At 45.2% G+C, this 144179-nt stretch overlaps 3 protein-coding genes across 9 annotated transcripts in view; 1 reads left to right on the top strand and 2 right to left on the bottom strand.

Moving 5' to 3' along the window:
* The window catches only part of BCAS3 (BCAS3 microtubule associated cell migration factor), an 846545-nt gene extending 843087 nt beyond the window's left edge, over nt 1-3458 (bottom strand). For 4 of the 7 annotated variants that reach the window (XM_058164098.1, XM_058164097.1, XM_058164099.1 and 1 more), the window contains exon 1: nt 3200-3457. The gene's annotated coding sequence lies outside the window, so the exon portion shown is untranslated. Of the gene's footprint in view, nt 1-3199 lie in introns of all 7 variants that reach the window. The other 3 variants (XM_058164101.1, XM_058164100.1, XM_058164102.1) reach the window with 2 other exon arrangements.
* Nucleotides 3459-7765: 4307 nt separating this feature from the next.
* PPM1D (protein phosphatase, Mg2+/Mn2+ dependent 1D) lies at nt 7766-43790 on the bottom strand. Its single transcript, XM_058164104.1, has 6 exons — nt 42982-43790; nt 30588-30816; nt 27255-27379; nt 25403-25593; nt 21991-22236; nt 7766-9400 (listed from the first exon to the last, which is right to left on the bottom strand). The coding sequence occupies exons 1-6, from the start codon at nt 43385-43387 to the stop codon at nt 8840-8842; spliced, it is 1758 nt and encodes a 585-aa protein (XP_058020087.1). The 5' UTR covers nt 43388-43790; the 3' UTR covers nt 7766-8839.
* Nucleotides 43791-72938: 29148 nt separating this feature from the next.
* Nucleotides 72939-124511, top strand: APPBP2 (amyloid beta precursor protein binding protein 2). The gene is made up of 13 exons (XM_058164093.1): nt 72939-73396; nt 88140-88228; nt 93686-93837; nt 98215-98338; nt 105611-105779; nt 108719-108808; nt 110509-110576; nt 110681-110786; nt 111672-111796; nt 115219-115304; nt 119889-120079; nt 121537-121702; nt 122555-124511. The coding sequence occupies exons 1-13, from the start codon at nt 73256-73258 to the stop codon at nt 122806-122808; spliced, it is 1761 nt and encodes a 586-aa protein (XP_058020076.1). The 5' UTR covers nt 72939-73255; the 3' UTR covers nt 122809-124511.
* Nucleotides 124512-144179: the final 19668 nt, after the last annotated feature.

Here is a 144179-nt window from a genome sequence, read left to right as displayed (position 1 = left end):
TATATTCCATGTCATATTTCTGGTTAATTTGACTATGCTAATTTGAATATTCAGTAATGTTATTTTATTTGTGATATTATCAAGTGATGTACAGAAGTTATTACACTCATGCTAAACATAAAAAACATGTCCAAGTATTCGCCTCTCACTCCTTATTCAAACACATATATTACATCTAATAGCCCTTTAAATTAATTCCTGTCTCTATCCTACACAAAAACATACATTAACCCAAAGAGTAATATCATTGGAAAAGAATATTTGTAGCGCAGAGTTGAACTGTGGGGTCTTTATTGCTTTCTGAGCTGGGTTTTTTTCTTGCAGACATCTTATTACCCAACTTAGTAACATCAGCAGTGCTAACAGTGAGTGGAATTTGCTCTCATTATGTTATAGCACTGATGATGTTACCTTGTAATGATGATACCAAGTAAGGGAAACATTACCGAAACAAAACCACCAAGCTTAGAGATCACCAAGAATCCCACAACCATAGAATTATTTGTTTGATTCTAATATACAGTACATTTATACAACATGCTACAGCATGATTGATCAATCACCTATAGTTGGCTGATTTTACATTATCATGCTAAACTGTAAATAAACTAACCATATCACATCTTAGTCCCTTGTTATCAAATATAGTTTATGTGTATTTTCTAATCAGACTAATTAATCCTGTAACAACTCTAGGTAAATTCAATATACAGGTAGTCCCTGACTTACAGCCATTCGTTTAGTGACTGTTTTAATGTCTGTACCTGAAAAAAGTGACTCATCAAAGTTTTTCACACTTACAACATCCCCATGGTCACGTGATCAAAATTCAGATGCTTGGTAACTGGCTGATATTTATGACAGTTGCAGTCCTTCTGACATCATGTGATATTTTTTGCAACCTTCTGGGGAAGCCAGATTGACTTAACAAACCGTATGTTGTGACCCAGGTTCCTGGACCCAGACTCCTGGACTCGGATGATTCAGAAAGTGAGGGAGAAGACCTGGCCAGCCCTGCTTCTCTTGAGCCCTTTCCCTCCCTGGCACCCACTCAAAGGGAGGAGGAGGGGCCGGCAAAGCCTGATTCCCTGGAGCCTCCTTCTGATTTGGCAACGCCCCAAGAACAGTTTTGGACTGATGCAGGCGTGCGCAGCAGCGGAAGAGTTGGGACAAAGCCAAGTCATAATTGTCATGCAGTGACATCTGCAGAGACTATAAATGGGAGGCGGGACTTCCTGGTTTTTTGTCTTGGACAAAGTAATGAATTTGCGCGGGCAATCTGTATCAACGGAGGGAAGAATATATTCGTGAGTAATTCTGGCCTTATCTGTAATTTCCTTGTTATCTCCAGAAACTTGGCAGGCCCGTGGGTAGACGTAGCCAGGACATTTATATATATGTAAATAAATCAGAAAAGGAGGCCTCTGACTGACTCTTTGCTGGGAGTATTGGGGGAAGGGAAACAGAACACCATATGACTAACTTAACAATGGCCATGATCCACTTAACAACCGTGGAAAGAAAGCTTGAACTGTCTTGCTTAGCAACAGAAAATTTAAGCTCAGTTGTAGTGATAAGGCTACCTTGTACACACACACACAAAAACCCACAAAAATGCTGGGGCAAGAAGAAAAACAAGGAAGAATTTCTTCCTAAAAGGGAAAGAAAGAAGGCTGCTACCACCCCATTGTCTGGCCGTCCATTGTTGCCCTGTGATAATTTTAATAAATTATTTTATCTATATATATATATGTATGTATTTATGTATGCATGCAGGTTTTGGTATGTTCGGGTCTTTTCCCGTGTAAGATTGGAAGTATTTAGGCAACGTTTTGATGAGATCTCACTCATCATCTTCAGGCTTTGGCTATGTTCTTATGTGAGCAATAAGAACAAAGCCAAAGCCTGAAGATGATGAGTGAGATGAGTGAGATCTCATCGAAACGTTGTCTAAATACTTCCAATCTTACACGGGAAAAGACCCGAACATACCAAAACCTGCATACATATACCCATGAAAACCTACGAAAACACACACACACACACACATATATATATATGTTTTCTGAGGTTTTCGCGGGTGTTTGTATGTAGATCTTTGGTTATTCGGGTTTTCTCCCGCGTAAAATTGGAAGTGTCTTGGCGACGTTTCGACAAAGTCTCATTCGTCATCTTCAGGCTTCAGCTTCGTGCTTCTGGGAGCAATGTGTGACTGCAGCTGTTTCTTCCTTTTTAACTGCTAGTGGGGGTTTGAACTGATTGGGTGGGAGCTTGGCTGTGCTCTGATTGGATGGGGGTTTTTTGGTGCTCTGATTGGATGGGGGTGTGTCCTCTTTGGATGGGGGCTTGGTTGTGCTCAGATTAGTCTGAGCTGCAGGGGGATTTGAGCTGGTGAGCTGCACAGCTGTTGTCCGTGTGTGTGTATATACACACACACACACACACATATACATACATACACAGACACAGACATACATACATATACATATACATAGACGTATACATACACACACACACACACACACATAAACAGAATAACAGAGTTGGAAGGGACCTTGGAGGTCTTCTAGTCCAGCCCCCTGCTCAAGCATGAGATTATCAATTATTGTCAACTATTAATTTACATTTACTTATTTAAATAAATCAATAATTTAAGTTTATTTAAATTAGATTTCCCGAATAACAGCCTCATTATATAGAATTTCCTCGGGGAAGGGGGCGTTTCTTCCTTTTATTTGCAAAAAGTTGCCTCAGCAGCTCAGCAACCCAGCCTGGCTGCTGTGGAAACGACAGGAATGGAATGACCCTGAAGGCACCAAAGGAAGGCCCGCGTGCCCCATTAATCTGGCAGCCCCACAGGCTCAGCATGATGGGCTTCGGGGTCAGTCGCTGCCTCCCTTGAGGCTGGCCTACCTCGCAGGGCTGCGGTGAGGAGGGGGGGAAAGGGGGCGTGGAAGGAGAAATACATATCGGGGGCCTCGATATCCTCCTACAAGGGGGCCGCCTCAGACACCCCCATTTCCCACGTGCCCCCCCCACCGCCCCCCCCACAAACATCAAATTGGCTCCCTCACACACACGCGCGCGACCCTCCCCCCACTTTTCCTGTCAGCCTGGCTTCCCCTCCCCCACTCTTTAACAAGCCCCGCCCACCGTTCGCGCTTGCCGTAATTGTGTCCCCCCCCTCCCTCCGTCTTACCTGCTGCCGTTGAACAGCCTCGCTTTCTCCCCCGCCCTGGCAATATTTAGGACCCTCTTCACCGGCCGCCGCTCTGACAGCCAATGGTCGGCTAGGGGAGGCGGGCTCTGTACGGCCGTCGGATCCAATCCGCAAGGCAGCCAGGGCGGTTGGCAACAACTGCCGGGGGTGGTTGTCCCTGTCTCGCTTCTTCTAACTGACGTTTCTCCCTTCTTGCCCAATCGCCGCAACTAAGCTAGGTTGAGAAAGCTGAACGTTTGAGATGCTTTCGACGCTCCCACCTGGGGAAGGAGGGGGGGCGGAGTTGTTTACATCCGGGGCTCAAAGGAGGAGGAGGACGTGTAATGTAGCCGGTGGGGAGAGAGCCAATGGGATTACGGATTGTCGGATCTACGTAAGCCACACCCACCGGTGACGAAAGGGAAGGTTGTTTACAGCTTTCCACAAACTGAGGACGCGGCGCGTGACGTCATGCGGCGGCTGACGCAAGGACGTAAGCGGTAAAGCGCTTTCTGGACATGTAGAGATAGAAAAGTGTAGAGGGGACAAATCGATGTCTGGCAATGTAGCCTTTTTTGTAAAATCAGGATGTAGATTTGTGAAAAGGTCTTAATTTGCATAAAATTAAGGGCTTGTTAATTGACAAAATACTCATTAAGATGCTGAATTAAAGAACCAGTTAGGTCTAAAACAGGGGTGGGCAATTAAGGCCCCTGTACAACCTGTGGACTTCAACTCCCAGAATTCCTGCCCCAGCATTAGAGACAGTAAAAGAAAAGGAAAAATATATTGAATTATGCAATATTTTACCCCTGTATAGATAGTCCTTAACTCATGACCACCACCACTGAGTCCAACATGTCTGTTAAGCAAGACAGTTGTTAAGTGAGTTTCGCTCCATTTTACGACCTTTTTTGGCCGCAGTTGTTAAGTGAATGACTTATATTTGTTACATTATAATTCTTTGTCAAATCAGTAAATCTTTGTCAAAAGAAGGAAACAATAGGCTGTTACAGGGGTCTGCAAACTTGGCTCTTTTGATAGATAGATAGAATTTTTTATTGGCCAAGTGTGATTGGACACACAAGGAATTTATCTTGGTGCATATGCTCTCAGTGTCCATAAAAGAAAAGATACCTTCATCAAGGTACAACATTTACAACACAATTGATGGTCAATATATCAATATAAATCATAAGGATTGCCAGCAACAAGTTATAGTCATACAGTCATAAGTGGAAAGAGATTGGTGATGGGAACTATGAGACAATTAATAGTAGTGCAGATTCAGTAAATAGTCTGACAGTGTTGAGGGAATTATTTGTTTAGCAGAGTGATGGCCTTCGGGAAAAAACTGTCCTTGTGTCTAGTTGTTCTGGTGTGCAGTGCTCTATAGCGTCGTTTTGAGGGTAGGAGTTGAAACAGTTTATGTCCAGGATGTGAGGGATCTGCAAATATTTTCACAGCCCTCTTCTTGATTCGTGCAGTATACAGGTCCTCAATGGAAGGCAGGTTGGTAGCAATTATTTTTTCTGCAGTTCTAATTATCCTCTGAAGTCTGTGTTTTTCTTGTTGGGTTGCAGAACCGAACCAGACAGTTATAGAGGTGCAAATGACAGACTCAATAATTCCTCTGTAGAATTGGATCAGCAGCTCCTTGGGCAGTTTGAGCTTCCTGAATTGGCGCAGAAAGAACATTCTTTGTTGTCCAAAGAATTGTCCAAAGCTTTGCTGGCTGAGGAACTCTGGGAGTTGAAGGCCACAAGTCTCAAAAGAGCCAAGTTTGCAGACCCCTGGGCTAGTATACACAGGCTGGTAGTCCTCGATTTACAGCAGTTTATTTAGTGACAGTTCAGAGTTACAACGTCACTGAAACAAGTGACTTATGACCGTTTTTTCACACTTATGACCATTGCAGCATTCTTGTGGTCATGTGATTTACGTTCGGAGGCTTGACAATTGACTCACATTTATGACGCTTCCACTGTCCCGGGGTCATGTGATCATCTTTTGTGACATTTTGACAAGCAAAGTTCAATGGGGAAGCCAGATTCACTTAACAACCTCGTTACTAACTGAACAACTGCAGTGATTCACTTAACAACTGATGCAAGAAAGGTCGTTACATGGGGAAAAACTCACCTAACAATTTTTTTCACTTAGCGGCGATCCCCACTGCCTGGAACTGGTCAAAAATGTGAGACATGACAGTATTGGAAGAAAAAAGAACTACCTACAATAGAAGAATGGATATTGAAAGTTGCTAATTTGGCTGAGATGGCAAAAATCTCAGTCTTTTTGAAAGACAATACGCAAGAAAGATACTTAAATGAATGGAAAAAATGGATTGACTATATCCAAAATAGATACCAGATTAAGAGATATGGAGGAGGTTAGGATCTGATGAGAATTGCAGGAGTTAACTGAGTTAGGAGGGAAACTTTTTAGCATATGCTTGTTTTATTTTTAACTATACCTTGTGTTTGTTCCGGGAAGTCGGAGGGGGGGGATGGGTTTCTAGGGGGAGGGGAGTAGAGGGGAGGGGGAAAGGGGGGGGAGGAAAGCTTTTTTTGTAAAAACTTTTTCAATTAAAAAAAATGTGACACATGGAGGCCATAAACAGGGCGTGCGGAGGCCGAAAACGCGATGTGTGGGGCCAAAAATGAGACATCCTGAGGCGGCAATCGGCAGCGATGTGCTCTGGTGATCCTGGCAGTCTGGAAAGGGTCTAAAACGGAGTGTGGAGGCCAAAAACACGACACGCGGAGGTGGCGATGGGCTCTGGCGATCCCTGCAGCCTGGAACAGCTGATTGGCGGTATTCCAGGAGGCCGATCCAACCGCCAATCAGCTGTTGCATGCTAAATCAGGCTGCGATAATGTGCTGACCAGGCTGTTTGCTGCAAGGACGGTAGCCAGATGAATACCGATGGATGCTGGTAGGCAGAGGCAGAATCCTTTTTTTTTCTTGTTTTCCTCCCCCCAAAAAAGGTAGGTGCGTCTTATACTCCGAAAGATATGGCAATTACCACAGTTGCAACCTCCCAAGTCATGTGGCCTCCTTTGGTGACTTTTCCAGCCAGCTTCTGACAAGCAGTCAATGGGGGGGAAAAAGATGAATTTGCTTAATGGCTTCATGACTCATTTAAACAACTGCAGTGATTCGCTTAGCAACCGTGGCAGGAAAAAAAAAAAGCTCATAAAATCGGGTGCAGCTCCCTTAACATTCACCTGGCTTAAAAACGGAAATTTGGGTGGAAATTGTGGTCATTAAGTTGAGGACAACCTGCAGTGGAAATGAGTTTTAGAAGGATGGATGGGGATAAAACAAGATGGCCAACAAACAGCAATCCATGAATGATGGTGGACTGAATTCAAATTTTGTCAATCAGTACAAGAGAAATCCTTTCAGGTAGGTTTGATCACAGAGGATGAAGGAGGATGGTTCTTCATGGGTATTTTGTGTAAGCAATAGCCATAGCACTTAGACTTATATACCGCTTCACAGTGCTTTACAGCCCTCTCTAAGCCAGGGGTCTCCAACCTTGGTCCCTTTAAGACTTGTGGACTTCAACTCCCAGAGTTCCTCAGCCACCTTTGTTTGCTGAGGAACTCTGGGAATTGAAGTCCACAAGTCTTAAAGGGACCAAGGTTGGAGACCCCTGCTCTAAGCGGTTTACAAAGTCAGCATTTTGCCCCCAACAATCTGGGTTCCTCATTTTAACGACCTCGGAAGGCTGAGCCGATGAGGATCGAACTCCTAGCAGTGAGCAGAGTTAGCCTGCCATACTGCATTCTAACCACTTCCTGGTTAGAATGGCTCATACGAAGGCATTGTATGAAGCAATGGATGGATACAGCAGAAGCAAAGAAGGAAGGGTAAATTGGGGTGAACGGATTGGTGTGAACTATCCATGTTCTTTCTTTTTTCATCTCTGACTAAGGGAGAATCTGAAGCCAGGTTCCACTCCTAATCCAACATTTTTTTGTCATGACGCAACAAGTATCAAGAGAGCGAGTAAAAAACATGGAGAGAGAAAGAGAGAGAGAGAGAGATGGATGGATGAATGGATATATAGATAAGAGAGATGGAGACAGAGTAGCAGATAACAGACATGGAGACAGACAGATATAAATGGATCAATGATGGATGGGAAGAGAGATGAGAGAGAGAGAAGAAGGAGAGAGAGAGAGAAAGGAGGAGGGGGAAAGGGAGAGGGAGAGGGGAAGAAAGAGAGAGAGAAGGAGAGAGATGAGATGGAAAGGGAAAAGGAGAGGGAGGGGAAGAAAGAGAGAGGAGAGGGAGAGAGAGAGAAGAGGGAGAGAGAGAGGGAGAGGAGATGGAAAGGAAGAAGGGGAGAGAGGAGAGGAAGAGAGAGAGAAGGAGACAGAGAGGGAGGGAGGGAGGGAGGGAGAAAGAGAGATATTTCTACTTTATTGTTGTGTTGAAGGGTTTTCCTTTTTCTGTATATTACACAAATAATTTCTTTCAAAAACAAGTTACGGGAAACCTGAGCTGCAGCAACTGTATGTTTAAAATTAGTTTTTAAGAACCAGAAAGCACCGGACAGGTTTTTAGCAATTTTATTTTATTTGTAGGTATACAACGACAACATATGCAAAGAAAAACTAAAAAGAACTAACCCAATAACTTAAAAACCTCTGGTGGTCACTCTTATGTGCGCCATCGATGGTTGGAATAGCAAAATATCTCACGCGTCCATAAAGGAATGTATTATCATAATTCCAAGTATATCACCAAGAGAACTTCAAAAAACAGCCCCCAGGAATTGGGAGTCCAAGAACTGATGGAGAAAAACTTCTTGTTTAGCTAAAATACTGGCCCTTCGTCTTAAAGAAACAAACAAACAATCAAAACCCAAATACAAAATACAGCCAGACCTAGAGGACTGCATAGTAGTTTAATTAATTTAATTAAAACACAAGAACCCAGCGTACAGCTGTTGTAAAGGCTCAACATCTTTTTCAGCATACATTTCATTCCGAAGAGAGAAAACTAAAAGTTAACAAAAGGAAGAAAAATATAGACCTACTATTATATTCTCTAACAGAGCGCATTCTAGGCAAAACGTATTAAGTACTACGAAAATACGTTATCTTCCGTTCTGCTTTTAAATAATTTTACTTTTTGTTAAAAAGTTGTGAGGTCGCCGCAGGAAGGTTATACAAATTGGTTACTTTGTACTAAATTAACCCACACCCACCCCGACCATATTTAAAAAATAAAAAATTAAACAGCATCCCAACGCACGTTTTATATTTGTTTTGTTATTATTATTTTTTTACCTTTGCTGTAACAATAAATGCAAGTAACTCAGGGGGGAAAAAAAAGACTACAAGTTGTCTGAAGGAATATAAATTTACGCATATATATTTCTTTTTACACCAACTTCTTCATCTTCCCTAAGGACGCCTACAAAATTCACAGTTATATTACAAGGGGGTAGAAGGCTGGGATAAAAGCTGTCTGAAGTCACCCTTCTTTCTTCTACATTAAAAAATAATAATGATTTCTTTTTTCCCCCCCTTAATAAAAGGGAGCAGAGAATAGAAGGGCAGCTTCAAATTCTCTGCAAATTCTCCAGATTCGGTTGGAATTCTGGATGAGACGGGAAAAGATTCAGCAAACACACAGAGCTTTCCTAGTCTGGTGGAATAAGGGGCTCGCTAACTTTTTCTGTCCTCGTACGCTTCGGCGCATGGCCAGCCGGTTGGTGATTTTATGCTGGGAGGCAGCAGAGAGGCTTTCGGGCTGCCCGCCAACGTTTTGGGTCAGGCCGCGTCTCGGTTTCTTCACCACAGGGCCCGAGTTGGATTCTTCCAATGTCCTTTTGAAGCTGGCCACTGATGGAGTCCTCTCCGCTTCCTGTACTTTGGATGCATCACTCGGGGGGACCTTGAAGGGTTTGAGGTCCGGGCCCATGTTCCTGGCATTGGAGGGAGACAGAGTCCCAGGTGGGTTTCGACCGAACGAGTCGTGTGCCCGCAAGCCGAGCGCTTTGCCGCCCTTCTCGTCCGGCGGCACCGCCTCTCTTGAGCAAGCTGCTCCTAAACCATCGTTGTCCTTCGTCAGCTCGCCGGCTTGCTCGGGAAGCCTGCCCGACACAGCGGCGCTGCTGCAGGAGAATAAAGGGAGGCCTTCCGAGGAACTCAGCCGGGGCCACAAGTCATCTTCTACGACCTGATGGGATTTAAAAAAATAGTAAAAATGAAAATGAAAAACACAACTTTTAATTTCGAAGATTCCTTTCAGTTTCATGAAGAAAAAAAAAAAAGGACCAGGGGATTGACATGATAGCAGTGTTCCAATATCTAAGGGGCAGCCTCAAAAAAGATTTTGGGGGGGGTGTCAGCCTGTTCTCCAAAGCACCTGAAGGCAGGTATGTATCCTGGCAGTGGTGGGCTTCAACGAGTGTAACAACCGGTTCGCTTCGCTCGTACTATGCGCCAAACGGGTGAGCCGCGTGTGCGCAGTACATTTGAAAACAGCACCTTCTACTGCAGCTCCAGTGCATAAAACAGCTGAGGCACGGCAAGCTGCGCTGGACTTCAAACAAAGGAAATAAAGGCAGGTATAGCGCAGGGGCGGGTGGGCGGGTCCAGCTGATCGACGGAGCAAACTGGTTCGCTCTCAGCTGATCGTCGGAGCTACCGGAACACCCAAACTGGTCCGAACCAGCAGAATCCCAGCCCTTTATCAGCCCTAAATACAACTGTCTGAGGAGCTGTGGGCAGATGGCATAAATTCTGGGGCAAGATGCCAACCCATGTCAAAATACCTTGCTCAGACTGTGGCTCCGTCCATCCTGGAACTGATAATGTTACCTAGTCGGGTTATGAAATGTCTGTGACAAAACCACCAAGAATCCTAAACAAACACACTGCCTTCCACACTGTAAGCCGACCTGAATCTTTGGAGAAGGGCGGGATATAAATGTAAATAATAATAATAAAAAAAACATGATTAGGAGGCTGGAGGCTAAAATACATGAACAAATGGTTGCAAGAATTGGGTATGTTTAGTTTAATGAAAAGAAAGATTAGGAGTGGCATGACAGCAGTCTTCCCATATTTGAGGGGCTGCCCCAAAGAAGAGGGAGTCAAGCTATTCTCCAAGAACCTGAAGGCAGAACAAGAAGCAACGGATAGAAATTAATCAACTAGGAGGAATTTCTTGACAATGGGAACAATTAATCAGTGGAAGAGGCTTACCTCCAGAAGTTTTGGGTGCTCCAACACTGGAAATTTTTTAAGAAGAGATTGGACAACAATTTGTCTGCAATGTTATAGGGTTTCCTGCCTAAGCAGAGGTTTGGACTAGAAGACCTGCAAGGTCGTTTCCAACTCTGTTATTCTGTTGTGTAATAATTCTTTATTTTCTCCCTAAGAAACAACGCTAATCACAGTTGTGAGTCATTCGGATGCTTGACAGCTGGTTCATATTTATGACAGTTGCAGTGTCCCAAGGTCGTGTGATCCACTTTGGCGACCTTCTGACAGGCGAAGTCAATGGGGAAGCCAGGTTCACTTAACAACCGTGTGACTAATTTAACAGCTGCAGTGATTCACTTAACAACTGTGGCAAGAAAGGTCATAAAACGGGGCAAAATTCACTTAACAAATTTCTCACTTCGCAACATAAATTTTGGGCTTAGTTGTGGACATAAGACGAGGACTACCTGTATAAATTCCCCAAATTCCTAGAGCCAGTCTCGCTGGGGAATTTTGAGTGTCCCAATCTCCAAATATTTGGAAGTCATAAATCCCTTTTCTTTTTCGCTAAGTGACCTCGTTGGTCAAGGACCACCTGTATTATGCAGGTAGTCCTCGACTTACAACCACAACTGAGCCCAACATTTCTGCTTCTAAGTGAGACAGATCCTTGTTAAGTGAATTTTGCCTCACTTGAGATAGTTTACTTGTTAAGTTAGTCACACGATTGTTAAGTGAATCTGGCTTCCCCATTGACTTTGCTCGTCAGAAGGTTCGCACAAGGGGATCACGTGACCTTGGGACCCTGAAACCGTCATAAATAGGATCCAGTTGCCAAGCATCTGAATTTTGATCACGTGACCACGGGGATACTGCAACAATCGTAAAAATGATGTGAAAAACGGTCTTAAGTCACTTTTTTCAGTGCTGTTGTAACTTCAGTCACTAAACAAACTGTTGTAAGTCCAGGACTACCTGCAAATAGGCATTTAAAACAAAACAAAACCAGGCCCCAAAAAGCCTCAAAATTGGGCCCAAAAATGCCTCAAAAACCAGCCGAAAAAAGGCCCCAAAACGGCTGGCAGGGGGGCTTCAGCAATATTCGGTCTATAAAACGAATAAGACATTCTCATCTCCTTTTGAAAGACAAAAAAGTGCGCCTTATAGTCCAAAAAATACGGTACTTAGAGGAACCATCGGGTTCTTTGTATTGTAAATCCAGTTTCCCTCACTGAGTTTCCTTGTCAGAATGGCAGCTGGGAAAATCCCGAACGGTGATCACATGACTTTGGGATGCTGCAACCGTCGTAAATTTGGGTTGCCAAGCACCCAAATTTTGATCACATGACAAATTCCATGTACCCCTGTAGCAGGGGTGAAATGCTCCCGGTTCAGACCGGATCGTGTGATCCGGTAGCGATGGAGGTGGGTAGTTCGGAGAACCGATAGCAAAAATCCTTGCCCCCCGCCCCGCCCATGCCTCGCTGTTCCTCTTCTCTGTCCCTGAAGCTCTCAATGGTGATACAGCTGCAAATGGCCTTAAATGACTGCTGTGGTGCTTCAAAGGGCCGCAGTACAGCTGATCAGCATGGCAGACGGCTAGTAGACCGGTGCCTCTATTTTTAAAGAAGGTAGACTCCCAAAAAAACAGCAATTAGTAGACCGGTGCCTCTATTTTTAAAGAAGGTAGACCGATGCGCTCCAAAAAAACGGCAATTAGTAGACCGGTGCCTCTATTTTTAAAGAAGGTAGACCGTTGCGCTCCCAAAAAAACAGCAATTAGTAGACCGGTGCCTCTATTTTTAAAGAAGGTAGACCGGTCCGCTCCCAAGTTTTGTATACTTTATTATTATTTATTATTTTTGACCATGCCCATTCAGTCACCTGACCACCAAGCCACACCCACCAATTAAGCCACGCCCTCAGAACCGGTAGGGAAAATTTTTAGATTTCACCCCTGCCCTGTAGGTTCTGTTGCCGTCTTCAATGCCAACCTCCTCCATGCCAGGAATGGGATCCTTGTGGACACTGGCTGGGTGGAGGGGCCCAATTTGACCCTACTCATCCAAAGATGAACCCCTTCTCTGCCACCCAGCCAAAGATAAACCACCAGGTGGCCTCAAGAGCTCCCAGAGAGAGTACTAACGACCAGAGGACTGCAAAGAAATACAGTCCCTTCATCCCTTCATCAACCTCACCCAGTCAGGACCTATCCTTCCACCATCTAGTCTCAACTCTCAGTACTTATACCAAAGATGTTTTGTTTTTTTGTTTTTTCAAAAGGCAACTGGGCTTTCTTGAAGACATTTCGCTTCTCATCCAAGAAGCTTCTTCAGTTCTGACTGAACGGTGGAGGATATTCCTTGCAGTCATCTGGTCATTCGCGCTCTGTCTGGGAATCGTTGAGGCCACTTGGGGGTTCATCTGTGCCGTCAGCAGGGGTGAAATGCTCCCGGTTCGGACTGGACCACTCAATCAGGTAGCGATGGCAGCAGGTGGTTCGGAGAACTGGTAGCAAAAATCCCTGCTCCCCCCCTCATGCCCAGCTGAGCTGCGCGATCATCAGAGGGTTTTTTTTTATACTTTTAAAAGCATTTTTTCTTCGGCTGGTTTTAAAATGGTTTTAAAAGTTAAAACAAAAAGCCTCTGATGATCTCGTGGCTCAGCTGGGATCATCAGAGCCTTTTAAAAGCATTTTTTCTACAACCTCTTCAGCTGAAGAAGTTGTAAAAAAAATGCTTTTAAAAGGCTCTGCCAATCCCAGCTGAGTTGCCTGATCGTCAGTCAGAGGCTTTTAAAAGCATTTTTTTTACAACCTCTTCAGCTAAAGAGGTTGTAGAAAAAATGCTCTTAAAAATAAAAAAATAAAAAGTTGGCCATGCCCACCCAGTCACATTACCCCCCACACACACCAAGCCACGCCCACAGAACCGGTAGTAACAAATTTTACATTTCACCACTGGCCCTCAGGGTCACCTAAATAGTGCAAATAGGTGTGGAGCCTTGCTGAAAGGGCTGTATTGTAAACAAGACACAGGTGGCATCATACCTCCCTCCCCGTGTTGAAGGTGGGATGCTCAATTTTAAGGTAGATGGCCCTCTTTGACCCCCTCTTCCAAACCAGCGGTCCCCTCTGTGGAAAACATGGACTTTGCTTTCTTCAAAAGAATGGGCTTTCTATTTCAAATGCCTCTGTGGCTCAGGCTGCTAATGCAGTCTGTTATTAACAGCAGCTGCCTGCAATTACTGCAGGTTCTAGTCCCACCAGGCCCAAGGTCGACTCAGCCTTCCATCCTTTATAAGGTAGGTAAAATGAGGACCCAGATTGTTGGGGGGCAATAAAAGTTGACTTTGTATATAAATATACAAATAGGATGAAGACTATTGCTAACATAGTGTAAGCCGCCCTGAGTCTTCAGAGAAGGGCGGGATATAAATGCAAATTAAAAAAAAAAAAATGCAGATGGACTGCTGAATCTTGTCCTGAGGGGTTTGTTCTCCTATGTCGTGCCATGTGTTTGTGAAGTGGTTGTTTTGTTTCTCCAATGTACAAGCTCTGTACACGTCTCACTTAACAATACTGCATCTAGCACATTGCTCAGTTTGTGTCTGGGCATTTTATCCTTGGGGCGGACAAGCTTCTGCTTCAGTGTATTTTTGGGTTTAAAGTGTGTACAGGCAGTCCTTGACTTATGACCACAACGGAGTCCAAAATTTATGTTGTTACGCGAGATATTTGTTAAGTGAGTTTTGCTCCATTTTTATCACCCTTCTCGCTATGGTTGTTAAGCGAATCACTGCGGTTGTTACATTAGCAGCATGGCTGTTAACCGAATCTGCCTTCCCCCCTTTGCTTGTCAGAAGGTTGTAAAAGGGGATCACGTAACTTGGGAACGCTGCAACTGTCATAAAGATACGTTGGTTGCCAAGGGTCCAAATTTTGATCCCGTGACCATGGGGATGCTGCGACGGTCGTAAGTGTGAAAAACGGACTTACGGTAGTAAGTCACTGTTTTCAGTGCTACTGTAATTTTGAGCGGTCACTAAATGAACTGTTGTAAGTCAAGGACTACCTGTATGTATGGTGTGTTGCACATATCAGTACCGTATCTATCCTTCCATACTCCCCCCGCCCCCCCACCATCACAACCGATGAAGCTTCTTGGTGTTCTGAGCCGGCTCCCAAAACACGACAAACCCTCTGAAGTGAACTCAAAAGATTCCTTTATTAGGAGCGCCGGCAGCCCCGTGTTGTGTCTCGTCCAATCTCACCTCAGCCGGGGTCTTCTTATCTGCTTCCGAACACGGAGGAATGTTCTAGTATGCCTCCCGGCCCCAGCCCTGGCTCCATGCCCAGACAGGCTGAAGAGGAAGAAATACCTCCAGCCCCCAGCTCTGGCTCCATGCCCAGGCAAACGGAGCAACTAGACCCCTCCCCCTCCTCCACAGCATGTGAGCCTGAGGGAGGTCAATTACCAACAGCTGCAGACTGGAGTGACCCTCACTTCAGAAGACTTGATAGGCGGAGGCAACAGAAGGAAGGGAGGGGCAGGCCTGGATAAGTGCTGAGTCATGGAGCCACACCCCATGGCCTATATAAAGGATCTGCTTTCTGGCATTCTCTGAGTCAGGCAAAGTCTAAACATATCTTGCTGAAGTCACTTTCTGGTCTCCTGCCTGCCCTGAGGACTTTGTTAGGACTTTGGCAGAGCTGCAGAGGCACGCCTGATTCGGATTTCCCTGACCCGGCCGTCAGCGGAGGAGTGGGACACAACACCCCGGCAAAAATTTTCTCTCTCACCGCAGGCTAATAAGTCCCTCCGGCCAGGAGATGAATAGTTGTCTGCCACACCTATTCATCTCCGCCCCCTGCCTTTTATCCCCAGAGCTAAGGTGAGGCTTTGCTAGTTGCAGTGGCTCTTCCATCCCAAGAACCGGCCCATAGATTTCCGCTGCTCTCCTCTCCACTGCCTTCTGCGCATCCGCGCGTCAGGCACTGGACCCAGCTGTTTCTCCTCTTTCTCATCAGCCACCTCCAGACTGGGAGGCTGTTGACTCTCCATCTGAGGGCTGACAGACAGCCCAGCCTCTGTCTCTTTCTCTCTCTCTCTCTGTCAGCTCCATTCCCTCTCCCCCACCCCACCCCCCGGAGCTCTCAGGTTGTCTTGATGCTGAACCTGACTCCGACGCCTCCTCCTCCTCCTCCGATTCGGCTGCTGGGGAGAGGGGGGCAGCGGCTGACAGGCCACAGCACTTGGATGAGAAGCGAAACACCTTCAAGCAAAAACTAAGTCCAGTTACTTTTTGAAAAAAGCAGCTGTGACCTGGATCAGGGGTCTCCAATCTTGGTCCCTTTAAGACTTGTGGACTTCAACTCCCAGAGTCCCTCAGCCAGCAAAGCTGGCTGAGGAACTCTGGGAGTTGAAGTCCACAAGTCTTAAAGGGACCAAGGTTGGAGACCCCTGACCTGGATGACTTGAGAAATCCAAACACCAAAAGAAACTCACAGAACGGGACTCCAACTGAGGATCTATTCCATTTATTTGCCTCTTGCTTTTGTCAAAATCGTCTCTTTTGCCCCCGGCTCATTACTCTGACTGATCCGAGTGCCCACCTCCTCCTGCTGCCCCGGCTTGGCACCCCTTTGCCTCTCCGTCTACCCAGACAGGTTTTCTGCAAGACAGAGGGCACCGAGTTACTCAGAGGATACCTACCGCATGGCAATGCAAGAGCTCAAAAAGTCCCTTTACGGGCAGTCCTCGACTTACGAGCACCAAGTTCCCGTTGAGAAGCGAGGCAGTTCTTAAGTGGGTTTTGCCTCATTTTATACAGGTGGTCCTCGACTGGATGTCAATAACTGAGCCCAAAATTCCTGTTGTTAAGTGAGACATTGGTTGGGCGAGTTTTGCCTCATCTTATGACCTTTCTTGCCATAGCTGTTAAGTGAATCGCTGCAGTTATTACGTTAGTAACGAGGTTGGTAAAGTGAAATCTGGCTTGTCCATTGATTTTGCTTGTCAGACAGTCAGAAAAGGTGATCACATGACCCTGGGACACTTGCAACCGTCATAAATATGAGTCAATTGCCAACCGTCTTGAATTTTGAACATGTGACCAAGGGGAGGCTGCAATGGTCATAAGTGGGAAACAACACACAACATAAATTTCAGGCTCTATTGTGGTCATTAACTCGAGGACTACCTGTAATTCTGGAGAGATTTGTTGTAACTTAGATCAGTGACCAGTTGTAAGTCAAGGACTACCTACCGTGTTTCCCCGAAAATAAGACCCCACCGGAAAATAAACCCTAATGAGACTTTTGGAGCAAAAATTAATATAAGAACCAGTCATATTTTCGGGGAAACACAGTATATATATATATACCCCTTAGCCCAGGGGTCCACAACACCCAGGAAAAACCTCTCTCCATGAAACCAATTCCTGGTGCCCCAAAGTTTGGGGGCCACTGCCTCAGCCCCTTTGCAAGCCTGGTAGTAATTTCCCTTGAAGGTAAACTCATGTAATTAAACTGGATGCTAATCTTACACAAGATAAAAAAAAAAAACATTGTAAGTTGTTGTATTCGTTTCTCACCACTACGAGGCACTACACAACTGATGTTTGCCCTTGCATTGGGACCCATCTGGCACAAGTTAGCACTCCCTCTACAACAGTGGTCACCAACCAGCGGTCCATGGACCACTGGTGGTCCGCGAGAAAATTTTAGTGGTCCGCAGAAAAATTATTTGCATTTTTTATATTGCACTAAATACTATTTATCTTTTTAAAAAATTCATATTAGTGGTCCTTGGGATTTAATATTATGAATTTAGTGGTCCCTGAGGTCTAAAAGGTTGGAGACCTCTGCTCTACAAACAGTCCTCAAACCTACAACAATTCGTTTAGGGACCGTCGAAAGCTACAGCAGCACCGAATACAGGGACCGACAAACAGTCATCGCAGTTACAACATTTGCAGCATTTACACAGCCCCTTGATCAACATTCCAGCTGTTGTGCCTCGTCCTCCCTCCTCTCCTCAGCCGGGCCCCTCCCGTCCCGGGTCTGCTATCAGACTCTGAGTCTGATAATGAAGATGAAGGGCCTGTCATGTCTCCAGCCCCCGGCCCTGGCCCCATGCCCGAACAGGATGTCAGGAATGAACAAACAAACCTCACTCATACGGCTTTGCCTCAGCCATCAGAGGAAGTCAGCCACAGATTGGAATTACTCGGGCCTACTCCTTCTGACCCCTCCCTTTCTCAAACAGCAGAAAACAATTCAAAGTGGGAGGATCCTTGCTTCCGGAGATCTGAGAGGCGACGCCAGCAGAAGGAAGGGAGGGGCAGGCCTGGATAAATGCTGAGTCATGGAGCCACACCCCACAGCCTATATAAAGGACCTGCTTTTGACATTCCTTGAGTCAAGCAAAGTCTCATCTAGTTTGCTGAAGTCACAACTTGGACTCCTGCCTGCCCTGAGAAACCTGGAAGAAATTTGGCAAAGCTGCAGAGGCTTCGTGGCCACGCTTGATACGGACTTCCTAGACCCGGTCGTCGGAGGGGGAGTGGGACACGACACCAGCACTTGGCAAGCCCTGGTCATCTCTCACTTGGACTACTGCAATGCACTGTACGTTTAGTTTAGTTTAGTTTAGTTTTATTAAATTTTTATACCGCCCTTCTCCCGAGGGACTCAGGGCGGTGCACAGCCAAAGGATAAAAAATATAAAAAATATACAATTAAAACAACAATTTAAAACCGAGCAAATTAGAAAAAAAATGGCCAGTATTAAAAATTTAAAATTTAAAATTCCAAACCCTAAAATGATGATAAAACCCCAGTTAAAATTTAAAAATATTAGACCAGTCCCGCTTGAATAAATAGGTGTGTTTTCAGCTCACGGCGAAAGGTCCGAAGATCAGGCACTTGACGTAATCCAGGGGGAAGTTCGTTCCAGAGCGTAGGAGCTCCCACCGAGAAGGCCCTGCCCCTGGGGGCCGCCAGCCGACATTGTTTGGCGGACGGCACCCTGAGAAGACCCTCTCTGTGTGAGCATACAGGTCGGTGGGAGGCATAAGGTAACAGCAGGCGGTCCCGTAAGTACCCGGGTCCTAAGCCATGGAGCGCTTTGAAGGTGGTGACCAAGATCTTAAAGCGCACCCGAAAGACTACAGGAAGCCAGTGCAAGCCGCGCAGGATTGGTGTTACATGGGAGCAACGAGTTGCTCCCACTATTACCCGCGCAGCTGCATTCTGGACTAGCTGCAGCCTCCGGGTGCACTTCAAGGGCAGCCCCATGTAGAGAGCATTGCAATAATCCAACCGGGAAGTGACGAGCGTGAGTGACCGTGCATAAGGCAAGGAAGGGGCGCAACTGGCGGACCAAGCATACTTAGTACGTGGGGCTGCCCTTGAAGGGTATTCGGAAATTACAGCTGGCTCAGCATGCAGCCTCAGGGACAGCCCTTGAGTCCCCTAGGGAGGCCCATGGCACACCACCGTTATGCAAACGGCAGTGATTGGCATTCTGCTTCCATGCCCAATTCAAGGTACTGGTTCTTACCTTTAAAACCCCTTACAGCAGGGGCTGCCAACCCTCGGGCCAACCCAAGCTGTGCGCACGGCCCACCACTCACACGACCCGGTTCCCTTCTCCCCCCCCCCACAGCTGGGCCCCTGAGCAGCAAAGATAGAATAACAGAGTCGGAAAGGACCTTGGAGGTCTTCTAGTCCAACCCCCTGCTTAGGCAGGAAACCCTATACCAGTAATAGCTAACTTTTTCCGGACCGAGGGCCCAAAGCGCGTAAGCGTGAGCGGAATGCAGGCGTACGTGCACAAACCCCCAAAATGCAATGCACGCATGGGCCCCGCGCATGCCTCCTTCCCAACATATGCATGCACACACCCCTCATGTGCCCTGCCCCTGCACATGTGTGAAGACCCTCCTGGCACACATGCACAGCAGAGACCCAAAGACCAGCTGGCTGGCAGGAGGTGTGCATGCATGCGCAGCGGAGCCGAACCGGGGCGATGGCTCACGTGCCATCAGAGAAAACGCTGCATGCCACCTCTGGCACGCATGTCGTAGGTTTGCCATCACGGTCCTATATCATTTTAAAGAAATGGTTGCCTAATCTCTTCTTAAAAATTTCCAGTGTGGGAGCATCCACAACTTCTGCAGGCAAGTTGTTCCACTGATTAATTGTTCCAACTGTCAGGAAATTTCTCCTTAGTTCTTAGTGCTTTTCTCCTTGATCAGTTTCCACCCATTGCTTCTTGTTCTACCCTCAAGTGCTTTGGAGGATAGCCTGACTCCCTCTTCTTTGTGGCAGCCCCTGAGATACTGGAAGACTGCTATCATGTCTCCCCTGGTCCTTCTTTTCATTAAACTAGACATACCCAGTTCCTGCAACCGTTCATATGTTTTTGTCTCCAGGCTGTTAAGCAGGGGGTTGGACTGGAGGACCTCCAAGGTCCCTTACAACTCTGTTATTCTATTCTAGTCTATTCTAGTCTATTCTAGTCTAGACCTATTCTATTCTATTCTATTCTATTCCTCCTTAGTTGTGACAAAATAAATAAATAAAATAAATAAATAAATTAGTTCTAGGTTGCTTCTCTCCTTGATTAGTTTCCACCCATTGTTTCTTGTTCTACCCTCAGGTGCTTTGGAGAATAGCTTGACTCCCTCTTCTTTGTGGCAGCCCCTGAGATACTGGAAGACTGCTATCATGTCTCCCCTGGTCCTTCGTTTCATTAAACTAGACATACCGAGTTCCTGCAACCGTTCATATGTTTTTGTCTCCAGGCTGTTAAGCAGGGGGTTGGACTGGAGGACCTCCAAGGTCCCTTACAACTCTGTTATTCTATTCTATTCTATTCTATTCTATTCTAGTCTAGTCTAGTCTAGTCTAGTCCTCCTTAGTTGTGACAAAATAAATAAATTAAATAAATAAATAAATAAATAAGTTCTAGGTTGCTTCTCTCCTTGATTGGTTTCCACCCATTGCTTCTTGTCCTGCCTTCAGGTGCTTTGGAGAATAGCTTGACTCCCTCTTCTTTGGGGCAGCCCCTGAGATATTGGAAGACTGCTATCATGTCTCCCCTAGTCCTTCTTTTCATTAAACTAGACATACCCAATTTCTCCACTTAAGCCATTCGTTTAGCATTCAAACTTACGACGGCGCTTTAAAAAAAGTGACGCACAACCCGTCCTCACACTTGTAACCGCCGCAGCATCCCCACGGTCACACAATCAAAATTAAGACACTTGGCAACCAGCACGTATTTATAAAGGTTGCAGCTTCCCGGGGTCACGTGATCCCCATCTGCCTCTTTCCCAAGCCGGCTTCTGACAAGCAAAGTCAATGGGGATTCGCTTAACCCACACACCCCCACACACACAAACGATTCACTTAACAACTGCAAAGGCTTCGCTAAACGACCTTGGCCAAAAAAAAAAAAAAGGTCGCCAAATCGGGCGCCGCTCGTTTTAACAACTGCCTCGCTTAGCAACAGAAATTCGGGTCCCAATTGGGCTTGCACATCAAGAACTGCCTGTAATCCTTCTTAGTACAGCTGTATGATTGAAAAGCAGATGTTACACCTTTTCTATCTTGCTTTATGGAGAAGAGCAAAGGTGACAAACTGGGTTACTTCGTGGGCTGGATCGGCATTGTAGTTCTCCTCGGCAGGCCAGCAATGGTGGGGAGAACAGGGGGGGAGACACGGGACAGATCCCTCCTCCAGCAGCCCGCTGGCCAAAACGGGGCATGGGGGTGGGGCTGTGTGCGGCCCCCTCTGCCCCGTTTTCGTCCCGAACAGCCTCCTGCACCACTTTACCAGCCAAAACGCGGTGCAGGGACCCTCGCACTCAGCCCATTTCGGCCGGCAGAGGCACTGCGGGCCAGCGCTTTGATATTTCCAGGTCAGCCCCAAAATTTCAGCACCCCGCAGGCCTTGAGTTTGACACAACACCCCCCGGAGTAGAGAGATGGTCTCCGACAGAAGGCCACTTGAAGAGACTAGAAGCATTTGAAATTTACAGGCGGCTGTTACGTATTAAGTTGTGTTTGACAAACTCAGAAATGAGGAGGTGATAAGCCGCCTGGGAAAGCCAAGCGAAATCATCAAAACCATCAAAAAAGCGAAAGTTAGAATATTTCAGACGTGTGATGCGACACCCGGAAAAGTACGGCGCATTTCACTTAATCCTCCAGGAAAAGATTGAAGGCAAACGAGGTCCAGGCAGAAGAAGAAGAAGAATCACGGCTTCAAAATCTAAGGAACCGGTTTGGACAAAACTCAGCAGCTCTTTTCCCTGCGGCTATGAATAAAAATAGGATCACCAACGTCATCACCAATGTCCGATGATGGATATGGCACAAGAAGAAGAATAGCGGTACATAGACCTGGAGGGTTGTTGTTGTTTTTCCCTTTCAAAATGCACTTAAAACCATAAAACCTGGGGGCGGGTGGGGGAAATGCTCATTTTTAACATCATCTTAAAAGCTCTCAGCCCTTGAGCCTTTTAAAAAAAAATAAATCACGTTTTTACCTTGGATGACGGAGTTGAGCACTGCGAAGGGGCGATCGTCCACGTTTCGGGGCTGCTGTACGAAGGTCCTTCGGCTAAGTTGAAGCACAGATCCTCCTCGCTTTGCAGACAGCTGCTCCGAGATTTTCGGCCGGAACATATACTGATGACGATGGCGCTGGTGTTATCGGCACGAAGCATCCGCTGCCTCCACCGGGCCAGCGCTCGGTTAACCAGCATTTTAGCCAAGGATTGTTGATGTTCTCCCTTTGAGGTCAGACACGGGGAAGAGAAGGAGAAAACAGGCAAATCACTATTCCGAAAGGCTATTGCGATAGGTATGGCAGGTACACACAGTCTGTTTAAAATCTCCGCGCTGCCACTGAAAACGGGAAAAGATCTACGCTACAACATTAATAGAATAGAATAGAATTTTTATTGGCCAAGTGTGATTGGACACACAAGGAATTTGTCTTGGTGCAGATGCTCTCAGTGTACATAAAAGAAAAGATACGTTCATCAAGGTACAACATTTACAACACAATTGATGGTCAATATATCAATATAAATCATAAGGATTGCCAGCAACAAGTTATAGTCATACAGTCATAAATGGAAAGAGATTGGTGATGGGAACTATGAAACGATTAATAGTAGTGCAGATTCAGTAAATAGTCTGACAGTGTTGATGGAATTATTTGTTTAGCAGAGTGATGGCCTTCGGGGAAAAACTGTTCTTGTGTCTAGTTGTTCTGGTGTGCAGTGCTCTATAGCGTCGTTTTGAGGGTAGGAGTTGAAACAGTTTATGTCCAGGATGCGAGGGATCTGCAAATATTTTCACGGCCCTCTTCTTGATTCGTGCAGTATACAGGTCCTCAATGGAAGGCAAGTTGGTAGCAATAATTTTTTCTGCAGTTCTAATTATCCTCTGAAGTCTGTGTTTTTCTTGTTGGGTTGCAGAACCGAACCAGACAGTTATAGAGGTGCAAATGACAGACTCAATAATTCCTCTGTAGAATTGGATCAGCAGCTCCTTGGGCAGTTTGAGCTTACTGAGTTGGCGCAGAAAGAACATTCTTTGTTGTCCTTTTTTAATGATGTTTTTGATGTTAGCTGTCCATTTGAGATCTTGACAATGCTTTAAGTGGGGTGGACTTCAACTCCCAGAATTCCCCAGCCAGCCTGCTTTAAGAGGGGTGGACTTCCACTCCCAGAATTCCCCAGCCAGCCTGCTTTAAAAGGGGTGGACTTCCACTCCCAGAATTCCCCAGCCAGCCTGCTTTAAGAGGGGTAGACTTCCATTCCCAGAATTCCCCAGCCAGCATCCTTTAAGAGGGGTGGACTTCCACTCCCAGAATTCCCCAGCCAGCCTGCTTTAAGAGGGGTGGACTTCCATTCCCAGAATTCCCCAGCCAGCATCCTTTAAGAGGGGTGGACTTCCACTCCCAGAATTCCCCAGCCAGCCTGCTTTAAGAGGGGTAGACTTCCATTCCCAGAATTCCCCAGCCAGCATCCTTTAAGAGGGGTGGACTTCCACTCCCAGAATTCCCCAGCCAGCCTGCTTTAAGAGGGGTAGACTTCCATTCCCAGAATTCCCCAGCCAGCATCCTTTAAGAGGGGTGGACTTCCACTCCCAGAATTCCCCAGCCAGCCTGCTTTAAGAGGGGTGGACTTCCATTCCCAGAATTCCCCAGCCAGCCTGCTTTAATAGGGGTAGACTTCCATTCCCAGAATTCCCCAGCCAGCATGCTTTAAGAGGGGTAGACTTCCATTCCCAGAATTCCCCAGCCAGCATGCTTTAAGAGGGGTGGACTTCGATTCCCAGAATTCCCCAGCCAGCATGCTTTAAGAGGGGGGGCTTCCACTCCCAGAATTCCCCAGCCAGCCTGCTTTAAGAGGGGTAGACTTCCACTCCCAGAATTCCCCAGCCAGCCTGCTTTAAGAGGGGTGGACTTCCACTCCCAGAATTCCCCAGCCAGCCTGCTTTAAGAGGGGTGGACTTCCACTCCCAGAATCCCCCAGCCAGCATGCTTTAAGAGGGGTAGACTTCCATTCCCAGAATTCCCCAGCCAGCATCCTTTAAGAGGGGTAGACTTCCATTCCCAGAATTCCCCAGCCAGCATCCTTTAAGAGGGGTGGACTTCCACTCCCAGAATTCCCCAGCCAGCCTGCTTTAAGAGGGGTGGACTTCCATTCCCAGAATTCCCCAGCCAGCCTGCTTTAAGAGGGGTAGACTTCCATTCCCAGAATTCCCCAGCCAGCCTGCTTTAAGAGGGGTAGACTTCCATTCCCAGAATTCCCCAGCCAGCATCCTTTAAGAGGGGTGGACTTCCACTCCCAGAATCCCCCAGCCACCATGCTTTAAGAGGGGTGGACTTCCACTCCCAGAATTCCCCAGCCAGCCTGCTTTAAGAGGGGTAGACTTCCATTCCCAGAATTCCCCAGCCAGCCTGCTTTAAGAGGGGTGGACTTCCACTCCCAGAATTCCCCAGCCAGCCTGCTTTAAGAGGGGTGGACTTCCATTCCCAGAATCCCCCAGCCAGCATGCTTTAAGAGGGGTAGACTTCCACTCCCAGAATTCCCCAGCCAGCCTGCTTTAAGAGGGGTGGACTTCCACTCCCAGAATTCCCCAGCCAGCCTGCTTTAAGAGGGGTGGACTTCCACTCCCAGAATTCCCCAGCCAGCCTGCTTTAAGAGGGGTGGACTTCCATTCCCAGAATCCCCCAGCCAGCCTGCTTTAAGAGGGGTGGACTTCCACTCCCAGAATCCCCCAGCTAGCGTGCTTTAAGAGAGGTGGACTTCCACTCCCAGAATTCCCCAGCCAGCGTCCTTTAAGAGGGGTGGACTTCAACTCCCAGAATCCCCCAGCCAGCGTGCTTTAAGAGATGTGGACTTCAACTCCCAGAATCCCCCAGCCAGCGTGCTTTAAGAGATGTGGACTTCAACTCCCAGAATCCCCCATCCAGCATGCTGTAAGAGATGTGGACTTCAACTCCCAGAATCCCCCAGCCAGCGTGCTTTAAGAGATGTGGACTTCAACTCCCAGAATCCCCCAGCCAGCGTGCTTTAAGAGATGTGGACTTCAACTCCCAGAATCCCCCAGCCAGCGTGCTTTAAGAGGGGTGACTTCCACTCCCAGAATTCCCCAGCCAGCCTGCTTTAAGAGGGGTGACTTCCACTCCCAGAATTCCCCAGCCAGCATATTAACGGGCTTGCTAAAGTTGCTAAGGTTTACTGTGTTTGTCAAAGCACAACAAAGTGATGATAGGGAACATTACGTGAACAGGAGTACCAAAAACAATCAAGCTGCTGGCCACGATTACTTGATCAAAGCCCATCATCTTTTTACGTGAAATGCATGCAAAGTTAAGGTTTCAATCGTGCGGATCAGCAAAGAAAGCAAAAAACAACAACGGTACTCCTGACAGCTCACCATAAAATACTTTTTCTCTTCGTGGTCCTGGCACATGGATATAGCCTCCTGGGGTGGGATCATGTTCCACAGTCCATCACTCCCCAAAATTATATATTTATGCTTCTGAGGATCTAGTGTGTGTACACTTGTGTCCGGTTCTGGAGAAACCACGAACTCCCCGCTGTAGAAGTCGTAACTCCATAGATCACCTGTATAAAAAAACAGAGCAGAACAAATTAACAGAGTTGGAAGGGACCTTGTAGATCATCTCGTCCAGGGGTAGTCAACCTTTTTATACCTACCGCCCACTTTTGTATCTCTGTTAGTAGTAAAATTTTCTAACCGACCACCGGTTCCACAGTAATGGTGATTTATAAAGTGTATCGTCATCTGCGCATGCCTCTCGCGCATCGTGGATTGGGTTTGTGGGGGGCGCCGGCTACCAACTCTGCTTGTCTGTTACAGCTGGGTGGTGGTGGTGGGGAGATGCGCGAGCTATTCTGGGATGAGGCTCTTTTGTTTGCGGTCGCACTAAAGCGCCATTTAGTTTCACTTAGGTAACGTGAACTAAACTTATGCGCGGGCGATACAAATAGTATATTTTTCAGGAATTTAAATTGTCACGGGGAATTTTATGAAAACTTAATGAAAATGTTTTTAAATAATGCTATGAAAATTTTTTAAAAAGTCAATTAAATGTAAAAAAAAATAAAAAGGAAAGTGCTTCAGTATCGGACAAAACCCCTACCATGAAAGCTGGAATGCCCACTAGTGGGCGGTAAGGACCAGGTTGACTACCACTGATCTAGTCCAACTCCTCACCTAAGCAGGAGACCTTGCACCCATGATGGCGAAACTATGGCACGCTGTGGCACGCAGAGCCCTCTCAAGCTGTTGTGTCTCACCCGCTTTCACCGCAGCCGGGATCTTCTTATCTGCTTCCGAACACGGAGGAATGTCCTAGTATGCCTCCCGGCCCCAGCCCTGGCTCCATGCCCAGACAGGCTGAGGAGGAAGAAGTACCTCCAGCCCCAAGCTCTGGCTCCATGCCCAGGCAAACGGAGCAACTAGACCCCTCCCCCTCCCCCACAGAATGTGAGCCTGAGGAAGGTCAATTACCAACAGCTGCAGACTGGAGTGACCCTCGCTTCAGAAGAATTGATAGGCGGCGGCGACAGAAGGAAGGGAGGGGCAGGCCTGGATAAGTGCTGAGTCATGGAGCCACACCCCATGGCCTATATAAAGGACCTGCTTTCTGGCATTCTCTGAGTCAAGCAAAGTCTAACATATCTTGCTGAAGTCACTTTCTGGTCTCCTGCCTGCCCTGAGGACTTTGCTAGGACTTTGGCAGAGCTGCAGAGGCATGCCTGATTCGGATTTCCCTGACCCGGTCGTCAGTGGAGGAGTGGGACACGACACAAGCCTTCGCCCCAGCTGAGCTCTACCACACATTTGCACGCACCTCCTGCCGGGCAGCTGATTTTCCAGTCTGTGCCACAAATGCACGGGGGTCGCAGCACAGATGGGAGATGCGTGCGTATGCACGGGAGCAGGGGGATCACACGAGAATGTGCGGGGAATCAGGGAGCATGCACGCATTGCATTATGGCTTGTAAGTGCAGGGAGGCCTACTAGGCCCAAAACGGGATGCAGGGGGAGTGCAGCGGAGGGTCGCACACACATGCGCAGAGGGGAGGCAGACCACGAGGGTGCTGCAAATGTCGTAAGTGTGAAAAAAACGGTCACTTTTTCCAGGCCGTTATAACTTCGAACGGTTGTTGAAGTCATAAATCGAGGACTCCCTATGAACTCCTAAATCTTTCAGTCGATCCATCACGTCATTTCATTTCGGTTCATGGAGGCTACTTACCAAGAGCTCGGGCCACTGCCAGGAAAGGAATCTGATCGATAACGGTGCTTCTTCGAACCGGACCGTTGTGACTCAGACGAGGGCGTTTCCAAACCACCCGATTCACGCCGGATTTATTGATCACACTAAAACCATCGGAGAGAAGAGAGGGGAGGGCGAGGAATACAATGAAGGGTGAAACTTTTAAAAGAAACGAAAATTTCAAGGCAGTGTGTACTAAACAAAGACTTCTACAATGCATGATTAGAGGTACCGGTTGGGATCTATAAAGCCCTACTTGGCCCGGTTAACCGAGGAATATAACAGCAATCAACAATAACACATAGACTTATATAGCGCTTTATAGCGCTTTACGGCCTTCTCTAAGTGGTTTACAGCAGGGGTCTCCAACCTTAGTAACTTTAAGACTTGTGGACTTCAACTCCCAGAATTCCTCAGCCAGTTTTGCTTTGCCGGCTGAGGGATTCTGGGAGTTGAAGTCCACAAGTCTTAAGAATAGAATTTAGAATAGAATTTTATTGGCCAAGTGTGATTGGACACACAAGGAATTTGTCTTGGTGCAATGCTCTCAGTGTACATAAAAGAAAAGATACGTTCATCAAGGTACAACATTTACAACACAATTGATGGTCAATATATCAATATCAATCAATATAAATCATAAGGATTGCCAGCAACAAGTTATAGTCATACAGTCATAAGAGATTGGAAAGAGATTGGTGGTGGGAACTATGAGAAGATTAATAGTAGTGCAGATTCAGTAAATAGTCTGACAGTGTTGAGGGAATTATTTGTTTAGCAGAGTGATGGCCTTCGGGAAAAAACTGTTCTTGTGTCTAGTTGTTCTGGTGTGCAGTGCTCTATAGAGTCGTTTTGAGGGTAGGAGTTGAAACAGTTTATGTCCAGGATGCGAGGGATCTGCAAATATTTTCACGGCCCTCTTCTTGATTCGTGCAGTATACAGGTCCTCAATGGAAGGCAGGTTGGTAGCAATTATTTTTTCTGCAGTTCTAATTATCCTCTGAAGTCTGTGTTTTTCTTGTTGGGTTGCAGAACCGAACCAGACAGTTATAGAGGTGCAAATGACAGACTCAATAATTCCTCTGTAGAATTGGATCAGCAGCTCCTTGGGCAGTTTGAGCTTACTGAGTTGGCGCAGAAAGAACATTCTTTGTTGTCCTTTTTTAATGATGTTTTTGATGTTAGCTGTCCATTTGAGATCTTGCGATATGATAGAATCCAGAAATTTGAAGGTTTCTACTGTTGATACTGTGTTGTCAAGTATTGTGAGAGGTGGAAGTATGGAAAGGTTTCTCCTAAAGTCTACCACCATTTCTACGGTTTTGAGTATGTTCAGTTCCAGATTGTTTTGGTTGCACCACAAGGCTAGTCGTTTGACCTCTCGTCTATATGCGGATTCGTCATTGTCTCGAATGAGACCAAGCACTGTTGTGTCATCTGCGAACTTCAGTAGCTTAACAGATGGATCATTGGTGATGCAGTCATTGGTATACAGAGAGAAGAGAAGTGGGGAGAGCACACAGCCTTGGGGGGCCCCTGTGCTAATTGTACAGGTATTTGATGTGATCTTGCTTAGCTTCACCTGCTGCTTCCTGTTTGTTAAAGTTTCCAAAGTTGGAGACCCCTGGTTAACAGCATGGGTGTCAAACCCACAGCGTCTCATTGCCGTCACATGACGTTTCGCGACATTTTCCCCATTCATGGAGCTGGGGTGGCCTGCACGTTACACATCCAGCCCACCAGTCGCCAGTTTGACACCCCTGATTTTCAGAGTCATCCTATTGCCCCAATAATCTGGGTCCTCATTTTATCGACTTCGGAAGGAAGGAAGGAAGGCTGAGTTGATCTTGAGCCGGTCAGGATCAAACTTCCTGGTTGTGGGAAGAGTTAGCCTGCAATACTGCATACTAACCACTGTGCCACCACTGTGCTACTTCCTTCCTTTTCTCTCCTTCCTCCCTTCCCTCCCTCCCTCCTTCCTTCCTTCGCAACAGCACTTAAGACAGTGGTTCTCAACCTTTATAGTGCTGCGACCCCTTTAATACAATTCCCCACGATGTGGTGACCCCCAACCGTAAAATTATTTTCGTTTTGAATTTATCGCGCCTGAAGCCATATTGGCTAGCGATCTGAACTGCTCCCGATTGCCTTGAGGACGGAGGCATTAAAGCGGAGACTCCTCCCCTATTAAGTTTATCGCGCCTGAAGCCAGATTAGGCTAGCGATTGGGAGTGATTGCAGCTGGCTTGAGAGGGAGACATCAGAGCAAAGATTTCTCTCTTTTTTAATTGATCGCGCCTGAAGCCGAATTCGGCTAGCGATTTGAAGAGCCTGCAGCTGGCATGTGGAGTCAACTATTGGAGCGCAATTCTTCGACTCGCAAGTATACTTCCCGTATTTCCGATGGTCTTAGGCGACCCCTGGCAAATCGTCATTTGACCCCCAACGGGATTGCAGCCCACAGATTGAGAACCGCTGACTTAAGACTTATATACTGGTTCGTAGTGCTTTGCAGCCCACTCTAAGCGGTTTACAGAGTCAGCCTCTTGCCCCCAACAATCTGGGTCCTCATTTTACTGACCTCAGAAGGATGGAAGGCTGAGCCAACCTGGAGCCAGTCAGGATCAAACTCCTGGCTGTGGGCAGAATTAGCTTGCAATATTTCATTCAAATCACTGTGGCACCAGGACTTCCTTCCTTCCTTCCTTCCTTTCCTTCCTTTGTTCACAATAGTACTTAAGACTTATATACCGCTTCATAGTGCTTTACAGCCCACTCTAAGCGGTTTACAGAGTCAGCCTCTTGCCCCCAACAATCTGGGGCCTCATTTTACCGACCTCGGAAGGACGGAAGGCTGAATCAACCTTTGAGCTGGATCGAACTGCTGGCAGTCAGCAATGAATTAGCCTCCAGTACAGATAGTCCTTGACTTACGACCACAATTGAGGCCCAGAATTTCTGTTGCTTAAGAGAGACAAATGAAATTTACCCTATGTTACAACCTTCCTTGCCACAGTTGGCAGCTGCCAGTGTCTCGGGGTCACACGATCCCCTTTTGCGACCTTCTGACAAGCAAAGTCAATTGGGAGGGGGGAGCCAAATTCACTTAACGACCATGGTACTAACTTACACTGCGGTGATGCACTTAGCAACGGCAGTCAAAACCATCGTAAAACGGGGCAAAACTCACTTAACCGTCTCCCTTAGCGACAGAAAATTTCGCCTCCGTTGTGGTCGTAAGTCAATGACTTACCTTGAAGAGGTTAATAGAAAAAAAACACATTTTGAACAAGCCCAGGTGAGATCCGTTACCTTCCCCCAAGGCCTTCAATCCGCTGCCTCTCCTTTGGAAGCTCAGGTTTGTGATCCTGCGTCACTTCCACGGCACGGACGTATTCATCTTTCGGGTCATCCTGGACTCCGAGAACCACACCCGAGTCGCCGACGTGAGCCACGTACATCTTTGAACCACGGATGATTACCACGCTGGCTGTCGTGCCTGAAGTACTTGGAAGGCCCGTCATGGTCTTTGGCCATTCTGCTGCAAAGGGGGGAGGGGGGAAAATAATTATAAGCTATATAAGAAATACATAAATCAGTAAGTACTGTATGTTTCAAAACATAAGATGCACCTTCCCCCCCACCCAAAAAAGAGGGTGAAAATCTGGGTGCGCCTTATATGCAAAGGGAGGTTTCAGAGGCTGAAAAAAGCATCAGTAAAGGAGCTTCAGAAAAGAAGCCCCCAAACGGAGCTTAGGAAAAAAGCCCCAAATGGAGCTTCAGAAAAAAAGCCTCCAAACAAAGCTTCAGAAAAAAAGCCCCCAAAACGGAACTTCAGAAAAAAAGCCCCAAATGGAGCTTCAGAAAAAAAGCCCCCAAAACGGAACTTCAGAAAAAAAGCCTCCAAACAGAGCTTCAGAAAAAAGGCCCCCAAAACGGAACTTCAGGAAAAAAGCCTCCAAACAGAGCTTCAGAAAAAAAGCCCCAAACAGAACTTCAGAAAAGAAGCTCCCAAACAGAGCTTTAGAGGCTTTTTTTCTGAAGTTCTGTTTTGGAGGCTTTCAGAGGCAGAATTTTTTTTTTCTGAAATGGAGTTTCAGAGACAGGGGGGGAAAAGCCAAAAAAAGCAAGGCACAGAGCTCAAAACCAAGGAACCTGTTGGTAAAATTCACCTCTGGGAACAGCTGATTGGGGGTATCCGGGAGGCCGATCCACCTGCCAATCAGCTTTTTTCTTATTTTCCTCCCCAAAAACTAAGATGCGTCTTATACTCTGAAAAATATGGCAAGTAAGCAAGCAAGAGAACAGGTTTTGTCTAATACAGGGGTGTCAAACTCAAGGCCCGCGGCCACATCCGGCCCGCAGAGTGCTTAAATCTGGCCCATGAGGTCGGCCTGGAAATAGCAAAGGACTGGCGTGCGATGCTTTGGAAGCCAAAATGGGGCGCGGGGCGATGGTGAAATCCAATTTTTTTTACAACAGGTTCTGTGGGCGTGGCTTGGCTTGGCTTGGCTGATGTGGCAGGGGAAGAATACTGCAAAATCTCCATTCCCTCCCCACTCCAGGGGAAGGATATTGCAAAATTCCCATTCCCTCCCCACTCTGGGACCAGCCAAAGGTGGTATTTGCCAGTTCTCTGAACTACTCAAAATTTCCGCTACCGGTTCTCTGAACTGCTCAAAATTTCCACTACCGGTTCTCCGAACTACTCAAAATTTCCACTACCGGTTCTCCGAACTACTCAAAATTTCCACTACCGGTTCTCTGAACTGCTCAAAATTTCCACTGCCGGTTCTCTGAACTGCTCAAATTTTCCACTACCGGTTCTCTGAACTGCTCCAAATTTCCGCTACCGGTTCTCCACAACTTGCTGGATTTCACCCCTAGCACGGGGGCCCGTGTGACCCCCCCCCCATGCCCAGTTTTTGGCCTGGACGGCATCCTGCAGCACTCTGCTAGCTAAAACGGGATAGGGGGAGATGCATGAGGCCCCGCACGCTCTTTTTTTTAAATTTGAATTTATATCCCGCCCTTCTCCGAAGACTCAGGGCGGCTTACACTGTGTCAAGCAATAGTCTTCATCTATTTGTATATTATATACAAAGTCAACTTTTACTGCCCCCAACAATCTGGGTCCTCATTTTACCTACCTTATAAAGGATGGAAGGCTGAGTCAACCTTGGGCCTGGTGGGACTTGCAGTATTTGCAAGCAGCTGTGTTAATAACAGACAGACTTAGTCTGCTGGGCCACCAGAGGCCCCTTGTGGCTGGCAAAGACCTTCAGGAAGTCATCCAGGCTGGAAATGGGGCATAGTGGTGAGGGGGGGCTTCACATGGCCTCCCCATGCCCCATTTTGGCTGGCAAGGTGCTGCAGGAGGCGTCAGTCCCGTCTCCTCCCCACCCCAACCCAGCCGGCCGGTGGAGAACTACAATGCTGATCGGGCCCAGTTTGACGTCCCTGGTCTAATACTTAAGGCAGCAGGCTAGAAGCCAGGAGACGATGAGTTCTAATCACAGAACTCAGGAGATCAGCTCAGGATCCAAACAGTTCTCGGCAGACTTGAACAATGTACCTTATCCCACAACACGTAATTTAATGTGGCAAGGTTTTTACACCTGGGCAGAAAAAAAACCAAAATTATGAGGCAGAACATGGTTCAAAAACAGTCACTGGGAGAGGGACTTTGGAGTCTTAGTTGACCATCCCTTAAACATGAGCCAGCCGTGCACGGCAACAGCCCAAAAAGCGAATACAGTCCTTAGTTGCATAAACAGAGGCAAAGAATCAAATTCACGTGAAGTATGAGTACCGCTTTACAAAGCCTTAAGAAGGCCACACCTGGAATCCTGCATCCAGTTTTGGTCACCACATTATATAAAAGATGCTGAGACTTTGGACAAAGTTGACTTTGTATATAATATACAAATGGATGAAGACTATTGCTTAACACAGTGTAAGCCGCCCTGAGTCTTCTGAGAAGGGCGGGATATAAATTCAAATTAAAAAATAGTGAAGAGACAATCAACTAAGATGATTAAATGCCTGGAGACAAAAACATATGAAGAACAGTTGCAGGAATTGGGTTTGGCCTGTCTAGAAAAAAAGAAGGATTAGGAGTGACATGATAGCAATATTCTAGTATTTGAGGGGCTGCTACAAAGAAGAAGGGGTTTATTGTCTCCAAAGCACCTGAGGGCAGAATTCGCACTGTCAGGAAATTTCTCCTTAGTTCTAGGTTGCTTCTCTCCTTGATTAGTTTCCATCCGTTGCTTCTTGTTTAGTCTCCAGGTGCTTTGGAGAATAGCTTGACCTTCTTGGGTTTTTTCCCTTGAAAATTTTTAGCTTCTCATCCAAGAAGCTTCCTCAGTTCTAACTGATTGGTGAGGAATAGAAGGATTTTTTATTTTTTGCAGTTCTGGTCGTTGGCACTCTGAAAGCCAGTGTTAGCTCTTTTGAGAATCATTCAAGACAGAATAACAGTTGGAAGGGGACTTGGGAGGTCTTCTAGTTCGACCCCTTCTAAGTCCAAAGCCTTTATTATTTCAGACACATGGTTGTCCAGTCTCTCCTTTAAAATGTCCGGTGTTGGAGCACCCACAGCTTCTGGTGGCAAGTTGTTCCACTGATTAACTGTTCTGTCAGGAAATTTCTCCTTAGTTCTAAGTTGCTTCTCTCCTTGATTAGTTTCCACCCGTTGCTTCTTCTCCTGCCTTCAGGTGCTTTGGAGAATAGCTTGACTCCCTCTTCTTTGGGGCAACCCCTGAGATATTGGAAGACTGCTATCATGTCACCTCTGGTCCTCCTTTCCATTAAACTAGACCAGGGGTCAGCAACTTGCAGCTCTGGAGCCGCATGTGGCCCTTTCACTCCTCTGCTGCGGCTCCCTGTCACTCAAAATATGTGTCACAACCGCCAATGTGCGACACCCGCCGACACGCGATTTATTGAGCTTTTCAACCCCCAGTAGGCCAACCGTGGATAAATCCAAGACAAGAAAAATTTCGGAAGAAAACAGAACATTTAATTCAACGACATAGGCTAGCTCAAGAAACAGTCAGGCAGGGGAAGCGTTTTGTGGCTCCCGGTGTTTTCTTTTCTGTGGGAAACGGGTCCAAATGGCTCTTTTGAGTGTTTTAAGGTTGCCGACCCCTGAACGAGACATACTCAGTTCCTGCAACCGTCTTTCGTGTGTTTTATCCTCTAGTCCCCTCATCATCTTGCTTGCTTTTCTCTGCAAGCAAAGTCCATATTCTGGAGAGAGAGAGAGAAGGACCATTGGTTTGACAGTCCAAGAGGCCATCAATGTCAAAACTGAACACAGCCCCCTCTCAACAGAGGGGGAGGGATACTACAACACCACCTACCTCCTATACCAGGGGTCTCCAACCTTGGCAACTTTAAGACTTGTGGACTTCAACTCCCAGAATTCCTCAGCCAGCTTTGCCTCCCTCTCTCCCTTCCTCTCTCTTCCTTCCTTTCTTTTCCCCTTCCTCCTTCCTTCCTTCCTTCCCTCCCTCCCTTTTCCCCTTCCCTCCCCTTCTTTCTTTCTATCCTCCTTTCCTCCCTCCCTCCCTCTCCCTTTTCTTCTTCCCTTCCTCCTTCCCTCCCTTTCTTCCTCTTCCTTCCTCCTTCCCTTCCCTTTCTTCTTCCCTCCCTCCCTCTCTTTTTCCCTTTTTCTTCCTTCTCCCCCTCCCCCCTCCCTTTTTCTTCCTTCCTTCCTTCCTTCCTCCCACACTCCCTCCTTCCTTTTTCCTTCCTTTACTCCTCCCTCCCTTTTTCCCTTTTCTTTCTTTCTTTCCTTCCTTCCTTCCTTCCTTCTCCCTATCCCCTCCCTCCATTTTTCTTCCTTCCGTCCTTCCTTGTGGACCTCAACTCTCAGAATTCCTCACCCAGCAAAGTTTTAAGACTTGTGGACTTCAACTCCCAGAATTCCTCAGGCAGCAAAGCTTGAATAGAATTTTATTGGCCAAGTGTGATTGGACACACAAGGAATTCTGTGAGTTGAAGTGCACAAGTCTTAAAGTTGCCAAGGTTGGAGACCCCTGGACTATACAACACGGTCCTTTCAGCAGTTCCAAGAAGATTGCACACCTGTTTATACAGGTGTGCAATACAGGGTCACCTGTTTATACAGGTGACCCTGAGGGTGCAGGTAAATCCCCAAGTACTCTCAGTAAGCTAATGACTGACCTTCAGTGTGCTAACAAGCGGACGACTGCAAAGAACATAAACCCTTCCGTTACCCACCACCATTCAGTCAGAACTGAAGAAGCTTCTTGGATGAGAAGTGAAATGTTTTCCGGGAGGGGGAGGGGAAAAAACTAAATAAGTTGTCTTTCGAAAAGCATGTTCGAGATAACCATGGTTGAGAATCTCTTCCTAGTGGTTCGAGAAACCACTTGGGGAAAAAAAGCATAGCTTCTATATAAAGCAGGAGTCTCCAACCTCGGCAACTTTAAACCTGGTGGACTTCAACTCCCAGAATACCCCAGCCAGCTTTGCTGGCTGGGGATTCTGGGAGTTGAAGTCCACCAGGTTTAAAGTTGCCGAGGTTGGAGACCCCTGATATAAAAGGAGTGTTGGAAGAAATGTCCATCTGGGTTCAGTTCCAAGTGGGGAGAAAGACAACTGGAACCATGTATGGAGACTGCTTGGAAAGATGGTTTAATGGTGGGCAGGACCAGATGGGTTTGAGGTCGTGGACAAACAAGAGCCGAGATGCTGAGAGTGCTTGGGTTTTATACCCTCTGTTGGGCTTTTGAATTTGAGCTTGTGTTGTCAGACTCCCATGGGGCCACGCAGGGGTAACTTTGTAAGTTGTCTGTGTCCCGGGCACGGTTGAGCCTTGCTGGCTGATGTTGTCATGAAAGGGCTTTGGGCAATTCCTACTATGGCTCTGCCTGAAGGAGGTAGATCTTTCTTATGTAGAAGAGACTGGCCCAGGCCTTAATGGCCCGTTGACAAAGATGGGGAGGGGGGGTGAGTTTCTGCCTCCCTTTTAGGGGAAATATTCTGCCCTTTTTAATATTTCCTAAAATATCTCATTTTCCTAGGAGAGGAGCATGGCCTAGCATGGAATCAAATACTTCCTTCTCAGGATATACTTAACATGTGAAGCTGAATGTATTTATTGGTTTACGTCTGTTTATATTTTGTGTTTATTTTATTTTATTTATTTATTTATTTTATTCGTCATAACAGCTTACATAAGCATAAGCATGAAGCAATAGTAGGACAGGAACGGTAGGCACGCTTGTGCTCTTATGCACGCCCCTTACAGACCTCTTAGGAATGGGGTGAGGTCAATGGTAGACAATTTTTGGTTAAAGCTTTGGGGATTTTGAGAAGAGACCACAGAGTCAGGTAGTGCATTCCAAGCGTTAACAACTCTGTTACTGAAGTCATATTTTCTGCAATCAAGATTGAAGCGGTTCACATTAAGTTTAAATCTATTGTTCGCTCTTGTATTGTTGTGATTGAAGATCACATTACATAGAACTCATGGTAGTGAACCTATCTAATACCCCTTCTTCTACACAACAACCACCCTGTGAGGTGGGAGAGAGGGGCGCCCTAATTTTGATCACATGAAACCCCCCCCCGGGATTGCTGCAACGGTCACAAGTGTGAAAAATGGTCACAAGTCACTTTTTTTTTCAGGGCCGTTGTGACTTCGGTCACTAAATGAACTGTTTTAAGTCAAGAACTACCTGTACTTGAATTCCCACAGCTCCCAAGAGCAATTCTAAAAAGTAGGGTGTTCCAGGCCAGGCGTTGTAGAAAATTTACTTTTTCTGATAAAACAGAAGGCAGGGAGGGAGGGAGGAGGGAAGGAGGAAGGAAAGGAGGGAGGGAGGAGGAAGGAAGGAAGGAAAGAGAAAGAAAGAAAGGAAGGAAGGAAGGAAGGAAGGAAGGAAGGAAGGAAGGAAGGAAGGAAAGATGAGAGGAGGAAGGGAGGAAGGAGAGGAAGAAAGGAAGGCAGGGAGAGAGGAAGGATGGAGGGGAAGGAGAGGAGAGAGCAAGGGAGGGAGGAAGAACAAAATGGAAGAAAGGAAGGAGGAAGGAAGGAAGAAAGGAAGGAAGGAAGGAAGGAAGGAGAGAGGAGAGGGGAGGACAAAGGAAGGAAGAAAGGTGAGAAGGAAGGAGGGGAAGGAGGAAGGGAAGGAGGAGGGAGGAAAAGAGGGAGAAAGGAGAGGAGAGAGGAGGAGGAAGAATGAAAAGGAAGGAAGGAAGGAGAGACGAGTGGAGAGGAGAGGAGGAAGGAAAGGAGGAGAGGAGGGAGGGGGAGGGAGGAAAGGAGAAAGGAAGGGAGGAAGGAAGAACAAAATGAAGGAAGGGAAGGAAGAAGAAAGGAAGGGAGGAGAGGAGAAAAGGAGAGGAATGAGAGAGGCAGGAAGGAAAGGAGGAAGGAAAGGAAGAGGAGGATAGACGGAAAGAGGAAGAAAAGAAGCAAGGTGATACAGAAGGATGTTATGAAATGAAATTTGAGAAAGCTGAAATCCAGCCACACACACACACACACATACACACAAACACACACCCCTTCCTTTCGCTATCAAAAGCTAACATTTTGTTCTTCGCATCTGGGCCTCTCTCTATCCCCCCCCTCCAGCCCTCCTTTACTAATGCATTCCAGCCAGGTTTGTCTTCAGCGGAGGGCCTCTGAAGCCCGAGGGACTAAAAGGAAAGATAAAAATTACACTTATGAGCTGAGCTTGGGAAAACCCGTACGTAATAACAGAGGCCCTTTAAAATCAACCAGGGCGTAATTTGAGCCGACAGGTTGAAAAACTGAGCTGTGTGGCTATTCCCCCCCCCCTTTTTAAAAATGGGGCAAAACTCACTTAATAACAGCCTCGTTTAGCAACAAAATTTTTAGTCTCCATTGTGACCGTAAGTCCAGAGCTACCTTTACACACTGTTGAACGGCCAAAGAAAAGGAAAGGTCCCTACTAACCCTGTAACCCCTGAGTAAAATAATCCTATGGACCTCAATTGGGTCAATCGAGAGAAAATATTCCTTACACTTCCACACAACCATTTGCAGCAAACGGCAAGATCCAGCAATGCCCATCCTTAAAAGTGAGAATGGAAGACCTCCTTCCCGATATTCCAAGTTTACTCCAAGAATACAGGAGTCCCCGACTTACAACAGTTCATTTAGTGACCCTTCAAAGTTACAAGAAGACTGAAAAAAGTGACTTACGACAATTTTTCACACTTACAACCGTTGCAACATCCCCATGGTCACATAATCAAAATTCGGACCCTTGGAAAGTGAATCATATTTATGACAGCTCCCGGGGTCTTTTTTTTTGTAATTTTTTTTAATTTTTTAATAAACAATCATACATAAAATCATCTTCGATCTAGATACATTGTGTCGGTGGGTTGATCCCCGATCTTATGTGCTACCTGCCATATACATTCCAATTAACAGAATAGAATAGAATAGAATAGAATAGAATAGAATAGAATAGAATAGAATAGAATAGAATAGAATAGAATAGAATTTTTATTGGCCAAGTGTGATTGGACACACAAGGAATTTGTCTTGGTGCAGATGCTCTCAGTGTACATAAAAGAAAAGATAGGTTCAGAATAGAATAGAATAGAATAGAATAGAATAGAATAAAAAATTTTATTGGCCAAGTGTGAGTGGACACACAAGGAATTTGTCTTGGTGCATATGTTCTCAATGTACATAAAAGAAAAGATACGTTCATCAAGGTACAACATTTACAACACAATTGATGGTCAATATATATTGATGCAGAGCCCTCTCTGTGGGCACACGCACTGTGCCAGCTGCTTTCCTTGTTTCCAGTGTGCCAGCTGGTCTTCGCGGGCACCGGAGCACCAGAAACCGGCCCAAAAAACAGGCCGTTTTTTGGGCTGTTTTCCAGGTCATTTTTAGGGCCATTTTTGCCCTAAACACAAGCAAGCATGTGCCGGCCAGCTGGTCTTTGGATTTCCAGCACTCCGGCATGCGTCACAGTTTGGGCACTCGGTCCCGAAAAGGTTCGCCATCACTGTTCTAGTGCAGCGGTTCTCAACCTGTAGGTCGCGACCCCTTTGGGGGTCGAATGACGATTTGCCAGGGGTCGCCTAAGACCATCGGAAATATGGGAAGTATACTTGCGAGTCGAAGAATCGCGCTCCAATGGTTGACTCCACAAGCCAGCTGCAGGCTCTTCAAATCACTAGCCAAATTCGGCTTCAGGTGCGATGAATTAAAAAAGAGAGAAATCTTTGCTCTGATGTCTCCCTCTCAAGCCAGCTGCAATCACTCCCAATCGCTAGCCTAATCTGGCTTCAGGTGCGATAAACTTAATAGGGGAGGAGTCTCCGCTTTAATCCCTCCGTCCTCAAGGCAATTGCAAGCAGTTCAGATCGCTAGCCAATACGGCTTCAGGCGCGATAAATTCAAAACGAAAATAATTTTACGGTTGGGGTCGCCACATCGTGGGGAATTGTATTAAAGGGGTCGCAGCACTATAAAGGTTGAGAACCACTGCTCTAGTGAGTTCAAACAGGACTTACAAGTTAGAAAAATATATACAGAGTGACTCATCCATTGCAACTTGTCTCAATCTTCACTTGAGCATGCATAATTTAGCCACAGGATTTATTTATTTTTTTGACATTTGAATAAGGGAGTCAACCTTGTTCTTTGAAGAACAAGGTATCTGGTTTCACACATGACGCTAATAGCGTGGGGAAAAAATTGTAAAAGCTGGATTCAAAAAAAATTTTTTTTCTAATATATCAGAAAAATAAATAAAAGCTGGATTTACACTTCTCACTTGGGAAACACTTATAAAATCTGGTTTCACACGACACTAATTTATCAGAAAATATAAACCCTGGTTTCACACATGACACTAATACATTGGGAAAAAAATATATAAGCTGGATTCACACCTGATCCTGGTATATTAGAAAAAAATATAAAAGCTGGCTTCACACATTTCACTCTTAATATATTGGGAAACACTTATAAAAGCTGGATTCACACGACACTAATTTATCGAAAAAATATAAAAGCTGGAATCCCACATGATATTAATATATTGGAAAAATATAAAAGTTGGATTCACATATCCCACTCTGATCTATTGGGAAACCACTATAAAAGCTGGATTCACACATGACACTTATATATGTGGTGGGCGGGAGGAATACAAAATTCTCACAACACACAAACCCCAAACCAACTTCTCTTCCCCACACTATGGCTTTTCATGAATATGAGGTATCCAGCTGTGGGCAGAGAATGTGGCTTGTGTAGAAAGGTACTCAAGATGTGGGAGAAATACAAGATTTTGTGTTACTGCAAGACATTTAATCACAACCTAAACAAGCCAGTAATGAATCAAGCAATATAGATATTCCTCGACTTAACAGCCATTCTTTCAGCCTCTGTTCGAAGTTACGATTGTTGACCCAGGCCCAAGTAGGTAGTAGGAAACTCCGTCAGTGAAAAAAACAAACTTTATTCGAACAGCTGGGAACTGTTACTTCATTCCCAGTGTCGGTCAACTCAAAGTGAAACAAATGCCTCCCAACACAAATTCCTCAGTTATCTAACAAACCTTAGCCCAATTAGGCAAATTGCCAAAGGCCCTTCCTGGCAAACGTCCAGAAGCCACAAAAACAAAAATGTACACAAAGCAGAGGACGGAGCAGAAGACGCAGCTACAACGTTGTTTTCTGGCAAAGCTCAAATGCCAGTGCTGGTTTGTTTTAAGCAATCATCTCTTGGCCTTACTCCTGAGTTGTCCTCTCTGCTAGAGCTGCTCTTGCCTTCTGGCAGTTCTTCTCATGTGTGTATTAGGAACAGGCTCCTCCTGTTTCTCTGCCTCACTACTGTCAGCCTCTGGAGGCTCTGGAGTCGGCACCTCACTCCCCAATGGCCCTGGCCCCACCTCAGCCTCATTGCTCTCAAGACTCCATTGCCAGCTCCACAGGCTTGCAACCATCACAGTATCCACACAGTCACACAACACAAACAAAATTCAGGCGCTTGGCAACTGGCCTGTGTTTGTGACTGTTGCAGTGTTCCGAAGTCATGTGATCACTCTTTGGAAACTTCCCAGCTGGCTTCCGACAAAAAAAGTCAATGGGGGAAGCCAGATTCGGTTAACAACTTCCCGATTCACTTAACAACCGTAGCGATCGTCTTAATAATCAGGGCCCCCCCAAAAAATAAAAGGCTCGTAAAAGCAGGCACAACTCCCTTAACAACCACTTTGCTTAGCAAGGACACTGTGGTTGTAACTCGAGGACTACCTGTAGAAACCTCCCTTTCAGTTAGTAAGGTTCACATGGACGGGACCCAGAAGTTGTATCGGTATTGGGCCCCAAAGTTTAGTAGCATTTGGATGCTCAACCCATCTTGAGGGTAGATAGTAGGGGAACCCTGGTTCACACAATCCCGGGTCGAACTATACAACCGTGTAAAACATAGCTCTACTTGACTCTAAGGCCTAAGCAGTTCCTTCTACACGCAACCTACAAGTTGGAACACGGCTACGTGTCTTCTGTAAACACGCCACTCGAGAAGGCCAATGGCGGGGTGGGGGGTGGACGGACATTAAAAACCAGCTAACAATCACAGAACTATTTCATCATCATCATTATTACAGAATTAAGTGTGCATGTGAAGGGCTTTGGGGTTTAGTTATAGGAAGAATACCTTTAAGGCTGGAGTCTCCAACCTTGCCAACTTTAAGACTTATGGACTTCAACTCCCAGAATTCTGGGAACTGAAGCCCAGAAGTCTTAAAGCTTTGCTGGGTGAGGAATTCTGGGAGTTGAAGACCACAAGGAAGGAAGGAAGAAAAAATGGAGGGAAGGGATAAGGAGAAGGAAGGAAAGAAAGAAAGAAAAGGGAAAAAGGGAGGGCGGGGTAAAGGAAGGAAAAGGGAAGGAGGGAGGTTGGGAGGAAGGAAGGAAGAAAAAGGGAGGGGAAGGGGAAAAGGAAGGTAAAGGGAAAAAGAGGGAGGGAGGGATGAAGAAAGGGAAGGGAGAAGGAGGGAAGGAGGATGGAAAGAAAGAAGGGGAGGGAAGGGGAAAAGGGAAGGACGGAAGAAAAGAAGGAGGAAGGAAGGAAGGAAGGGGAGAGGAGGAAAAGGGAGAGAGGGAAGGGGAAAAGAAAGGAAGGGAGAGGGAGGAAGGGAGAGAGGGAAGAAAGGAGGATAGAAAAGGGGACGAGGGAGGGAGGGAAAGAAGGAAGCAAGGGAGAAAGGGAGAAAGGAAGGGGAAAAGAAAGAAGGGAGAGGAGGAAGGAGAGAGGGAAGAAAGGAGGATAGAAAAGGGGACAAGGGAGGGAGGGAAAGAAGGAAAGAAGGAAGCAAGGGAGAAAGGGAAGGGGAAAAGAAAGGAAGGGAGAGGGAGGAAGGGAGAGAGGGAAGAAAGGAGGATAGAAAAGGGGACAAGGGAGGGAGGGAAAGAAGGAAAGAAGGAAGCAAGGGAGAAAGGGAAGGGGAAAAGAAAGGAAGGGAGAGCAAGAGAGAGGGAAGGAAGGAAGGATAGAAAAGGGGAAAAGGGAGGGAAGGAAGGAAGGGAGAAAGGGAAGGGGGAAAGGGAGAGAGGGAAGGAAGAAGAGGAAAAGAAAGGAAGGAAAGAAAGAAGAGGGAGAGAGGCCGAGGCCGGGCTCCTTCCTTCCCTCCCTGCCTCCCTCCCTGGGCGGCCGACTTACGCAGCTTCTTCCACATGGCGCGGTGGCAGGCGAGGAAGCCCTTGCGGAGGGCGGCGCAGACGGCGGCCGGCTCGGCGGAGCGGAAGCCCTTCTGCTTCTTGATGAAGGGCCAGAGGTTCTCGCGGGCGAAGTGGGCCGCTTCCCGCCCGCCGTGCCCGTCGCACACGGCGAAGAAGGCCACCGAGCCCGGCCGGGGAGGAGGAGGAGGAGGCGGCGGCGGAGGAGGAGGAAGAGGCTCCTCGCTCGGCGGCCCGGTCCGGCCGGCTCCCTCCTTCTCGTCGTCCTCCTTCTCCTTCTCCCGGCGGGGCTCGGGCTCCAGGACGATGTGGGTCACGTCCTCCATGTATTTCCTGCCTCCCTGGTCCGAGAAGAGGCTGACCGCCAGCGAGCAGCAGGGACCCTCCATGCGGCCCCCCCACCCACCCAAGCACCGGCACCGGCGGCAGCAAAAGCCGAGGAGGAGGAGGAGGAGGAGGAGGAGGAAGGCTCCGGGCCTCGCTTGGCCTCCGTTGCCCCGACGGGCCTTTTTTTTTTTTCTTTTCTTCCTTCCTTCCTTCCCTGGGTTTGTTTTGTATTGTTTACACGCGCCGGGAAGGAAGGAAGAAGCGGCGGCGGCGGCAGAGGCGCTGTTCGGACATGCCTTGTTTTTCTCCTTTTCCTCCTCCTCCTCCTCTTCCTCTCTTTCTCCTCCTCTTCCTCTTTTTCCTCCACCTCTTTTTCTCCTTCCTCCTCCTCCTCCTCTTTCTCTTTCCTCCTCCTTTTTCTCCTCCTTTTTCTCTTTCCTCCTCCTCCTTTTTCTCCTTTTTCTCTTTTCTCCTCCTCTTTTTCCTCCTCCTCTTCCCTCCTTTTCTCCTTCCTCCTCCTCCTCCTCTTTCTCTTTCCTCCTCCTTTTTCTCCTCCTCCTCCTCCTTGTCCTCCTCCACTTCCTCTCTTCCTCCTCCTCCTCCTCTTTTCCTCCTCCTTCCTCTCTTTCCTCCTCCTCCTTTTTCCCTTTCTTCCTCCTCCTTTTTCTCTCTTTCCTCCTCCTCCTCTCTTTCTCCTCTTTTTCTCCTCCTCTTCCTCTCTTTCCTCCTCCTCTTTTTTCTCTTTTCTCCTCCTTCCTTTCCTCCTCTTTTTCTTCTCCTCTCCTTCTCCCCCTCCTCTCCTTCCTTCTCCTCCTCCTCCTCCGCCTGGAACGTTGGAGAGGAGGGGAAAAAAAAGAAGTGGGGGCGGGGGCAGGAAAGCGGCACGAAACAATCGCCGATGGAACGCTGGGGAGCCCAACGTTCCAAAAGGAGGGGGGAGGGTTAAGAGGAGGAGGGACCGCCCACCCTTTTCCCGGGCCCCGCCCACTAAGCGCGCCTCCCGTCTGGCCCCGCCCCCCACGCTCAAAACCCCGCCCCTTCGCCAAGCTTGCAGTCTCTTTTTTTTTAATTATTTTTTTCTCTTTTTTCCCCCTCCTCCAAAGGAATAATAATAATAATAATAATAATAATAATTTAATTTGTATACCGCCCTTCTCCCGAAGGACTCAGGGCGGTGCACAGCCAGAATAAAAATACAAAGAGAAACAATACATATAATATTAAGAACACCCCTTATTCAACTTAGAAACTTATTCAATTGGCCAAAAATTTAAAATACAATAACACCCTATAAAAATTTACAAAAATTTAAAACCCATAAAAGTAAATTAAAAATTTTAAAATCAAGCCAGTTTCCTTTCCTGGGGCTGGTTGGCTTAGATCAGGGGTCTGCAAACTTGGCTCTTTTAAGACTTGTGGACTTCAACTCCCAGAGTTTCCTTTCCTGGGGCTGGTTGGCTTAGATCAGGGGTCTGCAAACTTGGCTCTTTTAAGACTTGTGGACTTCAACTCCCAGAATTCCTCAGCCAGCTTTGCTGGCTGAGGAATTCTGGGAGTTGAAGTCCACAAGTCTTAAAAGAGCCAAGTTTGCAGACCTCTGACTTAGGTTGCATTGGGACGAGCTGGAGGTGGGGGGAGCTCTCGGGGAGGTTCTGATCGTAACCCCCCCCCCTTAAAAAAACAAGGTTTGATCACTGAGAGAAGTAAAGAGAAGAAACTTGAAGAAATTAGTGGCCATGTTTATTTGATTTGTTCTGTGGGAACTGAAAAGAAAGTGAGGAGGAGAGCGACAAAGGGCAGAAGCCAATATTTGGATTAAACGAGGTGGGGGCACTCTGTCATTACTTTGAATTTGGGACCCACCCACCCCACACATCTCCCATACCAGGGGTGAAATCCAGCAGGCTCTGACAGGTTCTGGAGAACCGGTAGCGGAAATTTTGAGCCGTTCGGAGAACCTGTAAATGCCACCTATGGCTGCTCCCAGAGTGGGGTGGGAATGGAGATTTTGCAGTATCCTTCCTCCAGGAGTGGGGAAGGAATGGGGTTTTTGCAGTATCCTTCCCCCAGGAGTGGGGTGGGAATGGAGATTTTGCACGATCCTTCCCCTGGAGTAGGATGGGAATGGAGATTTTGCAGTATCCTTTCCCTGGAGTGGGGTGGGAATAGAGATTTTGCAGTATCCTTCCCCTGGACTGGGGTGGGAATGGAGAGTTTGCAGTATCCTTCCCCCTGGAGAGGGAAGGGAATGGGGATTTTGCAGTATCCTTCCCCTGGAGTGGGGTGGGAATGGAGAGTTTGCAGTATCCTTTCCCTGGAGTGGGGTGGGAATAGAGATTTTGCAGTATCCTTCCCCTGGACTGGGGTGGGAATGGAGATTTTGCAGTATCCTTCCCCTGGAGTGGGGTGGGAATGGAGATTTTGCACTATCCTTCCCAAGTTTGCAGACTCCTGACCTATTGCAACCTTTTTTTACAAGCCAGGTTCACTTAACTGTGTTACTTATCAACTGCAGTGTTTCATTTAACAATTGTGGCAAAAAAGGTCGTAAAATGGGTCAAAATTTCCTTCTGGGTTCAGTTCCCAGTGGGGAAAAAGACACTGGATTCATGGAAGTTGCTTGGAAAGGTTTATTGATGAAGAGGGTCACATGGCTTGGAGATCTTGGGCGGGGGGAAAAGGGAAGAGATGCTGAGATACCCTCTCTGGCTTTGAACTTCCTGGGGCGCAGGAAGAGTATCCTGATTGGTTGTCGTCAGAGGTCATAGCTAGATTTTTGGATTGTCTGTGTGTTATGTTTGGTTGAATCTTGCTGGGTGATGCATTGAAGGGCAATTAAATGGCTCTGCCTGAAGGAGGTAGATCTTTGTTATGTAGAATAGACTGGCCCAGACCTTAATGGCCCATTGACAAAGGTGGGGAGGGGGGCTGAGTTTCTGCCGCCCTTTTAGGGGAAATAGGGACGTGGTGGCTCAGTTGGCTAAGATGCTGAGCTTGTCAATCAAAAGGTTGGAAGTTCAGCAGTTCGAATCCCTAGTGCCGCGTCACGGGGTGAGCTCCTTTTTACTTGTCCCAGCTTCTGCCAACCTAGCAGTTCAAAAGCACGTAAAAAATGCAAGTAGAAAAATAGGGACCATCTTTGGTGGGAAGGTAACAGCGTTCCGTGCGCCTTTGGCGTTGAGTCATGCCGGCCACATGACCACGGAGACATCTTCGGATAGCGCTGGCTCTTCAGCTTTGAAATGGAGATGAGCACCGCCCCCTAGAGTCAGGAACAACTAGCACACATATGCAAGGGGAACCTTTACCTTTTAAAAATATTTCATTTTCTAGGAGAGGGGTGGGTTTTAACTTCCTACAGTTGCTAGGGTGACAAATGGCCATGGGTCCCTTTTTTCAGCGCCTTTGTAACTTTGAATGGTCACTAAAGGAACTGTTTGTAAGTCAAGGACTACCTTTAGTTTGGCTTGCCAAGGTACCAGCCCATTATAGGACACGCTTGCATGCTCCCCAAGGTGCGCCACAGGAAGGCAAGCTGGCTTCACAGCAGAAAGACCAGCAGCTCTTCCTGCAGGGTCTGTTGTGCCTTGCCCACCCTCCTCTCCGCAGCCGGGCCCCTCCCACCTCCTGCTATCTCAGCCAAAGACTGATAGTGAAGAAGAATGGCCTGGCATGCCCCCAGCCCCAAGCCCTGGCACCATGCCCAGGCAAACTGAGCAAACAAACCTCCCTCCTATAGCATGTGAGCATGAAGCCAGCCACGAGCTAGAATTGCCAGCAGCTGAGCAGGAAGACGAAAAGTGGACAGATCCCCGCTTCCGGAGAATGGAGAGGCGACGTCAGCAAAAGGAAGGGAGGGGCAGGCCTGGATAAGTGCTGAATCATGGAGCCACATCCCATGGCCTATATAAAGGATCTGCTTTCTGGCATTCCTTGAGTCAGGCAAAGTCTCATCTTGGATTCCTGCCTGCCCTGAGAACTCTGACAGGAATTTGGCAAAGCTGCAGAGGCTTCGTGGCCACGCTTGATACAGACTTCCCAGGCCCGGCCGTCGGAGGAGGAGTGGGACACGACAGGGTCACCCAAGGCCCCCTGTCTCTCCCCCAGAGCTGCCTTGCAAGTGAGCACCGCAAACGAGAGCCTTGCTGGCTTTGCAGCTTGGCCAGCAAACAGGCTGGATTTGATTTGAATCAAGACGATTTAAAGTCCTAATTTTTAAAGACCAATTGTCATGTCCGCTGTGAAATTGTGTGAATGCATCAATGCAGTGCACGTTGCAAAGCTTGGATTCATTGAATGAGTTTACTAAAAATGTAAATATTGCAGAATATACAGCCTCAGTTTATTTTATTTATTTATTTATTTATTTTGTCGAGTACCTATTAGATAATATATATAAAAATAAGCATGGATTGAATACATAAAGTGAATACAATCAAAGGGAAGTTTAGGACAGGGACGGTAGGCACGCTGGTGCTCTTATGCACGCCCCTTACAGACTTCTTAGGTGAGGTCAACAGTAGATAAAGATTCCCCTCGCATATACATGCTAGTCGTTCCCGACTCTAGGGGGCGGTGCTCATCTCCGTTTCAAAGCCGAAGAGCCAGCGCTGTCCGAAGACGTCTCCGTGGTCATGTGGCCGGCATGACTCAACGCCAAAGGCACACGGAACGCTGTTACCTTCCCACCAAAGGTGGTCCCTATTTTTCTACTTGCATTTTTTACCTGCTTTCGAACTGCTAGTTTGGCAGAAGCTGGGACAAAGAAAGGGAGCTCACGCCATTACGCGGCACTAGGGATTTGAACCGCTGAACTGCCGACCTTTCGATCAACAAGCTCAGTGTCTTAGCCAGTAAGCCACCGCATCCCTGATCAACAGTAGATAGTCTTAGGTTAAAGTTTTGGGGTTTTTGGGATGAAACCATAGAGTCAGGTAGTGCATTCCAGGCATTAACATCTCTATAACTGAAGTCTTAGTTTCCGCACTTCATGTTCCACTTCATGCTGAATAAACTAAATGATTAATGTACCTTAAATAAAGAAAACTATCTCTAGATAGATTTTTATTCGAAAAGCACTTTATTAAAATAATTTTGATAAAAATAAAAAAAATTCGATTGAAATAAAAAAAAGATTTTATTTTAATTTTTTATCCACCCTGCCAGCAAAGCATCCGATGCTTGTGCCCTTTCGTCCTCGATCAAGTTCTTGTATTTCTCCGGGTGTTTAAATCACATGGCGCCGATTCAAATTGTAATAGTCTAGATCTAGACCCGTTCCAGTCCGGCTTCCGGCCTGGTCATAGTACGGAGACAGCTTTGGTCGCGTTGGTGGATGACCTCTGGAGGGCCAGGGATAGGGGTTGTTCCTCTGCCCTGGTCCTATTAGATCTCTCAGCGGCTTTTGATACCATCGACCATGGTATCTTGCTGCACCGGTTGTAGAGTTTGGGAGTGGGAGGCACCGTTTATCGGTGGTTCTCCTCCTATCTCTCTGCACCGGTGTTGACGGGGGCAGAGATCGACCGCGAGGCGCCTTACTTGTGGGGTACCTCAGGGGTCGATTCTCTCGCCTCTCCTGTTCAACATCTATATGAAGCCGCTGGGCGAGATCATCAGTGGCTTTGGGGTGAGTTACCATCTGTACGCTGATGACACACAGCTGTACTTTTCCACCCCGGGCCACCCCAACGAAGCTGTCGAAGTGCTGTCCCGGTGCCTGGAAGCCGTACGGGTCTGGATGGGGAGAAACAGACTCAAGCTCAATCCCTCCAAGACGGAGTGGCTGTGGATGCCGGCACCCCGGTACAGTCAGCTGCAACCGCAGCTGACTGTTGGGGGCGAGTTATTGGCCCAAATGGAAAGGGTGCTGTTAGATTCGGGCAATAACGAGGCAGGAGACCAGGATAGTGACAACAGCTCTTTACTATATGGTGAACCCAGCAACCAGTGCCCGGGAAAACCTCTCCTTATATACAGTATAGCCGGTGGCTTCAACCAATCAGCAACGTGCTTTTTTCCCGCCAAAACTTTTAAAGATACATTACACTCCTTCCCTCCCAGAAAACACTTTACCAATATTTACATAAAAATTTACATCTTATTTTTCGACGTAATCACGCAAGTAGACTGGGCGTCTCCTGACTCTTTCAGACCTGCGCAATTCATTCTCTGGGAGTGAGTCGAGCTGACCAGAGGGACTGTTTGTTCCTCTCAGCTCCTCCTCTAGGCCATCCGGCCCTGGATTATTTGCAGAGTCTTCCCTGCTGTCTTCAGGATGAACCAGTTGGCGTTGCTGGACCTCCCGGCACTCAGATAAGTCCCGCGTTAGCCCCGGGTTTGAGTCAGCTGTGAATTCCAACATTGAATAGTCAGGGCATGTTTCGTTTGATTCTGTATTACCTGTTATGCGTTTTCTTATCTGGTCTATGTGGCGCTTCCATACCCGTCCATCCCCCAACTCTATTAGATATGACTTTGGTCCTGTTATTTCTAGGATTGTTCCTGCTAACCAGGTTGGGCCCTCGCTGTAGTTGTGTGCCCACACTAGGTCGCCTGTTGCCATCCCTCTTGTTTTTCCGTGTGCCCCTTTGTAACCATCTGGTGTGTAGTTTGGGTTTAAACGGTCTAGTGGGCACCTAAGCTTCCGACCCATTAATAGTTTGGCCGGGCTGCGGCCAGTTGTGACACAGGGGGTTCTATGTTGGACTGCTAGATATATATCAATTTTTGTTTGCCAATCGCCTGGCCTGATTCTGGACAATGCTTCCTTTGCGCTCCGAACGAAACGTTCTGCAAGGCCGTTCGTCGCAGGGTGGAAAGGCGCTGAGAGGACATGTCGGATGCCCTCTTCTGCCAAGTACCCCTCAAACTGGGTTGCCGTGAATTGCGGGCCGTTATCGGAGACTAACGTATCGGGTAACCCGTGGGTTACAAATAGGTGCCGTAGGACTGAAATCACGGCCTCGGCTGTCATGGATTTCATGAGAATGATTTCCAGCCATTTGGAGTAGGCATCGACTACTACCAGAAAGGTTTGGCCGTGGAAGGGGCCGGCAAAATCGATATGGATCCTAGACCAGGGGCCCTGGGGTCTCTCCCATTCCCGAATCGGAGCCGTTGGGGGTAGCGGTCTGGACTCCTGGCAGGCCTGGCATTTCCCTACCCTTTCAGTAATTTCCGAGTCCATTAAGGGCCACCACACATAGCTTCTCGCTAGACCCTTCATTCTCACGATCCCTGGGTGGCCTTCGTGAAGGAGATCCAATACCTTTTTTCTCAATTTCTCCGGGATCACCACTCGATCCCCCCATAGCAGGCACCCCCCTTGAGCCGAGAGTTCCCACGTTTTTACAAACTCTTTAAACGCTCGCCCGGCGCAGCGGCCAACCTCTTGTACCCAACCAATCACAGTTCTTATTGTAATGTCCTTATCTGAGCCGAGCCACCTCTTTGGATGTGACTGGGCCAGAGTCCAAAGAGTCAATTAGCAGAACTGGTATCCCCGGAGTGGGGTCTTCGATAGTCTCTGGTAACGGGCATCTGCTCAGGGCGTCTGCATTCCCTAATTCCTTTCCTGGCCGGTGTAGTAATTTGTAGGAATACGCTGCCAGGAAGATAGTCCATCGGGTCAGTCTGGGCGAAAGTGCCACGGGCGTTGGGCGGTCGCCTGCCAACAGACCTAGCAAAGATCTATGGTCCGTGATGATTTCAAAATCACGACCAAATACATATTCATGGAATTTCTTTACTCCTGAAACTATAGCCAAGGCTTCCTTATCGAGCTGGCTATAATTCCTTTCAGTTGATGACATGGTTCGGGAGTAGTATGCAATAGGGGCTTCTGTGCCATTTGGTAATCTGTGGCTGAGCACAGCCCCCACCCCATAGGGAGATGCATCGCAGCTTAACACTAATGGCAGCGTGCCATTGTATTGGATAAGGAGGCTATCACTCGTTAGGAGATTCTTTACCCCTTCGAATGCCCTAGCTTCCGCCTTTCCCCAAGACCATGCAGCCGTCTTTGCTAGTAATTTAGAATAGAGAATAGAATAGAATAGAATTTTATTGGCCAAGTGTGATTGGACACACAAGGAATTTGTCTTGGTGCATATGCTCTCAGTGTACATAAAAGAAAAGATACGTTCATCAAGGTACAACATTTACAACACAATTGATGATCAATATATCAATATAAATCATAAGGATTGCCAGCAACAAGTTATAGTCATACAGTCATAAGTGGAAAGAGATTGGTGATGGTTTATGGACGATTTATGCAGCGGCTCGGCTACTGTTGCCTTATTCTTTAAGAATACTGCGTAGAAGTTGACCAGACCTAAGAATGCCTGCAACTCCGTTTTGTTCTTTGGAACCAGGGCCTTCCTGATGGCCCGTACCTTGCTCTCAGTGGGGTGAATCCCTTCCCTGTCTATCCGGTAGCCCAGGAATTCCACAGACTCAACCCCGATCCGGCATTTGTTCAGTTTTACCGTGAGACCGGCAGACCGGAAAATGCCCAAAACTTTTCGCAGCCTTACCCCTAATTCCTCTAGATTTTCAGCGGATACCAGTACATCGTCAAAGTATGGTACCACCCCTGGTAGGCCCTGCAACAGCCGCTCCATTAGGTTCTGAAATAACCCTGGAGCCACACTTACCCCAAACTGTAACCGGGTACACTTAAAAGCCCCTCTGTGTGTCACAATTGTCTGCGCTTCGGCTGTGCTGCTATCTACGGGCAGTTGTTGATAAGCTTGGGCCAAGTCCAGCTTGGCAAAAACTTGCCCTTGCCCCATTGAGTGCAGTAAGTGCTGTACCACCGGAACGGGGTAAGCACTCTTTTGCAACGCTTTGTTAAGCGTTGCCTTATAATCAGCGCAAATCCGGACCGACCCGTCCGGTTTGACTGGGGTGACTATAGGGGTCTCCCACTTAGCATGGTCAACTGGCACTAGAATTCCCTGGTTTACTAGCTTGTCCAGTTCCCGGTCAATCCTGGGCTTTAGGTGACGGGACCCTTCTAGCCTTTAGGCGGATAGGGGCAACTTGGGGTCTAGGTTAAACGAGATAGGGGTCCCGTGTACTTGCCCAGGCAGTCTCTGAAAACATCCCCAAATTCTTCCACGAGTGCGTCTTTGAGGTCGACTTCGTTTCTGAAGATTCCAGTCACTCCCATGCCCAATGCTCGGAACCAGTCCAGTCCCAACAAGCTTGGCAGGGTCCCATCGACGATGGTGATGGGCAGAGTTTTCTTGTATTGTCCATACTCGGCGTGGGCGGACGTTACCCTCGGACGGGATGCGATTCCCTGGTAGTCTTGTACCTTTAATTTCTGTGGTTGCAGTTTGCGCTTTGCGATGGCGGGTAAGGCTCTCACGAAAGTGTCCCAGGACATGATCGTGATCGATGAGCCGGTGTCCACCTCCAATCGGCACGGCACCCCCTCAATCTTTGCCTTTGTAAAGATTTTTTCCTCTATGCGAGTTGATGCATGACCCACTCTCACGACAGTCTGATTCAACTTCGCGCCTTTTTTAAACTGACCACTCGCGGGCCGCTTCGCCGTTCCCGCGCTCTGATTGGCCGGTTTGAATTTTTGGCGGGAAGGTTGGGGAGCTCGACAGACCTGTGCTAGGTGCCCCTTCCTTTCGCATCGCCGACAAGTTGCATCTTTAAATCTGCATTGTTGTCGTTGGTGTTGCCCTCCGCAACTCGCGCAGTCACCCCGGTCGTCTTTCTCCGGCCTCCCGGTGTGGAAGACTCCTTCCTCCTCCTCACCGTCCGATTCGGCCTGGACCTCTTCATTGTGGACCGGGGTTGATTTCGCACCAGCCGTTGGTGCGACCTGCTTTTGTAGGGTTTCCGCCGCTTGGGTAGACATCTCGTGAGCCCTGGCTTCGTCCAAGGCGTTTGCCAGCGTTAGGTTGCTTTTAGACAGCAGCCGCCTCCGCAAACGGATGTCCCTGACCCCGCGGATGAGTTGCTCCAGCAATGCCTCGTCCAAGTCTCGGTACTCGCAATGTTTTGAGGCTTTCCTCAGGGCGGCCATGTATGCGCTGATGGACTCGCCTTCTTGCTGTCTGCGCTCCCCGAATTCGAACCGTTGCACATACTTGGATGGCATTGGTGCAAAATGGGCTTTTAGTAAAGTTTGCAGAGTTTGCCACGGTACCGACTGTACCGGCGTTGGCTCAGCCAGGGATTCTGCGGTGTCAAAAACTTCTGGACCGCAGTGGCTCAGGAAATAGGCTCTTTTCCTGTTGTCTGAAACTCCTTGAAGTTCGTTCGCCTCGAGGAAACACTCGAAACGAGCCATGTATGACCCCCATTTTTCCTTAGCTGGGTCGAATGGTGCTGGCGGTGTGTAGCCGGACATCGCTGCTTTTCCGCCCTTGTTTTTCTGGGTTCGCGTCTTCCTGGTGAGTTCAGCTCTTTTCCTGGCGCTCTTAGCCTCGAGATCCCATCCTCGTCGCCAGTGTTAGATTCGGGCAATAACGAGGCAGGAGACCAGGATAGTGACAACAGCTCTTTACTATATGGTGAACCCAGCAACCAGTGCCCGGGAAAACCTCTCCTTATATACAGTATAGCCGGTGGCTTCAACCAATCAGCAACGTGCTTTTTTCCCGCCAAAACTTTTAAAGATACATTACAGGTGCGCAACTTGGGTGTCCTCCTGGATGGACGGCTGTCGTTTGAAGACCATCTGGCGGCCGTCTCCAGGAGGGCCTTTTACCAAGTACGCTTGGTCCGCCAGTTGCACCCCTTCCTTGACCGGGATGCCTTATGCACGGTCACTCACGCTCTTGTCATTTCTCATTTGGATTATTGCAATGCTCTCTACATGGGGCTGCCCTTGAAGTGCACCCGGAGACTTCAGCTAGTTCAGAATGCAGCTGCGCGGGTAATAGAGGGAGCCATACGTTGCTCCCATGTAACACCACTCCTGCGCAGCCTGCACTGGCTTCCTGTGGTCTTTCGGGTGCGCTTTAAGATTTTGGTTACCACCTTTAAAGCGCTCCATGGCTTAGGACCTGGGTACTTACGGGACTGCCTGCTGTTACCTTATGCCTCCCACCGACCCGTACGCTCACACAGAGAGGGTCTACTCAGGGTGCCGTCCGCCAAACAATGTTGGCTGGCGGCCCCCAGGGGTAGGGCCTTCTCTGTTGGAGCTCCTACTCTTTGGAACGAACTTCCCCCTGGTTTACGCCAATTGCCTGATCTTCGGACCTTTCGCCGTGAGCTGAAAACACATTTATTTATTCAAGCGGGACTGGCTTAAAAGTTTTATTAAATTTTATTGGGGCTATGTATGAATTTTAGGGTTTTAAAATTTACTGTTTTAAATTTCAGCCATTTATATAATTATGCTTGGTTTTAAGTTTTTTGTTTTAATGTGTATATTGTATGGTTTTATTACTTGGCTGTACACCACCCCGAGTCCTTCAGGAGAAGGGTGGTATAAAAATCTAAATAAAACTAAAACTAAAACTAATCCTTAAACACAGAGATATGTATGTACCCTGCAAATCAAGCACCCGGTTTTCCTTGGGCTTCCACAAATAATTACTTTGCTCTCCACCTGTTGTTTAAAAACTCGGCATCCCGCATTCCACCCCCTTTTATTCAATTGGATTGACATTTTGGAGGGTTCAACCCCCAACAACGTGTGAACGCTGGAAACTATACGGCTACACGAAAGTTTCTATTGTTTTCCCTCTTGTTCCTGGAGCGGGCTGATGACGCAAATTAGAGGCGCCCAGAGTTCTGTAGTTTTTTAGATCGGCGGGTACGGATTGGTTCGTTCCCGTCGGCCCGCCTCCTTTCAGTTGCGCCTTCTTTCTCTTGGAATGCTGGGAAGTGTGGTGGAAGAAAAGGCGGGCAGAGGCGGAGTTTCCTGTTTTGACCTTCCTCTGCCTGGAATCATAGAGCATAGAAGAGAAGGGCTGGAAGGGATCTCGGAGGTCTTCTAGTATTCTAGTCCAGGGGTCTCCAACCTTGGTCCCTTTAAGACTTGGGGACTTCAACTCCCAGAGAACTCTGGGAGTTGAAGTCCCCAAGTCTTAAAGGGACCAAGGTTGGAGACCCCTGTTATAGAGACAGCTGTGTTTTTCAACTTTGTCCAGTTGAAGATGCCTGGACTCCAACTCCCAGAATCCATTCCCCAGCCAGCCCTACTGGTTGAGAAGTACTGCACTGTAGCATTGCAGACAAATGGCCGCTCAGACTTTTTAAAACAGTTTTACTACAAGCCTGTAGAGCAGGGGTCTCTAACCTTGGCAACTTTAAGACTTGTAGACTTCAACTCCCAGAATTCCTCAGCCAGCTTTGCTTTGCTGGCTGAGGGATTCTGGGAGTTGAAGTCCACAAGTCTTAAAGTTGCCAAGGTTGGAGACACCCCCCCCCCCATCCAGGTCATGGTTGTCCCAAAGATGCTTTTTCAGGAGGCAACTGGACTTTCTGGCTAGGTGGCTCAGTGGCTAAGATGCTGAGCTTGTTGGCCTGAAAGATCGCCAGTTCGTATAGGTCTCCTGCGTGAGCAGGGGGTTGGACTAGATGACCTCCAAAGGTCTCTTCCAACTCTGCTACTGTTATTATTATAAAGGATCTGGGGTTTTTTCTTTGAAGACGTTTCGCTTCTCATCCAAGAAGCTTCTTCAGCTCTGACTGGATAGTGGGGAACGGAGGGATTTATACTCCTTGCAGACAGCTAGTCATTTGCATCCTTTTTTTAGGGTTTATCTGTGTCCTCAGGTGACCCACCCCCCAAGGACACAGATAAACCTCCAAGTGTTCAAAGACCCTCAAAAAAGAATGCAAATGACCAGCTGTCTGCAAGGAGTATAAACCCTTCCAATCCCCACCATCCGGTCAGAGCTGAAGAAGCTTCTTGGAGGAGAAGCGAAACATCTTCAAAGAAAAAAACAAGAAAGTCCAGTTGCCTCCTGAAAAGAAACACCTTTGGAATAGTTTTACTACATTACACAAAAATGACCAACTGAATGGCTACATTTCTAATAAAGTTTCTGTGCATTTGTTATCTCGGGAGAAATCCAGCAGGTTCGGATAGGTTCTGGAGAACCGGTAGCGGAAATTTTGAGCAGTTCAGAGAACTGGTAGTGGAAATTTGGAGCTTGAAATTAGGAGAACCGGCAAATACCACCTCTGGCTGGCCCCAGAGTGGGGTGGGAATGGAGATTTTGCAGTATCCTTCCCCTGCCACACCCACCAAGCCATGCCCACAGAACCGGTAGTAAAAAAAAAATTGGATTTCACCGCTGCTACATCTTTATACCATTTCACCACCACTCCTAACTATTACAGGTAATAAAAGATTGGGCTTCTTATTGGTAGCATTCTGATTTTCTGTATTTTTCTCTACGGCGTTTTTCGTACATGACATGCTTTTCCCTGGAAGAGCATCCCATAATACCTGTGATGCCACAGAGGCAACCAAAGAAATAAGAAAACAAGGACGGCTTAAGATAAACATGTAATTATTTCAATTATACAGGTATAATTACAGGCTCCCTTGAAGCGAGGCATGGGACTTAGGGAAACATGCTGAGTAACTTTTTAAAAAGGGAAAGAAAGCTGGGATGCGAGATGTTTTGAGAGGCAGTTACAAGCACAAAGTAGATGGCGTAATTTTAAAATATGCCTTTTAAATGGATGTGGACTTCTGAGAGAGAGGTTTCCAAAGAAAGGTTTGGTCTACTGCAGGGGTCAGCAACCTGGAGCCGTATGTGGCTCTTTCATCCCTCTGCTGCAGCTCGCTGTTGCTGGTTGGCTCCACAATTGATAGGATGCCGTGCTAGGAGGAGACTCTATGGTAGGGGAACTGGACTTCTGGTCAACAGAGGAAAAAGGACGCCGCGCTAGGAAGAGACTATGACGTGGGAACTGGACTTCCGGTCGGCTCCAGAATTGAACGGGGGCTTCCGGTTAGGATCTTTGTGGCTTTTTTGAGTGTTTAAGGTTGCCGACCCTTGATCTAGTGTTTAAGGCACCAGGGTAGAAACCAGGAGATGGTGAATTCTAGTCCCCTCTTAGCCGTGGCAGTCAACTGAGTGACCTATTAAGTAAAGCGGTTGTTTATTAAGTAAAGCTTCAATTGCAACACTACACGAGCACACAATAGATTTAAGCTTAATGTGAACCGCTCCAATCTTGATTGCAGAAAATATGACTTCAGTAACAGAGTTGTTAATACTTGGAATACACTACCTGACTCTGTGGTCTCTTCCCAAATCCCCAAAGCTTTAACCAAAAACTATCTACCATTGACCTCACCCCATTCCTAAGAGGTCTGTAAGGGGTGTGCATAAGAGCACCAACGTGCCTACCGTTCCTGTCCTAATGTTCCCTTTCATTATATCCAATTAATATAGTTATTACATACTCATGCTTATATATATGCTTATATATTGTATAGTTATTTCATGCTTATGCTTATATATACCGTTGTGACAAATAAATAAATAAATAAAAATTAAAAGTCAGTCATGCCCAATTTTGCAATTGCTCTTTGTCACAATTGTTAAGTGAATCACGGCATTTCATTGCACAACGTCAGGTATGGTTCGTGTTGGGTAGTCCTCGAGTTACCATCACCACTGAGCTCAAAATGTCCGTTGCTAAACAAGACCATTGTTAAGTGAATTTTGCCCCGTTTTACGACCTTTTGTGCCACAATTGTTAGATGAACCACTGAGACTGGGAAGTTAGTAACCCAGTTGTTAAGGGAACAACTGGCTCCCACCATTGATCTTGCTCGTTTGCATAAGATGATCACATGACACACACACACCCGGGACACTGCAACGGAGTCAGCCTCTGGCCCCCAACAATCTGGGTCCTCATTTGACCCACCTCAGAAAGGATGGAAGGCTGAGTCAACCTTGAGCCTGGTGAGATTTGAACTGCCAAATCGCAGTCAGCCGGCAATCAGCAGAAGTAGCCTGCAGTACTGCACTCTAACCACTGCGCCACCGCAGGTCAGTGGTTGTGGCTGAACAGAATTCTGGTAGGATGGTGTTCCACAGGCCATGTTCCACACCAAAAATGCATCTTTTCTCAGGTCCCACAAAATGACGCTACAGGTAGTCCTCGGCTTACAACAGTTCACTCAGCGACCGTTTAAAGTTACAACACTGAGAAAAGTGACGTATGACCGTTTTTCACACTTACGACCATTGGAGCATCCCCATGATCACAGTATCCAGGGATCATGTGATCCCCTCTTGTGACTTTCTGACAAGCAAAATCAACGGGGAAGCCTGCTTTACATAACAGTCATGTGACTAACTTAACTACTGCAATGATTCACTTAAGAACTGCGGCAAGAAAGGTCATAAAATGGAGCAAATTCACTTAACAAATTTTGGCCTCCGTTGTGATCATAACTCGAGGACTACCTGTATAAGACCCATGGCTTGCCTCTCTTGCTGTATCTGACAGCATGGATGGAGACGACTATAGATAGTTCTCGACTCACGAATGTAGCTGAGCTCGGAATTATGGTATTAAACCAGAATGCAGAATAACAGAGTTGAAAGAGACATTGGAGGTCTTCTAATCCAGAATTCCCCAACCTTTCGGCCTTTGAGACCCAGTGGCAGAGGGAGGGGGGAGAAGGGATGGTTCCGTGTGAGCGGAAAACAAGCGTGTGCATGAAGCAAGCACCCACCATTCGTCTGAATGGAGCACTCGCACATGTGGGAATGCACCCACTGGGGCACGCTGGCACGCTATGCCCTCGGCAGGGATCGGATTCAGCCGGTTCAGACCGGTTCGGGCGAACCAGATGATAATTTTACAACTGGTTCACCAAACCAGTAGTTGCAAGGACTGGCTGGCCCCGCCAACCATGCCCCTCCTCTCCCAGGAGTCTCCACGCAGCTTGTTTCGGATGCCAGGTAAATGCAGGGCCCATGCAGAGGCTCTGGGAGGGCGAAAAACGGGCTCCCCAGAAATTCCGCAAGTCCAGAAACAGGTCTGTTTCCGGCCTCCGGAGCCTGGGGGAGGCTCGAGGAAAGGCAAGGGTGAAAACACCGGCCCCCCCATCATGTTGCAGGACGCCGAGTAGGCCACGCCCACCATGGCCACTCCCACCCAGCAATAGGGCAGAGAACCAGTTGCTAAAATTATTGAATGCCACCCCTGGTCCATGGCCAGCAGTAATGCTACTAACAACCACTGCAGTGATTCACTTAACAGCTGTGGCAAGAAAGGTCATAATATGGGGGGAAACCCATTTAACAACTGTCTCGCTTAGGGAGAGAGCTTTTGGGCTCAGTTGTGGTCATAAGGTGAGGACTACCTGTAAATGAACAGGATCCCCAATTTGTTAACAGATTTAACAAAGAATTGGAAGGGACCTTGTAGGTCATCTAGTCCAACCCCCACCCCCACCCCAAGCAGGAGACTCTACAGCCTTTCTGACAGACAGCAGTCCAGTCTCTTCTTGAAAGCATCCAGTGATGAAGCTCCTACAACTTCCGAAGGCAACTTCTGTTCCATGGGTTGATTTCTCGCTGTGAGAAAATTCCTCATTTCCAGGCTGAATCTCTCCTTGATCAGTTTCTGTCCATTATTTCTTGTGTGGCCTTCGGGTGCTTTGTTCCTATAACCCAGTGGTAGTCAACCTGGTCCCTACCGCCCACTAGTGGGCGTTCCAGCTTTCATGGTAGACGGTAGGGGTTTTGTGCGATACTGAAATACTTTCCTTTTTTTTATTTAATTGACTTTAAAAAAAATTTCATAGTGTTATTTAAAAACATTTTCGTTAGGTTTTCATAAACTTCCCCGTGACAATTTAAATTTCTGAAAATATACTATTTGTATCACCCGCGCATAAGTTTAGTTCACGTTACGTAAGTGAAACTAAATGGCGCTATAGTGCGACCGCAAACAAAAGAGTCTCATCCCGGAATAGCTCGCGCATATCCCCCCACACCACCCAGCTGTAACAGACAAACAGAGATGGTAGCCCGCGCCACCCCAAACCCCAATCCACGATGCGTGAGAGGCATGCGCAGACGACGATACACGGCGCATTACTGTGGAACCGGTGGGCGGTTAGAAAATTTTACTACTAACAGAGATACAAAAGTGGGCGGTAGGTATAAAAAGGTTGACTACCCCTGATCTAACCCATTTCATCAGAGCAGAACTAATTAACACCCTTTTTACCTCCAGAATATTACATTGGCTAATCAATTCTCCAAATACACATCTACATCACACACCCAACAATTATGTAAATTGCCGTTGTTGTTGGAAAGCTATCACTGTCTCTATCTCCCCACAATTTATACACGCCTGACTCCAGCGTGGGCACATCCTTTCCCAAAGCAGTAATTCCATGAATATGTGGAATGTAATCCACAAAAGCTGGTATGGTACAGATGGTCTTCAACCTACGACCACAATTGGGACCAGACTAAGCAAGGCAGTTGTTAAGTGAATTGCACCCAATTTTACCAGCAGTCCTTATTTATTTATTTATTTATTTTTCATATTTTTATACCGCCCTTCTCCGAGGACTCAGGGCGGTGTACAGCATAAATAAAACATAAATATCCAAAAAAAAAAATTTTTTTTCATAAAAAAGTTCTATTTTTACAATCATATCAAACAGCTCATCCAATGTACAGTTATATACAATTAGTCGGGCTTGCCCAGTCGCCACCCCCCTTTTTAACACTCTTCCCTCTTCTACCTTCTTCTACTTTCCAGACCTTCCTCTCCTTCTCTTATCTACATCCTCTCCTCCCTCCACCCTACACCTTCCTTCTCCCTCTTCTACCCCTCTTCCTTCCACTTCTCCTCTTTCCTACTTCCTACTCTCTCCTCTTTTCTCTCTCCCCACCGTTCTAAAATGGTAACTGGGCAGACCCGACCCTACATTAATTATATTTATACATCTTCAATAAACAGGGATTATTGAATATCAAAAAATTTTTAAATACAATATTCAATTAAAAATCTGATTCAATAAGCTGAATATTAAAATTACTGAGTAAAAGTTACTAAATAAATTAAAACCCTTAAAAAACCCCACTAAAAACCCTCAAATTAAAAATTTATCATTAGGCCAGCCCTGCTTGGTGAAAGAAAAAGGTTTTGAGCTCGCGCTTAAAGGTCCAAAGATCAGGGAGAAGACGTAATCCCACAGGTAGATCATTCCACAGGGCCGGAGCCCCCACAGAGAACGCTCTTCCCCTGGGGGCCGCCAGCCGACATTGGTTGGCCGACGGCACCCTGAGGAGACCCTCTCTGTGAGAGCGCACTGGTCGATGGGAGGTAACTGGCGGCAGCAGGCAGTCCCGTAGATATCCCGGTCCCATGCCATGGAGCGCTTTAAAGATGATGATCAAAACCTTGAATCGCACCCGGAAGACCACCAGTAACCAGTGCAGCCTGCGCAGGAGAGGTGTTACATGGGAGCTACGAGACGCTCCCTCAATCCCCCGCGCGGCCGCATTCTGTACCAGTTGGAGCCTCCTGGTGCTCTTCAAGGGGAGCCCCATGTAGAGAGCATTGCAGTAATACAGACAGGAAGTAACGAGGGCATGAGTGACTGTGCATAACGAGTCCCGATCCAGGAAAGGGCGCAACTGGCGAATCAGGCGAACCTGATAAAAAGCTCCCCTGGCGACGGCCGTCAAACGATCTTCTAAAGACAGCTGTGCATCCAGGAGAACGCCTAAATTGCGCACCGATTCCCTGGGGGCCAATGATTCGCCCCCCACAGTCAGCGATGGAATTAGCTGACTGTGCCGGGACGCTGGTATCCACAGCCACTCCGTCTTGGATGGGTTGAGTCTGTTCATCCCCATCCAGACCCGAACGGCCTCAAGGCACCGAGTCATCACATCGACGGCTTCGTTGGGGTGGTTCGGGGTGGAGATGTGCAGCTGAGTATCGTCAGCGTACAGTTGACAACTCACCCAAAATTGTGGCCACCTTGACTGATGGCCACAGTGGAGCTCAACATTTACATTGCGATTGGTTAAATGAGTTTTGCCCCATTTTTACTATTTTTTATGCCACCCTTGTTAAGCAAACCCCGCAGTCGTTAAGTGAATCTGGCTTCCCCAGTTGACTTTGCAGGTCAGAAACCAACTGGGAAGGTTACAAATGATGATTATATGAGCCCGGGAAAGTGCAAGCATCAGCAGGGCTGAGCTAGATTTTAAATTATTGGTTTTAAATTGGGTTTTATTTGATATTTTAATTCTAAATTTACGGGCTTGTTAGAATCAGTTTTTTAATTGTTTTATATTGTATTTATATGTCTTTTAAATGCCTGTACACCGCCCTGAGTCCTTCGGGAGATAGGGCGGTATATAAATTTGAATAAATAAATAAATAATAAATAAATAAAGACACGCCAGTTGCATACAGAGGGGACTATTTATTATCTTATGATGGACATAGAATAGGAGAGTTGGAAGGGACCTTGGAGGTCTTCTAGTCCAACCCCCTGCCCAAGGCAGGAAACCCAACACCACTTCAGACAAATGGTTACCCAACATCTTCTTAAAAACTTCCAGTGTTGGAGCATTCACAACTTCTGCAGGCAAGTCGTTCCACTGGTTAATTGTTCTAACTGTCAGGAAATTTCTCCTTAGTTCCAGGTTGCTTCTCTCCTTGATTAGTTTCCACCCATTGCTTCTTATTATTTATTATTATTATTATTTATTTGATTTTTATACCGCCCTTCTCCCGAAGGACTCAGGGCGGTGTACAGGCAAAAGTAAAAACAAACAATACAATATACAATTTAAAATACAAGTTAAAAAACTTATTATAATTAGCCTAGAAACTTTAAAATATATAAAAACTAAAACCCCATTTAAAATTAGTAGTAAGAAATTTAAAATCGATAAAATTATAAAATTTAAGCCAGCCCCGCGCGAGTAAAAAGATGTGTCTTCAGTTCATGGCGAAAGGTCCGAAGGTCAGGTATTTGGCGTAAGCCCGGGGGAAGCTCGTTCCAGAGTGTGGGAGCCCCCACAGAGAAGGACCTTCCCCTGGGGGCCGCCAGCCGACATTGCTTGGCGGACGGCACCCTGAGAAGTCCCTCTCTGTGAGAGCGTACGGGTCGGTGGGAGGCATGCGGTAACAGCAGGCGGTCCCGTAAGTACCCAGGCCCTAAGCCATGTCCTTGTCCTGCCCTCAGGTGCTTTGGAGAATAGCTTGACTCTTTCTTCTTTGGGGCAACCCCTGAGATATTGGAACACTGCTATCATGTCTCCCCTAGTCCTTCTTTTCATTAAACGAGACATACCCAGTTCCTGCAACCGTTCTTCATATGTTTTAGCCTCCAGTCCCCTAATCCTCTTTTTTGCTTTTCTCTGCACTCTTTCCAGAGTCTCCACATCTTTTTTACATCGTGGCGACCAAAACCGAATGCCGTATTCCAAGTGTGGCCTTACCAAGGCATTATAAAGTGGCACTAACACTTCACGTGATCTTGATTCTATCCCTCTGTTTATGCAGCCCAGAACTGTGTTGGCTTTTTTGGCAGCTGCTGCACACTGCTAGCTCATATCTAAATGGTTGTCCACTAGGACTCCAAGATCCTTCTCACAGGTACTACTATTGAGCAAGGTACCACCTAGATTGTACCTGTGCATTTTGTTTTTCTTGCCAAAGAAATAGACATATAGACAAAGCAAAAAAAAAATGGAGTATGGTTCATACTTTAATACAAAATGTTTTGAAAATGAAAATGAAAATGAAACCAGAACTTTTCCTTTCGGGTTGAATGGAAAAAGAACTAGAGAAAAAACTTGGAACTTTGTTATTATGTATGTGGACAGCAGCAAGACTATTGTATGCGCAAAAATGGACGCTTCGATTCCTACTATTGCAGAAGTTGATGGAGTTGGCTGCAACGGCAAAATGGACCACTTTGATTAAAGAAAAGAACGTAAGTACTTTTGTTTCCACATGGAAACCGCTTCTGAATTTCATGCTTGATGTGGAGAAGAATGAATGTCTAATTTTGGGTTTTACCAAGTAGACTGAGAGATCTTTAGAGAAATGGCTTGTTTGTATTATTATGAAAAAGCAAGAAGTTGTGATTTGATGTTAATGCCTCATTTTACTGCAGCAAAAAGAGTTGGAAGTCAATGCTGCTTTTTCTTATCTTTCCTCACTTCTCTTTTCCTTTTTCTCCCCGCTGCTTTCCTATTTATTTCCTATTTTTTTATTTTACAATACTTCATAACTCAATAAAAATGTTAATGGATAATGAAAGACTTCCCGGTTGCCAAGCATCTGAATTTGCACCACGTGATCTGTCACAAGGATCCTTTCTCTGCCACTGCTATAATAGGAATTGCCCGACACCCTTTCAGAACACAAGCCCCTTCATTGCACAACACCCACCCCCCCACTCCCAGCAGCATTTCAGTATCTGTATAAAAATCTTGGCCCTCATCTAGCTAATTGTTCAGCTGACCTAGAACTGCACGCTGTCTTTGTGTGTGTGTGTGGTTCTGCTTCATCAATAAACCAACTTTCCAATCAGCCTCCATGTTGTTTCCAATGTCTTTCTTCCAACGTGGAACTGAACCAGGTGGATTTTCCTTCCAACAGTTGTTAATGTTGTGATTCGCCAGCAGCCTGTGGAACTGGCAGGGGAGTCGGACAGTGAGGAGGCTGGGGAGGACAATGGGTCAGTCCTGGAATCAGGGGAAGGCTCGGACGAGGGCTCTGCATCGGAGGCAGAGATGGGGCCAGGGCCATCTGGGAGCGATGCTCGGACTCCGGAGCCTCCAGAGGCAGACAGCAGAGAGGCAGAGGAACAGGAGGAGCCTGTTCCTAGTGCACGCATGTGAAGAGCTGCCAGGAGGCAAGAGCAGCTGAAGCAAAAAGGACGATTCGGGAATAAGACCAGGAGATGATTGGCCACTCCCATAAGGCTTAAAAGAGCAGCAAAGGCTCTTGGGCTCTTTGTAGGAAAGCAACGTTGCTGGATTCTTACCAAGAAAAGCCTTTGGCAGGGTGCCAAAGAAGACAAAGGTTTGTGATAAGGCCGAAGGACTTTTTCTGAAGGACTTTGTTTTGGACTTAATTTGGACTAAGCTGAGAAGGAAGTAATTCTCAGCTGTTCTAATAAAATATGTTTGTTTAGGACTGATTGTGTCTGGTAATAACTACTTGGGCCTAGGTCACAACAGTTAAGTCAGCGGTTCTCAACCTGTGGGTCGGGTCCCCGTTGGGGGTCGAATGATGAGTTGCCAGGGGTCGCCTAAGACCATCGGAAATATGGGAAGTATACTTGCGAGTCGAAGAATCGTGCTCCAATGGTTGACTCCACAAGCCAGCTGCAGGCTCTTCAAATCGCTAGCCAAACTCGGCTTCAGGCGCGATGAATTAAAAAAGAGAGAAATCTTTGCTCTGATGTCTCCCTCTCAAGCCAGCTGCAATCACTCCCAATCGCTAGCCTAATCTGGCTTCAGGCGCGATAAACTTAATAGGGGAGGAGTCTCCACTTTAATGCCTCCGTCCTCAAGGCAATCGCAAGCAGTTCAGATTGCTAACCAATACGGCTTCAGGCACGATAAATTCAAAACGAAAATAATTTTACGGTTGGGGGTCGCCACATCATGGGGAATTGTATTAAAGGGGTCGCAGCACTATAAAGGTTGAGAACCACTGAGTTAAGTGAATCTGGTTTTCCCATTGACTTCGCTTGTCTGAAGGTCACAAAAGGGGATCACATGATCCCAGAACATTGCAACCCTCATAAATCGCCAAGCGTCTGATTTTCGATCACGTGACCTTGGGGATGCTGGAACGGTCATTTGAAAACCGGTCATAAATCACTATTAACAGCGATGTTGTAATTTCAAACAGTCACTAAATGAATTGTTGTTTTTTTAAAAAAATAATATTTATTGAATTTCCAAAAGTTAAAATACACAATACAAAAAAAAAGCACAATACACAAAAACAAAAAAAATATAAAACACACAAAGACAAAGGTTTGTGATAAGGCCGAAGGACTTTTTCTGAAGGACTTTGTTTTGGACTTAATTTGGACTAAGCTGAGAAGGAAGTAATTCTCAGCTGTTCTAATAAAATATGTTTGTTTAGGACTGATTGTGTCTGGTAATAACTACTTGGGCCTAGGTCACAACAGTTAAGTCAGCGGTTCTCAACCTGTGGGTCGGGTCCCCGTTGGGGGTCGAATGATGATTTGCCAGGGGTCGCCTAAGACCATCGGAAATATGGGAAGTATACTTGCGAGTCGAAGAATCGCGCTCCAATGGTTGACTCCACAAGCCAGCTGCAGGCTCTTCAAATCACTAGCCGAATTCAGCTTCAGGCGCGATGAATTAAAAAAGAGAGAAATCTTTGCTCTGATGTCTCCCTCTCAAGCCAGCTGCAATCACTCCCAATCGCTAGCCTAATCTGGCTTCAGGCGCGATAAACTTAATAGGGGAGGAGTCTCCACTTTAATGCCTCCGTCCTCAAGGCAATCGCAAGCAGTTCAGATCGCTAACCAATACGGCTTCAGGCACGATAAATTCAAAACGAAAATAATTTTACAGTTGGGGTCGCCACATCGTGGGGAATTGTATTAAAGGGGTCGCAGCACTATAAAGGTTGAGAACCACTGAGTTAAGTGAATCTGGTTTTCCCATTGACTTCGCTTGTCTGAAGGTCACAAAAGGGGATCACATGATCCCAGAACATTGCAACCCTCATAAATCGCCAAGCGTCTGATTTTCGATCATGTGACCTTGGGGATGCTGGAACGGTCATTTGAAAACCGGTCATAAATCACTATTAACAGTGATGTTGTAATTTCAAACAGTCACTAAATGAACTGTTGTTTTTTTAAAAAAATAATATTTATTGAATTTCCAAAAGTTAAAATACACAATACAAAAAAAAAGCACAATACACAAAAACAAAAAAAATATAAAACACACAAAGACAAACGCATCAAAATTACATTACTCGTAACAGCTTTTCCTACATCAATATCTCTTATCCTATTTATCCTCTATATACAGATTCTACTTCTAAGTATCTTTATAAACTAACATTCTTATTTAAATTATTTTAACTTCTATGCAGAATTCAGTCTCATGACAAAAATCTCCCTTAAATTTTATGCTTACTCTCCAGCCAGGCTTATCATCTATTCCATATTCGATAGTACTCAGTATCTTCCCTCTCCTTCATTTCCATCAATAATCTGTCCATTTCTGCACATTCATTATTATTTTATTTATTTATTAATCAAACTTATATACCGCACCATCTCCCGTAGGACTCAGGGCGGTTCACAGGCATATTAAAACAGTATAATAAATAAACATTAAAACCCAGTTAAAACTAAATATTATCATGGCCTGGTCACTAAAACAGTGACCATATATATTTTTTATTATAATTTGATCCGGTGGGATGTTTCCAATTCCGTGCGATCACAATTCTACATGTATATTGTATATTGTATATTTCTTTCCATTTTCCCTTCCAGAATGCCCAATAGGAATAGTTCCAGTTTTATTTCTATTTCCTGCCCTGTTATTTCATCCAGCCACTAAATCAGGGGTAGTCAACCTTTTTATACCTACCGCCCACTTTTGTATCTCTGTTAGTAGTAAAATTTTCTAACCACATTTAGTTTCACTTACGTAACGTGAACTAAACTTATGCATGGGCGATACAAATAGTATATTTTCAGAAATTTAAATTGTCACGAGGAATTTTATGAAAACCTAATGAAAATGTTTTTAAATGATGCTATGAAATTTTTTTTAAAAGTCAATTACATTTTAAAAACGAAACATACTTCAGTATCGGACAAAACCCCTATCGCCCACCATGAAACCTAGAACGTCCACTAGTGGGAGGTAGGGACCAGGTTGACTACCACTTCACTAAATGAACTGTTGTTTTTAAAAATAATATTTATTGAATTTCCAAAAGTTAAAATACACAATACAAAAAAAAAGCACAATACACAAAAACAAAAAAAAAATAAAACACACAAAGACAAACGCATCAAAATTACATTACTCGTAACAGCTTTTCCTACATCAATATCTCTTATCCTATTTATCCTCTATATACAGATTCTACTTCTAAGTATCTTTATAAACTAACATTCTTATTTAAATTATTTTAACTTCTATTCAGAATTCAGTCTCATGACAAAAATCTCCCTTAAATTTTATGCTTACTCTCCAGCCAGGCTTATCATCTATTCCATATTCGATAGTACTCAGTATCTTCCCTCTCCTTCATTTCCATCAATAATCTGTCCATTTCTGCACATTCATAATTCTACATGTATATTGTATATTGTATTTTTCTTTCCATTTTCCCTTCCAGAATGCCCAATAGGAATAGTTCCAGTTTTATTTCTATTTCCTGCCCTGTTATTTCATCCAGCCACTAAATCAGGGGTAGTCAACCTTTTTATACCTACCGCCCACTTTTGTATCTCTGTTAGTAGTAAAATTTTCTAACAGCCCACCGGTTCCACAGTAATGCGCTGTGTATCGGCATCTGTGCATTGCCTCTCGCGCATCATGGATTGGGTTTTGGGGAGGGCACCGGCTACCAGTTCTGCTTGTCTGTTACAGCTGGGTGGTGTGGGGGGAGATGCGCGAGCTATTCTGGGACGAGGCTCTTTTGTTTGCGGTCGCACTCTAGCACCATTTAGTTTCACATACGTAATGTGAACTAAACTTACGCGTGGGCGATACAAATAGTATATTTTCAGAAATTTAAATTGTCACGTGGAATTTTATGAAAACCTAATGAAAATGTTTTTAAATGATGCTATGAAATTTTTTTAAAAAGTCAATTAAATTAAAAAAAAGGAAAGTGCTTCAGTATCGGACAAAACCCCTACCGCCCGCCATGAAAGCTGGAACGCCCACTAGTGGGCGGTAGGGACCAGGTTGTCTACCACTTCACTAAATGAACAGTTGTAAGTCATCGACTACGTGGTTTTTTTTTTTTCATTGCCTGCTTTATTTTTTTATTGACTGTGACCTGCCTTGAGCCGAGTCAGACAATATAATTAAATAATTACTAAGTCGTGCTCTGCCCAATGGCACTTTAGTCATAGAAAATTATTTATAGAATGGGGACCTGAGGCTAAAATCCTTAGAGACAGACCTATTCAACTCTGTAGCGATGTTTATAAGGCAGTGGTGAAATCCAAATTTTTTTGCTACCGGTTCTGTGGGCGTGGCTTGGTGGGTGTGGTGTGGCTTGGTGGGCATGGCTTGGCGGGCATGGCAGGGCAAGGATATTGCAAAAACTCCATTCTCACCCCACTCCAGGGGAAGGATACTGCAAAATCCCCATTCCCTCCCCACTCCTGGGGGAAAGATATTGCAAAATCTCCATTCCCACCCCACTCTAGGACCAGCCAGAGGTGGTATTTGCCAGTTCTCTGAACTACTCAAAATTTCCACTACCGGTTCTCCGAACTACTCAAAATTTCCGCTATCGGTTCTCCAGAACCTGTCAGAACCTGCTGGACTTTACCCGTTATAAGAACAATGCACATTAACACAAAACCTTGCTCAACAAGGTTCAAAACTGTACTTGCAGTCTGAATCAGATGGACCGGATTCTGGAGTCAGAGCTGAAGAAGCTTCTTGGATGAGAAGTGAAACGTCTTCAAAGAAAAACCAGAAAGTCCAATTGCCCCTTGAAAAAACAAAAAAAACAAAAACAAACCATGACCTGGATGACAGAGAAGCTCCGTAGACAGCTGGAGCTTTTAATCCAGATGCAAAATTTATGTAACCCACTCAGAACTGCTGCCTTATAGGAGGTTAGAGCCAGTTTGGTCTAGTGCAGTGGTCTGCAACCTTTTTGGCTTGGGAGCTTGGCTGGTGGGGGGTGGGGGAGGATAAACGGGCTTGGGGGAAGAGTGGAACCGGGACACGAGAATGGCAGGCCGGCGGACGCACACGTAGCTCGACTTGCACAAGCGGCAGTTGGCGTGCACACAATATAACTCAGGGTTGAACTGCGAGATCCTTGGTGTTCCCTAAGTTGGGTTGTTTTCTTTCACGACCCAGCTAGGTTACCTCATCAGTTTGCTACAGCACCTAGCTTGGAGAATGAGCTAAACTAGGTGCTCCTAGTTTAAATGCAGAAATAAAGGTGATTGTTTTACTAAGGGTATTTTTTTTATTTTTTTTATTTTTATTTGCATTTATATCCCACCCTTCTCCGACTCAGGGCGGCTTACACTATGTTAAGCAATAGTCTTCATCCATTTGTATATTATATACAAAGTCAACTTATTGCCCCCAACAATCTGGGTCCTCATTTTACCTACCTTATAAAGGATGGAAGGCTGAGTCAACCTTGGGCCTGGTGGGACTTGAACCTGCAGTAATTGCAGGCAGCTGTGTTAATAACAGACTGTCTTAGCAGTCTGAGCCACCAGAGGCCCTGGTATTGATGGGGGTCATTGGTCTCTAAGCCTGGTTGTTTTCTTGTAGACCTTTCACGACCCAACTAGGTTACCTTATCAGTTTGCTAGAGCAACTAGCTTGGAGAACGCTCTAAACTAGGTACTCCTAATTTTAAATGCAGATTTAAAGTTGATTGTTTTAATAAGGCAAATGAGGGGGGTCCTTTGGTGCTCCCTGAGCTGGGTTGTTTTTTTGCAGATGCTACATTCTCCAAACTAGGCACTCTATTCTGGCCAAACTGGTGATGTTAGTGCTAGAGCACCTAGTTTGGAGAATGCAGCATCTGCAAGAAAACAACCCAGCTCAGGGAGCACCAAAGGACCCCACCTCATTTGCCTTATTAAAACAATCCCCTTTAAATCTGCATTTAAATCCAACAAACACAATGTTAGAAAGGCTGCCCATTTTGACCCCCGAGACTCCCCCTCCCCACAGAGATGCTAAGACTACCCCCTCTCTTTCCAACCCGCCCCCATTTAGGACCAGTTCGGCTTTCAGACAAGCCTGAAACAGATGTCAGCCATCCATTAAACTTGCAAGATTCGTTTTTCTCGCCATGTACAGCTATACATCCAAACTAGACTGTGTTGCTTCTCTGTGTCATATAATAATATATATGGGTATATGCGTAATTCTGTATTTATTTATTCTGTCATGTTTATGCAGCGTATATTGGAGGTTGTGACCCTGTATGCAATGAAATTTCATTTTGATGTATGCTGATTAGTGTACATTCAAAGTGACAATAAAGTTATTATTCTATTCTATTCTCTTCTCTTCTATTCCATTCCATATAATATTTTCTATTCTATTCTATTCTATTCTATTCTGAACATACCTTTTCTTTTTATGTACACTGAGAGCATATGCACCAAGACAAATTCCTTGTGTGTCCAATTACACTTGGCCAATAAAAGATTCTATTCTATTCCATTCTCAGACAGATTAACAGAGTTGGAAGGGACCTTGTAGGTCATCTAGTCCAACCCCGAAGCAAGAGACCCTACAGCCTACAACATTTCTGACAGGTGGCAGTCCAGTCTCTTCTTGAAAACATCCAGTGATGAAGCTCCCACAGATTCTATTCTATTCTATTCTCAGGCAGATTAAGAGAGTTGGAAGGGACCTTGTAGCCATCTAGTCCAACCCCCAAGCAGGAGACTCTACAGCCTACACCATTTCTGACAGGTGGCAGTCCAGTCTCTTCTTGAAAACGATGAAGCTCCCACATATTATTCTATTCTATTCTATTCTATTCTATTCTATTCTATTCTATTCTATTCTGATTTCTATTTATTCCATTCCATCCCATATTTTCTATTCCATTCCATCCCATATTTTCTATTCTATTCCTATTCTTATTCTATTCTGAACGTATCTTGTCTTTTTACGTACACTGAGAGCGTACGCACCAAGACAAAAATTCCCCGTGTGTCCAATCACACTTGGCCAATAAAAAAAAAATTCTATTCTATTCCATTCTCAGGCAGATTAACAGAGTCGGAAGGGGATCGCGGAGGTCATCTAGTCCTCCCCCGCCCCAAGCAGGAGACCCTACACCCTTTCTGACAAGAGGGCAGCCCAGTCTCTTCTTGAAAGCCTCCAGGGAATGTGAAGCTCCCACAACTTCTATTCTATTTTCCCCCCCCACCTCCCCGAACCCCAAACCTTACCAAACCCCTCACCCCTTTTATCCTGCCCTTAAAAAGATGACCGACATCCCCGAAGCCCTGAGGGAATGGGGATGACTAGAGGGGTGTGCGCGTGCGCCTGCGGGTGGCCCGCCTGCTGTTTCCAACGGCAGCCTTTCTCACTCCCCCTCCCTCCGCTAACTTGAGGTGGGTCGCGCGCGCGCCTCCATCCTTCCGCTGTCGAGGGAGGCGGGGCCGTCCCCTCCCCTGCCCCCCGAGGCCCTGCGCGCGCGTGCGCGCTTCGAAGCGGGGGGGGAAATTGAGGGGGGGCAGCGGTGGCCACTCCCATTAGAGGGCCCTCTATGAACCCCGCCCACCTACCCCCCCTCCCCCCCTCCCGCGCCGCCGCGGCCTGCGCGCGCTGGGCGACGCCCGCCCCCCGCGCCCCCCGCGGCTTTTCCTCAGGCGGGACGAACGTCGCGCTTGAGGGGGGGAAAAGAAGGAAGAAGCGCGGCCTCACGCGGGCGGCGGGTTCCTGCCAGCCAGCCAGGCCGCGGCGGCCTCCTCGTTCCTCCTCCTCCCGCTCCTCCTCCTCCTTTTTTCCCCTCCTCCTCCTCCGTGAGGGCGCCCCCAGCGGCTCCCGCCTCGCCTCAGCCAGGCCGGGTGAGGGGGGAAAACAGGCGAGGAGGAGGAGGAGGAGGAGAAGAAGGAGAGCCGCGGCGGGGCGGAGCTGACTTAGGCCCGAGGCGGTGAAGGCGGTCGAGGCCTGCCCGCCTCCTGGTCAGGGCGGCCGCCCGAGCCAGGCAAGATGGCGGCGGTGGAGCTGGAGTGGGTGCCCGAGACGCTCTACAACACCGCCATCTCGGCCGTGGTCGACAGCTACGGCCGGGCTCGCCGGAGGGACATCCGCTCCTTGCCCGAGAACATCCAATTCGACGTCTATTACAAGGTGAGAAGGAAGGAAGGAGGCCGCCCGACTCTCCCCCTTCCCTCCCCTCGTCGCCTCTCATGTCTGGTGGGGGGGGGGAGGAGGACACACACGCTGGAATTGCACCCCGCCTTTGAGACAACGGGGTGGGTGGGGGTGGGGCGTCTTCTCCCCCACGGCCTCTGCCTCTTTTGCAACCCCAACTTTCCCCAAACCATCATCATCATCATCGCCCCCAGACTTACAAGAGCCCCCTCCCCGCCTCCTCCCACCCCCCCGTCTGCTGACAACCTCCACCCCTTTCTGCACCCTTTTCTTTCTGCACCCTTGCTGGGGAGAATTGCACCCCCACCCCACCCCCTCACGTCTCCTTGGTTTTTTCCCCCACCTCGTTGGTTTACACCTCCTCTCCCCCACCAAGAATTGGCTAGCCCCCACCTCCTCGCTTTGCGCCTCCTTCCCATCTTTCTTGGTTTCCTCCACCCCGCTTGTTGGCGACCCGCCCTTCTGAAAAATTAGTTAGCCTTCCCGGCTTTGCACCCCTTTTTGGGGAAGAATTGCACCCCTTCCATCTCTTTGGTTCCCCCATCCTGTTTGTTTGCAAATCCCCCTCTGAAGAATTGATTAACCTCCCCTTCCCTGGCTTTGCACCCTTTTTGGGGAGAGAGTTGCACGCCCTCCCATCTCTTTGGTTCCCCCCCCCATCCTGTTTGTTTGCAAATCCCCCCCTCTGAAGAATTGATTAACCTCCTCTTCACTGGCTTTGCATCCTTTTTGGGGGGTGAGTTGTACCCCACTGGCATCTCCCTGGTTTTCCCCCATCCTATTTATTTATACCTTCCCCAAGAATTAGTTAGCCTCCCCTTCCGTGGCCTTGCACCCCTTTTTGGGAAGAATTGCACCCTCCCATCTCCTTGGTTTCCCCACCCTGTTTGTTTTCAACCCCTCAAGAATTGGTTATCCCACCCCTTCGCCGGCTTTGCACTCTTTTTGGGGGGAGAATTGTACCCCTCCCATCTCTTTGGTTCCCCCAATCCTGTTTGTTTGCAAACTCCCACTCTGAAGAATTGATTAATCCCCCTTCATTGGCTTTGCACTTTTTGGGGAGAGTTGCACCTCTCCTTGGTTCTCCCCCATCCCATTTGTTTATACCTCCCCCCCAATCTCCTCTTATCTCTGGTTCTCCCACCCTGTTTGTTTGCATCCCTCTTGTAAAGAATTGGACCCCTCCAATTCTGGTGGTTGCATGGGCAGCTTTTTTTAAATTGCATATAGACATTTAAAAGAGACCGCCCCCCTCCTCCCCCAAATATGGGCCTTGTTTATCCTGCACCCAGTTCTGTCAATTCATCCTTTTTTCCTTGAATTCTCTTGTTTCCCCGTTCCAGGAAAATGACACTGCTGTAATCTATGCCTTTGCCTATCTTTGCAGCCCTTTTTTTTTTTTAGGAATTACACCTGGGAGCTGCTCCCATCCACATGTGTTGTTTTTTAAAGTCGCCTTGGGGCCTTTCAGCCTTTGGTGAAATTTTGTTTTCTTTCTGGGTTTCTTTGCAATGGGATTGCCCCCCCTTGGAAATACCTCTTGTTCTCTGTTCTGAAAAATGATTTGCACCCATCAGAATAATTGGCTTGGTCCCAGCCCATTGCTGCATGATTACTCCCCTTTGCTTTTCAGTTTGCTTCCCAGGGATCAATCTCTCTCTCATGCCTGTATCTCACCCAACTATTTCATTATTACATCTCTTTGGACTTTTTCTCTCCACTCCACACCTCCTCAAAAGTGAGAAGATTCATTTCAACCCTGAGCTACAAATACAGGTAGTCTTCGACTCTCAGCAGGTCGTTTAGGGGCTCTTCGAAGTTACAACAGTACTGAAAAAAAGTTATTTATGACCATTTTTCACACATCCGTTGAAGCATCCCTATGGTCACATGATCAAATCTCAAATGCTTATGACAGTTGCAGTTTGCAAGGGTCATGTGATCACCTTCCCAATGGGGAAGCCAGATTCACTTAAGAACTACAGTCAGTCACTGTTCAAGAAAGGTTGTAAAATGGAGCAAAACTCACTTAACAAACACCTCAATTTTGTAATGGAAATTTTGGGCTCAGTTGTGGACATAATAGTAATAAACTTTATTAAGGTCACAGACCAGCAATAGACAAAATTATCTGTTTTCAATAGTGTTAGAAATATTACTACTACTAATAAGGGGCTCAGTTGTGGACATAAGTTGAGGACTATGTGTATTCAACTTTATTGGCTCTTCAAAAGTTTATCCCCGCTTCTAAAGTTGACCAACTTTTTTGATACCCTTCCTCAGTAGGTGACCTCATGAAAACTTCCTCCAGAAAACTGCTCTCATTTCATTCTTTATGCTTTATTGAAAAATTGGAGATTTGTATCTATATGACATCCCTCAAATGTCCTGATTTCTCCGGTTTTGTGATTTCTGCCCAACTGTCTGCCATTTTTAAGAGCCATTGCTCAACGTATCTGGAGGGCACTGGTTCAGGAAGGCCAATTTAGGAGCTGTGGATATGCCTTGTAGCATCCTAAAGGGCTAATTTACAACCTTCCTGCCCATCCCAGACGTTAAATACTTTGGAATAAATATCATTGCTTTGGAATTTGCGTTGTTTTTGTTATTTGTATTTTTTAAAGAATTCACTATGGTTTGTAATGTATTTTTGGATTGTTCTGGTTAAGTTTAAGCTGTTGTAATACAGATAGTCCTCGATTATTTGTTTAGTGACCATTCATAGTTACAGTGGCACTGAAAAAAGTAACTTATGATCAGTTTTCACATTTGTGACCATTGCAGCACTCTTATGGTCACATGATCAAAATTTGGATGCTTGGGAACTGGCATATACCGTATTTATGACAGTTGCACTGTTTGGGGTCATGTGATTACCATTTGTTACCTTCCCAGCCAGTTTCCGACAAGCAAAGTCAGTGGAGGAAGCCAGATTCGCTTAATGATTCACTTAACAACTACACTGATTCCTTTAACTGCTGCAAACAAGATGTAAAATGGGGCAAAAGTCACTTCACAACTGCCTTGCTTATTTACAATGGAAATTTTGGGCACAATTATGGTTGTAAGTGGAGAACTACCTGTAAAGGAGGACTGGTGTTTTTTAAACTTTGGTGTTGGAAGTATGTTCACAGATTAGTGATAAGGGTGCTGAGATTGGTGGCATTAATTGGAAACAGCCCTTTAATACAGAAGGTGTGTTTTGGGGTTGTTTTTTTCCTACCCCATAAAAATGACTATTTCATTGTTTACTGCAGTCCTTGCTTTTTGTGTTCTGTGAATATTTTCAGAGAGGGATCCACAGGAAGGCTCCAAACAAGTTAGGCAGTAATCCTTGGTGTTTATCTAGACTAGAACTGCTGTTTTTCAGTGGCTTTGTTTTTCATATTAGTTATGTAGCAAATCACTTTATCTATTTACATAGAATTTTCCTTTGAAACATAATTCATATTTATTTTCTTGATGGTGGTGGAAACCCTGTTTACCTTCTGTCCATTCTGAGACAGTATAGAAACAATATGTGGCTTTTGTATTAAAAATAAAAATAGGTAATCTCCCACCTATCTTATTTTCGTTCACTGGAGTGTGTATGTTTGCATGTTATATCTATTTTATTTTTTCTTCCAAGAACTATCTCTTATCCTTTTCACTTGGGAGTAACTCTTTGTTAAAGGGTTCCATGAGTTAGTTCCAAGTGCAGGATTTATCATATGGACAGTAGAATGTTTTAACAATAATAATAATTTAGCTAAAACTTCTGGTTGAGAGAAGGTAGGGTTTCTGATTCATTCTTGTCTTCCCTCCACCTGAAAATATTGTAAAATACATTACAGGTAATCCTCAAGTTACAACCACAATTGAACCCAAAAATTCTGTTGCTAAGTAAGACACTTGTGAAATGAATTTTGTCCCATTTTACAACCTTTCTTGCCACACTTGTAAAGTGGATCATCTCTGTTAAAATAGTAACACGGTTGTTAAGTGAATCTGGCTTCGCCATTTACATTCCTTCTTAGAAGGTTGCAAAAGGTGCAACATGACGCCAGGACACTGCATCCGTCATAAATATGAATCAATTGCAAAGTGTCCGAATTTTGATCACGTGACTAGGGATGCTGCAACTGTCGTAAATGTGAAAAACAGTCATAAATTGCTTTTTTCAGTCACTAGAATAGAATAGAATAGAATAGAATTTTATTGGCCAAGTGTGATTGGACACACAAGGAATTTGTCTTGGTGCATATGCTCTCAGTGTACATAAAAAAAAGAGTTCACTAAATGAACTCTTGTAAGTCAAGCACTACCTTAATATGTTTCCTATATTTTTTCTCAACTGAAATATCTTTCCTAAGAATTAAAGCAATCACGTGATGGGAACTCAGTTTCATGATTTAAAAATGGAAGGATGAACTTTAGATAAACCTGTCCAAGGTGAAGAAAAATGTAAATTCTCTGTATTTTAACAGAACTATACAGGTGCTGAATCTGATTTCCACCTGGTTCCCCCCCTTTACATTGTCCCTAAATTAAAATTTGAACATCATGTGAGGAAAACATTCTTCAAGAGTTGTCATAAAAAAAAACATATCTGCTTTAAAGTTAAATTCTTGCCCTAGCCCTTCCCACTTTTGTTTTGACCATTTGCCTGTGTTAAAAGATGATGATAGTGCCAAATGTCTCCTCTGCCTTTAAAAAAAATGTTGTGCATTCTCGTTACTTATCACAACATAATACTTAGCTTATCAGTATGGGAAAAACAAGCTCTCCAGCTTTAGTATGTTTTCATGGGAGTTGTGAATTGCCGAGTAAGCGGTTTGTTTTGTGCCTTGTGACACGCAATAGTCCTGCTTTTGTATGGTGATCAGGGGAGGGGGCCTATGGGCAAGCCACACAAAGATCTGAACCCCTGGCAAAGAATTTGCTGGGAGAATCCTTTTGTTCCACGCATCAGGTATTATTAGATGGATCTTTCTCAGTGGATTTTTTTTCAACATCCACTTTAAATAATTCTCACGGATGAAAGCAAATATAAGTGTCCCAGGATAATGTTGCAGGATCCAATCTGGGTTGCTCGCTGGGACCAGAGATTTACTCTTCCAAGCTTTCGGACTGATGCTAGAGCCCATCTTCAGGGAACTTCTCTCTAGAAGAGTGTGTGCTTTAGGCTGTTTGGTGAGTCATGTTTATGTGGTACCTTCCTATAGTAAGCCAATAGGAAGGCACCACATAAACACAACTCAAAACAGCCCAAAGCACATATTTCAATAGAGAGAAATTCCCTGAGGATGAGCTCTAGCATGCGTTCGAAAGCTCGGAAGAGTAAATCTCTGGTCCCAGTGACCAACCCAAATTCGATCTTACATTAAATAATTCTGCTTCTGGGATCTTTAAATATGGGAGAAATACTGTTAGCCAGCAGAGAAATATAAATGATACTTATTCTGAGACAGAGGTATAGTCTATATCAGGGGTCTCCAACCTTGGCAGCTTTAAGCCTGGAGGACTTCAACTCCCAGAATACCCCAGCCAGCAAAGCTGGCTGGAGAATTCTGGGAGTTGAAGTCCTCCAGGCTTAAAGTTGCCACGGTTGGAGACCCCTGGTCTCTATAGCATAGACAATACAGATTAATGCTAACGATTTGCTTCATCTTTTGGACTAGTTGGAAATGTAATTTGATTATAAATGTCAATAAATGAATCAAATGAGTCTAATGCAGTGATGGCTAACCGTTTCAAACCGAGTGCCCAAAGCGCGCACACGTGCGCCCGAACCTCCAAAATGCAATATGCGCCCCCCCATGCCTGCGCACGTGACACCCCCCCCCCACATGCTCCCACACATGGTTGGCAGAGACCCAAAGGCCAGCTGGCCAGTGGGAGGCACAGATGCATGCATGTCAGAGTTGAACTGGGGCAACAGCTCACGTGCCATCAGAGTCTAATACATCACTCAAAATGGCAGAAGGCACTCAGTTCCCCCAAGCTCAGCCAACATGGCCTTCAGTTCAGGAGGATGGGGGTTACATTCAAATCATTTGGGTGGTTTATCTTGGATAATTCTGTACCAGTTCAGAAAAGCTTATGCCATGTAACATGAATGTTTTCTGGTGAGGCATAGAGTCATTGTCGACTCCTGGCAACTTCTTGGACTAGTCTCTTAAGTTTTCTTGGCAGGATTTTCAGAAGTGTTTTGCTCTTGTTGTCTTCTGATGACTAAGAGAGGAGGGTTAGGTTCTAAGGTGGGTCTAGAACTCTTAAGTCACCCAGTTTCTAGCCTGGTGCTTTAGCCACTACACCAAACTGGCTTTTGGTTTTTAACTTACAACCATTCATTTAGGGAACTTTCAAAGTTACAGTGGCATTGTAAAAAGTGACTTTATGACTGTTTTTCACACCTACAACAGTTGCTGCATCCCCATGACCATGTGATCAAAATTCAGACACTTGGCAACTGGCTCACTGTTGCACTGTCCTTGGATCTTGCAATCACCTTTTGCTACCATCTGACGAGCAAAGTCAATGGAGAAGTTAGAGTCACTTAACAACTGTGTTACTAGCTTAACAATTGCAATGATTCACTTAGCAAGAAAGAAAGGTGAGAAAATGGGGCAGATTCACTTAATAACTCTCGCTTAGCAATGGAAATTTTGGACTCAGTTGTGGTTGTAAGTCAAGGACTACTTGTACTTTAGTTGGATCACCCAACACATTGGACCAAAATGAGTTCTGCAAATCCAACCAATTAAATTGAATCAACTATGGCTCAATTAACTAACTTTTTAACTCATCAGGTAGGATAGCAGCAGTTAAGATATTGGTCCAGGATTGTGAGAGATAACTTTAAATTGTTATTCTGCAGGAAGCTCACTTGCTGGTTCCTTTACATGTTATTTATTTCATTTCAAAATTAAAATTCAGTGTAGTGGGAAGAGGTGGCACACAGAGAAATATCCATGGATGCTGCTACTTGTACAATAAGTTACAAACCGTGGTTTACAAAACAATGATTGGCGCTGCAATATGCAAGGCCAAAGCCAAACAACTCGTATAAAATCTTAATAACCCATTATGTGAATCAAGCCTTTGTCTGACCCAGCATTTTGTATCCTTAGATTCAATGAACTTATTCTAGAGCCAACTAAATGGAATTGTGTTATCTTTGTTTTTCCAAGAAGCAGAAGGGAAAAAAATCATTTACAAAATGTGACTAGGAAGTTGTGAAATAATGTTTGGAAAATCTGACAGGGTGGTAGTGCTGCTGAGGCATTAGTTGCAAAAAAAAAAAAAGCTATATTAGGAAAAATAAGAAAAAGACAGAATAACCTCTGAGGCCGTGTCTTCTCAAAAGAACAACATGGAAGTGTTATTAAAATGCTTAATCCTGTGGTGGAGCCAGTGGGATAGAACATGAAAGAGCATCACAGAGTTGCTGTGCTGTATAAAGTAAACATTGTGTGTTTAAGCAGCAGCTTGTTTGTTTTTTAAAAATAAATTTGGAATATTTATTTACTTTATGCTTTTTCTCCCAAATGGAATAGAGTACATCATCCAGTTTATGAGCAATATTGCCCTTCATCAAAACGTTGCTCTGGTCCAAATCTGTTACAAACCGAATGTGATTATCCTACTTTCTCAACTATAATGGCAAAATAGCATGGCATAGGTGAAATACAATGTAAGGTAGCCTGTTGCTTATGTGGAAAGGCTAATGCCTGTCATTTAGGTGGTTTTTTTTAAATTTGAAGAATTGAAAATAAAATTCTATGGTATCTGGGACTTGCATGTGAATAAAATGTGTGCATTTAATTTTTTAAAGATCATTTTATCCTACCTTTATTATTTTTATAAATAACTCAAGGCAGCAAACATACCTAATACCCTTCCTGCTCCTTTCCCCCCCCCACAACAACAACTTTGTGAGGTGAGTTAGGCTGAGAAAGAGTGACTGGCTCAAAGGTCACATACATAAGAATTAAATTCACATGCAGCTTTCAGAACAGTCAGTCCTTTTTAGCTGCAACCCAGTTTGATTGATATTTTCTCTCTGAAATGTTAATCCCACTAACATCATTTGCTTCCCTTTAATCTCCAGAACGAATTCCTCTTTTCTGATTTATAGCTAAGCATCATTAAGCCAGTATTTTTAAAATCATGGGTTATTGAAGTCATGGCTTGGTTCATCCAACATGCTAAGCCAGGAAGCAAACGACAATATGGTTTAGTACAATGTTTGAATCTGGCCTAGCTCCTGCCCTCAAAACATGGTTGTTGTTAATCCTTTGATTTGCGATGTCTGGAAGTTGAGTCATGGAATTGGGTTTCTTTTCTTCTTTGGTTTGAAACGTTTTGCCTGCTTATCCAAGTAGCTTCTTCATAACTTTGCTTCCTTTCATCTTTGGCCTATAGTTCCTCCTTCCCTGTGGCAGTTTTGGATCCTGGCATCCAGAGTTCTACACCCAATAATATTCTTAATCTTGGTTAGATTGCAGCACTAATCCAACAGCATTCTGAGAGAGTTTAGACATAGGCTGATTTTTTGAAGGGCAAGATTTAACAGGCAGAAGCCTTAAAGTCACAACTTGGATTTTAACCTAGAAAGAAATGACATGCTGTCTACAAACAATTATTTTCAGAAAGGAAGAGATGGAATATGAGATATGAGAGACTTCAAAAGATATAATGCATGGCTTTCTAGTGTGTTGTGGGAGCTCTCTATTAGGCCCTGAAACCCCCATCCAGTTATCTGGGGACAAGATGGCTCTAGCTAGGTGTGGTCCAAAGCACCACTTGACCAACTTCTGTTTCTGGTAAAATTCCAAATGTTGATCTGTGTACCTGTTTTATTTTGGTGACATCAATTATTCCTGGTACGACTGGCCTTTGCTTGGATAACTCAGGAGACACATAGCCAACTCTTTTGGACGTAAGGCCTCGCTAAAACATGGCAGGCATTTGGGAAGAAGAATTTCAAAAATTGCTTAAGCCCCGCTGATTCGAAGAAGTGCGGACAGCTGGTTCTTAACTTTTATAAATCAACATTAACAAGTTGATTATCTTTTTGGAACTTAGAACTTCAATTTAGCCAACTTAGACACTTTTCACCCTTGAAATACTTTGGTTGTATAAAATTGGATTCCATGCTAAACCTTCAGCCTTGTTTGCTCTTTGTTTGGCATAATGGTATTAATGCAGTTAATCTAGCCACTGTGATAGAATCCATGGGTGGTGACTCAGTGCAGAGATATGACAGCATGGGCGCCCGTCCTATTTCCCCGGTGAAAGAGTTCCATTACTTGGGAACCATCGCAGAAAAAAATGCTATCCTTAGCCACCATGTTGCAGGACTGATCTGTCATTAGAACAGAGACTGGTATCTACCGCCTTCAGAAGTTGTGGGAGTTTCATCACTGGAAGCTTTCAAGAAGAGACTGGACTGCCATCTGTCAGAAATGGTGTCGGGTCTCCTGCTTTGGAGAGGTTGGACTAGATGACCTACAAGGTCCCTTCCAACTCTGTTATTCTGTTATCTGTTAAGGCTATGATACCAACTCAAAGCCAAGCCATATTATGATGTCTGAATACAGTCACAGGCAGTTTGCATCTTTTACTGCATGTTTAGTTCTTTCTCCAAATTACGCTTTTTGCATTCTTCAAAGGGACTTCAGTGGGGGTATTTTAAAAAAAACGATAGTTAAATCAGAAAAGTTTTGGTCTTTGTGAAGTGAAAAGTGAAAATTAATTGTTTTTATTTAATGTTTATTATATTAATGTACTAGTTTAATGTTTATAAGCCACCCAAAGTCATCTCTTATGAGGTGGGAGGCAGACTGTCTTACCAGTCTGAGCCACAGAACATACGGCAGGGAGGAAAAGACAAATTACAGGAAACGCAATGTATTAACAAATATATGTACCCACCACCATTTCAACAATTAATTCTCAAAGTCCCTGCAGAAAAGTTCAATTTTTTCAGTCTTTCAAAGTAATATCCGGGTGGGTACCAACCAAATATATCTCAGATAAAACTTGTGGTGGGCTTTGAGGCAGTTGCAACAGAGGGTGGTAGCTAATTAACTTTCAACTATTCTGGAAGAAAATAGAAGACCCATTTCAAAATCCAGTTTGATACCTCTGGTTTAGAGCAAATTAGTGTTAAGATAACACTGGTTAGCCTGTAGGTGACTAACATACTTGCTTTTAACTGACACAATAACAGACCTCTGGGTTTGTTTTGTTTTGTTTTGTTTTGTTTTGTTTCCTTTCTGATCTCTTTGGACTGGTGATGATACCCTGAACTGCGTGAGAGATTTGGAAGTGGGTTAGTGCATTATCTTTCAACAGAAATACCTCCTCACTCCCTCTTGTCACCAGTGCTTTGTAAGGCCTTTATGAAATTACTGAGTGAGGTCACCAGAAGGTTTGGTGCTGTGTATTATTAAGATGTTGGTGCCACTCAAAACAATATGTGTCGTCATTCTGAAGTCAGGTCATTAAGCTTCCTAGATGCCTGCCAACAGGCACTTGCTAAATGCATGAGTGATGCTAAATTTAAATGGAATTTAAGCAAATGATAGGTGTATAGTTCATGAATTCCTCTGAATCCTGGTGTTTCAGGCTGAAATTCTGACCAAAGGTACTTACTGTAAATAATAGAGAGTTCCACCCATTCCTTGTAACTTGGTTTCCAAGAAATAGTGCATCAATTGGTAGTCATCAGACTGGACTTCTATGTAATTTGAAAAGTTTGGTTAATAGAAAATATAGCAATCAGATTGTTGGATTGTGGGTTTTTATTAAATTTCTTGTAAAAAAAACTTGTCAAATTTAAACATTTCCTGTGACCCCTCATAGATTTCTTGACTAAAATATGAAATGTTGGCTATTAGTTTTAAAGAAATTAATAGATATGGATTTATTAGTCAAAACTTTGGACAGCTATCAAAGCATAAAAGCAAAAACATTGGTGAAAACAGTAGAACAGACAATAAAAGACAACAGATAAATCGGTTCTGTTAGTACAAGGCAAACAGCAAACCAGGTTCCATTTACATCTTGGCCCTAAACCAGGGGTCGGCAACCTTAAACACTCAAAAAGCCACAAAGGTCCTAACTGGAAGCCCCCATTCAATTTTAGAGCTGACCGGAAGTCCAGTTTCCCCATCATAGTCTCCTCCTAGCACGGTGTCCTTTTTCCTCTGCTAACCGGAAGTCCGCTTCCCCTACCATAGTCTCCTCCTAGCACAGCATCATTTTTCCTCTACCTGTCCTAACCGAAAGCTCTATCAATTGTGGAGCCGACCAGCAACAGGGAGCTGAAGCAGAGGGATGGAAGAACCACAATCAGCTCCAGAGCCACAAGTTGCTGATCCTTGCCCTAAACCCTAAGTGAAGCACCAGGTTTTTAAGATCTTCTGAAAGGCCAACAGAGTTGAGCCTGTCCCAACTTAAGTGGCAAAGCCCTTCCGCAAAGCAGGCACTACGACAGAGAAAGCATCCCTCCCAGACCTATGGAAAGGACTTGAAGCATGCTTATTCTGCCAGATCTGATAGGATGGGCAGAAATGACTGGAGAGAGAGAAAACGTTCAAGGTTGACTCAGCCTTCCATCATTCTGAGGTCAGTAAAATGAGGACCCAAATTGTTGGAGGCGGCAATATGCTGACATTGCAAACTGCCCAGAGAATGCTGTAAAGCACTACGGAGTGGTATTATAGGTAGTCTGTGACCTATTTAAATTTCACTTGCTAAGCGAGACATTTTGTTAAGTGTGCTTTTGCCCCATTTTACGACTTTCCTTCACTGTTGTTAAGTTCACCGCAGTTGTTAAGTTAGTAACATAGTTATTAAGTTAATTTGGCTCCCTCCCATTGAGTTTGCTTGTCAGAAGGTCATAAAAGGTGATCAAATTTATGATGCTGCAATAGTCGTAAATACGAATGTTTGCCACACACCTGAATTTTGATCATGTGGCTATGAGGATGCTGCAAGGGCCATGTGTGAAAAATGGTCACAAGTCGTTCTTTTCAGTGCCACTGTAACTTTTAAACAGTCACTAAATCAGTTGTTGCAAATCGAGGATTACCTGCATAAATCTAAGTGCTGGTGCTCTTGCTATTTTTTTTTTTTTTTGCATAAGGAAAATATGCCTGAGGCAATTCAAGAATGAGCCCTCTCAAATGTCATATTGAACAAGACACTCCCTGTAAAATACCAGATGTCTTGTGGTACGTTTTTTGGCTCAGGGATAATAATCCTTGATAGCATGGATCATGGAAATAAGGAGGAATTTCCTGACAGCGAGCACTATTAATCAGTGGAGCTTTTCAAGGAAAGATAGGACAACATTTGTCCAAGATGGTCTGAAGATTCCTGCAGAGGGTTGGACTAGAACAGTGGTAGTCAACTTGGTCCCTACCGCCCACTAGTGGGAGTTCCAGCTTTCATAGTGGACGGTAGGGGTTTTGTCCGATACTGAAGCACTTTCCTTTTTTTTCATTTAATTGACTTTTTAAAAAAAATTCATAGCATTATTTAAAAACATTTTCATTAGGTTTTCATAAAATTCCCCATGACAATTTAAATTTCTGAAAATATACTATTTGTATCGCCCGCGCATAAGTTTAGTTCACATTATGAAACTAAATGGCGCTATAGTGCGACTGCAAACAAAAGAGCCTCGTCCCAAAATAGCTTGTGCATCTCCCCCCCACACCACCCAGCTGTAACAGACAAGCAGAGCTGGTAGCCGGTGCCCCCCCAAATCCAATCCACGATGCGTGAGAGGCATGTGCAGACGAGGATACACGGCGCATTACTATGGAACCGGTGGGTGGTTAGAAAATTTTACTACTAACAGAGATACAAAAGTGGGCGGCAGGTATAAAAAGGTTGACTACCCCTGGACTAGAAGATCTCCAGACTCCCTTCCAAATTTGTGATTGCCAATATGTCACAATAGCTTTTAAAGGAAATCTAAGTATGAATTTACACTAGGTTTCTTTTTTAAGAGATTCAGAATGTGAAGGATGTGCTGGTTCAGGGGAATTTGATATTAAAAATGCAGCTTTAAATAGTTCTTTATGTTTTATCTAATTCATGAACTTGCTATTTATTTCAAGCATAATCAAGTTCATAATCATCTTTTTTAGTTCCCACTTGGTGGGAATTGCCCTACATATAAAATTTAGCACCTGGCCAGTTAAATGTGCCATCTAAAACAAAGGTGCCCTGTTCTGGAAGGGTATTAATAACAAATGAGGTTACTTGATAAATACTCCCATTATATAATTGCTAAATAATTAATGTTTCCGGCTATTTTAAAGAGCAATTAAGATACAAGGAAAATCATCAAATTGCCAGAGGTGTGTAATATTTGTAGTGTACATTATACATAGCAAAACAGGATACTGTGACTTTGAAAGCTGATTAATCAAACTATTAGTATTAAAATGATTAATACTAATGACATACTTATTGATCTGGTTAATGCCTAATGTCAGTGTCCCGACTGACGATCCCAACCTGTTGGAAAGAAACATGGAGACTGCTTGGAAAGATGGTTTAATGGTGGTCAGGATCACATGGCTTGAGTTCCTGAACAGAAAAAGGGCGAGATGCTGTGCACGCCCTGGCTTTATGCTTTCTCTGAGCTTTGAATTTCCTGGGGCACAGGAAGAGTATCCTGATTGGTTGTCAGACTCCCAGGGGGTGGGGGTCTTAGCTAGCCTTGCTGGCTGATGTAATCTTCCCAGGTGTCATGTGGTGAGTTTCTGTTGCTAGATGGGTCCTATTGTGTTGCAGATGATGGCCTATTGACAAAAGGTGGGGGGAATGAGTGAGCTTGGCTGAGGCCTTAATGGCCCATTGACAAAGGTGGGGGGTTGCAGGGAGCTGCTTTGTCCTTAAAACATGTTTCTCCATTTCTCATCCAGGGAAATATAATATTTTGCCCTTTTTAATATTTCCTAAAATATTTCATTCTTCTAGGAGGGGGGTGGGTGCTAACTTCCTACAAACCAAAGCAAGCACACTCAAGACCTACCAATGTCTCAATGTAATACTTTATTGAATACTGGAACATCATTTCAGCACCATTGAAGGCAAAACCAGCTCTACCTACTTCCCATGCAAACCCACATAATTCAATATGTAAATTCCCCTCCCTCCTATTAGTGCAGGTCACATTGTTCAGTTAAGTGGTATTGTATTGTTATGAGAAAATGTCTCTGGGTTTGGCGGACACCTGCAGATGCATCCTTGAGTCTCAGGCCTCTCCTTGAAGTCTGGAGTCTTCATATTTTCTCACCCCTGGTCTCTCCCCCTGGTTGGTTGTTAAGCGAATCTGGCTTCCCCATTGACCTTGCTTTTTAGAAGGCCACAAAAGGTTATCAAGTGACCTTAGGACACTGTAACCATCATAAATACATGCCAGTTGCCAAGGATTCAGATTTTGATCACATGACCATGGAGATTCTACAAGGGTCATGTGTCAAAAAAAAATAATCACCCTGGAAGGAAGGAATGGGTGGCACACCCGAATTCATATTTGCTAAATTCTGGAAATTATGAGATGTCTTTGGCTTGAAAAGCTGCTCAGGATCCAGCTCTTCAGAGGAGTCTTGAAATTGAGCAAATACTCTACCCAACCTGTGTATGAAATTAGCACCTCTTGTTATATTAATAAAAACCATCTCTCTTTTTTTTCTCTCCTTTTATGCAGCTTTACCAACAAGGCCGACTATGCCAGCTGGGTAGCGAATTCTGTGAACTAGAAGTTTTTGCAAAGGTGCTTCGAGCTTTAGATAAAAGGTACATTTAACAAATATTGCTCTCCCCATATTATATATCAAACAGCTTTTGCCAGTAAAAACTTCCTCAGCACAGTTCAAATGCTTCTTGGGTGTGTTCCGTTAGTGTAGAAGATGAACAGAATGAACCTGAGGGCAGGGTCAAATGGAATCTGGAGTCCCTACACCTTCAAAAAAGACCTACCATATTTTTCGGACTATAAGACACACCTTAGTTTTTGGGGAGGAAAATAAGAAAAAAGCTGATTGGCAGGTAGATTGGCCTCCCGGAATACCCCCAAATCAGCTCTTCCCAGAGGTGAATTTTAGCAACAGGTTCCTTGGTTGTGAGCTCTGTGCCTTGCTTTTTTTTCAGCTTCTGAAACTTCTGAAACTCCAAAACATTTTCTTCTGCCTCTGAAAGCCTCTGAAACAGAGTTCTGAAACATCCTTTCAGAGGCTTTTTTTCTGAAGCTCTGTTTCTGGGGCTTTTTTTCTGAAGCTCTGTTTCTGGGGCTTTTTTTCTGAAGCTCTGTTTGGAGGCTTTTTTTCTGAAGCTCTGTTTGGAGGCTTTTTTTAGCCTCTGAAACCTCTTTTGAGAGGCTGGGTGGGGCTACATTTGGAGTATAAAACCTACCCAAATTTTCACCCTCTTTTTTGGGGTGGGAAAAGGTGCGTCTTATACTCTGAAAAATATTGTAACTCCCGCCGTTTCCCCTTGGAAGTCCATTGGCTCTTATCTGGCGGCAATTTGCATTGACCATAATAGGTCAGATTCTTGTGTATAGGTTGCATGGAATGAACTTACAGTGCTTTGAAACTCTATCCTGACTCCTTGTTTTTTGCACCTGACGCTTCGGTTTTCCTCCTCAAAATTCCAAAATGCAATCATAGAGACTACTCATGCTAGGGAAGCTGCCTGTATGTGCTTGCTCGCTTGCTTTGTTTGACTGCTATGCCTCCCATCTCTCTGAGGCAACTCTAGAGGGCTTCAACAAAAATACCATATAAAATATGAAAACGACAACTAGAGACCATATATTTAAAATTCTCTTAAAATAATTCAATCAAGCTTCTTGGGTTAACATTTTCTACTGGGCATGTATTATTATTTATTATTATTATTTATTAAATTTTTATACCGCCCTTCTCCCGAAGGACTCAGGGCGGTGTACAGCCAAAATAAAAACAAAATATATACAATTTAAAACAACAATTAAAAAGAGCAAATTTTAAAGGCTGATTATTAAAATTTAGATTTAAAAGTTTAAAAATATTAAAAATACCCAATTAAAATTCAACACTAATTATGTCAGTCCCGCTTTAATAAATAAATATGTTTTGAGCTCACGACGGAAGGTCCGAAGATCAGGCACTTGACGCAGGCCAGGGGGAAGTTCGTTCCAGAGCATCACTGCCCCCACAGAGAAGGCCCTACTCCTGGGGGCCGCCAGCCGACACTGTTTGGCGGACGGCACCCTGAGGAGACCCTCTCTGTGAGAGCGTACGGGTCGGTGGGAGGCAAAGGGTAACAGCAGGCGGTCTCGTAAGTACCCGGGTCCTAAGCCATGGAGCGCTTTAAAGATAGTTACCAAAATCTTGAAGCGCACCCGAAAGACCACAGGAAGCCAGTGCAAGCTACGGAGCAGCGAGGTCACGTGGGAGCTATGAGCGGCTCCCGTTACTACTCGCGCAGCCGCATTCTGGACTAACTGCAGCCTCCAGGTGCACCTCAAGGGCAGCCCCATGTAGAGAGCATTGCAATAATCCAGCCTAGACGTAACCAGAGCGTGAGTGACCGTGCATAAGGCATCCCGGTCAAGGAAGGGACGCAACTGGCGGACCAAGCGAACTTGGTAAAAGGCCCTCCTGGCGACGGCCGCCAGGTGTTTATCAAAAGACAGCCGTCCATCCAGGAGGACTCCCAAGTTGCGAACCACCTCCTTTGGGGCCACTAACTCGCCCCCAACAGTCAGCTGCGGATGCAGCTGACTGTACCGGGATGCCGGCATCCACAGCCACTCCGTCTTGGAGGGATTGAGCCTGAGTCTGTTTCTCCCCATCCAGACCCGTACAGCTTCCAGGCACCGGGACAGCACTTCGACCGCTTCGCTGGGGTGGTCCGGGGTGGAAAAGTACAGCTGAGTATCATCAGCGTACAGATGATAACTCACCCCGAAACCACTGATGACCTCACCCAGCGGCTTCATATAGATGTTGAACAGGGTAGGCGAGAGAATCGACCCCTGGGGCACCCCACAAGTGAGGCGCCTCGAGGACGACCTCTGCCCCCCTGTCAACACCGTCTGCGACCGGTCAGAGAGATAGGAGAACCACCGGTAAACGGTGCCCCCCACTCCCAATCCCTCCAACCGGCGCAGCAGGATACCATGGTCGATGGTATCGAAGGCCGCTGAGAGATCTAATAGGACCAAGGCAGAGGAACAACCCCTGTCCCTGGCCCTCCAGAGGTCATCTGCCAACGCGACCAAAGCCGTCTCCGTGCTATAACCGGGTCGGAAGCCGGACTGGAACGGGTCTAGATAGACAGTTTCCTCCAGGTGCCGGGGGAGCTGCCATGCAACCACACTCTCTACAACCTTCGCCACAAAGCGAAGGTTGGAGACTGGACGATAATTACCCAAAATAGCTGGGTCCAGGGAAGGCTTCTTGAGGAGAGGTCTCACCACCGCCTCCTTCAAGGCGGCGGGGAAAACCCCTTCCATCAAAGAAGCATTTATAATTCCCTGGAGCCAGCCTCGTGTCACTTCCTGAGCAGCCAGCACTAACCAGGAAGGGCACGGGTCCAGTAAACATGTAGTTGCATGTAACCTCCCAGCAACCTGTCCATGTCCTCGGAGCCACAGAATCAAACTCATCCCAAATAACCTCAACAAGGCGTCTCTGTCATCTCAGCTGGATCCTCGCAATCTTGGTCCAAACTATCCCGGAGCTGAACGATTTTATCGTATAGATAACCGTTAAACTCCTCAGCTCGTCCCTGTAAGGGGTCATCCCGTCCCTCTTGATGGAGGAGGGAGCGGGTCACCCGAAACAGGGCGGCCGGGCGGTTATCTGCCGATGCAATGAGGGTGGAAACGTAGGAACGCTTCGCCTCCCTCATTGCCACTAGGTAGGTCCTAGTAAAGGACCTCACTAGTGTCCGATCAGCCTCGGAACAGCTAGACCTCCAAGTACTCTCTAGGCGTCTTCTCCGGCGTTTCATCTCTCTCAGCTCCTCGGAAAACCAGGGAGCCAATTGAGATCTACGCCGGGTCAGAGGCCGCAAAGGCACGACACGGTCCAAAGCCCCAGCTGCGGCCCGTTCCCAGGCCGCAACCAGTTCTTCAGTCGTGCCGTGGGTAAGATCCTCAGGGAATGGCCCAAGTTCCGTCCGGAACCTCTCCGGGTCCATCAGGCGCCTGGGACGGAACCAACGCATTGGCTCCGCCTCCCCGCGGGGGTGGCGGTCCGAAAGTCTAGGCGAAGAAGAAAATGATCTGACCATGACACTGGTTCTTTAACTATATCTCCTAAATCCAGATCATTAACCCACTGACCAGAGATAAAAATCAGGTCTAGCGCGCCTCCCCCAATGTGTGTAGGGCCATCAGTTACTTGAATCAGGTCCAAGGCCGTCATGGAGGCCTGGAACTCCTGAACCACCGTTGATGACAAGCCGGCCGATGGCAGGTTGAAATCCCCCAAGACCAAAAGTCTGGGAATCTCAACCGCCACGCCAGCAAGCACCTCTAGTAGCTCAGGTAGGGCTGTAGTCATGCAGCAAGGAGCCAGGTACGTGATCAACAGCCCCATCTGATTCCGATGGCCCCACTTCACAAGGAGGGATTCACAGCCAGCTATCTGAGGAACAGTGGACTCCCTCGGCCCTAGACTTTCTTTAATCACAACCGCCACCCCCCCACCCCTACCTTGGGCCCTCGGCTGATGGAATGCACGGAAACCCGGAGGGCACAGTTCAACCAGGGGTACACCCCCTTCTGTGCCCAACCAGGTCTCCGTAATGCCCATAAAGTCCGCGGACTCCCTCTGAATAAGGTCACAAATCAGGGGAGCCTTATTGACCACGGACCGGGTATACCATCTCTGGCTGTAATGCTGAGTGATGGAGTCCTTCCTGTTCAACAGATTTGGATTGCAGTTCCAGTTTTGGTGTACTATGTTTGTGTTTCCCCCATTTGCTGAGGGCGTGGAACAAGTTTCTTCCGTAATATAAAATGCGGGGGCTGCTGGAATGAGTTGGGTGGGTGTATTAAAATTTCACCTGCTGTTCTGACTTCCTCTGCAGCTGCAGAGAGGAAAAACTGATACCAATACAAGGAGTGGGTGGGAATCTGTTTGAAAGGGATTAAACAAATCGTTGGATTGTTCAATGCAGAGACTTCCATAAGGCCCTACTGCTGATCTCAGTATCTGTTGACTAGATACGAAGATGCAGTGTTACCCTAAGCATGTTTTTCAAGAATATGTCTCTTGATAATCATCTTCCTGAATCTGCTATTTTTTAAAAGTTCCAGTTGACCTCCAAAATTTGCAAGAGGCTGTAGCTGGCTAGAAATTACATATGACAGGCAGAGTACAAGTACTCCTTGACTTACGACCGTAATGGAGCCTGCCCATTAGGGTCATACATCGTGAAGGTTGTACAACAGGTGACCAAATGACCGGATTCAATTTTACGACCTTTTTTGCAACAATTACAGGTAGTCCTTGATTTGCAACATTTTGTTTAAAGTTACAATGTGACTTCTGACTGTTTTTCCTAATTACGACAGTTGCAACATCCCCATGATCCCATCATCAAAATTCAGAGGCTTGAATTTTGAACACTAAATACGGTTCATATACAACTGGTTCATATTTATGACCATTGCTGCTTCCCAGGGTCATGTGATCGACTTTTGCAGCCTTCTGACAAGCAACCTCTATGGGGAAGTCAGATTCACTTAACAGCAGGGTTCCTAATTTATCAACTGCAGTGATTCACTTAACAATTGTGGCAAGAAAGGTCGTAAAATGGGGCAAAACTCACTTAACAAATCTCATTAACAATATAAATTTTGGGCTCAATTGTGGTCATAAGTTTAGGACTACCTATATTTAACCCCTTACTAGCTATGGTGCAGTTTTGCCGAAAAAGTAAATGCCAGTTCTCAGTAAAAATATAAATTGTGGGTAGGTGACTGTGGGATGCTGCAAACAGCCATAAAACCAGGGCAGTTGTTGAGCACCTGAAATTTGGTCATATGACCTCTGGTTGTCGGAACTTTGGAGCTAAGTTGTATGTACCTTTGGGGGGGGGGTGTCCATCCTAACATTGAAAGATCGCTTAATGACCAGTCGCAAGTCAAGGACTACCTGCATTTTTAATAGACATAAAAAAGACTGCAACCCTCTAGCATTGATAGAAGGCAGGAACATGCTCTTATCTCCACTGGTGCTCCTTTTTCTTTTCTAGGCATCTCCTTCATCACTGCTTTCAGGCGTTGATGGATCACGGAGTAAAAGTTGCTTCAGTCTTGGCCTACTCATTCAGTCGGAGGTGTTCCTACATTGCAGAATCAGATGCTGCCGTAAAAGAAAAAGCGATCCAGATTGGGTTTGTCTTAGGTAACTCTCTGCAGATAAAATATTAGCCACTTCACTTCGTTACAGGTACCTTTAAAAGAGCCATGGTGACACAGTGGTTGGAATGCAGTATTGCAGGCTAACTCTGCCCACTGCTAAGCGTTCGATTCTGATTGGCTCTGGGTTAACTCAGCCTTCCAGCCTTCCGAGGTTGGTAAAATGAGGATACAAATTGTTGGGGGCAATATGCTGACTCTGTAAACACCTTAGAGAGGTATGTAAAGCACTATGAAGCGGTATACAAGTCTAAGTATAAAAATCGAATAAATAAAATAAATAAATAAAATAAATAAGTGCTATTGCTACTGCTTTTAAGGTTATGTAAATTTAGCACCTTGTCGTTTTCAAAACAAACCATCTCTAGCAAACTGAACATGGAGAGTTTAGTTTGTCTCATTAGGTAGATTTATTTATTTATTTTATTTATTTATTTATTAAATTTTTATACCGCCCTTCTCCTGAAGGACTCAGGGCGGTGTACAGCCAGAGATAAAAAGTTAATATACATACAATTTAAAACCAAAATTTAAAACTAAGCAAATTACAAAAGGCCAATATTAAAATTTAAAAAACCCTAAGGCAATAAAAACCCAATTTAAAATTAATAACACTATTATGCCAGTCCCGCTTGAATAAATAGATGTGTTTTCAGCTCACGGCGAAAGGTCCGAAGATCAGGTACTTGGCGTAAGCCAGGGGGAAGTTCATTCCAGAGCGTCGGGGCTCCAACAGAGTACAGAGACAGCTTTGGTCGCGTTGGTGGATGACCTCTGGAGGGCCAGGGATAGGGGTTGTTCCTCTGCCCTGGTCCTATTAGATCTCTCAGCGGCTTTCGATACCATCGACCATGGTATCTTGCTGCACCGGTTGGAGGGGTTGGGAGTGGGAGGCACCGTTTATCGGTGGTTCTCCTCCTATCTCTCCGACCGGTCGCAGACCGTGTTGACGGGGGCAGAGATCGACCGCGAGGCGCCTCACTTGTGGGGTGCTGCAGGGGTCGATTCTCTCGCCTCTCCTGTTCAACATCTATATGAAGCCGTTGGGTGAGGTCATCAGTGGTTTCGGGGTGAGTTACCACCTGTACGCTGATGATACGCAGCTGTACTTTTCCACCCCGGACCACCCCAACGAAGCTGTCGAAGTGCTGTCCCGGTGTCTGGAAGCCGTACGGGTCTGGATGGGGAGAAACAGACTCAAGCTCAATCCCTCCAAGATGGAGTGGCTGTGGATGCCGGCACCCCGGTACAGCCAGCTGCAGCCGCAGCTGGCTGTCGGGGGCGAGTTATTGGCCCCAATGGAAAGGGTGCGCAACTTGGGCGTCCTCCTGGATGGGCGGCTGTCATTTGATGATCATTTGGTGGCCGTATCCAGGAGGGCTTTTTACCAAGTACGCTTGGTCCGCCAGTTGCGCCCCTTCCTTGACCGGGATGCCTTATGCACGGTCACTCACGCTCTTGTCACTTCCCGTTTGGATTATTGCAATGCTCTCTACATGGGGCTGCCCTTGAAGTGCACCCGGAGGCTGCAGCTAGTCCAGAATTCAGCTGCGCGGGTAATAGTGGGAGCAACTCGTTGCTCCCATGTAACACCAATCCTGCGCGGCTTGCACTGGCTTCCTGTGGTCTTTCGGGTGCGCTTTAAGATTTTGGTTACCACCTTTAAAGCGCTCCATGGCTTAGGGCCCGGGTACTTACGGGACCGCCTGCTGTTAACGCATGCCTCCCACCGACCCGTACGCTCTCACAGAGAGGGTCTTCTCAGGGTGCCGTCCACCAAACAATGTCGGCTGGCGGCCCCCAGGGGAAGGGCCTTCTCTGTGGGAGCTCCTACGCTCTGGGACGAACTTCCTCCTGGACTATGTCAAGTGCCTGATCTTCGGACCTTTCGCCGTGAGCTGAAAACGCATTTATTTATTCAAGCGGGACTGGCATAATATTAATATTTTTAATATTTTTAATATTTTAAAATTTTAACTGGGGTTTTATTATTATATGGTTTATAATTTTAAATTTTAAACTTTTAAATGTGGCCATTTTTTTTCTAAATATGCTCGGTTTTAAATTGTCGTTTTAATTGTACATTTCTGTGTTTTTTATCTTTTGGCTGTACACCGCCCTGAGTCCTTCGGGAGAAGGGCGGTATAAAAATTTAATAAATAAATAAACAGAGAAGGCCCTGCTCCTGGGGGCCGACAGCCGACATTGTTTGGCGGACAGCACCCTGAGAAGACCCTCTCTGTGGGAGCGTACGGGTCGGTGGGAGGCATAAGGTAACAGCAGGCGGTCTCGTAAGTACCCGGGTCCCAAGCCATGGAGCGCTTTAAAGTTGGAGACCAAAATCTTGAAGCGCACCCGAAAGACCACAGGAAGCCAGTGCAAACTGCGTAGTAGCGATGTTACATGGGAGCCATGAGTGGCTCCCATTACTACTCGCGCAGCCGCGTTCTGGACTAACTGCAGTGTCCAGGTGCACCTCAATGGCAGCCCCATTTAGAGAGCATTGCAATAATGAATTGTTGTAGATGTTGTAGGGAGAAGACAGAAAGTTAGAAGAGGTTAGACAGATTCCGGTTCAAATTCGTACTTAAGTGTAGACTTGCTGCGTCCTACCTGATTCAGCTGTCCCGCTAATCATACATCATTCAAGGAGTAACTATTTTCGATAGGAGCAAGATTGCAAGGCTTTCGCTTTTCCTTTTGGAACAAAAATCTATGTGGTATAAATCTATGTGGTCATCTTACGACCACAGTTGAACCCCACATTTCTGTTGTTAAGCAAGACAGTTGTTGAGTTTTGCCCCATTTTATGACCTTTCTTGCCACAGTTGTTATGTGAATAATAGCAGTTAAGTTAGGAGCACAGTTATTGAATGAATCTGGTTTCCCCATTGACTTTGCTTGTCAGAAGATCACAAAAGGTGATCACATGACCCCGGGACATGGCAACCATCATAAATATGAACCAGTTGCCAAGCGTCTGAATTTTGATCACGTGACTGTGGAGATGCTGCGACAGCCACAAGTGTGAAAAACAGTCGTAAGTCACTTTTTTTCAGTGCCGTTCTAATTTCAAATGGTCACTAAGCGAATGGTTGTAAGTCAAGAACTGTCTGTGTTCAAAATAATTGTTGCAGTCGTTTATCCAATGTTTCCATCCCTTTTTCACCTTTCTGTGGCTTCAGCAGTAGGGACGTATGTAGAAGGTGGAAGGTCTCTTTTCTTGAAACCTCTCTGTCTGTTTGTCTCTGCTAGAAAAACAGGAATGTGCAGTTTAGCCTCTAGAAGCATGACCAATTTGTGTGAGAGACCAACTCGAAGCTGTTGCTAAATTCCAAACAAGCCAGGGCTGTTTGGGTCTGAAACCAACTTTTTTCTGGGAGAATCCATTCAACACGTACATTGTAAATGACAAGGCCTTTCTCAAATCAGTTTGTCCTGCTGAATCATTAAGAAGAAAGAGAATTGTAGTCTTCACTCTGAAAAAGTATGAAGGAAAGATACATTTAAAATGTAAAAGGACACTCCCTAATTTATCGCTAATTCTTCTTAAATGTTAAAAGCCATTACAACCGTTACCACTTTAGGCCTTGCTCACGGCCTTGCCTTAGTCAGCTCCCCTTTTGGATTACTGCAATATACTCTACATGGGGCTGTCCTTGAAGACCATCTGGAAGTAGCAAATATGCAGTTTTGGGTGCCCCACCATTTTTTGTTAGTGGGGTTTAAAACAAAGCAAAATCTGCCGTCATTGTTTTTATTATTATTATTATTATTATTATTATTATTATTATTATTATTATTATTATTATTATTATTATTTCAATTTCTATACCGCCCATCTCCCAAAGGACTCAGGGCGGTTTACAGCCTGATACAACAACAGATACAAAAATTAAAAAACAAATTTAAAAGACTGATTCAAAATTGGCTGAAAATTCCAAAAACTAATAAAAACCCCCATTAAAAACTATTAGGCCAGACCTGCGCGGTGGAATAAAAGAGTCTTCAGCTCGCGTCGGAAGGTCCGGAGGTCAGGGAGTTGGCGTATCCCTGGAGGTAGCTCGTTCCAGAGGGCTGGGGCCCCCACAGAGAAGGCCCTCCCCCTGGGGGTCGCCAGTCGACATATGTGTTTTTTATGACTATTGAAAAATCACCCCAGTAACTGACCTCTTTTCTTAATCAGCATGCTTAAATATTAGCAGACAGCTTGAATTTCTTATTTAGACCTCCTGGTAGTTTACAAACAGGATAAATGTGACCCAACGCTTATTAGCATTAAAGTCAAGATTGGACGTCACTGTCTTTTAAAATAAGATCAATTGTGTTTTGGAAATAGGCAGTGATATCTTGATCTTTTTAGGGGGGTTCCTGTCTGATGCTGGCTGGTACAGTGATGCTGAAAAGGTCTTCCTTTCCTGCCTTCAGTTATGTACCCTTCATGATGAGATGCTCCACTGGTTTCGTGCCGTCGAATGTTGCGTCAGGTAAGCATTGCTCTGTCTTGAAGGCTGAAAAAAAAATCAAGCAGCAAAATGCACCTCTACTTGTACAAAGGGATTATCCAGATGTTACAACACATGGTTGCTTTTTCTGTCCTCCCCAAACAGGAGTAACAGGATGGAGGAAGGAAAAAAAAAAGATTTCTGTAAACAGTTTCTCCTTTGTCTGACCCGTTCCACACAAGAAGGGGTTACAAGAGAGTAAGCAGTTGGGGAATACACCAAGCTGCTTGTGTAGTATACTTGCAGCTACTGGTGCAGGCACATTGCTTTTTATGTCTATTCCACATTCTGTGCCTATTTACTCTCGTGTAATCCCTTCCTCTCCAAAGAATGTAATTGCAAACATCAATTCACTTCTATGAAGGAATTATCCAGATGTTACAATATATGATTGTTTTTTCTCTCCTCCAAACACTGCGATGGAGGAAGAAGAAAAAAAGTGATTTCTTTAAACAGTCTCCTGCATCTGAGCCATTCCCAACACTTGCAGAGCAGAGAGATTGGAGAAGAAGGGATTACCAGAGAGTAAGCAGTTGGGGAATATGTCAAAATGTTTGTGTAGTGCACTTGCAGCTGCTGGTGCCAGCACATTGCTTTCTATGTGTATCCCATTGTGTGTCTACTTACTTGTAATCCCTTCCTCGCCAATGAATGTAAATGCAAATTAATTAATTAATTAAAATTATTCCCTTGTTAATTCCAAGGGGCAGTGGAATGCTTAGCAGGCAAACAAAGTGGAAGGTATGAACCTGATTAGTCTTGTCAGTGTAGTCGCGGTCATGTGATTTCCCACTTAGTGACCACTTCACTTAGCAACAGTTGCTGATCCCAACTGAGGTCACTGAACAGGACTACTTATATATTGAAGTTCAGTAGAGATAGCAACATCCAAGATACCTTAGAATACACATCTTCCCTATTTACAAGACCCTCTAGAACTAGATGATAAAAATTGGAACAGCGCTCTGCTCATTACCAAATTGGAAGATTTACAGGAACCAATGGAATATTGTATCCATAGAAATATGGCAAGCAACAGAAAAAAAATCAGTGCAAATTCTAACTGTAGGAGAAGGACTGGCCAGTATCAGGGGTAGGAGTTAAAAGAGGGATCAGCCTAGAATTCCTTTGTAGCCACAAGCTAGAGCTAAGTCCAGCTCTCCTTGAGCGCCATGAACCCTTATCTAACTTTAACCAGGTGCTGACTGTTAGTTGAGAAGATTCTTGTACATTGGCTTTTAGCAGTAAATCACATCAATTGAACTTTCTTATGGACCTGGTCTTTCTAGCCTGACATTAATGAAACTATATCAGCAAATGTGGGGGACAGCACTGACCAACATATTGGAACAGGCCAATTTACATTCTAATAGACGAACCCCCCCCCCCTCCAAAAGGGACTTAACAGAATGTGCATCCTATTATACAATGCTCTTAATTTCACATGCTAGCAAAATAATGCTTGGGATTAGCCAATGCAGGTCAGGGCCCTGCCTAGACAAGGAGGTGCCAGATGTGCTTCAAAAAACAGAGAAATGGATTGTGGGTTGTGTCAGTTGTGTCAAGCTGGTGGTGTGTGGTTAGGAAAATGGCAATCACAGAACGTCTTAGGAGAAACCTACCGTATATGCAGATCAGGAAGCTGCAGTACAGACACAACATTGGCTTTAGATTGGCAAAGGAGTGAGACAAGGCTGCCTATTGTCTTTTATTTATTCAGCCTGCATGCTGATGATGCATTATGTGGCTCTGATTTGAAAGACGATAAGCATGATTTTAAAATTGGAGGAGGAAATATTAGTAATAAGCACAATGCTAATGACAAAGGTCATTGCCGTTGTTTTGATTTTTTTATTTTGCCCTGTAAAGACACCTCCAATGTAGAGAAAGCCTGCTGGGGTGTCTGAAGAGAATAAGCACATCTAGCTTTACAAATCGGTTGTATATAGTACCACTTTATAATGCCTTGGTAAGACCACACTTGAAATACTGCATCCAGTTTTGGTCGCCACAATTTTAAAAAGATGCTGAGAGTCTAGAACGAGTGCAGAGAAGAGCAACAAAGACGATTAGGGGATATGGTTGTAGGAATTTCTTTTTAATGAAAAGAAAGGCTAGGGTGACATGATAGCAGTGTTCCGATATTTGTGGGGCTGCCACAAAGAAGAGGGAGTCAGACCTAACTAATCAAGGAGAGAAGCAACCTAGAACTGAGGAGAAATTTCCTGACATTTCGAAGAGATTGGAAAAACCATTTGACTAAAATGTATAGGATCTTCTGTTTGCTGTTCCCGACTTAACAGTAGTTCATTCGGTGACCATTCAGAGTTACGATAGCACTGAAAAAGTGACCTACGACCATTTTACACTCTTAAGATTGTTGCAACATCCCCATTGTCTCATTATCAAAATTCAGATGCTTGGAGCAGACTCATATTTATGACGGTCGCAGTGTCCCAGGGTCTTGGGATTACCTTTTGTGACCTTCTGATAAGAAAAGTCAATGAGGAGGCCAGATTCTCTTAACTGTGTTACTCACGTTACTGCAGTGATTGGCTTAACCGTTGTGGCAAGAAAAGTTATAAAATGAGATAACTCGCTTAACAAATGTCTTGCTTATGAACAGGAATTTTTTGGGTCAGTTGTCATAAGTTGAGGACTACTTGTATTTTAGTCAGTGCTGCTACTTTTATGTTTCACTGTTTGCACAACAAGGAAGAAAGATGCTGTTCTTTATATTTTTATGAGTAACTTAAAGGAGGGAACCAACACTGTTCCTCCTTCATAAATAAGTACCAGTTAGTATGTTAATACCAATTACTTATTAAGGATGAATTGACAAACTGACTCACCTGCCTTTGGGTTTTCATTTAACTCCTTAGAGCCAGTGCCTGCTTCACCTCATTTGTGTTTTTACCGTGGTTTAAATCAGCGGTTCTCAACCTGTGGGTCGCGATCCTGTTGGGGGTCGAATGACGATTTGCCAGGGGTCGCCTAAGACCATCGGAAATACGGGAAGTATACCTGCGAGTCGAAGAATTGCGCTCATGGTTGACTCCACAAGCCAGCTGCAGGCTCTTCAAATCGCTAGCCGAACTCGGCTTCAGGCGCGATGAATTAAAAAAGAAAGAAATCTTTGCTCCGATGTCTCCCTCTCAAGCCAGCTGCAATCACTCCCAATCGCTAGCCTAATCTGGCTTCAGGCGCGATAAAGTTAATAGGGGAGGAGTCTCCGCTTTAATGCCTCCATCCTCAAGGCAATCGCAAGCAGTTCAGATCGCTAGTCGATACGGCTTCAGGTGCGATCAATTCAAAAAAACAGTTTGCCACTTTTTTTCTCCTTCTGCGGTTGGGGTCGCCACATCGTGGGGAATTGTATTAAAGGGGTCGCAGCACTATAAAGGTTGAGAACCACTGGTTTAAATGGAAAATTTTGTCTAAGCAAAAAAATAGTAGGTGGGGAAATTTAATGATAGGAAAAGCTTGTACTTACATTATTACTATTACTACTACTACTATTGTTGTTGTTGTTGTTGTTGTAATGTGTGTATCATTTATATGCCATCCTACTCCCAGTTATTTAACAGTTTGCAGTTTGCAAATTGTTAAAAAAACATTTAAACACAAGGAACAATACAGGCAGTCCTCAACTTACAACAGTTCGTTTAGTGACCGTTCAAAGTTACAATGACACTGAAAAAAGTGACTTACGACCGTTTTTCACACTTATTGACCTTTGTAACATCCCCATGATCATGTGATCAAAACTCAGATACTTGGCAACTGGTTTATATGTATGATTGTTGCAGTGTCCCAGGGTCACCTTTTGTGACCCTTTTGTGACCTTCTGACAAGCAGAGTCCATGAGAAAGCCAGATTCCCTTAACAACCGTGTGACTAACTTATCAACTTCAGTGATTCACTTAAGAACGGTGGCAGGAAAGGTTGTAAAATGGGGCAAAACTCACTTAATTAATGTTTCACTTAAGAATATACATTTGGGCTCAATTGTGGTTGTAAGTCAAGAAATACCTATATTAATCACACACACACACACACACACACACACACACACACACACACACACACCACAAAACTAAAGAACAGAAATGGCAGGGAACGAAAACCTGGATGGGAAGAAGGAAAAGGAACAAAAAAAAACATTAGTCATCTTTGCCAAAAGCCTTGGTGAAGAACCACGTCTTTGGGATCCTTTGAAATAGCGTAGAACAGGGTCTACTCAAATCTCTATTAAAGATACAAATGGGAGGGGAAATCAAAATACAGAAAATATCCAGAATTATCTGCCTCTCTATGATTTCCTGGGGAGGAAAGCCATGGCAAATCTAGACAGCGTACTAAAAAGCAGAGACATCACCCTGCCAACAAAAGTGCGTATAGTCAAGGCTCTGGTTTTCCCAGTTGCAATGGATGGCTGTGAAAGTTGGACCGTAAGAGGAAGGCTGAGCGCCAAAGAATTGAGGCCTTTGAACTCTGGTGCTGGAGAAGACTTCTGCGAGTCCCTTGGACTGCAAGGCCATCCAACCGGTCAGTCCTAGAGGAGATCAACCCTGACTGCTCTTTAGAAGGCCAGATCCTGAAGAGGAAAGTCAAATCCTTTGGCCACTTAATGAGAAGGAAGAACTCACTGGAGAAGAGCCGAATGCTGGGAACGATGGAGGGCAAAAGAAGAAGGGGATGACAGAGAACGAGGTGGCTGGATGGAGTCACTGAAGCAGTCGGCGTGAGTTTAAATGGACTCCAAAGGATGTTAGAGGACAGGAAGGCCTGGCGGAACGTTGTCCATGGGGTCGCGATGGGTCGGACACCACTTCGCAACTAACAACAACAACAACAACAACTATGATTTGGTGCCTGTGAAGAAGGGTTATTTTAAACTGAAGAATGCTCAGAGAAGCCTGGAGAGAAAGACATTACGGCCAGTCCTCAACTTAACAACTGACAGTTCAAAGTTACAACGGCACTAAAAAAAGTGGCTTACGACCATTTTTCACACTTATGACTGTTGCAGCATCCCCATGGTCATTTGATTTACACCTGGATGTTTGGCAAGCGACTCCTATTTATGACAGTTGCAGTGTCCTGAGGTCACGGGATCCCCTTTGGCAACCTTCTGACAAGCAAAGCCAATGGGAAAGCCGGATTCACTTAACAACCATGTTACTAACTTAAGAACAGCAATGATTCCCTTAACAAATGTGGTAAGAAAAGTTGTAAATGGAGCAAAGCTCACTGAACCAACTCCTCACTAAGCAACATAAGTGTTGGGCTCAATTGTAGTCATAAGTTGAGGACTGTCTGGACAGGTAGTTTCTGACTTATGACCGGGATTGTGCATGGCAATTACGATTATAAATTGGAATGATTATAAAACAGGTCACCATATGGCCAGTCTCAATTTTAGAATCCTTTTCATGACGATCATTAATCAAATGTAACAGTCGTTAAGTGAACCCATTATTAGCTATGGGCCAGTTTTTCCCAGGAACCAGAAGTAAACACTTAATTTCCAACAAAAACATTATAAATTGTAGTCATGTGACTGAAGCACCACAAACGGCCAGCAAAGTCACTCTCTTGTTTCTGTCAAGTTGCTCAAGACACCAATAATTACTTTCATAAGTGCTTTCCGTATTGTCGTTTGTCTAAATCACATTTTTTTCCCGTCATGAAAAAAAGAAAGGATTTGCGGGTTAAGCTTTATGTGTTTTGTTTAATACATAAATTCAGAGGCCACCCAATTTCAAACAGTTCTTGAAGGGGGCTTACAAAGGAACAATTAAAAAAACAAGCTGTACTCCTCCAGAAAATTTCTCCAAGGTATGTCTTTATAATACTAAAATACCAGTTCTAATTTAGAAGCACGTTGGCCTAGCTTGGACATAAATACTTCAGTACAATAAAAGCTGCTAGTTACAAAATCACGGTAACTCTCATACCTGGAGAATAAAAAAATATAAAAGCAGGAAAGTCACTTCTTAGGTGGAGGATGAAAGTTCTTTTCATAATCTCTGATCACAATACCTTACCTTCCTTAGTGGTGGTGTAATTTCATCAGAACCGGAAAGTATATTAATTTTTCTGATTATAAAGGAGAATTAACACAGTATCTTGATTCCTAGTTAACTATTAAACCATAGGTTTTCCACTTCCGATGGAATGAACTTCTCTAGTTTGGCCCATTCCGTATGTTTTGCATTGCTGCATACAAATATGTAGAGAGGCAATAAATGTCATTAGTCTGGTAAGCCATGGTTTATTAGAATTGAGCTGTTGGGGATGAAGGTTTTCTGTGTCTTGCTGCTTGTGGATTAACAGACATATTTTTATTGCTTACTATTTTAAGGCAAGGGTGAGAAATCTCCCCGATTCCTTAATAATCGTGCCATTTCTGTCCAGGTAGTCCTCAACTTACAACCATTTGTTTACTGGCCATTTGAAGTTAACAACAGCACTGAAAAGAGTGACTTATGGCTGCTTTTCACACTTAATGGCCATGTGGCATCTCCACAGTTACATAATCTAAGTTCAGGTATTTGACGATCGGTTCATATTTATGACAGTTGCAGTGTTCTGGGGTCCTGGGATCACCTTGTGCAGCCTTCTGGCAAGCAGAATCAACGGGGAAGCCAGATTCACGTAATAACTTAGTAACAACTACAGTCATTTACTTAACTGTGGCAAGAACGGTCGTAAAATGGGGCAAAACTCAACTGTCTCACTTAGCAAAAGAAATGTTGGGCTCAATTGTTGTAAGTTGAGGATTGTCTGTACAGGCAGTCCTGAACTTACAACCATAATTGAGCCCAAAATTTATGTTGCTAAGTGACAAACTTGTTAAGTGAGTTTTGCTCTATTTTACAACTTTTCTTGCCACACTTGTTAAGTGAATCATTGCATTTGTGAAATTAACAACCTGGTTGTTAAGTGAATCTGGATTCCATATTGACTGCTTGTCAGGAGGTTGCAAAAGGTGATCACATGACCCCGGACACTGCAACCATCATAAGTACAAGTCAGTTGCCAAGCATCTGAATTTTGATCACATGACCGTAGGGATGCTGTAAAGGTTGTAAAGTCTGAAAAATGGTGTAAGTCACATTTTTCAGTGCTGTTGTAACTTTGAATGGTCGTTGAATGAACTGTTGTATGTTGAGCATTCTCTTTAGTCTTGTATGAGAAGCATTCAATAAGTTGTGGGTCATAACACAATTTCCTGGATCTCTTTCCTAGGTTATTGCATGTCCGGAACGGCAATTGTAAATATCACTTGGGAGAAGAAACCTTCAAATTAGCACAATCTTATATGGAAAAACTAGCCGAGCACGGCCAGCAAGCCAACAAAGCTGCCCTCTACGGAGAGCTGTGTGCTCTGCTCTTTGCAAAAAGTCATTATGATGAGGTGAGTCTGAAAAACAGCCGGGTGCTTTCTCTCCATGCGAGAGTTGGCTTTGAATTAACTGAGCAACTGTTGTGCCTCGCCCGTCCTCCTCTCCACAGCCGGGCCCCTCCCATCTCCTGCTATCTCAGCCAGAGACTGATAGTGAAGAAGAATGGCCTGGCATGCCTCCAGCCTCCAGCCCTGGCACCATGCCCGGGCAGACTGAGCAAACAAACCTCCCTCCTATAGCATGTGAGCAGGAAGCCAGCCACGAGCTAGAATTGCTGGCAGCTGAGGAAGAAGACGAAAAGTGGAAAGATCCCCGCTTCCGGAGAATGGAGAGGCGACATCAGCAAAAGGAAGGGAGGGGCAGGCCTGGATAAGTGCTGAGTCATGGAGCCACACCCCATGGCCTATATAAAGGATCTGCTTTTTGGCATTCCTTGAGTCAGGCAAAGTCTTATCTGGTTGCTGAAGTCACACTTTGGAATCCTGCCTGCCCTGAGAACTCTGACAGGAATTTGGCAAAGCTGCAGAGGCTTCGTGGCCACGCTTGATACAGACTTCCCAGACCCGGCCGTCAGAGGAGGAGTGGGACACGACAGCAACAGCACGCAGGCAGATAGAAAAGGCTCCAATGATTTTGCAGCAAGGTTCTTACATGATGCCAACAGTACTTGGGTAAAGTTAGCCTTCTTCCCAGGTTTAAACGTTGAGATCTGCAAGAACACCAAGTTTGTCTTGGCCACAGTAAGGCCTGGTTGGCAGGAACCGGCACTTCACCCATCAGTTGGGAACAGATACTTGCTGGCTGTAGAGGTCTCCTTTCCACATCTTAGCCCCAGGATGGAGAACCTATGGCATGCATGCCACATGGAGCCGTATCAGTGGGCACGCAAGCATTGCCCTAGCTCAGCTCCAGTGCATCAGCCAGCTGATTTTCGGGCCTTCCAGGCCCACCGGAAGTCAGGAAACAGGTTGTTTCCGGCCTCTGGAGGGCCTCCGAAGGGTTGGGGAAAGCCTGTTTTTCACTCTCCCCAGGCTCCAGAGGCTTTCTAGCCCAGAGGCCTTCCGGAGGCCGGAAACAGCCCGTTTCCTGACTTCCGGTGGATTGGAAGGCCCGTTTTTCACTCTCTTCAGGCTCCAGAGGCTTTCTAGGGGTCGGGAAATGGGCTGTTTCCAGCCTCCAGAGGGCCTCTGCGGGTGGGTTTTTCACCCTCCCCAGGCTCCAAGAAAGCCTCTGGAGCCTGGGGCGGGCAAAAAATGGGCCTTCCTGGCCCATTGTGCCATTGTATGCCAAAAGCGGGGGGGGGGGAGCGCCAGGGGCATTGCACACGCATGCACCGGGGGGGGGTAGGGCACATTGAATTATGGGTGTGGGCACACACACGTGCAACACACACACATGATCCCCGCACCTTTGGCACATGACGGCAAAAAGGTTAGCCATCACTGCCTTAGCCAGTACTCCTTGGCCTCAGGCAGGCCGTTTCCTTGATTTCAACATCAAACCTCTGGTGCAGTGTTCAGTGGTCGGTCCTACAGCAGTTCCTCAAGGCTCGAAGTTTGAATGCCCAAATGGACATGTATGAAAGAAGTGTGGGGACAAGATTGAATTTATTTATTTGTTTGTTTGTTTATTTGAGGGTCCTTGCTGCTCTCTAAGCTTGCTTACTTTCTTGCAGATGTTTTATTAACCAAACTAGGTAATAACATCAGTGCTGGTACATCAGGTAACTAGGTAACATCACTAGCACTGATGATATTACCTAGCTTGGGTAATGAAACATCTGCAAGAAAGCTATCAAGCTCAGAGCGTACCAAGGACCTCTCATGTCAACCATGAGCTACAATATTCTCCTTTATTAGTATTCATTTGGTTAGATTTCTATCCCTGGTTTGTTATTTTACAAGTCACTCAAATATACGTCCTCCTATTTTCGTACAAAAATCTTGTCTCTGCAGCTCCCACTTCTTTCCAGTAACACCCCAAAGTTTAAGTTGTTGTCCCCCCCTCCCCCCCAGACAAATGATTCTGTGCTGTCTGGAGAAGCACAAGTCCATCAAAAATCATCAAAAAGAATCACCTTGAGGCGAGATGTGTGGAAAACAAATCATATCAAATCAGTAAATAAAATTAGTGCAGTCCTGAAAACAGCTTCTGCATTCAGAATGACTCCCTCTCGAATCTGAGTCTTCCATCACTGTCCAAATCCAGTAGCTTCCGGGCACTCTTGGTTTTGTGTTTGACAATAAGGCAGCCTTGGTTGTGTTGACTGGGGATTTGTCGTGTCCCACTCCTCTGCTGACGGCCGGGTCAGGGAAATCCGAATCAGGCGTGCCTCTGCAGCTCTGCCAAAGTCCTAGCAAAGTTCTCAAGGCAGGCAGGAGACCAGAAAGTGATTTCAGCAAGATAAGGTAGACTTTGCCTGACTCAGAGAATGCCAGAAAGCAGATCCTTTATATAGGCCATGGGGTGTGGCTCCATGACTCAGCACTTATCCAGGCCTGCCCCTCCCTTCCTTCTGTTGCCTCTGCCTATCCAGTCTTCTGATGCGAGGGTCACTCCAGTCTGCAGCTGTTGGTAATTGACCTTCCTCAGGCTCACATGCTGTGGGGGAGGGGAGGGGTCTAGTTGCTCCGTTTGCCTGGGCATGGAACCAGGGCTGGGGGCTGGAGGCGCTTCTTCTTCCTCAGCCTATCTGGGCATGGAGCCAGGGCTGGGGCCGGGAGGCATGCTAGGACATTCCTCAGCGTTTGGAAGCAGATAAGAAGGCCCCGGCTGCGGGGAAAGCGGACGAGGCACAACAGGATTATGGGGATTGAAGTTCAGCTTCCCCAGAGGTGCCAGTTGGTGGAAGACAGTTGTAAAATTTTTGGATGTGTCCAGTGTGTTTCTTTGAAATCTTTGTAGCCTTAGTAAAAAATGCTTTTCCAAACTTTTGTTGTGTGCCCCATAGGCTTACAAATGGTGTATAGAAGCAATGAAGGAGATCTCAGTTGGTTTGCCTGTAAAAGTAATTGTGGATGTTTTGCGACAAGCCTCAAAGGTAAGTTGAACGATGATTTATGAGCTGCTGAGGGACAGGAAATCAGAGATATTTTTCCTTCAGGGCAGAGCCTGCAAGAACCCGATTTCCTGAGAGAAAAAATGTTGTTGTTGTTAGTTGCGAAGTGGTGTCTGACCCATCGCGACCCCATGGACAATGTTCCTCCAGGCCTTCCTGTCCTCTACCATCCTCTGGAGTCCATTTAAACTCACGCCTACTGCTTCAGTGACTCCATCCAGCCACCTCGTTCTCTGCCGTCCCCTTCTTCTTTTGCCCTCCATCTTTCCCAGCATTAGTATCTTCTCCAGGGAGTCCTTCTGTCGTGTCCCACTCCTCCGCTGACGGCCGGGTCAGGGAAATCCGAATCAGGCTTGCCTCTGCAGCTCTGCCCAAAGTCCTAGCAAAGTCCTCAGAGCAGGCAGGAGACCAGTAAGTGACTTCAGCAAGATAAGTTCGACTTTGCCTGACTCAGAGACTGCCAGAAAGCAGATCCTTTATATAGGCCATGGGGTATGGCTCCATGACTCAGCACTCATTAAGGCCTGCCCCTCCCTTCCTTCTGTTGCCTCTGCCTATCCAGTCTTCTGATGCGAGGGTCACTCCAATCAGCAGCTGTTGGAAATAAACTTTCCTCAGGCTCACATGCTGTGGAGGAGGGGGAGGGGTCTAGCTGCTCCGTTTGCCTGGGCATGGAGCCAGGGCTGGGGCCGGGGGGTGCTCCCTCCTCTGCAGCCTACTTGGGCATGGAGCCAGGGCTGGGACCGGGAGGTGCCCCCTCCTCTGCAGCCTGCTTGGGCATGGAGCCAGGGCTGGGGCCGGGAGGCATACATTCCTCCGTGTTCGGGAGCAGATAAGCAGACCCCGGCTGCGGTGAGAGCGGACAAGACACAACACCTTCCTTCTCATTAGGTGTCCAAAGGATTTGAGTTTCCTCTTCAGGATCTGGCCTTCTAAAGAGCAGTCAGGGTTGATCTCCTCTAAAACTGACCGGTTGGCTCGCCTTGCAGTCGAAGGGACTCGCAGGAGTCTTCTCCAGCACCAGAGTTCAATTCTTTGGTGCTCAGCCTTCCTTATGGTCCAACTTTCACAGCCATACATTGCAACTGGGAAAATCATAGCCTTGACTGTACGCACTTTTGTTTTGCAAAATTCATAAAACTGTTCCTAAAGGGAGAGGAAAGAATACAGGTAACTCCTCGACTCGCAACCACAATGGAGCCCCAAACGTATGCTTGCTAAACGAGACATTTGTTAAGTGAGTTTTGCTTCATTTTACGACCTTTCTTTCCACAGTTGTTACATGAATCACTGCAGTTGTTAAAGTCAGTAACATAGTTGTTAAGCGAATCTCCCCATTGACTTTGCTTGTTAGACGGTCACAAAAGGGGACCACATGACCCCAGGACACTGCAACCGTCATAAATACAAGTCAGTTGACAAAGCCTCTGAATTTTAATCACGTGACCACGGGGATGCTCCTAAGTGTGCAGAATGGTCATAAGTCATTTTTTTTCAGTGCCATGTCACTTTTTGCAGTCATTAATGAACCGTTGTAACTCAAGGACTACCTGTACCTAAACATTGGCCCTCTACCTACACACTCTGTAGTTGAGATCAAGGTGTGGGGGATGGCAGCAAGAAGACCGGACAGGCCTTTGAATATCCACGGAGCCTTAATTTCTTAATTTCTTCTGTTTTAGGCTTGCGTTGTGAAACGTGAATTTAAGAAAGCTGAGCAGTTGATAAAACACGCAGTGTACCTAGCACGGTACGTAAGAGGTCTCTTGAAATGCTACAACATGCTCCGTCCTTCTGGGAAGATTTCGTGACGTTCTTACCTGAGGTGTTTTTGTTTTCTTTTTAATCTTTCAGGGAGCATTTTGGAGCCAAACATCCTAAATATTCGGACACTCTACTTGACTATGGATTTTATTTACTCAATGTAGATAACATATGCCAGTCAGTTGCAATTTATCAGGTACGGTTTTGGTTTCGTAATTTATTGCAAGCCAGTAAGTGTACATTAAAAAGCACCTTGGGGACAAGTCCCTACGATGTTAAGACATGCTGTACAAGAATGTAACCAAACCCTAGGGCAGGGGTCTCCAGCATTGGCAACTTTAAGCCTGGAGGACTTCAACTCCCAGAATTCCCCAGCCAGCTTTTCTGGCTGGGGGATTCTGGGAGTTATTATTATTTATTTATTTATTTTATTTTATTCGATTTTTGTACTACCCTTCTCCCGAAGGACTCAGGGCGGTGTACAGCCAGATAAAAATCCACAATATACACATTAAAACAAAATTAAAACAAAACATATTACAGGGTGGCCGAAATTTAAAACAATTTAACAAACCTTAAAATATAAATAGCCCCAATTAAAATTTAATAAAACTTTTAAGCCAGTCCCGCTTGTATAAATAGGTGCGTTTTCAGCTCATGGCGAAAAGTCCGAAGATCAGGCACTTGACATATACCAGGGGGAAGTTCGTTCCAGAGCGTAGGAGCTCCAACAGAGAAGGCCCTGCCCCTGGGGGCCGCCCGCCGACATTGTTTGGCGGACGGCACCCTGAGAAGACCCTCTCTGTGTGAGCGTACGGGTCGGTGGGAGGCATAAGGTAACAGTAGGCGGTCCCGTAAGTACCCGGGGCCCTAAGCCATGGAGCGCTTTAAAGGTGGTAACCAAAATCTTAAAGTTGAAGTCCTCCAGGCTTAAAGTTGTCAAGGTTGGAGACCCCTGCCCTAGGATAATGAGCAGAAAATTCTGTTTGCAACTAATCTGATGTTAAAGAAAATAGTTTTGACTGCAAATTGAGTTACTGGCTTAGATATTATTATTATTATTTTGCACAAATCATTTCAGACAGCCTTGGACATCAGACAGTCGGTGTTTGGCGGCAAAAACATCCATGTAGCTACAGCTCATGAAGATCTAGCCTACTCTTCTTACGTTCACCAATACAGTTCGGGAAAATTTGATAATGCACTGTGAGTATTCTATTTATTTAGGACCCAAATGATTTTTGTTCTTTATTTCGAAGTCTATTCTGATGTTAGAAAAGTACCTTTTGCTGAGATGGTAAATTTCAGAATTCATTTCCCCCTTTTGCCAGCCTGACGGATAATTTCTCTTTAGCCTACATTTTTTTCCCCTTCCTAAATACCCGTATATACTCGAGTATAAGCCGACCCAAATATAAGCCGAGGTACCTAATTTTACCACAAAAAACTGGGAAAAACTATTGACTCGAGTATAAGCCTAGGGTGGGAAATGAGGCAGCTACTGGTCAATGTAAAAAATAAAGATAGAGCCAAGTAAAATAACATGAATATTTATTTGAACGAAAAACAATAAAAGTGCAAAAGTGCAAAATGTTCGGCGCTCATTTTTATTATGCAGCTCCCCCTGCTGGACATCTATCAAAAATACAGTATCTTTTAAAAGTACATCGAGACGTAGACTCGAGTATAAGCCGAGGGGGGCCGCTTTTCAGCACAAAAAACGTGCTGAAAAACTCGGCTTATACTCGAGTATATACGGTAAGAAGTTATAAAAATACGTGGTAGCCATTTGGTTTTTTTTTTAGATTTTGAGACACTGCTGTACAGGTAGTCCTCAATTTACAACTATTTTAGCGACCATTCAAAGTTACAACGCACTGAAAAAAGTGACTGATTACCGTTTTTCCCAGTCGTAACCTTTATAGCATCCCCATGGCCATGTGATCTAAATTTGGATGCTTGGCCGCTGGTTCATGTTTATAACCATTGCGGTGTCCCAAGATCATGTGATCTCTTTTTGCAACCCTCAATGGGAAAGCCACATTCACTTAACAATGGTGTAACAAACTTAACAAATGCAATGAGTCCCTTTAACAATTGAGGCAAGAAAGGTGGTAACATGAAGCAAAATTCACTTAACTTGCGGTGGTGCATTGGTTAGAATGCAGTACTGCAGGCTCCTTCTGCTGACTGCCGGCTGACTGCGATTTGGCAGTTCAATTCTCACCTGGCACAAGGTTGATTCAGCCTTCCATCCTTCTGAGGTGGGTAAAATGAGGACCCAGATTGTTGGGGGCAAGAGGCTGATCCTGTAAACTGCTTAGAGCTCTCTTAGAGCTTTGCTGGCTGGGGAATTTTGGGAGTTGAAGTCTACCAGGCTTAAATTTGCCAAGGTTGGAGACCCCTAGCTTAGAGAGGGCTGTAAAAGCATTGTGAAGCGGTATATACCATATTTTTTCGGAGTATAAGACGCTCTGAACTATAAGACGCACCTACCTTTTTGGGGGAGGAAAACGGAAGAAAAAAAATCTGCCTCTGTCTCCCAGCAATTTGCCTCCTTGCAACAAACAGCCTTTTTCAGTTTCATCACAGCCTGATTAGCATAAGGGGGAAAAAAATCTGCTTCTGCTTCCCAGCAGTTTGCCTCCTTGCAGCAAATGGCCCGTTTCAGCTTCAGCACAGCCTGATTAGCACAAGCAGCTGTTTGTCGGTTGGATCAGCCTCCCAAAGATCAGCTGTTTCAGGCTGCAGGGATTGCCATAACCTATTGCCGCCTCCGCGCACCCCATTTTCCGGGGGCCGGTGGGTGGGCAGGGTTACATTCGGTATATAAGACACACCCAAATTTTCACCCTCTTTTGTGCGGGGGGGGGGAGTCTGTCTTATACTCAGAAAAATACAATAAGTCTAAATGCTGTTGCTATTGCTAACAAGGGAAGTATGCAGTGGAGTACCCCAAGGCTCTGTTTTAGGCCCAGTACTCTTCAACATCTTCATCAATGACTTGGACAAGGGGATAGATGGGGAACTCATCAAATTTGCAGATGACACCAAGCTTGTTGCTCTTCTCTGCACTCTTTCTAGAGTCTCAACATCTTTTTTACATCATGGCGACCAAAACTGGACTCTGTTGGGGAAGCCACAGTCACTTAACCGTGTCGCTACGGTGATTAACTTAACATCTGTGACAAGGAAGGAGATAAAATGTGGCCAAATTCATTTAAATTGCCTCTCAAATAGCAACCGAAATTTTGGGCTCAATTGTGACCCTAAGTCCAGGACTACCTGTACACAGTCTGGAGGCCTTCCCAGATTCACTGCTCTGTGAATCTTAACGATCCTTTATTGCATGGGCCCAGGGTATCCGAAAACCATTCACCCCAATGGAACTAGCCCACCCCACTCATTCCAGCAGAAAGGGCCTAATTCGGATCCCATCAGCCAAAGAATTTCGGCTGGCAGGGTCCAGGAAAAGACCCATTTTTTGCTGGGGGCCCCCACCCTTCAACTTGGCTTTTAGCTTTTCTATTAAATATTTCTAATTTTAATTGCTTTGTAGTGCTTTTATTATTATCATTTTACTTTTTAAAAACTTTTTATTATACTGCACGTTGCCCAGAGTCCCTTTATCAGTGACATAGAATAGAAAAGAATAGAGTAGAATAACGGAAGGGACCTTGGAGGTCTTCTAGCCCAACCCCCTGCCTAGGCAATGGTTATCCAACATCTTCTTAAAAACTTCCAGTGTTGGAGCATTCACAACTTCTGGAGGTAAATTGTTCCATGGATTAATTGTTCTAACTGTCAGGAAATTTCTCCTTAGTTCTTGGTTGCTTCTCTCCTTGATCAGTTTCCACGCATTGCTTCTTGTCCTGCCCTCAGGTGCTTTGGAGGATAGCTTGACTCCCTCTTCTTTGGGGCAACCCCTGAGAAATTGGAACACTGCTATCATGTGTTCCCTAGTCCTTCTTTTCATTAAAGTAGACATACCCTGTTCCTGCAACTGTTCTTCAGAAATGTAATAAATAAATGTCAGTAGTAGTTAAGATGGCATTTACACAACTCTGGTATGTCAGTTGTGCCCTTTCTTAAATCAAGGAGTCCTTCATATAGTTATTCATGCCCCAGTCACATCGCAGCTTGACTACTGCAGTGTCTCTACATGGGGCTGCCCTTGAAGACCATCTGGAAGCTTCAACTGATCCAGAAGGTAGCTGGACAAGCAATTATTGGCATGCCTCCGGATGAAGGATTTGTGCTTCATGTGCTGAACTGGTTGCTTGTTTGCTTCCAGATGCCATTCCAGATGATTCCATCAATGGCATAGTGCAGTGTTTCTCAACCTTGGCTGCTTCAAGGTGGGTGGACTTCAACTCCCAGAATCCTCCCAGCCAGCCTTAGGAATTCTGGGAGTTGAAGCCCCCCCCCCTTGAAGCGGCCAAGGTTGAGAAACACTAACCTAGTGAGTGAAAGGAATAGGAGAGGAGAGGAAACACTGTTGTTTTCCACCATCAGGACCCATTCCTTGTTTCAAGTGGGAAGTTGTGGCTTTTCACCAAGTCGACACAGGTGGGCTGGCCAAGTTCCAGGAGCTCAGGTTTTCCTCTTGCTTGTCTTTGACCTTTTAGATTCCATGCGGAACGTGCGATTGGCATCATCACCCACATTCTCCCAGAAGATCACCTCCTCCTCGCCTCTTCCAAAAGAGTGAAAGGTATTATCTGCCAGCGGTTTAGCTGCCATGGGAAGAAAACAGAAAAAAAAAATCTGCCTCTGTCTCCCAGCAATTTGCCTCCTTGCAACAAACAGCCTGTTTCAGTTTCATCACAGCCTGATTAGCATAAGGGGGGAAAAAATCTGCTTCTGCTTCCCAGCAGTTTGCCTCCTTGCAGCAAATGGCCCGGTTCAGCTTCAGCACAGCCTGATTAGCACAAGCAGCTGTTTGTCGGTTGGATCAGCCTCCCAAAGATCAGCTGTTTCAGGCTGCAGGGATTGCCATAACCTATTGCCGCCTCCGCGCACCCCATTTTCCGGGGGCCGGTGGGTGGGCAGGGTTACATTCGGTATATAAGACGCACCCAAATTTTCACCCTCTTTTGTGCGGGGGGGGGGGAGTCTGTCTTATACTCAGAAAAATACAATAAGTCTAAATGCTGTTGCTATTGCTAACAAGGGAAGTATGCAGTGGAGTACCCCAAGGCTCTGTTTTAGGCCCAGTACTCTTCAACATCTTCATCAATGACTTAGACAAGGGGATAGATGGGGAACTCATCAAATTTGCAGATGACACCAAGCTTGTTGCTCTTCTCTGCACTCTTTCTAGAGTCTCAACATCTTTTTTACATCATGGCGACCAAAACTGGACTCTGTGGGGGAAGCCACAGTCACTTAACCGTGTTGCTGCGGTGATTAACTTAACATCTGTGACAAGGAAGGACATAAAATGTAACCAAATTCATTTAAATTGCCTCTCAAATAGCAACTGAAATTTTGGGCTCAATTGTGACCCTAAGTCCAGGACTACCTGTACACAGTCTGGAGGCCTTCCCAGATTCACTGCTCTGTGAATCTCAATGATCCTTTATTGCATGGGCCCAGGGTATCCGAGAACCATCTCACCCCAATGGGACTAGCCCACCCCAGTAGAAAGGGCCTAATTCGGATCCCATCAGCCAAAGAATTTCGGCTGTCAGGGTCCAGGAAAAGACCCATTTTTTGCTGGGGGCCCCCACCCTTCAACTTGGCTTTTAGCTTTTCTATTAAATTTTTCTAATTTTAATTGCTTTGTAGTGCTTTTATTATTATCATTTTACTTTTTAAAAACTTTTTATTATACTGTACGTTGCCCAGAGTCCCTTTATCAGTGAGATGGGTGGCATAGAATAGAAAAGAATAGAGTAGAATAACGGAAGGGACCTTGGAGGTCTTCTAGCCCAACCCCCTGCCTAGGCAATGGTTATCCAACATCTTCTTAAAAACTTCCAGTGTTGGAGCATTCACAACTTCTGGAGGTAAGTTGTTCCACGGATTAATTGTTCTAACTGTCAGGAAATTTCTCCTTAGTTCTAGGTTGCTTCTCTCCTTGATCAGTTTCCACCCATTGCTTCTTGTCCTGCCCTCAGGTGGTTTGGAGGATAGTTTGACTCCCTCTTCTTTGGGGCAGCCCCTGAGATATTGGAACACTGCTATCATGTATTCCCTAATCCTTCTTTTCATTAAAGTAGACATATCCTGTTCCTGCAACTGTTCTTCAGAAATGTAACATATAAATGTCAGTAGTAGTTAAGATGGCATTTACACAACTCTGGTATGTCAGTTGTGCCCTTTCTTAAATCAGGGAGTCCTTCAGATAGTTATTCATGCCCCAGTCACATCGCAGCTTGACTACTGCAGTGTCTCTACATGGGGCTGCCCTTGAAGACCATCTGGAAGCTTCAACTGATCCAGAAGGTAGCTGGACAAGCAATTATTGGCATGCCTCCGGATGAAGGACTTGTGCTTCGTGTGCTGAACTGGTTGCTTGTTTGCTTCCAGATGCCATTCCAGATGATTCCATCATTGGCATAGTGCAGTGTTTCTCAACCTTGGCTGCTTCAAGGTGGGTGGACTTCAACTCCCAGAATCCTCCCAGCCAGCCTTAGGAATTCTGGGAGTTGAAGTCCGCCCACCTTGAAGCAGCCAAGGTTGAGAAACACTAACCAAGTGAGTGAAAGGAATAGGAGAGGAGAGGAAACACTGTTGTTTTCCACCATCAGGACCCATTCCTTGTTTCAAGTGGGAAGTTGTGGCTTTTCACCAAGTCGACACAGGTGGGCTGGCCAAGTTCCAGGAGCTCAGGTTTTCCTCTTGCTTGTCTTTGACCTTTTAGATTCCATGCGGAACGTGCGATTGGCATCATCACCCACATTCTCCCAGAAGATCACCTCCTCCTCGCCTCTTCCAAAAGAGTGAAAGGTATTATCTGCCAGCCGGATTTAGCTGCCATGGGAAGAAAACAGAAATGGCTACTGACGGCTTTAGAGAATTCAACGCTCTGAGGAAACAGTGATAAGTGAGATAAGCCTTCGTGAGTCCCTTGACAATGAGAGCCAGTTTGGTCTAGTAGTGGTTAAGCCTTCGCCAGGGGAGCTTTTTATCAGGTCCACCTGATTCGCCAGTTGCGCCCCTTCCTTGACCGGGACGCCTTACGCACGGTCACTCACACCCTCGTCACTTCCCGCCTGGACTATTGCAATGCTCTCTACATGGGGCTCCCCTTGAAGAGCACCCGGAGGCTCCAGTTAGTCCAGAATGCGGCCGCGCGGGTGATAGAGGGAGCACCGCATTGCTCCCATATAACACCCATCCTGCGCGGCCTACACTGGCTACTGGTAGCCTTCCGGGTGCAATTCAAGGTTTTGGTTACCATCTTTAAAGCGCTCCATGGCTTAGGACCGGGATACCTTCGAGACCGCCTTCTGCCACCAATTGCCTCCCAACGACCTGTGCGCTCCCACAGAGTAGGCCTCCTCAGGATGCCGTCGACCAAACAATGTAGGTTGGCGACCCCCAGGGGGAGGGCCTTCTCTGGCAGCACCGGCCCTGTGGAACGAGCTCCCTCCGGGATTACGACAACTCCCCAACCTCCGGACCTTCAGACGTGAACTGAAGACTTTATTATTTCAACGCGCTGGACTAGCCTAAGAATAAAATGTTTTAGCTAAATTTTAACGGGTTTTTAACTGGTTTTGTATTGTTTTTAGTGATTTGGCTATGATAATATTTAGTTTTAATTGGGTTTTAATGTTTATTTATTATACTGTCTTTTAATATGCCTGTGAACCGCCCTGAGTCCTACGGGAGATGGTTTATTATTATTTATTTATTTATTCGTACTTTTATACCGCCCTATCTCCCTAGGGACTAAGGGTATAAAAGGGTATAAAAGTATGATTGATAGATAGATAGATAGATAGATAGATAGATAGATAGATAGATAGATAGATAGATAGATAGATAGATAGATAGATAGATAGATAGATAAATAAGGCACCAGGCTTGAAACCAAGAGACCGTGAATTCTAATCTTACCTTAGACATGAAAACCAACACCATCACTGGGAGATGGTGAGTTCTAGTCCTGCCTTAGACGTGAAAGTCAGCGGGCTGACTGGGTCAATCACCAGGAGATGGTGAGTTCTAGTCCCGTCTTAGGCATGCAAGTTAGCTGGCTGACTTTGGGTCAATCACCAGGAGATTGGAAGTTCTAGTCCTGTTTTAGGCATGAAAGCTGGCTGATTGACTTACCTCCTTCACAACATCCCTGTGGTCACAATTCAGACTCTTGCAACCAATATGCATTTACGACGGTTGCATTGTCCGGGGCCATGTAATCACTATTCGTGACCATCCCAGCCGACTTCCAACAAGCAAAGTCAATGAGGGAGGAGCTGGATTCGTTTAACAACTGCACAGTTCACTTAACAATGCAACCATTCACTTAACCATCATAGCAATAAAGGGTTTAAAATCGGGTATGATTCATTTAACAACTGCCCTGCTTACCAATGGAAATTCTGGTCCCAGTTGTGGTCATAGGTCGAGGGCTACCTGTAGCGGCCTTTCTTATAGTTGGTGTGGAAAGGGCTCGATAGACTTAATTGCAGGTATAAATTGATACGGTTAGGCCGAAGGTTGGAAAAGTCACAGCAGAGACAGATCTACCTGAACTCAGTCTGAGGTTCCTTGTCTTGTTGACTGATAACTGAGGCAGGATAAAAGAGTTTAAAAAACTTCTTTGTCTTCATTCCGGAAGATGACTTTTAGATCACGGTCTTCTTCACTCGCCAGATACCTTTTAATATCTTTTATTAATCTGTGGCGGCACAGTGGTTAGGATGCAGCATTGCAGGCTAATTCTGTCTACCGGCAGCAGTTCAATTCTGACCGGCTCAAGGTTGACTCAGCCTTTCCTCCTTCCGAAGTCGGTAAAACGAGGACCCAGTTTGTTGGGGGCAATGTGCTGATTCTGTATAACGCTTAGAAAGGGGCTGTAAAGCACTATGAAGAGGTACCTAAGTCTTAAGTACTATTGCTATTACAGGCAAACTCTGCCCACTGCCAGCAGTTTGATTCTGACCGGCTCAAGGTTGACTCAGCCTTCCATCCTTCTGAGGTCGGTAAAATGAGGACCCAGATTGTTCGGGACAATATGCTGACATTGTTAACTGCTTAGAAAAGGTTTTAAAGCACTGTGAAGCAGTATATAAGTCTAAGTGCTATTGCTAATCCACTTTTTTATCCCCCCCCTCTTTTAAAGCGCTTATCTTGGAGGAGATTGCAATCGACTGCCACAATAAGGAAACCGAGCAAAGGCTGCTCCAAGAAGCTCACGACCTGCACCTCTCCTCTCTCCAGCTGGCCAAGAAAGCCTTTGGGGAGTTCAACGTTCAGACAGCAAAACACTACGGCAACCTTGGCCGACTTTATCAGTCAATGAGGAAATTCAAGGTAAATCCAGCTTTCCCAGTAGGCGCGTGGGCAGGAATGCCGCTAAAATGGGCGTTTTGTCACAGCAGGATACAAGTAGTCTTCGACTTGCGACTGGTTTTGGGCCAAAACATCATAAATTGCAGCCACCCGAGATGCTGCAAAACAGCCATAGATGTGAGCCGGTTGGCCAAATGCCCAAAGATGAAATAATATGCCTGGGGTGGGGGGCAGAGGGGGAACTGATGTGCTGACTTCAAAACAAAGTCATAAGCAGCTTTTGGAGGGCCCGTCACAACTTCAAATAGTGGCTAAGTCGTAAGTTGAGGGCTACTTGGACTACTTGTATTTTCTTTGAAATGTATTTTTCAAATACATTTTGAATGTATTACATGTAATGTACATACATTACATTTGTAATAATAATAATTACTAATTAACTTTGTTGTTTTTGTATCACCAAAGTTACTAAACTTTACACTTCACACTACAACGACAGGTTATAAAGAAGAACATTGGTTTGATGCTCACATTTTCTGCGTTCGTTGCCTGTTTTTTTGTTTTTTTTTAATTAAGCAGCGTGAAAATAAATACCTTTTCATTTTTATTCTTCCTATTTTTTAAAAAAAAATACATATGTTTTTATGGCTCCAAAATAAGTCAGGCCTGTTACTATGATACTAGTATAAGTCACTAACAACCTGCTGTATTACAGGTAGTCCTCGACTTATGACAACAATAGAGCCCAAAATTTCTGTTGCTCAATGAGACATGTAGTTGTAAGTGAAACACGGTCCTAACTTACTTTTTTCAGTGCCACTGTGACTTCGAACGGACACTAAACAAATGGTTGTAAGACAAGGACTATCTGTATGTAGAAGGAAGGCAGGTGTATTACTGAGACGGCATTATAAACCCAGCTGTTTTTAAAAAAAAGTCTTGATTGGAAGAAATTGTAGCGGTCATGGGTAGTCTAGTACAGGGGTCTCCAATCTTGGCACTTTAAGACTTGTGGACTTCAACTCCCAGAATTCCTCAGCCAGCAAAGCTTTGCTGGCTGAGGAATTCTGGGAGTTGAAGTCCGCAAGTCTTAAAGTTGCCATGATTGGAGACCCCTGGTCTAGTATACCTACTTCGTTCTCTCCACCTCAGTGCTCAATTTAGACAAGCACCTTTTTCAGCATTCGTGAGAACAGAATAAAGTTTCACTGATGTTCACAGCCAGAATGCTGCGGGTTCAAATTCAGCCACTCCACCATCTCTTTCAAATTACCTCACCATCTCAAAATTCTTTGTTCAGCTGATTCCCCATGCGCCCCCTTGTCCAAAAAATTTTAAGCTTGGCTTTTTGTTTTAGGTTTTTAAGAACATTAGCTTGTATTCTCAAGCAGGCAGAGACACTTGCTTGAGTTTGATGGGGGGGGAAAAATAGCCATAACGACTCCTAAGTCAGTACCTTACCATTTTGGCTACTGCAGGAAGCAGAAGAGATGCACATCAAAGCAATTCAGATCAAGGAGCAGCTGCTCGGTCAAGAAGATTATGAAGTCGCTCTTTCAGTGGGACACCTCGCCTCGCTCTACAACTACGACATGAATCAGTACGAAAACGCTGAGAAGCTTTACTTGAGATCCATCGCAATTGGTGGGTCAATTCTTTAACTGCTCAGGGGAGGGGTGGCAGTCGGGGCGCTGGGAGCCCCTTGACCCTCGTTTATAGAAAATTGATAGATAGACAGACTAATAGATAGACACTGTCTATAGATTGGATGGATGGATGGATGGACGGACAGACAATGGGGGAAGAGACAGAAAGAGAGATATTTAGATAGACAGACAGACAGATGATAGATGGATGGATGGATGGATGGATGGATGTAGATACATAGATTGAGAGAGAGATGGGGAGAGGGGAAGAGAGATGATAGATGGATAGATACATACATACATATATACATACATACATGGATGGATGGATGGATAGACAGACAGACAGACAGACAGACATGGATTGATTTTTATAGCCAGTTGAAGCAAGCCTGTTGGGAGATCCTTCTGACCACTTAGCTTCGCCTGGTCATTGTGTTTTAAAGCGTTTAAAGTAAGATCCCAGATTCATAATTTAGACCTACATTATTCACTGGTGAGTCATTGGGTGCACTTAAGGTAATTAATGTAAATTCCCTTTGAAGAAAGAAAGCAGGAAGAATAATGGAGGGTTTGGAGCAAACAGTTAAGCTTTTTTCTAGTCGTTGGAGATGATGACTTCTTCCCAGAAAAAGAAACTTTGGAGTTCTTCCAGGATCTCTTCCCCCCCCCCCCATGGATTATTCTGTTTATAAGTCCAAACTTCCTTGGAAGAATCTGAAGAGGTCTAGAACCTCCCAAAAAATTCTATCCTATCTATAATTCTATTTATAATTTTAAAACGCAGAAATCACACTTTCATATGGCAGCCTTTAATATTGTTCTCGGTTTTCCGATTTTGTTGTTTTAGGGAAAAAGCTTTTTGGGGAAGGTTACAGCGGACTAGAATATGACTACAGGGGCCTCATTAAACTGTACAACTCCATTGGCAATTACGAGAAAGTATTTGAATACCACAACATCTTAGCCAACTGGAACCGATTGCGGGATCGGCAGTTTTCCGTCACAGATGCCCTGGAGGATGTAAGCACCAGTCCTCAATCAACTGAGCAAGTTGTCCAGTCTTTCCTGATGTCTCAGACCGTCGAAGGACCCATTTGCTAAAGAACTTGGTCAAGTTTACCGATTCTTGTTTCCTTCTTTGTTTTCCCCCCAGATTTACACGGGAAAAGTCATACTGTGAAATTCGAAACCATATTTCATTTTTTTCCCTCCTTTTTCCCCCTCCTTTCCCAGAGCTGTTTATAAACAAACAAACAAAAAATACATTGAAACACTGGTCCAGTCCATAAAAAATCCTCATTTTGGGGATGACATCAACTTTTGATGGAGTGACCATGAGCCGGACATGTGCTTAATATGCACGAGTATGAGTACAGCATATTTTGTTTGGGTTCAAGGTGCCTGCGTGTGTGTATGTGTGTGGTTCACAAACACATACACACAAGCATGTACGCATGGCGGGGGTGGGGGAAAGATCTCTAATAATTTTCTCCCCAAAAAAATAATATTATTTTTTTGTTCTTAAAAAAAAAAAAGCCACTTTACAAAAAAATCGCTGCAAAGACTAGAGAGAAATAAAACCATTTAACAGTTTTTAAAGAGTTGCATTCTTAATTGAGAAAAGAGGGTGCCAGGATTATTTTCTTCCTACAATAAACAGGAGACTTTTATTCAGTATTAGGGCCTGCAGAATCTGGATGCAAAGGGGGAAAAGTATGATCAGGACTTGTGTCCAGACAGACACCTCGCTTCTGTCAGGGGTGGGTGGGAATGGAGCATCTTTTCCTGGGTTCACGCAGCAATAGCAATCTGCCGTTGACCCACCATGCCAGAAATAGATGGCTTAAGAATTTCCTTGCCTGACCAAGCTGGCTCCGAAACCTCTTTTTGTCCTCTGCACCCAGATCTCTCTACCGTATGGATGATTTAAATTAAAGAAGAAGAAAAAAGATTGAAAAGCAAAAACCTGCACGTGTACAAAAAGAAGCTGGGAAGGTTTCTCCTTCTCACTTTTTAAAGCAACGGAGATTATGTTTGTGAACAGCTCTTTGGGCCTTTGAGAAGAATGTGTGAACTGGACCCGTAGGTTCACACCACCAGAGCGAGGAATCTCCAAAATAACCCCTTGGCCTCAACTTGCATTCTTCTTGTAATATAGGCAAGGTTTGTTTTGTTTTGTTTTGTTTTTGGTGACAGGACCAGAATAATTTAAAGGGGACCAGCCTGCCCTTCGAAAAAGAAGTTGTGGAACAGTGCCACCACTCCCGTGTTTCCTTTGATCCAGTAGATTAATTTAATGAAGGGTGCGTTTTCAATAGTACCCAGGACATGGCAAGACAGAACAGAGAATATATTAGCAGCTTCCACCGTTTTCAGCCATTGCAATGATAATGCCTTTTAAACTATTATGGATACACACTAAATATTATTTTGCTTAAGCAAAACTGTTAAAAACGCTTCTCCGTAGCCTCCCCTTCTGCCTTTTCAAGCTAGGCTGTCTCCAAAGGCTGCAACTTGCTTGTGCTGAGTTTTTTTTCTTCTTCTTCTAAAGTATCTGGCTTTATTTTATTTTATATCTTTGGAGATGACCGTTCCTTTTATACTTTGCAGAGGTCACTGAAATAATATCCAAAGAAGAAGGAACAAGCACAGCAAGGCAGTCACCGTTCCTTTTGCTTCCCTTTCTGTTTTTAAGCCTCGTTATTTTTGTTTCACTGAACGAACGACCACAATGTGATTTCCTTAACTTCATTTTTAAATGCTTGTTGTTTCCTCTTTTTTTTTTTTTAAGTGTTAATGCCTGTCTCACTAGTTTGTCTTAATTTGAGGGTGGGGTTGCCTTTTTCTTTTAAACAATTAACTGTCTTTTAAATGTTGAGGTAATAATTGAAATTTTGAAAGACCTGGGGAGTCTGTGCCCAGTTTGGAAAGCAGAAACAAACAAAAAAACTTGCTCTTACCTCAGTTTTAAATATGGAGACGTTGACATTGTCTCTGTATATGAAAATATTGGTGGGTAGCCACCCCTATTTTCAGGGGTTTTATAAGCTGCCAGGGAAAGAGTTTTGGCTAGCAGAAAGCACCTCTAGGATTTGGAATGAATTTTATTTACCGTTTTAATTTTTTGGGGAGGGGAATGAAAGATCTGCCTGTCTGTTCTTAAAGTCATGGACTCCCCAAAGAATAGCAATGAGTGGCTTTATATATTCCTCTTTATCCCAAATATAGCAATACCATTGGCTTTTAAAGTAGAATATTGCAGGACAGTCCTTTTTGTTTTGAACTAGTGCCTTTTAAGAATTCCTTCTTTCCTTCCCTCCTCTCCTTCCCTCCTTCCTTCTCTCCCTCCCTCCCTCCCTTTCTTTCTTTCTTTCTTTCTTTCTTTTTTTCTTTCTTTCCTGGAGACGGGGCATCTTATAATTCTTCGGTGAAAAATTTGGGAAGCAAATTTTATGCAGGGGGGGGGGCAGACCAGAGCCAAAAAGCATACTTAGAGAGTTGACAGTTGGTTCCACGGAGGTTGGCCTTTGATATGGGGGCATGGCGTCTTGAGTTCGGGATCAGTCCCTTGGCAAGGTGGTTGGGAGGTGAATATTGGCAGTCAGAAATCCCGCTTGCCTTGGGACTCTGACCGAAAGATTTGGGGCAGCAAGGACAGGTGAAAACCACACCTCCACCTGGGTTGGTGTCTCTAGTGAGAATCTGCAGATCTTCAGCCCTGTTTGCAGACAGCTGTATGGGTGCTCTTAATATTTTAAGGCTGGTCCCCCCCCCCTCCCCCCGCAAGTCTTATAATAAGATACATTGCTAAGAGGTTCACTGTTTTAGGGATAAAGCAGTTGATTAGTTTGTCTGGAGAATTCTTTGCTTCTTCGTTTGGTTTCTGGATCGTTGGCTTTCCCCTGGCCCTTTCAATTCCATTGTTAACTTTTTGTCTTTAAGCAGGATTCTCCATTAGAGTGGCAATGTAAACATTTCACTTCGCTTTATTCCCCATCGTAGGTTTTAAAACCACTGCTTCTCTCTCTCTCCTTCCCTATCTCTTCTCACGCAAAAGCTGCCTGTTCCCTAAATCATGTCGGTTATACTCTCAGTTGCATTTAGTTGATTGAAAGCCCGGAAGGGAAAATTAAATCAATCCATGTTCTGTTTTGTTTTGTTGTTTTGCGCTGGCATGTTGGACCGTCCTAGCCGTTCTGGTTAACAGTAGGAAGAAGAGAGGGAGACAGTATCCGAAAGAAATATGCCTGGAACACTCTCAACACCAACACACACACCCACCCATTTGCAGTGAAAACACAGGAAATATTGTCTCCATCTTTAGAGAAAGTTCTTTTTTTTTTCCCTCTTCAGAGTTGGTTCATCACTTGCAACTCCATCCTCCAAATTTTTCATTGCAGAATTAGCCAGACTCGTGTTGATGGCATGACGTCTGAACTGAGCTCTCAGAGGCTGGCTCTTTAGATCCCTTGATTTTGAGAATCATGACACGCTAAAATCTCATTTATTTTTTTCCCCCTTGTTCTCTTGAAAGCCTTGCTTTCTTACGATGACCAGCAAGTTTAATTCCAGGGTGCCTCCCTGAAATCTTAAACCAGCCTTTCCCACCTCCAGCCTTCTCCAGATCTATTGGATCACAAATCCCATCATCCCCCGCCTGTTATTGCAGGTCACTGGAGGTGAGGGATGATGTGGTAATATAAAGCATGTGGAAAATTGGCTGTGGTTGCTTTCTTTTTTCCTGAAATTGCAATTAAAACGTGGAGGGGGGGGCCGCGGATTGGATCGATGGATAGTTTGAAATCAAAACCAGATGTAGAAACTTGACAAAACTCACAAGATAATTCTTTTAAATCTTTGGCTGCTGGAAAGACGGGGAAATATTGGTGAGCTTTGAGCAATTTCCTTAGTTGATGTTTTTTTTGAGGTGGGGTTATCCTTCCCCCAAATGCTGATGTTGCCAATGATACTCGGGTTTATTTTCTCATCCATATCACTTGTTTTACATCATGGGTGGATTTTGGAGCATGAGAATGTGTTTTATCACTAAAGTAGAAGATCCAAATTGCCAAGATTCCTCAGTGAATCACACACAGTGGCACCCACAAGGAGCCAGTTCTGAAGTTTGAGAATTTAGTATTTGCAAGGAATTATTTATCTAACCTGTTCGTCCCAGTATTTAAAGTAATTGAGCCAAAATTATTCTTTTCCCCCATCCCTTTGCCGTCACCTACCCAGAAATCCCGATAAGCTGTTACCTAGATCAGGGGTCTCCAACCTTAGTAACTTTTAAGGTTTGTGGACTTCAACTCCCAGAGTTCCTCAGCCAGCAGAGCAAAGCTGGCTGAGGAACTCTGGGACTTGAAGTCCACAAGCCTTAAAGTTACAAAGGTTGGAGACCCCTGATCTAGATCATGGGATCTCCAAACTCGGCAATTTTAAGACTTGTGGACTTCAACTCCCAGAATTCCTCATGGCTAGCTGGGGAGCTCTGAGAGTTGAAGTCCACATGTCTTTTGCCGTGGTTGGAGTACTCCCTCATCTAGAGCAACTGGGAGTAGAAGAAGAAGAATTCTTGTAAGGTATAAAAGTCAAGAGTGTAGGTCTTATTTCAGAGTCACTTTTGAACACTGCCAGCGTGCCATGGTACCCATTGAAAAAAATAGAGTGAAGGGCAGACTCTATTTGGTTGTGCCGAAGTGCACCGAACTTCAGGCGTGTTGCTGTTAATTAAAGGCCGAGACCGTATGGGGGTATTCAAGTCTAGGCCAATTAAAACTGTTGCACACAAAGAAACTCCAGTTATTACACCCTTTGGAAGTTGGTGTTTTTGTTAGTTTTTTTGCAAGTCCCAGGGTGTTGGGGTGGGGGTCATTCCTCCCCCCCTTCTCCTTATTCCTGAGAACTTGCATTGTGAAATAAGTTTGCACAGTCGTGTGAAGTGCTTTGATAAGGGTTTAGTCAAAATTGTAATAAATATAGGAAGATGGGCCCGTTGCAAGCAAAGTGTCCTTTTCCCAGGAGTGAAATAGAAAAACGTTGGCTCCTTCCTTTGCTTGCGATTTTGGCGTTTCGAAAACTCACGTTGGACTTCAAAATTCTTCGCCCATTTGATCAGGATTGTGATTGGTGAGACCATGGGCGCTAGGGAAACAGGGGGACTAGTGGAGCGGAGGCTTAAAATCTGACACAGGTATGTGACATGTTGCTATTATAGGTCCTTTTTCTCTTCCTTCCACAAAATTATAATTATTGCAGAATTTTTCCCACAGAGCTTCTCGCAGCTGCTTTAAAGAATTAAACCGCTCTTGAAAGAACACTTGTATGGAGGCAGTGCATTTGTTTAATTTCTCTTTCATTTTGGCCTCAAGTTGAAGTTTGGCTGGAGGTGATGAAGCAAGAGAACAGGGCAATCCAATTCATCCAGTCCATTACCTTCATGGTGTCCTAATTAAGCAAAGACTGTTACCCTAACTGTGACACTTGTTGGTAATCCTTTGTGAATTTTGAGGACTTGGAAGTTTGTGGAAGGATGCTTTAGCCATTCAACTAGAATCAATCACCTCAATTGGAATCCCTAGATTTAAGTCGTTTCTGGATTTTAAGCGGTTGATTCTGTGGAAGCCTATTTGTGAGCCTAGGAAGTTGTGTTTCCTTTGGGTGGATATCTACAGGGGCAGAGTTTGCCCAACAGGTGGTTTAGGATCCATGTTTTCACCCCAGGTGCATTTATGGAGCTGGAACCAAGTTGTGGTTTGAGGTGACTCGTTTTTAAACAGCCTGGATGCAAATCCCTTCGTGGCTTGTATAAACCAGTAGGGAACTTGACCTAGGATAATAGTTTGAACTTGTCCGCTTCTGTACACCAACGACAACAATTTAGCCAAAGTGGAAGACTCCTTCAGACGGTTTGGAGTCTCTCACCAACACTGAGAGAGCTTGTAAAATTGCCCAAATGTTGTTTTTAATAACTGACCTTACTTAACTGAAATGCATCCTAAAAGCACCGTTGCTATTTTTCTCTGCACCGTGTCTAAAACTCCGTGCGATTGCCTTCCCCCGTGGACGTCTCACGTCTTTGTAAGCCTCATCGCATCTATGTCCTTCTCCCTTAATCCCATCCCAACTGGGTTGGTTTTTTTAAGGGCAGATTAAATTACTGGCTGTAGAAAGAGGACCAGGTGTTGGGAAAGCAACCAGGACCATGCCTTTTTAGCACCGCCGATGACCACGTTCCGCGCTCCGTGCATGTCTGAAATCGATCTCGTTACCACGGGGTGGGGGGTGGGTGGGGGGAAAGGCGGCACTTAGCAATCGATTGGTCTCTCACGTGCCTCCTAGAGCGACGTAGGCTTCAAAGTGGGGTCAGGAGAATTGCTGCAGACCTCTGCTTAACCTGTGAAAGGAGTCGTGATTTCATCTGGGCTGCTAGCAAGAAACCCTGAAAATAGAGCCAACCACTTTAAGGTAGGGGTCTCCAACCTTGGTCTGGGAGTTGAAGTCCACAAGTCTTAAAGGGACCAAGGTTGGAGACCCCTGCTTTAAGGAATCGTTCGATCCCTTCCGATTACCAAACTCAGAAAGTGGTATCTTTCTTACAGCTCTTTTTTTTTTCCCCAGCCTGGGGGGGAAAAAAAATAAATAGAAGAGCTGCTTGAATGAACCACAGAGAGGTGCTGCTCTCGCCTTGTCTGCAGCAATTCCTCCGAATTGTGTTTTTTTTGTTTGTTTAAGCGTGCACAGCCTTCGTGCCTTCTTTTCGGACACTGAAGCCACTCCAAACCTGGTGCCTTCCGCGTGGATTGGACCACCGTTCCCATCACTCCCAGTTTAAAACAAAACAAAAACGACAACCCAGCATCCAGTTAGATGCTGAAGAATTCTTTTGCCTTGCTGTCAAAGCTGCCCCATTACTGGACTCGGGAGGAGAGGAACCGAGATAAGATAAAATTTTGGTCACGTTCCTTGGCTCGTTCAAGCCTGAATAGTAATGTCTTGTTTCGCTTGTTAACTGGCTATTCCTTTTTCTTTTTTAAACTTCCGTTGGTTTCGGGTTTTGACACAAAGTTTGATCCTGTGTCGGGGTTAAGGCAATCAGTCTTGGCTCCTTTGTCGTGTTGAGTTGTAGAGAAGGGTCTACATGGCGATGATGGTCACCTGGCGAAAATGGGCTTTTGCAGTTAGGGTTCCTTTTGGACGGCGAAGAGGCTCAGTGCATTTTTGTCTCCCCTCCTCAAACTCAGGAATGATTTTTTTTTTTTAAGGCAGCGAAGTCCACCTCCCTTTTCCTGTGAACCCCCCCCCCCCACGTTTTCCGGATTCTGTTTAGCAAATTACAGTACTATCACGGCAATTTGTAAGTATCTTAAATCGCATGAAGCGGCCTTAGTGCGTTGTTTTTAAGTGCAGATTTCTTTGGTTTGAAGACATTAAGAGAAGAAAAAAAAATAAGATGGAAAAAAATATATATGCTATATAAATATATAGAGATATCTAGAAACTTGGTGTCTTTGACATCCAGGTGTTTTTTCAGTGTTGGGTCACTAACCCTCACCAGGTACCATGTGTGTAACCATCCCACAGCTTCCTTTGTACGCATATTCCTTGATATGAGCTATGTTGCCATGAAAATAAGATTTTAAAACAGAGGAAAAAGTTTAGCATTATTTCTTGGGGTGGGTGGGGTGGATGAGCTTTTATTTTTTATTTAATATTACCAGTTTCAGTACTCGTTTTATTTTTTAATAACTCCATGGATCTTAACAAGGGGATTAAAATATGTACATATATTAAGCAGAAACTTGTCTTATCAGCAATGTTGTTGGAAACAAACCAGCCAAAAGCTGAGTCACACACCCACTGTCTCTTAAATCCCTTCCATCTTTTCTGTGCCACTGTTACTTATATGAAGGCGTTTTTGATCATCCTTGGCCATCCCATGTCCCTCTTTTGTATCTGATATCACACCAGACCGCCGTGCTTGAATTTTATTCTTTGTACACATCCAACCATCCTGAGTACGTTTGTAACCAACATTGTGATATTCTGTAATTGTATTGCTAAAATGAACTATTGACTTAATAAATATAGTGTTCCTGCACATGTGTGGGTGTGTAATATTTGGCTGGTTTAGAAAGACACCCGATAGAAAATAATATAAGGGCCTCTGGTGGCTCAGGCTGCTAAGAGTCTATTATTAACAGCTGCTTGCAATTACTGCAGGTTCAAGTCCCACCAGGCCCAAGGTTGACTCAGCCTTCCATCCTTTATAAGGTAGGTAAAATGAGGACCCAGATTGTTGGGGGCAATAAAAGTTGACTTTGTATATAATATACAAATGGATGAAGACTATTGCTTAACACAGTGTAAGCCGCCCTGAGTCTTCGGAGAAGGGCGGGATATAAATTCAAATAAAAAAATAATAATATCTGTATAGCTCACGGTTGAACTTAAGGGTCCTTGGTGCTCTCTGAGCTGTGTTGTTTTCTTGCAGGCGTTTCATGGCCCAACTAAGTAACATCATCAGTGCGAGAAGGAGGAGGAGGAAGAGAAGAAGGAAAACTCTGGGCTTCTTGGTGCTGGCAGAACTTGGTGGTTTTCTTGCAGATGTTTTGTTACCCAACTGGGTACCATCAGTGGTAAAAGGGAAGTGGGTTTGCTCTCATTATGTTACAGCACTGATGACGTTACCTAGTTGGGTCTTGAAAAGTCTGCAAGACAACAACCAAGCTCAGAGAGCACCAAGGACCACACATTCATCGTCCTCTTCTCCGCAAACCCCACTCCCTTCTAGCACTGATGATGTTACCTAGTTGGGTCATAAAATGTCTACAAGAAAAAAAACCAAGCTCAAGAGAGCACCAAGGACTCCTCTGTCCTTCTCCTCCCTCAATCCCCTCTAGCACTGATGATGTTGCCTCATTGGGTCATGAAACATCTGCCAAAAAAACCCCAACCAAGCTCAGAGAGCACCAAGGACCCTTCGGTAAAAGTTCTCTGGGAAAAGACCAAACAAATTTGAATGTTGTTGTTTTAGGGATGTCAGTTTTGAACTATTCTTAGATGACCTGGGAGCATTTGGGGATCTAGAAAAAACTTTTTAACAGGTCATGGATCTCTCTTTGATTTTGAATTAATCGCTTGGGTGGACCTGGTTCCTCCAGTGCTTATATCAATGTGGTTATTGAGAGTTGCCTGCCGCAGTCTTGAAACTTTCATCAACTAAGCCACTCATCTTCCATAAAACTTCTTATTTTTTCGAAGGACAGGGAGGAAGATAAAAAACAACAAAACGGGAGAAACCGTTTTAATGACAGTGCATCTCCACTTCATATGCACGGAGGTAGTCCTCAACTTACAACAGTTCCTTTAGCGACCAAAGTCGCAACAACACTGAAAAACGCGACGTGTGACCGTTTTGCACAGTTAACAACTTGCAGCATCCCCGTGATCATATGATCAAAATTCACACGCTTGGCAGTCAGTTCATACTGATGACCGTTGCTGTGTCCCAAGATCACACGATCCCCTTTTGTTAACCTTAGTAAGGCCACACCTAGAGTACTGCATCCAGTTTTGGCCACCACACTATAAAAAAGATGCGGAGACTCTAGAAAGAGTGCAGAGAAGAGCAACCAAGATGATGAGAGGACTGGAGGCTAAAACATAGGATGAACGATTACAGGAACTGGGCATGGCTAGTTTAGTGAAGAGAAGGACCAGGATAGCAGTTTTCCAATATTTGAGGGGCTGCCACAGAGAGGAAGGGGGTCAAGCTATTTTCCAAGGCACCCGAAGGCCAGACAAGGAATAATGGATGGAAATTGAACAAGGAGAGATTCAACCTAGAAATAAGGAGGAATTTTCTGACAATGAGAACCATCAACCGATGGAACAGAAATTGCCTTCGGAAGTTGTGGGAGCTTCATCACTTGAGACTTTCAAGAAAAGACTGGACTGCAATTTGTCAGAAATGCTGTAGGGTCTCCTGCTTGGGCAGGGGGGTTGGACTAGATGACCTACAACAGTGGTTCTCAACCTGTGGGTCGGGACCCCGTTGGGGGTCGAATGACGATTTGCCAGGGGTCGCCTAAGACCATCAGAAATATGGGAAGTATACTTGCGAGTCGAATAATCGCGCTCCAATGGTTGACTCCACAAGCCAGCTGCAGGCTCTTCAAACCGCTAGCCGAATTCGGCTTCAGGCGCGATGAATTAAAAAAGAGAGAAATCTTTGCTCCGATGTCTCCCTCTCAAGCCAGCTGCAATCACTCCCAATCGCTAGCCTAATCTAATATATCAGGCATCATAAACTTAATAGGGGAGGAGCCTCCGCTTTAATGCCTCCGTCCTCAAAGCAATCGCCAGCAGTTCAGATCGCTAGCCAATATGGCTTCAGGCGCGATCAATTCAAAACAAAAATAATTTTACGGTTGGGGTCGCCACATCGTGGGGAATTGTATTAAAGGGGTCGCAGCACTATAAAGGTTGAGAACCACTGACCTACAAGCTCCCTTTCAACTCTCTTAATCTGTATCTGACCTTCTGACGAGCAAAGTCAATGGGGAAGCCAGATTCACTGATCAACCGGGTTACTCACTTATCAACTGCGGCGATTCCCTTTTACAACGGTGGCAAGAAAGCTCGCAAAACGGCAAGCCTCACTTAAATGCCTCGCCTAACCACAGAAATTTGGGGTTCAGTTGTGGTCGTAAGTTGAGGACTGGCTATATATATAGACAAGCAAGTATTTCAGGAGGCCTCTTCTGCTGGAGCAAGTGGGATGGGCCCAAACCTGACTCCTCCCATCCCAGAGCTTTGCAACCTCTTCCATACAATAAGTGGGAAAAGGTTTTGCCATACAAATGCTAAAAATTAATGCTAATTGCCACAAACATTGTATAGAAAGTGGGATTTTGGATATTTTGCTAAATGTCCGCAAAAACCTTTTAAGCCTGAGCACTTTCAGAAATTCAAAAGAGGCGAATTAAAGTCATCCAATGATGTGATTTCTTATTTAATGAACTTTTTTTTTTTAAAAAAAAAAAGCTGCTGTCTTTAATAGAGATTTGATGAGGAAGAACTGGCTGTTTCTTCATTCGTAGTAACAGAAAGCACATCAAATACATCGCAGGTGGCACAGTGCTGCTCCATGACTTCCTTGTCTTGGGGCGTTGAGCACCTGATGGGAAACCACAAACATTTCTGTGAATTTTGAAAAAGAAGAGACCGCTGTACACCTCGCTAGGATATTGAAATAGTGCCTCCAGTTCTGGTCACCGTGGTACAGAAACGATGATGAGACTCTGGAAAGGGTGCAGAGAAGAGCAACAAAGATGATGAAGGGCCTGGAGGCTAAATCGTATGATGAACGGTTGAGGGAGCTAGGTCTCTCTAACCTCATGAACCGGAATAACAACATCAAGAGTTGGAAAGGGACCTTGGAGGTCTTCCAGTCCAACCCCCCTGCTCAAGCAGGAAACCCTACACCACTTCAGACAAATGGTTATCCAATCTCTTCTTAAAAATGTCCAGTGTTGGAGAATTCACAACATGACTGATTGATTGTTCTAACTATTGGGAAATTTCTCCTTAGTTCTAAGTTGCTTCTCTCCTTGATTAGTTTCCACCCATTGCTTCTTGTCCTGCCTTCAGGTGCTTTGGAGAATAGCTTGACTCCCTCTTCTTTGGGGCAGCCCCTGAGATATTGGAAGGCTGCTATCATGTCTCCTCTAGTCCTTCTTTTCATTAAACTAGACATATCGAGTTCCTGCAACCGTTCTTCATATGTTTTAGCCTCCAGTCCCCTAATCATCTTTGTTGCTCTTCTCTGCAACTCTTTCTAGAGTCTCAATATCTTGTTTACATCGTGGCAAACAAAACTGAATGCAATATTCCAAGTGTGGCCTTACCAAGGCATTATAGAGTAGCATTAAGACTTCACGTGACTTTGATATCTGGCTTTCATGCCTAAGGTGGGACTAGAACTCACTGCCTCGTGGTAATTGGCCCAAAGTCTCCCAATCGGCTTTCATGCCTAAGACAGGACTAGAACTCACCACCTCCTGGTAATTGGCCCAAAGTCACCCAGTTGGCTTCCATGCTTAAGGCGGGACTAGAATTCACCACCTCCCGGTGATTGGCCCAAAGTCACCCAGCCAGCTTTCATGCCTTAGGTGCAGAGATGGATTTCAGCAGGTTCTGACCAGTGCTGGAGAACCGGTAGCGGAAATTTTGAGTAGTTCGGAGAACTGGTAGTAAAAATTCTGACTGGCTCCGCCCCCTCTATTCTCTGCCTCCCAAGTCCCAGCTGATTGGGAGGAAATGGGGATTTTGCAGTATCCTTCCCCTGGATTGGGGAGGAAATGGAGATTTTACAGTATCCTTCCCCTCCCACGCCTACCAAGCCACACCCACTAAGCCACACCCACAGAACCGATAGTAAAAAAATTTGAAACCTGCCACTGCTTTAGGTGGGACTAGAACTCACCATCTCCCAGAAATTGGCCCAAAGTCACCCAGCCGGCTTTCATGCTTAATGCAGGATTTGAACTCATGATCTCCCCACTTTCTAGCCTGATGCCTTAACCAGTGGACAGAACGGTTCTCTTATCCTGTTTTACCTTTCTGTAGGCATGTTTCCTTCGGGGAAATCCCAGCTTTCTTCCAGTGAGTGCAAATATCCTTCTTGCATCTTCCCACCACAACTGGCGAGCCTCCACCTATCACGCAACTTTACCCATTTTTTATTACTGGGCAAGTTAGCCATGTCTGCATACTCCAAACGGCAGTAGACTTTCTGCAAATTCAACCACAAGAAGAGAGGCAGAGGGCAGTGGCTGATGGGTAATGGGAAGCAGTTTTCGAGAGAACCTAGCTAAGGGGACTTCTTTGAAGGAACTCAGGGAGTGCTTTCTATTTTTTTTTTATTTGCCTAAATCCAGTGGTGGGATTCAGCCAGTTCGCACCGGTTCGGGAGAACCGGTTGTTAACTTTCTGAGCAGTTTGGTGAACTGGTTGTTCAAAGAAATCATTAGGGCAGAGAACCGGCTGTTAAATTATTTGAATCCCACCACTGCCTAAATCTTACGTATTTTTACGTAAAAGACTTCTGTTCCGTGCACGTAGTTTAAAAAAAAGCTTGGAAAAAATACACTGCAGCATTCAAAGAATGGCCTATTTCAATTGTTACTGTTGTGACGGAGCCATGGATTACTAAAAAAACCAAACGACGGAAGCGAAGGAAACGAGGTAAACAATCTGGGATCTTAATCAAGCTAAGAACTCGCACTAAAACTCCTCTGCCTTCAATTTTCCTAACAAATATACGCTCACTTGCAAATAAGATGGATGAAATACTCCTCTTAAACAAATACTATTCTGATTTTCGCAATTCAGCAGTCCTATGCTTCTCTGAAACCTGGTTAAATGAATCAATTGAAAATAGCAGCCTGAACATTCCAGGATTTCAAATTGAACGGTCAGACAGGATTCCAGAAACATCTGGTAAAAAGAAAGGAGGAGGCTTATGCCTATATATTAATTCAACCTGGTGTCAAGATTTTAACATAATTTACAAATTCTGTGACAACAATTTAGAGACTCTAATTATCAACTGCAAACCTTACTATTCGCCTCGTGAATTTTCCTCATTTCTTCTAATTGCTGTTTATGTCCCACCACAAGCCTGTGTAAACGAGGCATTACGAACTCTAGCTGACCAAATCATGGAGGCTGAAGCCAAACACCCTGATTCACTGGCCATTGTTTTGGGAGATCTAAACAAGGCAAACTTAAGGAAAGAACTACCAAAATACTTTCAGCATGTCAATTGTCCCACCAGAGGCAAGAATACTCTAGACCACTGCTACACAACACTAAAAGATGCCTATCGGTCTTTACCACGTGCATCTGTAGGACACTCTGATCATTGCATGATTCACCTTGTACCTGCTTACAGGCAAAGACTTAAAGCCATAAAACCAATAATTAAATCAGTGAAAACCTGGACGGAGGAATCAGAATTAAAGCTACAGGCATGTTTTGACTGCACTGATTGGAATATTTTTAAAGATACCTCTGCAGACCTGGATGAACTCACAGATACTGTAACATCATATGTCAGCTTCTGTGAAGACCTATGTGTACCTACAAGGAACTTGCGAATACACAGTAACAACAAACCTTGGTTTACACCTAAGCTTAAGCAGCTACGACATTCCAAAGAGGAAGCCTACAGAAAAGGTGATAAAATGCTGTACAATCAGTCCAGAAATGCACTAACAAGGGAGATCAGAGCAGCAAAAAGAAGCTACTCTGAAAAGCTAAAGAATCAGTTTTCAGCAAATGAACCAGCAAACATGTGGAAAACTCTTAAAAATATCACCGGCTATGGCAAACCTCCTTCCCAGGCTGAAGGTAATCAACAACTGGCAGATGACCTGAATGAGTTTTACTGCAGGTTTGAAAGGAAACTACAGCCACCTATCTCCACAACCCCCATCTCAGACACACCAACAACAGCCAAGCCTCCTACAACTGACCCCATTTCATTGGGTTCACAACCCCTAGTGATCACAGAAAAGGAAGTGCAGGACCTATTTCACAGACAAAAGCCAGGAAAAGCTCCAGGCCCAGACAAGATAACTCCTTCTTGCTTAAAAGTCTGTGCTGACCAATTGGCCCCCATCTTCACCCATATTTTCAATAAATCACTAGAGATGTGCTATGTTCCTTCTTGCTTCAAACGCTCTACCATCATCCCAGTGCCGAAGAAGCCCACCATCAAGGAACTGAATGACTACAGACCAGTTGCTCTAACATCTGTAGTCATGAAAACCTTTGAAAGGCTAGTGCTTTCCTACCTGAAAACCATCACGAATCCGCTCTTAGACCCCTTGCAATTTGCATACCGAGCAAATAGATCAACAGATGATGCTGTTAATATGGCTCTGCACTACATCCTACAACATCTTGAGTCTCCAAAGACCTATGCAAGGGTCCTTTTTGTAGACTTTAGTTCAGCATTCAATACCATCATTCCAGACATTCTTCTAACTAAGCTAAACCAGCTACAGGTACCGGAACAGACTTGTAAGTGGATCACAAGCTTCCTAACAAACAGGAAGCAGCAGGTGAAGCTAAGCAAGATCACATCAAATACCTGTACAATTAGCACAGGGGCCCCCAAGGCTGTGTGCTCTCCCCACTTCTCTTCTCTCTGTATACCAATGACTGCATCTCCAATGATCCATTTGTTAAGCTACTGAAGTTCGCAGATGACACAACAGTGATTGGTCTCATTCGAGACAATGATGAATCCGCATATAGACGAGAGGTCGAACGACTAGCCTTGTGGTGCAACCAAAACAATCTGGAACTGAACACACTCAAAACCGTAGAAATGGTGGTAGACTTTAGGAAAACCCTTCCATACTTCCACCTCTCACAATACTTGACAACACAGTATCAACAGTAGAAACCTTCAAATTTCTGGGTTCTATCATATCGCAAGATCTCAAATGGACAGCTAACATCAAAACATCATTAAAAAGGACAACAAAGAATGTTCTTTCTGCGCCAACTCAGTAAGCTCAAACTGCCCAAGGAGCTGCTGATCCAATTCTACAGAGGAATTATTGAGTCTGTCATTTGCACCTCTATAACTGTCTGGTTCGGTTCTGCAACCCAACAAGAAAACACAGACTTCAGAGGATAATTAGAACTGCAGAAAAATAATTGCTACCAACTTGCCTTCCATTGAGGACCTGTATACTGCACGAATCAAGAAGAGGGCCGTGAAAATATTTGCAGATCCCTCGCATCCTGGACATAAACTGTTTCAACTCCTACCTCAAAACGACGCTATAGAGCACTGCACACCAGAACAACTAGACATAAGAACATTTTTTCCCGAAAGCCATCACTCTGCTAAACAAATAATTCCCTCAACACTGTCAGACTATTTACTGAATCTGCACTACTATTAATTGTTTCATAGTTCCCATCACCAATCTCTTTCCACTTATGACTGTATGACTATAACTTGTTGCTGGCAATCCTTATGATTTATATTGATATATTGATCATCAATTGTGTTGTAAATGTTGTACCTTGATGAACGTATCTTTTCTTTTATGTACACTGAGAGCATATGCACCAAGACAAATTCCTTGTGTGTCCAATCACACTTGGCCAATAAAATTCTATTCTATTCTATTCTATTCTATTCTATTCTATTCTATTCTATTCTATTGTGACGGAGGCCCAAGTAGGGATTACCCAACACAATTCAGTCCTGAACAAACTTAGTTTATTAAAACAGCTGAGAATTCATTCATTCTCAGCTTTAGTCCAAAACAAATTCTTCGACCTTATCACCAACCTTTGTTGTCTTTGGCAACCTGCCAAAGGCTTTTCTTGGCAAAACTCCCACAAAGTTCAAGAGACTCTGACAAGAAGCAATGGAATCAACTTGTTGCTTTTCTACAAATAACCCAAGGGCTCGTTGCTGCTCTTTTAAGCCTTATGGGAGTGGCCAATCATCTCCTGGCCTTACTCCCGAGTCGTCCTTTTTGCTTCAGCTCCTCTTACTTTCTGGCAGTTCTGCGGATGTGTGCACTAGGAACAGGCTCCTCCTGTTCCTCTGCCTCTCTGCTGTCCGCCTCTGGAAGCTCCGGAGTCCACGCATTGCTCCCAGATGGCCCTGGCTCCATCTTTGCCTCTGACGCAGAGTCCTCGTCCGGGCCTTCCCCTGACTCCCGGACTGGCCCACTGTCCTCCCCAGCCTCCTCACTGTCCGACTCCGCAGGCTGCTGGTGGACCACAACAGTTTCTAAAGCTGGTTCGCATACAGGTAGCCCTGGACTTACAACCGTTCATTTAGTGACGGCTCGAAGTTATAACAGCCCTGAAGAAAGCGACTTAGGAAGATTTCAGAGTTGCATTTGAGTTTCCCCCTTCAAATTAAGCCATAGTTTGTTTAACCATGATTTGTGAAATAAATGACTCGACTAGCTGGGTTTGTGTAAAGGCCAAAATTAATATTTTTCAAACTTGGGTATAGTACTGGTAGATCTTAATTTAGAACCTTTCATGATGGTTCAAAGCTACAACGGTCCTGAAAAACGTGGTTTATGACTGGTCTTCACACTTACAACCAGTGGTGGGATTCAGCCGGTTCGAGCCGGTTCTGGTGAAATAGTAGTTAAACTGCTGGCTGGCCCGGCCCCACCCCACCTCTTCCAGGAGTCCCCGCATGCCCCATTTTAGCTCTTAGGTAAGTACATGGAGGTATACTTGGTCCAAATCGGGGTGTGGGGGTAGGTGGCGAGTCCCCTCCCCCCGGCAGCCCATTTTTGCTCCTAGGGGGATGTAGGAGGCCAAGTGCTGCCTGTCACATCCCCTGGCCACGCCCACCATGGCCACGCCCACCCAACCAGTCATTAGAGTAGAGAACCGGTTGTTAAATTATTTGAATCCCACCACTGCTTACAATAGTTGCAAAATTCAGGCACTTTTTTTTTGTTTTGTTTACATTTATATCTCCGAAGACTCAGGGCGGCTTACAGTGTGTAAGGCAATAGTCTCATTCTATTTGTATATTTACAAAATCAGCTTATTGCCCCCCCAACAATCTGGGTCCTCATTTTACCTACCGTATAAAGGATGGAAGGCTGAGTCAAACCTTGGACCTGGTGGGACTAGAACCTGCAGTAATTGCAGGCAGCTGTGTTTTAATAACAGGCTTCTTACAGCCTGAGCCACACCGCGGCCCTTATACTTGGCCACAAGCCTGTATTTATAATGGTTGACGTGTCTTAGGGTTATGTGACCCTCATTTGCAACCTTTCCAGGCAGCTCCTGAAAAGCAAAGTCAGTGGGGAAACTGGATTCACTTAACAACCGGATGATTCATTTAACAACTATTGCTATTAAGGTTGTAAAATGGGGAAAAACTCAGTGGGGAAGCCGGATTTACTTAGCAGCCACATGAGCCGTTGAACAACTGTTTCCAGAAAGGTCGTAAAAATGGGGCCAAACTCACTTAACAATTGTCATGCTTAACAATGGAAATTTTGGGTTCAGTTGTGGCCGTAAGTCAAGGACTACCCAAATCTTCCTTCCTTCATTCAGAAATTACAGTTTGGGGAAAAAACCCCACAGTTTTGTAGAGCCCCTTTGATATAAGATAAAGAGTAGCCCAGTCAGCTCCGGAGATTAATTTACTAAATAAGCATTTTGCTAAATTTGACACAGCTGAAATGTGCTTCTTCTGTTGTGGGTCCGCCAGCAGCCTGCGGAGCTGGCAATGGGATCAGACAGCGATGAGGCTGAGGAAGAGCGTGGGCCAATCCTGGAGGCTGGGGAAGGCCCAGACGAGGGCTCTGCATTGGAGGCAGAGGTAGGGACAGGGCCATATGGAAGTGATGAGTGGACTCCGGAGCCTCCAGAGGCTGATAGTAGTGTGGCAGAGGAACAGGAAGAGCCTGTTCCTAATGCACACATGAAAAGAGCTGCCAGAAGGCAAGAGCAGCTCAAGCAAAGAGGACAACTCGGGAGTAGGGCCAAGAGATGATTGGCCCCTCCCATAAGGCTTAAAAGACCAGCAATGGCGTTTGGGCTCTTTGTCGGAAAACAACATTGATAGCCTTGCTCCTTGTCTTGCTGCATTTATTTCTTGTCTTCTGCTTTTGAACTTTTGCCAAGAAAAGCCTTTGGCAGTTTGCCTAATTGTTAGTTACAAGTTGTTCAAGACCTAGGTTTGTAACAGCATTGTATAGTGTAGTATGGATTGGATCAGCTGTACATTCATTAGTTATCCAGTTAATAAGAGGTAGATTTAGGTCACCCAGGAAGATGAGAGGATATGGGAAAGAGGTAGCCCATGTTACCAGTGAGGTTAACATATTTGCATGAGTAACGTCGTAGTCAGGGGCTCTGTAGCAAAGTAAGAATCAAAGGTGTTAAGGGATAGGTCGCATACAATAGTTTCAGGAAGAGAAAGTTTATGTGCAACTTGAATGTTTTTTAGATTCAGTGACTTTTTGTAAAAGATAGCCACTCCACCACCTCTTCGGTTTTCACGATCTGATCGATAAACTTGATATTCTTTGTTTGAAACAATGGAGTCAGGAAGGGATGAGTTCAGCCATGTTTCACAAACAAATATGATATCAAATGTACCACTGTTTAACAAGAGGATAAATTCAGATAATTTGTTAACAATGCTTCTTGCATTTATCAATTTGCATTTGAGATCTGTAGTGATTGGTGTTGAAGAGGTAAGGGACGTGCATACCTAGTTTTGGATGTTAGTTGGTTGAGGGTTATGTACAACAGGTGGTTGTATAGGTGGTTTGGATGGGTGGATGGATGTTTTGGGAGGTGAGTGTTTGGATGTTGGGTACTTAACTGTTTGTTGAGATGGTTGGTTGGATGGTTGGTTGGTTGAATAGTTGGTTGGATGGCTGGTTGGATGGTTGGATGGATGGATGGATGGATGGATGGATGGTTGGGTGATGGGTACTTGATTGAATATTGGGATAGCTGGTTGGTTGTTTTGGGTGATGGGGGGTTTGGAGGTGATTTTTTGATTGTAGGTTTTATTTTTTATGCAATCAGCATGGTAGTCAATGTATAGGTTGGATTCACCAAGGTTGGTGATAAGACCGAAGAATTGTGTTATGAAGAATTTGCTTTGATTTAGTTTGGACAACACTGAGAATGAGTTAATTCTCAGCTGTTCTAATAAAGTCTTTTTGTTTTTGAACTGATTGTGTTTACTACTACCTACCTGGGCCTGGGTCACAACATCTTCAGAGAATCCAGGATGGTTCCAAATCAAATTGAGTCATGTGAGAAAAAGATAAGAGTGTCCCTAGGCTTGCTGGCAGGGTCAAAAAACTCAAAACGGCCACCTGCACCTGATGGCAGCCCCGCCCCTTCTCCCCCCCAGGTGTGATGCACATGGAAAGGGGTGTGGTTTTGGTTGCATTGGCTTTGGCCCCTCCCATTTGACTTTTGGGAAATCCCCTGGAGACCCCACTGGTGAACCAAGGAAGAGATTTTTTGTTGTTGTTGTTGTTTACATTTATACCCCGCCCTTCTCCGAAGACTCAGGGCGGCTTACAGTGTATAAGGCAATAGTCTCATTCTATTTGTATATTTTTACAAAGTCAACTTATTGCCCCCCCAACAATCTGGGTCCTCATTTTACCTACCTTATAAAGGATGGAAGGCTGAGTCAACCTTGGGCCGGGCTTGAACCTGCAGTAATTGCAGGCTTTGTGTTCTTAATAACAGGCTTTACCAGCCTGCGCTAAACCGGCCCGGAGATGAAAATAGGACAAGGGCAGATGTGCCCCTTAGGGTCTGGGGATATATAATATAAAATATTAAGAATATAATCCTTACCAGGAATTTGGTGAATTGGTCTGTCTTGCTATATTTGTACAATTTATACAGCTGCTTCTCATCCAGGGTTGAGAAAAGAGACACAAACCTCCAGAGCATTCTGAAATGGGGAGAGACAGCATTTTGCAGGTAGTCCTCAACGTACGACCATTCATTTAGTGACCGTCCAAACTTACAACAGTACAAAAAAGGACCGGGCCTTGCACTTACAACCATCATAGCTTGCTTCCAAAGATTGTGAATCGGTGGTGGGTTGTTACCAGTTCGTCCCGGATTGGGTGAACTGGTAGCGGCGGGTGGTAGGAGGCTCCGCCCACCTGCCCGGACGTCTCTACGCATGTGCAGAAGCATCATGCGCACACATGAGCACCCATGCGCCCGGGTGCAAACCGGTAGCGACTGAAATTGAAACCCACTACTGTTGTGAATGCTCCAACACTGGAAGTTTTTAAGAAGAGATGGGGTAACCATTTGTCTGAAATGGTATAAGGGTTCCTGCCTGAGTGGTGGGGGTGGGGTTGGACTAGAAGACCTCCAAGGTCCCTTCCAACTCTATTATTCTATTCTACAGCACCCCATGGGTCATGTGATCAAAATTGAGCGCTTGACAACCGGCATATAATTATGACAGTTGCAGTATTTGGGGTCACGGGATCACCATTTCTGATCTTCCTAGCTGGCCTCCGACAAGCAAAGTCAATTGGGGGAAGCCCGATTCGTTTAACAACTGCACGACCCACTTAACAACCACTTAACTATGGCAAAAAAGTTTGCAAAATGAGGCAAAACCTCACTTAACTGCCTTGCTAAGCGACACAAATTGCGTGCTGGCTTCCGACAAGGAATTGTGATCCACTTAAGCACTGCAGCGGTTCTCTTAACAACCATGGCGAAAAAGATCGTAAAATCGGGCGCGATTCATTTAACCATGAAAATTAAGGGCCCAATTCCACTCATGTTGAGGACTATCTCTGCCTGGCATCACCTGGTGCCAACGATCTCTGCCTTAAAGCACTGACATGTGTTGAATCCTGAGTTTATCTAATGAACCAGAAGCC

Source organism: Ahaetulla prasina, chromosome 1, assembly GCF_028640845.1.
Source record: "Ahaetulla prasina isolate Xishuangbanna chromosome 1, ASM2864084v1, whole genome shotgun sequence".
In the NCBI taxonomy this organism is placed as follows: Eukaryota; Metazoa; Chordata; class Lepidosauria; order Squamata; family Colubridae; genus Ahaetulla; species Ahaetulla prasina.
This window is presented reverse-complemented; position numbering and strand designations above follow the sequence as displayed.

Excerpts from the sequence above, each read along its gene's own strand:
- PPM1D (XM_058164104.1), bottom strand. The coding sequence starts at position 43,387 with ATGGAGGGTCCCTGCTGCTCGCTGGCGGTCAGCCTCTTCTCGGACCAG. Across the intron at positions 30,817-42,981 it reads CGCCATGTGGAAGAAGCTGC|CAGAATGGCCAAAGACCATG; the intron begins GTAAGTCGGCCG and ends CCCCCTTTGCAG. Across the intron at positions 27,380-30,587 it reads ATTGAAGGCCTTGGGGGAAG|TGTGATCAATAAATCCGGCG; the intron begins GTAACGGATCTC and ends CGATGGTTTTAG.
- APPBP2 (XM_058164093.1), top strand. The coding sequence starts at position 73,256 with ATGGCGGCGGTGGAGCTGGAGTGGGTGCCCGAGACGCTCTACAACACC. Across the intron at positions 110,577-110,680 it reads CACGCAGTGTACCTAGCACG|GGAGCATTTTGGAGCCAAAC; the intron begins GTACGTAAGAGG and ends TTAATCTTTCAG. Across the intron at positions 111,797-115,218 it reads GGAAAATTTGATAATGCACT|ATTCCATGCGGAACGTGCGA; the intron begins GTGAGTATTCTA and ends TTGACCTTTTAG.